We start from the raw sequence: 143,766 nt of genomic DNA, 5'->3' as shown, positions 1-143,766 counted from the left end.
CAGGACCTTAGCCTTTAATATTCCTCTCAACTGGGTGGCAGGCATAATAAAACAATGAAGTGTTTCTATCCAGCCCTCCTCTCTTCTTGGCCTGAGAGTCTGGGCTGGTGGGAGAATCTTGTGTTGTTTGAGCCAAGGGAGAGGGGCATGAGCAAGCAGTCAGCCAGCCAGGACCTGAGGGGAACCCAGGGGTTCCCCCACACGACAGGGGGGATATGAAGCAAGTGTGTGAAATGAGGTCAGGAAACTGCTAAGTTTTCAACACTGATTGTGAAGGAGGAGGCAGGAGGAGGCAGAGGGGGTCGTAAAATGGCTGAAATTGCTCTGGGTCTTAAAAGAAGAGGAAGGCTTTGTAGGCAGGACAGAGGGATGACATCCTTGGTGAAGGGCACAGGAATGAGCAAACTCTGGGACCAGAGAAGGGAGCAGGCCATACTGACCTGTACCTAATAACAGGGAGTGGTAGGGAGTGTGGCAGGCCATCAGCCAGTACAGGGCAAGTAGGGCCCAATATCAAAGGTCTTGAAAGTGGAATCTGACAATAGGGAGCTATTGTATGTTCTAAAGTAATAATACCCTGATGAACTGGGAAATAGAAATAAGAAAAGCAATCAGTACAAATTTTATAAGCCAAACAGAACAATTTCCGGAAGCATTTTACAAAGTTGGATTTTATGTGTAAGTCTATAAGCTTTATTAGCTTTGGGTCTTAGCAACAAAGGAGTCTCTCCCATCTTCTCTTCAAGAGCCCCCCCAATACCTGGGACAAAGCTTTCTGCTGCATCTTAGAAAGCCTGCCAGCTCCCGTCTGGGGGCCCTTCTGTCCTGCTGGAGGGCATTTTCAAGCCCTGCGATGAGGAAGACGCGTCAAGGAGACGGCGACTCAGCTGTACTTTCTTGGGAGTCCAGGCCTGTCTGACCATCTAAGAAGAGAAGAAAAGAGGGGTGCCTTGGTGGCTCAGTCCGTTAAGCATCAGACTTTGGCTCAGGTCACGATGTCAAGGTTCGTGCCCCGTGCCGGGCTCTGTGCTAACAGCTCAGAGCCTGCAGTCTGCTTCACATTCTGTGTCTCCCTCTCTCTCTGCCCCTCCGCCGCGTGCATTCTGTGTCTTTCTCTTTCTCAAAAAATAAGTAAACAGTAAAAAATTTTTTAAAAAAACAAGAAAAGAAAAGTGTGCTTGCTGCCTCCTGGTCTTGGAGAGGGGTTAATGTTTACTGTGCTATTCAGTTCTTGTCTCGAAATACCAACAAGACTGTGTCTGGAGCTGGACATGGTTGTTTTCTTTGTTCCTCCTTTGGGACAAGGGCTACACGGCTGTGAGCATTGGCGCTGGTCTGAATTCCCAGGAAAGTGAGTCCAGACATCATGCAAAAGCTGAGCACCCTACACTCCCAGCTCCCACTCTGAGAGGCTGAGAGTGAACGAGGTCAGCCACAGTCAGAAGATGGTCATTCAAGGGCTGTTTACTAGTCCGTGAAACATCACTAACCCCCGTCCCACCCAGCTCTCACAGGGTGGCTATTAGGAGGATGTGCTAAGAAAATGAGGGTGAGCGCTCTCCTAAAACTGCTCTGGGCAACTTCTTATTTGTTATCAGCATTTTCAGATCCAGTTCTAACCCAAGTTCATTCATTTTGGGGAATAGGTCACTCAGTTCTACCAAAGAGGTGAATTTAGCACCCTTTGTCAGAATCACTGATGAAAATACAGGTTCCTGGGGCCCTGCCCCGGGTGCAGTCAGCCAGAGCCTCCACTAGAGCCCAGGATCTGGGTTTTAACCTGGGCCCCACACACTCAAGTGGGAAAACTACTGTTCTAACATCGGGCAAACAGGGCCTGCCTGGGACCAGGAAGAGAAACAAGGGAGATAACAGCTCTCCAAAGGCCAGTGTGGGAGGTCTGCCCACCCCCGCCCCCCACCGTCTAAGGGAAGGGAGAAGTGGGAAGGGCCTTGGCCTTCATCTGGCCCAACCCCTATTTCACTGATAAGGAAATTGGGGCCCAGAGAGGGCAAGGAGTCCGAGTCACCCAAGGAATTCCATAGACAGGCCTGCAGTCCCCTTAGTCCCCTTGCTCTGAAGCCCTCACCCCTCCCCCTTTTCTGCCTCTCCTCCACGTGCATATGTGTCCGTGTGTGCTGGCCATTCTGCACCTGCCAGGGCCACACCTCCTCCCAGTAGCAGGCTAGTCTTCAGAGCCCTAGGTTCTTGGTCTAGGAAGAGGCTGGAACCAACTCTTTCTTGGTTCTCCTGCTCCCTAGCCTTTTACATTCAGAGATCAACTTTGTGATTTTTATGACTGCATAGCAAATGGAACTGTGACCTTTTCATAGGAAAACAAAAAGTATCTTGTAGTCCTTCTGGTTTCTAGAAGTGCTTTGGGCTTCTATACCCTGTACCTGGGCCTTTAACCCAGGGCGACCAGGTGAGCTCTCCCTACTGAGACTGGCTCAGTGGGAGGTCTGACTCACGCCTTACCTTCCAGGGCTTTCCAGTGCTTTCCCTGGTAGCATCAGCCAGCACGAAGCCAAGGGAGCTAGGTTCTTGGCACGGACAGCACACAGTCCACATACCTCTATTACCAGGCTGGCAGGCAGCCCCGGAAAAGGACAGAGAAACACACGGGTGGACCCAGGTCTGATGAAACTTGCCTTTTACCAACAACCACCCCCCTTCTTTTATCTCACAGCACTGATGAGACTCAACCATTTTAATAAACATTTTTTTATTAGAAAAGTAAAAAATATTGCATAGGTCTTAATACTTGAACATCAAGTGTATTCATGAACAGCGAGTATCTTCATGTAAACAGTTCTAGATGGAAGACCCAGATGGCACTCCTCTGGGGGAGGGGTTCCAGCCCCCCACCCCAATCAGCCCCATCCCCTCACAGCTCAACTCCTCAGTACACATTGGGGGGGATGGGCAAACGCAGCTCCCAGGTGTATTTTTTCTTCAAGTGTCAAAGATCCCCAAGTGATCCCAACACCCACCCCTTCCTACTCTTACATTCATGCGTCTGTAAGATAGCTGCCTAGAACAGGTCAGTAGTGAAGCTCTGATCAAAAAAAAAAAAAAAAAACAACCCCAAAAACCCCCCAAAAGATACAAAAACAAAGAACACATTTGGCCCCTTCAGACCATGAGATACACAAACCGCCTTGACCTCCCCCCTCCCACCAGGGCCGCTACCAGGAGCACACACCCCTTGCAAAGGCCAGTGCAGCCCAGCTGCTCACCTGGCTGTCACACCACTGTTGTCTTAACTGTCAGTAACAATAAAAATAATAAGGTACATGCTACATACACATCCAGCCAGAAGCCTGGTTGGCCCCTAAGCCTTTGTTTCATGCTACAGTACTGAGGGGCCTATGCCCCCAACTGGGAGGCACCTGCACACCTCAGTGAGCTTCCTAGGAAACACAATGTTCCCCCCACCTCCACCTTCCTCCCCTCAGGTGGCTGTAGTCAGTTTTCTACGGACAGGCGTCAGTCCCTCAGCTCCTGCCTGCCAACGTCAACCTCAAAATCAAAAGTTCAGTGGTCTCTGGCGTGGAGGCAGCGTCGGCCCCCCAGGCTCAAGTTCAACACTCCTCAATGAGCAGCTGCTCGGAGCTGTACAGCTTTTTCTTGATGACTCGGAAGCCGGTGCTCAGCGTCAGGGACTGGCTGAAACCGGGGACGAAGGGAGAGTTGGCAGAGCTGAACAGCCCCTGGATCTTAGGCCAGAGGCGGGAGTCCAGGCGCAGCACGAGGGTCAGCTGGAAGGTGGGCACCAGGCTGGGGTCGAGGGCCAGCTGGCCGACGCTGTGGCAGCTTTTGCCTTGCTCTACGCAGACGTCCAGCAGCGCCCCCCGCAGGCCGCACGGCTCGCTGTAGGCCAGGCGCAGTAGTTCCTTGCCCACCTGGCTCACCAGCTGGCTGGGCATCAGCAGGCGCGCTGGGCGCCGCGAGCCCAGCCGCGCCTGGGACAGACTCTCCTGCAGCAGCTGCATCAGGTTGGCACACAAATGCTCATCCTCAGGGTCGCTGAGCAGCTCGAAGTCGGGCAAGGATACCCCATCCAGGTATGCCGAGTCTGGTAGAGAGCACACAAGAGAGAGGTATAAGAGCGGCTCCAAAGGCGGGTGGTGGGGGCTGTTTCATTAAGAAACCAACACTCCTTCCCAATCTGTGCCTCACTTTCTGCCCCACACTCGTACCCTATACTCCAATCTCCGTCCTCCATCCCGCCACCCTCCGTACTAATGGGATAGGAAGCCAAGGCGGCGTTGACTCCTTCCAGAGCGGCGCTTTTTCACCTCCCGGGCCCCGTGAGTCGCGTCCAGTCTCCGCCCACGGCTTACCTTCCTCCGGCCCAAAGCCACTGTTGCTGCTGTCCAGAGATTCGCAGTCCGAGCTCTCCAGGCTCGCGCAACGGCCAAGACCCTCTTCTCGGGCCGCCGACCCCCAGGCTGAGCGCGGCGGCTGATCTGGGGTGGGAGTTCGGGACAAGGACGATGAGGAAGAGGAGGAGGACGATGAGAAGCGATCCCAAAGGCTAGGCATGATGAGGACCGACGCCAGGACGTTTGCAGATGAGCTCTGGATGCGGGAACGCAGAAAATGCTGTAAGACAGGAGGAGCATGGACCCGGCGTCAGTCTAGGGGCTGGACCAGACTGAACGCGCCAGAACCCGCAGGATTGAGGCCTCCCCACGCCGGGATCAGCACATACTGAAAGGACACTTACCAGCTAGCTTGGTCGGAGAGAACTGCTAGGACCAGTGCGTGCTGCCGCTTGAATGGGTGCGCGAATAGGTACCAACCCCCGAGCGCTGCCCAGACCTGTCCCTCCTACCCACCCGCACCTCCCCCTTGGCCTGCCGCGGTCCCTAGCACCAGCACCGAGAGGCCTATAAGGACTAGAGCGGAGAGGCCACGCCTCCTCGACGCCGCAGCCCAATCCAGATCCGGGAGTGTGGCTCCCCTCGGCCAATGGGCTCTGGGCGCACGTTCGCAACGTTCTCTCCTGCCCGGTGACAGCGGTCTGGCCCCGCCCCCGTTGAGCCCCAGAACGCTCCCAGCAGAACCCCGGGCCTCGGCCACGCCCCCTTTCTGGAAGGGATCCGCGGCGGCCGCAGCTGCCAAGGTCCCCGAGGGCGCTCGCGGCAGGGGAGGATCAAGGAACGACTTGTTTATTATAGGGTCCTCTTGCTGGGGGAGGGGGTAGCCGTGACCGCACGGGGTGAGGGAAACGCAGGGGAACTTGAGGGGGCGGTGGGCCGGGAAAACGGTAGCCCCCAGCGTCTGGGAGCCTGAGACTACAGGCACAAGTAAGCGCCCGGGTGGATGCCTGTGGGACGGCGGCGCGGCGAGCAGACGTTAACCTGGCCGGCCCTCGCGCGTCTACCCCACGCTAACCCGGCCTTGCATAGGGTCGGAATATGGAGGTGGGGTCCAGACAGAGTTGGTCCCGGCCCTGAGCTCTACCTTCCTTGCAGCCCCACCCGCCTGTTAACTCTACAGCCCCCTGGGATGGGTTAATGGGGGAGGTCCGTGCCCCCCCCAATATGATCCTCGTCCCTACATCGTGTCCGCTCCCACCCCTAATTGCTTTCCTGGAGAGAATTTGGGGAGACTGGTTAGAAGAGTTTTGTTGGGATCGTGTACCTAGCACTTGGTCTTGGGGCTGAGAACGAGGACTCATAGCCGAGGAACACAAGGACCCTCCGCGGGCCCTACAAATATACCCGGGTTCGGTGCGGTCTCCCTCGCCTGCTGTACTCTATAGTCCCGGGGCGTCTGCCGGGTCCTAGCGCCCACTCTCTCCAAGCGCTTTGTGTAAAAGAATCGGAGAGTTGCATCAGGACCGAGGACTAGATCTCCGGAAAAGTCCGGGAGTGCAATGGCTATCCCCTGTTTCGTCATTCAGGCGGGGCCACAGGAAATCTGGCCCGACGGCGGTGCTCGGGGACGAATAATGATTGCCGAGGGTGGGAGGAGGTTCAGGCGGACTCGACCTTTATGTCTTTAAAGGCTTATCAATCTGGGACACCGAGATCCCGATAGAAGAGGGAACGAAATTTACAGCCGACGCTCCCACTCCGGGAGCCTAACCAGATCCGACTGGCAGGCCTCACCTCGGGGGCGGGCTTGCGCGTGACCGATGACACTTGGCGAGGTCGGGTCCCTGCAATCCCCACCCCCACCTAATTAAAAAAAAAAAAAAAAAGCTGACCCATGGGCCTTTCGAGACTCGAACCAGAAAGGACCAGAATTGAAGCCCTGCACCTCTCCCCCCCCCACAACCCCCATTTTCCAGAGGGAGGAACCGTTTCTGGAGACAAATGTATGGAAAAAAATTAATTAGGGGAGTCAGATTAGGAGATAGCGTTAAAGATGCCGCACAATAGAATAGTCTCTTAGCCACTGGGGCGATTAAGGCCTGAATACTGGCCCTTTCTTCCTGTCCACCAAGCTCCTGTCACTTACTGGGAGCCTTTAAAAACACCAGGGTTAGGGTGGTTAGGGGAAGTGCTTGGAGTGCTGGTGGTGATGGATGACATTCTCTTGAAATCACCGTTTACTGAGGTGGGGTAACCCGTATGGATGTTTCCTTTTTGTCGCCAGGAAAGAAGGTTAGGGAATGAATCCGTCAGAGTACTATTCCCTCTTCCCACCAGGCAGACTGGCCTGGGGATACCTGAGGCAGAAGGAGATAGTTTTTGGATGTTTTTCTTTTTCATCTCTTTCTCTCTCTGTCTCTCTCTCCCTCTCGCTGTAGCAGAAAAAACTAAAAAAAAGGAAATATTTCAGAAAAAAGGTGGAACACTAAGAAAAATAGAAGGTTAAAAAAAAAAGGTGTGTATTCATAAGCAAAAGAATCCAGAGACAGTTTGGAGAGATCAGTTTACCACCAGTAACCATTCATATTCAATAAACACCATCATGAAGTAGTGTGCTAAGCACCTTTTTTCATTCAGTGTCTCATTCTGTTAATAAAAATTTTTCCCAAATGGGAAATGCTGTCTTAATGGGTACTGAGTAATTTTGTTTCTTTTCAAAAGAAATCAATTAATGTTGTTGTCCCATTGTGTTTTTTAAAAGGACCAGCAGTCCTAACCCTGGAGGTCTTTCCCAGAGAGGGGAGCGGGGGCTACAGAATAAACAATCACCTACAAGGAAGGCTGGGGCAGGGGCTCCAAATGGCTTTCCTCACTGACCCCCTTCATCCCTGCGAGGGAGGGGGCAAAGCCCCCCATACCATTGTCTGCCAGGAGAAGCTTTGGACCTAGAACAGGATCTTAACTGTCAGCCCCTCTGTGGAGTCAGGGTGAAGGGCATTGATCCATCATGTGAGGTGAAGGGTAGGATCCCTTCTACCTGGCTATGACTGCAAAGACTTCATTACCACCCCACATACCCCTCTCACTATTGAAGCAGATGGGGAGGTGTGGGAAACACCTAAAACGTGTAACTCCCAGGGGAGGAGGAAGCTCAGTCTCCTAGCCTTTAAGCCAGGCCTCTTTAGAGACCTCAAAGATCCCCTAAACCCTGCATTTGGTGTTCTTCTTTCTCCCTACTGCTCCCCTTGGGCCTAAGCTGACTGCCATTCAGACTTGCCTGAACATGCCCCTGCCCAAAGCTTTGGAGACCCAGCTCTGGCGTCCCTGTGGCCAAGAAGCCTTCCCCGGCATGTCCACTCTAACCCTCCCATCCCTTAGGTGCCCCTCCTCATGTAATTCTTATACCTGTGTATATCTTCATTAATAATCATTTCCACTAATTTAGTCTTCTTATTGGACTATGAGTTTCTTGAGGATGGTGTTCTACTCTCCTTAACTTCCAGCACATAGTAAAGGCTCAGTGACCATTCCTTGGATGAACAGATGAATGAATAAATGAATGGCTGGATAAAGCAAGAAGGTGAATTTTCCCAGAATTGTAGACCTACATCTGGATTCCCAAGACCAGGTAGTCCTTTGGGGTGGGCCTTCAGAAGACCTGGATGCTACCTTTCTATCCTCCTTCTGATAAGTGCTGCCAAGAGCCTTGGATGTATCTGAACCTTTTTCTCCTTTCTCTGCTCAGGTCTGGGAGTGGGGCTTCTAAGGCCCCAATTTAGTTCTCCAATTGGAATATAACGGACAAGCCGAGGAAGCTGGGGAGAGAGGGCACACTGTGTAGAGGGCTGTTGTGGGGAGTCTTCAAGCAGTTAGTACTCTACCTTCAAATCCTTCAAAATACTTAAAAAAATGTTTTTACATAAAATTCCCATACATAGTTCACAGTTTTATTTTTTTTTAATCTTTATTTTTGAGACAGAGGCAGAGACAGAGAGAATGAACAGGGGAGGGGCAGAGAGAATGGGAGACACAGAATCCAAAGCAGGCTCCAGGCTCTGAGCTGTCAGCAGGGCTCGAACTCATGAACTGCAAGATCTTGACCTGAGCTAAAGTCAGATGCTTAACTGACTGAGGCACCCAGGCACCCCACAATTAACAATTTTAGAGTGAACAATTCAGTGGCATTCAATGCATTTCCAGTGTTGTGCAACCACTATCGCTAATTGCAAAACATCTATATCATCTTAAAGGAGACCCCAGACTCAAGCGCTGGGTCACCGTTGGCCAAATACTTTTGAAGTTTGTATTTCCTTGTTGGAATAGGGTTGCTCCTTTGCCCAACTCCAGAGGGCATCTTCCCTTTTGAGTCTGCGCATTTACATATGTCTTCTAGGGAACTGTGCTCTAGGGAGCACTGGTCACAGCCATACTGTGCAATATGGGACTGGCATCAAGACAACCATGGGGAGACTTGCTGAACTCTGAGCAGGAGTGGCCTAGTGTCACGTCCTGGGTCCTGGGTGACTCAGGCCTCTAGGGCTGGTAACCAGGCTCCATGTCCCAGTCACTGTGGCCAGAACTCTGACCACACAGACACTGTCCCTTCCCGGGCCCTGCTCTATTCCCGTGGGACCTGCCACAGCCTGCAATTGAAAGTCAATGAGCTCTCTCTCCTGGCCTCCTGCCTCTCCCTGTTCAGACGGGTTTTGTCCAGCACACCGATTCCCAGGGCCTCAGTCTGGCAAGTCGCCCCAGTCGTTTGGGAAGTTAAACCAGATCTTGGGGTGGGAACCCTAGAAGTCAGGATGGGAACCCCTGAAGGCCAGCCAGCTTGCCGGCAAGGCTCAGCTGGGGCAGCTTCGCAGTTCTTTGGAAACGTCTCACAGGCTAGTGGAGGTGGCGGGAGGAGCCAGTGGGTCAGGGCAGTGGGGAGAGGGTGGAGGGGTGTGGCAGGAGGTGGGGACAATGGAGCCAGCAAAAGTGTTCCCAGGACTTCTGTGGCTTTTTTACTTGAAAAACAACAAACAACCTTGTCAAAACAGCAGGACTGTAAGCACACCCGGGTTACCCGGAGGGTTGTGAAAAGCTATTGACAGCCCAGGACTTGGGGTAGGATTTTGACGGCACTATTGGAGGGAGAATTAAAAACTCAGTGGGGAGTCTTTTTGCAAATGAAACTACTTTTGGAAATGGAAATATTAACACTACAATGTATTGTGTAGGCTTTCAAGGAATGTTTTTAAAAACGTACCATCTATTTATATCTTGAGGAATGAAGACAGTGCCATTCTACAGATGAGGAAATGGAGGCCCAGAGTGAGTCCAGGAATCCTTTCAACCAATGGCTTTCAAGCCCAACTGATAATTAGAATCATCTGAGGAGCTTGTAACTGAAGATTCCCATCTCCCCACCCCCCATTTTAATTTGATAGGTCTGCGTGGAGCCCTTTTGTATAAACAGCCCTTTAGGCGATCCTGATGCTCCCTTTTAGTTGGAGTGTCTGCTGACCTCTCAGAAAGAAAGGTAGGTCCTCAAAGACATGCTGGATTGGCTCCCCAGCCTCTGAAAGGGCCTGCCTGTGGGTTGGGTGAATTGGGGGCAGGTGACATGGCGTGCAGCTGTGGAGACTGGGCCCACATAGGGTCATGGTGAGCTCACAGCCAGCTACTTCTTCTGGGCTCCTCGGTTTCACAAGTCATTTCCTCGGGGAACAGGGCAAGGGCACGGGGAACCCCACAAAGGGCTGGCTCAATAAACCACCATGTCAAAGGATGGGATTTTTGAGAGCTAGTGCGGTAGCCACGTGGAGGATCCTGACAGACCAGAGGCACAGAGGCTTACCAGACTCCCACTGCTCCCCCACCTTGTGTCCCACGCAGCCAGAGGGGTTAAGCGAGTTGTCCTAGGGGACCCAGCCAGACTCCCAGACACCGGCTCTTTTCTCACTAATCCACCCGGCTGCCTCTCAGGAAGGAATCCCATCTGCTCCAGGGCCAGCTTTCGGCCGGCTTCCCAGGATCCTTGTCCCACTCAGGCTCCTGACCCCTTATGAGGAAAGAAAACAATGAAGAAGGGGGAAGGCCAGAGGCAACACCCCTCTCCAGTTAGGACCCGAAGCCTAGGCTAAATGAGTCTTGATTTCTGGCCTTGTGGGGACAGGAGTAACCTCACCTGAATTCAGGTTATTTGGTCACTCTGCTGTGGCCTGAAGCAGCCTCTCCGAAGCATGACATGTCTTTGAACTCCAATATTTTTTTTTTTACAAATAATGCAATCTTGCATTCTCTTTTTACATTTATCTCTAATCTGTTTCGATTTTAGTGGCAAACTTTTACTTATTTTTTAAGTAATCTCAACATGGGGCTCGAACTCACAACCCAGAGATCAAGAGTCGCATGCATGCTTTACCAACCAACCAAGCCAGCCAGGTGCCCCTAGTAGCAAACTTTTAAATCATCAGCTAGTATTACTTAATTTCTGCCTTCCTGAAACAAACGAACAAACAAACAAAGAGGCTTTTCATTTAAAAAAAAAAAAAAAGACACACTGCGATTATCCTGTGGTCTCATGTAGCGTCGGGAGGTTCATACCCCAGTTTTGAAAACCCAGAACTAGAGAGTCTCAAAGGCCTCTTCAACTTCCACAAGGATTATAGTGAAGGAAAAATCCTGATGAGTTCCATGGAGCTGCTTTTCTAAAAATGGCTGGACCATCTGGAAGAGGCCTGCCCAGGAAGGTAGAAACAGACGGCCCAGGTCCAGCCCTTTCAGTTTTCTTGCCTTTTGAGGGTTTCCAATTGCCATATATCAAAAGGGAAGGAGGGGTCAGAGTGGGTTTGTTCTTTAGCTGGGGAGTGGGGAGGGGTGGGGGTGGGGGCGACAAGAATGATGGGAGCTGCCACAATGGGGACAGCCTGCATCCAGGCTCAGCCTGCCTGGACAGTAAAATGAGCTCACTCATTTTGCTTTTCAAGAAAGAGACCTGGAGGGCTGTCTAGCCTCTGGGTACCCCAAGGGGCTGAGGTGAATGGGGCTGGATTAGAATGCTCAGCAGAGAGGGCCAGTTGAGCCTCTCACTGTCAGAATCTTTCTGTCGGTGGAATGACCCTTAACATTTTTTAACGTTAGGGCTTCTTCCAGCCCTCCCACCTGCCCACGTTATGGACAAGGATCGGAGCTGGCGGGTGAGGCTTGAGTGTTGCCCGACGTCTCCCTCTCTCCTGGCGGTTAGACCTCACTCAGTCTTTAGGAACTTTCTTTTCCCAGGCTTGCACCACTTCCCCACCCCTCTGCTAGCCTGTCTGTAATCTCACTCAGGAGTGTGTTTTTAGTAGCCAAAAGCCTAGGGAACACAGGTCTATGCAAGAGGCAGCTGCCCAGGGTCTACTAGGCCTTTTTCTGAAATCCGTTGGCTGGCAGGTGATCGGGAACTGCCAGTTCCACCTGGCAACTTTGCCACGTGTTCACAAGGGTCTGTGACCTTTCTGGAGCTCTTCATGGTTTTAAAAACACTTCCATGTTCCTTAGTATTTTCATAACGCCGTTGATAAAAATAACTAATATTGTATAGTGTAGGCAAGACATGCCTCACCAGTGTCCTTTTAGAGGTAAGAAAACAGGTCAGATAGGTGCAGTGACCTGCCTAAGGTCACACAGTCATACAGGTTGCAGCCATGACTCTAGATCTAGGCTCATTTTCTTGATGCCACCCCACCCCACCGACAGGCTTAGTTGTGAGCCAAAGAGGACAATATGGCTGGAAATGGGGGACGGGACATGTTGGGAGAGTGGTACAGAAGAGGCAGAGTGGATTGCCTATGGAGTTAACAAAAAAACTTTCTCTCCTGGGTTGGTCCTTGTGTTATCTAATCGGGTTTTTCCTCCCCCTGCAGAATTCAGCAGGGCCCAGCAGTGCTGACTCAGTAACAAAGCAGACTGCCACCCAAGCTAGACACCCTCAGACCCAGAAGTGACAGTACACCACATACCCATCTCCAGGTACCCTTCCTGATAGCTCGGATCTCCTCTAGGAAGGCCAATCTGGGAAGTGGTGCGCCCAATGTGGGGTCTCTCCCTCCCCACAGTGTCCCCTTTGTAACCCACAAAGGACCGGCTTTAGCACAGGAATCCAGGAGCCAGTGCTGAATCTTTTTGTACTTAAAAAACAAGCGCAGAGAACCCCTGCCCCCCCCTCCAATTCTAGATCTTTAGATTCTGCTCTGGGAAGAGGTGCACACAGAGCTGAACCGACTTCACAGAGATCTATAGTGGCGGTCTGCAGTGGGGGCCAGAGCGGATGGGGGAAGGGAAGAACCCCCTGCTCCTCCCTCCCTCCCCCGCCCCCCCCGCCCCCCTGCTGAGGTGCGCCCTCAGGGGAACCCGGCCTCGGAGGTGACAGATGCAGAGCAGCTGAATGGGGGACGGTGGGGGGGGGTAGGTTTGTCTCCGCGGACCCCCGACAGGGTAAGCCGGGACGTGACTTGGAGAACGTGCGTCTGGCAGACCAGTGGGGGACCAGACTGGGACTGAAAGAAAGGCGGGGCTGACCTCAGCCCCGCCCCCCCGGAGGAAAGCGACTCCTCCTACCGTCCGGGGAAAGCTGTCCCGCCGCAGATGCTGAGCTCAGCGATTTGCTCAGGTCGCGGGGCTGCAGGGTGGGGGCAGGGCGAAGGGGCCGGCGTCTTTCTGTTGAGGGCGGAAGAGGGGGAAGTGGGGGAGGAGGGGGAGGGACGGAGAGGCTGTGGAGGCCCTCACAACCCTGAGGCTGTAACTCTCCTCCAACCGGGTCTGCTAACAAAGCGTTCTCTGTTGGGGTAGGGGAGGCCTCCTGGGTGCACGAAAAACCCTAAGGGGGCGGGAGGGGGGAGTGTCTGTGAGTCATCACCCCAGACCCTGACTTAGCCCCAAGAACCCGCGTCAGAGAGGCCAAGCCCTTGTGCCCTCTGACCCCAGGATTTGTTTGGTGGAGGGAGTGCTGGGAGCAGTGCCTGCCCCTGTAAGGCCGCAGGCCAGAGCCGCCCAGGCCACCTCCAGCTCGCACTGGAAGGGACTTTTATTGACGGCAACCTTGAAAAGAGCAGTGAATGATCAGCTGGGGAGGAGAAGAAAGAAAACCATTTGTACCCACCTGGCACAAATGGCTACCCAGGCCAAACGGGTGGGTGGCTATTTTTGAGCTGACCTACATACCTATTTGCCTCTTTATCTTTTTATTATCACACATGGTTATTATGGGAGCTTTTCTTTAGCACTTGGTGCAGCTGCTGCATTTGCTGAGTGCTGCACAATGAGGCGTGTTGCCTCACTCTCCTGGGAAGTTTTAAGAGTCTCTGATCCTGGAAAGAAGGACATCAATAGGCCTGCAGAAGTTTCACCAAGTTCTTTCCCCAGAGAACAGGATCCTGATCCTGAAGCACCAACTCCAGAGCTGGCCAGCCCTGGGGGCAAGAAATGACATTCAGATTTGACAGCAATGTCACTGGGTTTTGTTGAGGCTGGCCTACCCCGCCCCCCACCTCAGCCTCCCAGCCTCCAGTACAGTGAAAGTTGATCTTGTAGAGGTGAAGTTTCCCTTTACAGATAGAGAAAGTGAGGCACAGAGGTGAGCTGTGGACAGAACTAGCTGAGATTTACTGCTCCAATTCTGGACGCAACCTTTTTTTTTTTTCTTTTTAAGTGGAAACAGGGAGAGTCTGGAGATTTCTCTTGATTTTACCTTTTTTCAGCATCACAAGGCCACCCTCTCGAATCTTTTAATAGCTCCCCATTGCCTTTAGAGCGAGTCTGGCTCTTCCCTTGGCCTAGCAAGCCTTCAGGGCAGCCCCTTGCTATCTCTAGATTTATCTTCCTCCCACAGCCCAGGAGGGGAAAATCACCTATGATTCTAATTACCTCTGAAACGCTCTTAAATTTTCCATAAAGTACAGTATGCAGAGCTTTGTGTATACAACTTTGCACAGTAATATGTATGTAGATGTACAAAATATATACAGCCAGGTACAGTGGATCATAAAGGAGGACATCAAAGTATAAGCATATAATTTACAGTATTTTTAATCACACTAAAGAGAAACAGGTACATAGACCTGGAGGTGAGACTGGTCGAGGTAACAGCAGATTTCTGCCTGGTCCTGTCTGGTGACCTCTAGGGTATGAAATCCTTGGCCTGGAAGGAGAATGGGGGATACTGACACTCCTTAAACTATTTTTTGTTTTCGTTTTTCTTTCAGTGCCGGTATAATTGACTTCGCCCAGGTTCCCTGTGCCGTGGGAAAGTCTTTTCTCTGTCCTGTCAAGCGTCTTCCCTTCCAGCTTGCTCCTGTCTTCACCCTGATTACTCTGCCCTGATGCCTTTCTAGCTCCTTCTAGCTCTGATTGCAGGCTGGTCTCACATTCACGGCCCTTCAGGAGCCCGCTTTGAGCATAGGTGGGGCTCTCCCTGCTACCCTGTTGGGGAGTAAGGGCTGGGAGTCCAACCTACTACGCCTGCCTGACTTTGAAGCCAGTGCTCAGTGCACAGGGCTGGGGATATGTTCCTCTCTCCTCACTGGACATCGTGTGTTGAAACCATCTCATCCTGGGTCTGATGCCACATCACACTGTAAACTCCTTCATGTATTTTCAATCGTTAAACACCACCAACACCTGCACACACGCACACACACACACACACACACACACACACACACACACACACACCGTTTATTTTAGATACATATGGTATATGCTCAGCAAGTATTTAGCCCAGAATTGAATGAAACTAGAGCCTACATGTGACCCTGTCACTGTGAAAACAGCCAGAAGCCTCTCCTGCCCCCTCCCAGGCAGTGGGGAACTTGCTTCCTGTGAACTCTGATAGCATTTATGATTGTCACAGAGAGTCAAAACTGAAAGGGGGATTTCCCTTCTTGTCAGATGAGGAGACCAAAGGGAAGTATCTGAAACAACCCAGAATGGGAGCCCGATCCCACGGTCCCCTGGCTTACACTAGCCCTCTCTTCCTCACCTCCTCGCCTCTTCAGAGAGGCCTTCCCTGATGGCCCCATCCCTTCTCGTCCTCTGTTGTTTCCTTTCAAGGCACTCATTCCGTATGGAATTATAAAGGTATGTATCTGTGTGGGCCCCCAATGCCCATCTTTCCAACTAAACTGCAAGCTTCCGGAGGCCAGGGGTTGTATCTGTTTCATCGTGGAGCTCGAGTGCCCTGCACACAGCCAGGCCCACAGAGTTCCCCAAAAATATATATGAGCAGAAAAAGATAAGTATCCATGTGGCCTGAGAACCTCCTCATTTGTCCCTAGGGCAGCACTGCAATTGGATCAAAAACCAGAGCTGACAAGCCTAGAGTGCCTTGTCTTGGGGAGCTTAAGGTTAGGAGGGGAGATGAGCCACCAAGTGAAAAGCCTGACACAAGGAAGCTGGCTGAGTCTGAACGCCTGTCAGACCAGATGTTGTTGGGGTCAAGTGACCTGGAGAGGAAAGACTGGAGGTTGGAGGTCTGGGGCGGGGAATCAGTTAGCTGGGGATTGCAAAACCTGAAAACCACTGATACGTCCACCGCAGGAGAATGGTTAAAGAAGCACTATCTCCACGCCACAGAATATTATGTGGGTGTGAAAAGGAGGGAGGTAGACTTTGAAAAGATGTCCAAGATATATTGCTAGGTAAAAAGAACAAGTTGTCCGACAGTTTGTGACCTCTAATCTCATTCTGAAGCCAAAACAGGACACTCCCCTGCAGACACACGTTCAACTGTGGGGAGAAAACAACTAGAAGGATGCTGGAGAAACTATTCAAAGATGTTATCTTTGAGGAATGGAGGGGAGGGTGAGGTTTTACTTTTTCACTTTGCACCTTCTGCACTGCTGAATTTTGACCATTGGCTCATAGTACTTTCACAAGAGTATTTTGTTTCTGTGTTTTGCTATTGCAGGATGGGGGCCGGGGCGGGGGTGTGTGTGAGTAAAGAGGTGGGGGCAGGTCTGGAGTGGTGAGGACTGCACAGGGAGAGGGCCCTGACAAGACCTAGAAAGGTAGAGGAAGGCTGTGTGGTTCCAAATGGGGAAAAGCGGGGATTACTGTGGAGACATGGTACCAAAGTGGAGATGGAATGTGAGAAGTACAGTGTAGGGTACGGGGGTCTCATTCAAGGTGACTCACCCCCACAGTGCTGGTGACCTTGGGCAGGGGACAAGGAGCCCAAGGCCAGGAAACCCTGACTTTTAGGAACCAGGGCAAGAAAACGAAGAAGGTTGACCTTTAGGACCCTACGGATTCCTTGGCCGGTTCACCATCCTTAGGGTACAAACCGTTCCGGCTGCAGCGAGGAAACAAACAGAGCGAGGAGGGGCCAAAGCCAAAGCCGGCTGGAGGAGGTCCGCCTGCCACTGGCTGCTGTGGTGTGCCGCCTGGGTCCCCGCCCTCCTCCTGCTCGCTCTTGTGGGCTGCCCTCCAAGCCCTGGGTGAAAGGCCAGGACTTCTGGCCCCTTCCGGAGATGAAGCCCCTTCCCAGGACCCGGAGCAAAGGAAGCCAGAACAATGCTGTTCATGGAGATTGGGGGAGAGGGAGCTAAATAGGGGCAGGAGAAGTTTCTTGGCTCAGATGAGCCAGTAAAAGCCTAGAGAAGGTCAAAGATGAGGAATGTTCTGTGATTTCTAAGACAGCAGCTCATGTATCTCATAAACACTTGCTCTAAGCCTCGGTCCAGTGGTGATACTGTCTCCATTGCAAGCTGGATAAGAGCCTCCTCTGAGGGGCTGCGTTTGAAGGCTTGTCTCTAGGTCTCTCCACAAAAGACCCTCTGAAAGGATGACGGGAAATGTTTGCCATGTGCCATGAGGCACCTCCAGGGGTATCTATTTGGTCTGCATTAAGACCTTCTAAAGGAGGTATTCTTTGATATGCTGGGAAACTGAGGCTGGTGCCGTGTCCCTGACCACATGGTTAGGAAGTGTTAAAACTGGGATTTGAACCTGGGTGTGCCTGTGTCCCACTTATAATTTGGTTGCTTGGAGCTTAGAACACATTTTCCCATCAAAATAATGCTGTAAGTGGTGGTTTGGTTGCCATAATGGCCTAGCTCACCCAGGGTATAGCCGGAATTAATTCTATGTTTCAGTGTGGTTGTGGATGAATCAGGCTTCTGCGGGCTAGCCTGGAAACCCACTGGAGAGGGAAAATGCATTTGAGGGTGTGCCCAGCTGGGAACTCTTGCCCTCACTGCAGCGCCTGATTCAGGGCAGACGGAACATGGTGGCTCCGGGAGTACTTGTTCCTTCCCAGAGCTCTTCCAGTAAGCCCTGGTGAGTTCTAGCGGAACTCACAGGCACGGGGCAGAGCATTCCTCAGGTATGGGGTTCATAAGAAAGGGAGTGCTACGACAGAATGGGCACAAAGTTTCAGACTCCGCGTACCTGAGCCCTTTATCTTCCTCTCACTGCCTCTCCACTCCACGCGGTCCTCTTACGCCTCCTCCGGGATGATGGAGCGCTCGAACGAAGCAAGATCTAGCGCTCGTTTTCCCCATTCAGTCTGGTGGCTGCCTGGGGAAGTGGGTGGGTGGGTGATCAAGAGTGCACAAGGTCAGGAGCTTTGAGAGTGACTTCAGGGACAGCATCCACTCATTCATTCGTTTGCTTGCTCGCTCATTCATTCAGCAAACACTTGCTGTGGGTGTGCTGGGTACTATGCTCCTTCCTTTCATGGCACTTCCATTGCCCAGAATGTCCTAAGCATGACTGTCTGTGGGTATCAAACCCAGAATCTCAGCATTAGAAGGAATGACTTTTTACAGATGGAAACTGAGTCATCTCTTCATTCAGGAAGGTCTGAGTGTCAGGCTAAATACTGAGAATAGTCAAAGCCTGAAAACAAAGTCCAGAAGGAGAGGTGGGAAGTGATTTTCCCAGTATCTCAGTCCAGGGTCCCCATGGCTGGATCAGGACATGCCCCTTCTGGCCACACCCATGGCCTTCCTGCCTCGAGAGGTGTCCCAGCCATCTTGTAGGATTCCTCTGGTTTCCCCAGTAATGGAGTCTGACCCCAGAGAAGTAGTGGGATTCCTTCCTCACTGAAAATAATAGTGCCTGGGCTCTCCTCTGGAGAGCTAGCTTTCCTGTTGGGGCAGTTCAGAAGTCTTATGAGACTTTCCTCAGTTCTTTCATGAACCACCTTCTCCCTAAATTCCGGGTCTTCACAGGCACTATTACCTCTGTGGAAACCCCCCTTTTCCAACCTTCTTCATCTGGCTAATTCCCACTTCCCTTTGGGTCTTAGCTGGAAGACCCCTTTCTCAGGACTTGGCTGGGCCCCCAGCCTAGTTAGTTCTCCCAGCTCTGTGCTCACCCACGGCAGCCTGGACTTCCCCCCTCCAGGCTAACCAGGGACGCTTAGGATTACTCTTGCTAACTGAATGCCTTTCTTTCCACTGGACCGTGGTCTCTAGGAGGAACCTCTGTTTGTATCATTGTTTTTAGCAATTGTATGCTCATTGTCTCCGTCCATGCTTAGGACACAGTAGGTGCTCAATGTGCAGTTGTTGAGGGACTGTGATCTGCAGCTAAAGGCAAGGGTCTAGTGAGTGACTTTCATTCAGGTCATTCAACGACTGTTTATCCAGGACCAGCACACACACAGGATATAAAGATGATTTGGAAAAAGAGGCTTACAATCTAATAGAAGAATTTATCATCGAGAACCTCTTTTAAAAACTGCAAAAATCTCATCTCGCCAGAGAGCCTCCCCCCTCCTAAGTTCCCCTTTCCCTCTCTGCTGGCCTGTTGGTACTTGGCTACTTGGCCTGGAGCCCAGCATGTGCCTCTGAGTTCCAGGAGACACCCAGACACAGGACGACCTGGGACCTGAGGCTGGTATGGTGCTGCACAAAGGCTCTTGGCTGCGCTTCCCAGGAGCTCGCGTATAGTGTAGACATGCGCAGTAGCGCTCCCCAGGCTCTGGGCAGAGCAGAGGGTCAGGCTATGGCTCCTCTCCATAGCTTTGCACCACATGCATCCACGAGCTTTGAGCCATTTTGGAGAATTTATTAAGGAAGCACCTGATTCTCAAATTCACACTGGAGAGAAACTTTGAAGGCAAAGGCTCACATTCAGTTCAAGGGTTTGAAGTGATGATGTCTCCGAATCAAATATCCCCAAAGTGTCCCTGGATCCAAAAGCCTTGAATATTGACCACAGTTGTTCCAGCCAGTTTCCTGGGGAGCCTCAGTTTTGTCCTTTGAAGATGTGTTGTCATGAGGGACACGAGAGGCTGTGGGGCGAAGAATGAATCAGAATGGAAGTGCTCACCCAGGAGGGAGGACACGGTGGAGATGGCCTCCCAGGGGCCCTGCGGTGGCCCTCAGGCAGCTGAAGCCGAGCGTGGGCGAGAGGCAGCGCTAGGACCCAGGAGCTGAGTCTGGAGCCTGCTCAGCCGGGTGAATTCACAGCCAGAACACAATGTTCTCAGTGTACCCACAGGAAACCCTAAAGAGGAGAACTGCACATGGCCCTCTGCTGGGTGTGTTCTGGTCCCAGCCTTTGATTCTTTTTCCTAACCTCAGTCCCCACTTTCACATCCTGCAACCTGCAAAGCTGCCCGCCCCACCCTGCTGGGCTGGTCCCAGGCCCCAGGAGAGCAGTCAGTGCAGGAAGCCCAGGGCCTTGCTGGCTTTCACCGTTTTCACATAAGACCGTTTGCCTCTAACCTTAGTTTCCTGAATCAGCCCTTTGTGATGGAAACTTTTCACAGTGCGGAAGACAGGACAAAGCTGAGTTTCTAACAGAGGCCAGGGTCTTGGCTCAGATGCAGGGAAACAGCTGATGCTTCTGAACCACCTCCTCCCTTCCTCCCTGCAGGCCAGACCCCACCTGGGACGGGGCGAGGGCCTCCACTGCTGTTGCATTCATCAGAAGGAACTGGGAGCTGCCCAGGGAAGCGGGACCAAGTTCGGAGCAGAACAGCTTGTGATGTGGTTCCTCGTTTTTATTTCCATGAATGCTATAATATGTTATCCCACCAAGCTATTTTTATTGAATGAATTTTTTTTTTTAAAAAAAAGCAAACCTCCACAAAACTAACAGCTCTCTGTTACACGGAAGGACAAGGTGAACTTTTCACTTCCTTCCCTACAGCCTATCAGTTCATCTGTGGTTTGGTGTCACCCATACTTCTGTGCTAAATTCAATCTCAATTTTTGCCTCTCTGTTTTTTGAAGCCACAGAGCAACGCTCTTAAACCCATGTACCTCCTGCAGGTTGCATGAGACTTTCAAAAGAGCCTTAGTGAGTTCCCACAACGGATTGCAAAATGGAGGCCTACCTGCCTTCTGGAAGGTGTGGAGGCCAGATGCCAGCCTCTAGGCAGGGGCGGGCCCAAAGAGAGAGCCTGTGGGAACCCGGCACCACCCAGCGTATTCTGGCTAACTTCGTCGTGGGGGGCTGCAGGCCGGGAGCAAAGCTCTGGATGACACACTACATGTCTACCTCCTTAACCAGGGGCCTGGCCGTTGAAAAATAAACCCCAGTGCTTATCCTGAGCTCTGTTCCCAGGACTCCTTCAACTCTGGCATTTGTCTTTTTCCAAGTACTGGTTCATAAGAAAGTTTTAGGGTGTCCTCACTTCAGGTCTGTAAAGAGATTTTACTGGGTGCCACCTAGACATGCCCAAGCTTGGGGATTATCTTGGAGAAAGGACTTCCAGAAGCAAACAGTGCTGCTCCTCCTGAGGCAGTGTGCTCAAGGTTCACAGATCCCAAAGCCCTGGGTTCTAGTGTTAGTTTTTCCTTTTTCTTTTTTTAAAGATTTTTTAAAAAGTAATCTCTACACACAACGTGGGGCTCAAACTCACAACCCCGAGATCAAGAGTCACACGCTTCACCAACTGAATCAGCCAGGGGCCCCTCATGTTAGTTTTTTCACTTTGTTGTGTGACCCTGCACACGTTGCTTTTCCACTCAAGGCTTCAATAGCCTCATTTATAAAAGGAGAGGGTCTGGTTAGATGTCACGGTTACAGGTGGAATTCTGTCCCTCCCCAAAATTCAGATGTTGACGTTCTAATCCCAGCAGCTTAGAATGTGACCTTATTTGGAGGTAGATCTTTTTTTAAATGTTTATTCATTTATTTTGAGAAAGAGACAGAGAGAGAGAGAGACAGAGTGTGAGTGGGGGAGGGGCAGAGAGTGAGCGAGCAAGAGAGCGAGAGCGAGAGCGAGAGACAGAGAGAGAGAGAGATTAGGAGGGAGGCACGGAGTCTGAAGCAGGCTCCAGGCTCTGAGCTGTCAGCACAGAGCCCAATGCGGGGCTCGAAGCATGAGATCATGACCTGAGCCAAAGTCAGACGCTTGATCCACTGAGCCATCCAAGTGCCCCTGGAGGTAATAGAGTTAAAATGAAGTCAGTAGGGTGGGCCCTAACCCAAAATGATTGGTGTTGTTTAAAAAGGGGAAATTTGGACACAAGCATGCATGGAGAGACCATGAGTAAAGACACAGGGAGAAGAAGATGGTCATCTACAATCCAAGGAGAGAGGCCTGGAACAGATCCCTTCGCTCACAGCCTCCAGAGAGAACAAAGCATGAGGACATTCTGATCTTGGACACCGACCTCCAGAAGTTGATACAATTAAGTTTCTGTTGTTTAAGTGGCTCAGTCTGTGGAATTCCCTTAAGGCAGCTCCAGGAGGCTGTTAGGGGAGCCCTAGCCCGAACCAGGACAGTTGCTGAGGCCCTTCCTTGAGCTCTTGGGCTATGGTATTCTTTCCTGCCATCTCTCAGCCACTCCTAGTGAGTATATGGTGGCATGTGTGAGAGTGCTCAGCGCGATGCCCTGCATCCGGCAGTCTCACCGGATATTAACCGTGATGAACACTCTTAGTCTTCCCAGTGCCTGCACATTACTTGTCCCTGTCCTGAGATCCTCTGTGCCAAAATGAGAGGTGTGGGTTCTGTGCCCAGGCCTCGTGGTCACACCTTCATTATTGAAGCTTTCCCATCCCCCTCCGCAGCTTTTAAATCTAAGAGTATTAAACCAGCAACTTCCAGACCCTCTTTTTATTTTATTTTATTTTTTTTAGGGAAAGCTCATTTTGGCCACAGAGCCAGGACTCAAGGGATTGCAGAGGCTCAGAGCTGGCGATTGTTTCTCTATCCTTGAACGTGATCATCCCCGGGGCCATGAAGAGCTGCAGAATTCTGAGGCTGAGACTCAGTTTGCACCCTGGAGAAGGCTTGACTGCAGGTGGGCCTGGGCTTCTAGGGCCAGGTTCCGCCTCCTCCCTGCTCCTCCACCCGCCTCTTGCTTCTTTTCTAGCTCTCGGAAGGAACAGTGTATATTGAGAGATGGCATGGGGATGACATCTTGCTTTTCTCCTGGCTCCTGAGTCCGTAGGTCTCTGGAGGCCTTAGCGCCTGGTGCTCCAGCTGCAAACACAGGCTGGCTGAGCGAGTCTGATTTTCCTGTTCATTATCAAGAGTGTTTCAAAAAGCACTCTAGGCTTGATATTGAAGGGGGAATCACAGAATGAGCCTTGAGAACTCTCTGGGCAGACACGGGTCCAGGATAGCAAAGTCCCAGGTTGTCTTCCAGGCAGTATGTGTTTGAGAGCCACATTGTGCTGACTTCATAGAATATTCCAGATTCGCTGTATTTTGGAGACTTCTGCAGAAGGTTAAGTGGGTAGAATCTGACTTCAACAGCCCCCAGACATGACCTTTGGGTTGGCTAAACAAATGAAACTCTGGTGTTTATGTGTGTGGTTTATCTTCAAATATATGCCTGGAGATTTCCGAGAATAAGGAGTCGGGGAAGGAGGGTGTGCAAGCCTACTTCAGGCTTTCAGGGTCAGGGAAAGAAGGAGGAGAAACCATTTGGGGGGGAACATCTCTCCACAGTGTCCAGATATTTTAAATTTGATTACTTCAGGCTGCTTCTTATTCTGGCTTTTGGCTCAGAGCCCAGAAGGGAGGTTCCTTCAATAATTCTCACTGAGCTTAGGACATCTGCCTTTCCCTAAAAGTCAGTAAATAAATACAAATGGGAAAATGCTTAGTTTCTAGTCAGAGCAAAAATACTGTTCACCACCTAGTGGCCTGCGAAAATCACATCTGATGCATTACACCAGCCTGTCTAATCCTTCCAGGCCCGAGGAGCCTGCTTTCGAAGTTATTTATTGTGAAAGCCAGGATTCTTGGCTTCTTACTTAAGTGCACCCTGGCCGTGTCAGGGAAACGCTCTTTTGATGGAAAACGGGTATGGAGAACGAGGCTCCCAACAATCTGGTCCTTGCTGCCTTCTCTTAGAGACCTCACCACTCCCGTGTTTACACCCTTCGCTCCGGCCACACCAAATGACTCCACAAACGCAGTGGGTGACTTCATACGGCTCTCTTTGCACACGCTGTTCCCTGTACTTGGAATGCTTTCTTTGGCATCTTCCCCTCTTTGCTCAGCCAACTCCAATTCACCAGTCCAATTGCTCAGGTACAGGTTCACCTTCTCCAGGAAAATTCCCTATCTTTTCTTCTTCATTGCCCTCTCCAGGCCTTCTCAGCTTGCACAGCATCCCAGATAGGCCCGAGTCATGGAGTTATGGCACTGTACGTATTCCGTATGTCTATTTACTTGTCTGCTTTTCCCACGGGTCTCAGTGTTTTCCAAACCTGGTTACAGAACAGTTACATGAAACCTCCAACCTTTGGACCTATTGGACCTATTGGGTCACAGGAACAAGGCCAGGGAGACTATGTTTATTACGCTTGATTCTGAGGCACCAGAACCGAGTTTGGGAACCAAGTTTCTCCTATCTTTGTATTTCTTTTTTCCTGCATATATTACCAAAGCCATAAAGGCCCTCGATAAATGTTTGACCCTTCTATTTTTTTCTCTGGTAATCTCTTTTTGTTTTCACTTCCTTTCCTTGCTAGACCTAGACCAACAATTTGCTTACCCTCTTGCTCTTACCATGTAAAACTGTAACCACTAAGTCTTCGTTTTTTTTCCATTCCTACTACCAGGCTGCTGGGGGCTGCTAGTACACTCCCCAAAGATTGGTGCCATTGCAAATTCAGGGACTCTAACTGCATTTGGCCCCTGAACATGCTTGGCAATCATCTGACCGGGGCCGGCTCTCTCCTGTTCTTTACTGTCCCCCCCGCCCCCGTTTCCCACTTCTTCCTGCTCCTTACCACAGGCAGTGGACCAACCTGCGTCCTCCTTCACAGAGAAAATAGAAGCCATCTGATGGGCACTCCCTCAGCTTCCTGCCACCTCACCTACACACTGACCCACATCAGCACTATCCTTTCCGCCTGCCCTCCCTCCAAGAGTAATCGCTCCAACTGGGCTCAGGATCCCATCCCCTCCCACATCCTCAGGGACCTTACACCCTCAATTATCCCTTCTTTCTCTCTGACCTCTCCCACTGGAAAAGAAAAAAACAAATGTCCTGACCGTGTGTACTCCTTTTCAACTGTCACCGTCCCTGGTACTTCATCGTTGCCTTCCCTTCCAGTTGAACTTCTTGAAAGTGTTGCCTCCATTTGGCCCCACGTTCTCACTTCCCTCAGTGCCCCGCCCACGGCAGTCCGGCTCTGCCTCCACTGGACCGCTGCTCTTGAGACAAAGTCCCCAGTGATCTCCTTGGTAAAACCTACCCCTTATCTCACTAAAATATACACCAGAAATGCTGTTTGCAGCCTCCCTTTCCAAACATCCTCTCCCCTTGGGTTCCACGATGCCACATTCCGGGCTTTCCAGCTCTCTCTCTGGTGACTTCCCACCCGGGGGTCTCTTTCTCTGCCTGTCCCTTATGTGTAAGAGTTCCTCGGGGATCTCTCCTTGATCCCGTTCTCTTCTCATTCCGTGGGCTCTCTCCCTGGGCAATCCCAACCACCCCACCTCCTTCTGGCCTCATAAACATCTTTAGGTTAGTCTTTTTTTTTTCTTTAGTGTTTTATTTTTGAGAGAGAGAGAGAGAGAGAAAGAGAGAGACAGACAGTGTGAGCAGCAGAGGATCAGAGAGAGAGGGAGACACAGAATCGAAGACAAGCTCCAGGCTCTGAGCTAGCAGTCAGCACAGAGCCGGACGCAGGGCTCGAACCCACAAACCATGAGATCATGACCTGAGTCGAAGTCGGATGCTTAACTGACTGAGCCACCCAGGTGCCCTGATGAATCTTAAACTAACTCCAGTCTAGCTCACTCTCCCGCACCGTCAACTCATAGGGTCACCTGCCTATGTGACATCTTGAACCTGCTCTTTCCATGCCCGTCTTAATGAATAGTGTCCCTAGTCCCTCAGTCACTGACACAAGAAACCCATGTGTCTTCCTTGAGCTCTCCAAGTTCGATCAGTCACCAGGTCCTAGGATACTTCATGAGTAACTCTCAAACCAGATCCATCCTTCTTCTGTCTCCACATCTTCAACAGGGTGCAGGGATCTCTTACCTAGATCTCCACTACAGCTTCTAAGAGGATCTGGATTGTTCTGCCACTGATTTGCCATCATTCCCTCCAACAAAAACTTATCAAGTGAAACCAGATCTTGTCATGCAAACCCTTTAAGGATTCCCCAGTGTCCTTGGATTGAAGTTCAGATTCCTTAGCAAAATCCATCTGGTCCAATATGCTATGAATCAGCCATGATAAACACCTACAGCCCGACCAAAACATGATGCTTTCTGACCCTCGGGCCTCTGCATAGTTTATTCCCTCTAGTAGACAATCCTTCCTTCCTGTCCCACTGACTTGTTCTTCAAGTCTCTGCCTAAAAGCATCATCCTAGGAAATCTCCTGAACTCTTCTTGTCTGGCTGGATTAGCTGTCTCTGATTTTACATCTCATGCTTTCTCTTATCAGACAAGTTTTACACTTAAAATTACCCTTTTGTCTCTCTTAATATATTTATAACCTCAATGTTGGTAACTGTGTCTTGTTTGATAGTATATCCTCAGAATATAGCATATGCTATGTGCATAGTAAGTGCTCAGTAAATGTGTGTTGAATGACAAAGGAACGTCCCCCTCTTCTACTGCTAGTAATAAATTATATGTTGTTTTATTACTTGTCTTAAAGAGCTTGTATTATAAAAATGAAATAAGCCGATTCTGGAAAATAAGTTCTCTATGGAAACTTAACAGACTGGAGAAATTAGTCTCTGGAGAGGTGGAGACCAGCTTGTGGTGGCATTAGCATCGGGCCCATGTGCAGGAGCCCATGAAGCAGGCAGGGAGGCCCCAGCCTCCTTTACCGTGACTCATGTGCATGGGGTCCTGTGAGCCATGGCTGCTTTGGCATACAGGGTCCATTTCACCTGTCAGGGGAGCATTATAGGGAGCTGTGGGCTGAGATCTGGGTTGCTCTGCCACCTTATCTCCGTAACCTTAGACATTACTTCACAATGGATGTTGCACAGTAAATAGCTGCCGTCACTTCTAAATCAGAGCAAACATACAATAAATTCATATAGTCATTCATTCAATACCTATAGCACATCTCCTTCGTGCCAGGTAGTATTCTGGTTACTGAGTATATGGCAGGGAATGAGCCAGACAAGGTCTCAACGTCTCATGTCTCATCCGTAAACTAGGGAGATGAACTAGATGGTCTCCGGTCCCTTCCAGCTCTAAAAGAGATTCCCTCCTCAACCAGATGCAAATAAACAAGGCAGGTGAGCGCAAAGTATCACGCTTCAGACGCCTTCTGCCATTCTTCCCCCGTGGGCCATCTCCATCCCAAAGCCAGCTCTGGGAAACAGGAAAAGATCTGGTGTCATTTGTACTCTGCCTGCAACCCAAGATTTGACTTTCCCAAGTGTGTTATTTGAGCTCTTCTTTTCTCTTTTGTGGAAAGAATTGTCATGGTTAGAAGTTCAGGCAATTACAAGGAGACCTGGCAAGATATTTTAGGCAGAGTTCAGTGCTTTGGCAAAAGCACGGGGAGAGGCAGAATGGGCTCCTCCTTCAAGTGTTTGCCTGAGAGATACAACCTGTCCTGGGCAGGTCCCTCCTCTTCTGCTTGAGAGACATCTCCTGGTCCTATCTCCTTTCTTCTACTTCTGACTTCGCCTTAAGGTCCAGAGTTTCTACCACTTTAGCGTCTGGTGTTGTGACTGGGAATAAGGGATTGAAGGATTTCCAACCATGTCGGGGTAGGGAAGCCATAGGTTGCAAATGGACAGAGCAAAGAGAAGTCCTTGGGTGAGGAACCCAATTTAGAGTTCCAAGACCACTGTCGTTAGTATCAGGTATGGGCTGGCACTGATAAATAAAACATGTTAAGTGTATCGGTGAAAAGTTTATTTACGTTTACTATTTATATCTCATTACCGTGAAATAAGACACTTATATGGAATTATGTATCAGACTGATATGAATAATTTATTTATTTATTTTTAAATGTTTATTTGAGAGAAAGAGAGAGTGAGCACAAGTGGGGGAGGGGCAGAGAGAGAGAGAGAGAGAGAGAAAGAGAGAGAGAGAGAATCCCAAGCAGGCTCCATACTTTTAGTGCAGAGCCCGATATGGGGCTCTATCCCATGAACTGTGAGATCATGACCTGAGCCGAAATCAAGAGTTGGATGCTTAACTGATTGAACTATCTCGGTGCCCCTTTTTATTTATTTTTTAAGTATGTTTATTTTTGAGAGAGTGAGTGAGTGAGCATGGGAGGGACAGAGAGAAAGAGGGAGAGAGAATCCCAAGCAGGCCCTGTGCTGTCAGTGCAGAGCCCAATGTGGGGCTCCACACGGGGCTCGATCCTAGGAACCGTGAGATTGCGACCTGAACCGAAATCAAGAATCGGATGCTTACCCGACTGAGCCACCCAGGCGCCCCATGAATCATTCTTTAATAACAGCAAATTCTGTCTTGAGATTTGCTAGTATCTGATGAACTAGAAGCCACAGAGACAAAGGTTTGAAAGGCTAGCTCCCTTATGAACTACAATCTTAGTTAGTAATCTTGGGACCTCACCTTCTTGGTGCCGTTTCAACTGTAAAATAGTACTTGCCCCAGTTACCTCACAGGGCTGATGTGAGAATCAAGACACAGCGTATGTGACAATGCTTTGGGAACAACAGAGCATTTCATTGCTGACACACCCTTCCCATCAGCTGGCTTAGGACAGCTGGCTGTGCGGTCCTGGTCACTAGCTGCCATCCGCCTTTGCCTTCCCCCTTGTCCATGGTAGTGTCCCTCAAGCACTAACTACTTTTTCACCATGCTGAATCTCAGAGTCTTGTAGACACTGACAAAGAGCTAATTCTATCAGCTCCTCAAGGAAGAGGCTCTTTTATTTTGCTCGAGGCCCCTTACCACCAGTCACTGGGAGGAAGAAGGGAGAGTAGTGACAAAGCTTATTTCCTGCTGGTAGTTAATCCATCTTGTCATTAAAAAAAAAAGGCTTTAGGATTTTTCTTTGTTGAAGGCATGGGGTCGGGCTCAGCGGGGACGCAGCATGGTGCACCTAAAGTAATCTCAGCTTTGGAGTCTGAGAGACTGAGTTCAAACCCAGTGGTGGCCATTTGCTTAGCTATGCAGACTTGGCAGGTAATGCTCACTCTGAGCTTTAAGTTCCTTTTCTATACTGCGGGTATTACATCTCTTGCAGCAATATTGAGAAGATTATAATTAATGCCTGCGAGTGACTGGCACATAGTGCAGAGCACACAGATAAGCAGCAAGGACCATCCTCAAGCTCAAAGCGTGGTAAAAGGAGTTGTGGCTGATGAGAAATGACAACCAGCAGAAAGGTGCAGAGAGGAAGGCCACCTTCAAAAACTAGTGAAGGTCTGGTTCTGACAGTACTCAGAATCGCCGTGAAAAGTGGTTCTCCTCAGTTTCTCAAGTCATAAAACAAATGGTCAACTAAAAGAGCAAAAGATTCTGTTAAGTCCCAATGCCAAAGGGTAAAGGTGAGGTAATACAGTGTCTGTGTTGTATAGTTATCCAAATGAGACCAATGAGACAAAGTTAGCGATTGTTTCTCAACTGTCACTGGAAATATGATCTAAAGGTTTATTACAGTTTAGGTATTTTTAATTTTTCCTTTGGTAATCATCATGATGCTTGGTGCTGTGGCACCTGGGTGGCTCAGTCAGCTGAGTGTCCGACTTTAGCTCAGGTCAGCTCTCACGAGTTCGAACCCCACATCAGGCTCACTGCTGTTAACATGGAGCCTGCTTTGGATCCTCCGTCCCTTTCTCTCTCTGCCCCTCTCCTGCTCTCTCGGTATCTCAAAAATAAACATTTAAAAATAAATAGCCTAACATGTACCCCAATGTTCATAGCAGCACTGTCAACAATAGCCAAATCATGGAAAGAGCCTAAATGTCCATCAGCTGATTAATGGATCAAGAAGATGAGGTATATATACACAATGGAGTATTACATGGCAATGAGAAAGAATGAAACCTGGCCATTCATAGCAAAGTGGATGGATCTCGAGGGTGTCATGCTAAGTGAAATAAGTCAGGCGGAGAAGGATAGATACCATATGTTTGCACTCATAGGTCTAACAGGACAAACCTAACAGAGGACCATAGGGAGGGGAAGGGGGGAAAAAGAGGGTGGGAGGGAGGCAAATCATGAGAGACTCTTGAATACTGAGAACAAACTGAAGGCTTAAAGGGGAGGGGAAAGGAGAAGGGGGGGCGATGGTCAAGGAGGAGGGCACTTGTGGGGAAGAGCACTGGGTGTTATATGGAAACCAACTTGACAAAAAACTATAAATTAAAAAAAAAAGCCTACAAAAAAAGATGGTTGGTACTAAAAAGTATATTAGGAAACTCAATGGCTTCCAAATATGGAACTTGTTTGGGTTGAGAAGTATTAATATGGAAATAGGTGAGTTTGCAGGCTGGTCATTTTGTGCTCTGAGGTGCTTTAGAGACTAGAGCAGTGGACTGAATCATCAATAAACTGAAATCTATTCCAAGTTCCAAGATCTCCTTCTGCCTGGGCTATGTGACGATGAGCAGGTCTTTAACATCCCTGTGTTCAGGTTCCGGGAGTCAAGATTACTGACTCAATGAAGTCACTCCCTCCTTGTCAGGTAGTACGTGTTAAACATTCTGAACTCCTGAGATTAGGGCCAATTGCTACTGGGATTATACTTATTCATAATTATGCAACTCTAAGCAGGTTGGGTACAAGTTATTGAGAGAAAGAAATGTTATCAAGGCAAAATTAGCATACAATTTAAAATAAATGATTTTCCTAAGTGTACAGCGTGGACACTGGAGTCCCATGAGGGAAAACAGTACATCTCTTAGTTTTCCAGGTTTTTCCATGTTCTGGTGTAAAAACTTACTAAATTTGGGGTGCCTGGGTAGCTCCGGTGGTTGAGCATTCAACTCCTGATTCTAGCTCAGGTCATGATCCCAGGGTCATGGGATTAAGCCCCGAGCTGGGCTCTATGCTGACCCAGAAGCCTGCTTAAGACACTCCTCTCTCTCCCTCTGCTCCTCTACCCAGCTTGTGTGCACGTTTTTGCTCTAAAAAAAAAAAAAAAAACCCAACTACCAAGTTCATACAGTTCTGTAAAGGCAAATATCCCTGGGATAAAGGAAATCTATCACACGCTTAGGAGAAATGTTTTTAGATTCCCTCCTTATAAAAAGTAGTTTGACCTCTTCCCCATATCCCAAATCCCTGAGACTTTGGAAGGACAAAGAAACTAATCTGGAACTCTTTCAGAGGATTTATTTGCTACAGAATTGCTTGAGCCCACCAACAAGATGAACTCAGGATTTCTATGTTTAAAAGAATTTTGCTCACGGATTTATTTTTACAAGTGCTTCAACATTCAAAAAGTAATTCTATTTGCCAGCATTTGGCATGTCTAGAAGAGGTTAGAAAAAGTTAGAATCTATAGAATTAGATGTCTAAAAATAGAAAAAAACCCGAACATTTTAAAATTCCTCATTTGGACAGGTCCTGAGTTGAAATCACATTCATCTGCAAAAAGAACTGTTTTAGGTCAGAAACGCTGTGTTGTGTAACTCCAGATCCTGATCTTGGATTTGACCGGTGAGGATTCCAGGCACGCTGCATGAATGACAGGAGAGACGTCATTCAGTTGGCCAATTCCGGCGTGTGTCCTACCTGGCTTGTAATGTTTTATAAATATCTCTTAAACCCAAACCTTCAGGTTCTCTGATGCCGATTGTCTTATTCTGATTCTCAATACTTTTTTTTAAAACAAATAAACAAAAATTTTCCCTGCAAGATCACACATTTAAGTATTTGTTGCTTGTGGACAGATAAAGAGAAACCAAGCATGGATGTGAATTAACAATTCAGCGATGGAGCTGTGAGTCTCTGGATGGCTGTGTAAGCTGCAGAAAAGTCCCTCGCTGGCCCTGCGCTTGCCGTGCACCAGAGGCGGCCTTCCGGGCAAGGTCAACCTGAAGAGGGTGTGAACCCCAGCAGCTGCTCGATGGGTTTAAACCGCCACTCATCTGCCTCCAGCTCTTCTACCAAACCGGCTAACTTTTCCATCCGAGCAACCTGCTGATCTGTAAGAGTCAGGGAGGCAATATATAAGACGACATATCTCCCACGAGACAGTCACCACCTATCAACATGATGACTGGTTTAAAAATAATTTCTAGAAGGATTTTTTCTTTAATATTTGAGCGTTGAGGTCTTATTTTTTGTTGGTCAGAAGACAATCTAAAACAACAACAACAAAAACCAAGGCGTACGTAGCCTCCATGTCATAGCACTCTGTGTACCAGAGCCCTCGAGTTCCAGGCAATCGCAGCTTTCCCTCCTACGGTATGCCTTCACGGAGAAACGTGGGGGGACGCATGGCCCTGAGGCATACAGGCAGGCTGTGGAAAAGCTGCGCCAGGAGCTCAGCGTCCAGGCAGATGGTACGCTATCACATAAATACTTGAAGATGAAGATGATGGTGGTAAACAGTGGAGGACAGCAGAAAGGAGAAGGGAAGGCAACGCAAGAAGGGTAGGAAGCAGTCTCCTCTGGAAAACTAACACCTCTGGCTTCAGCTTTGAGCCTCACTGTGGACATGATGTCTGGCTTAAGAATGTAGAATGTCGTCCTGACTTCGGCAGATTAAATCAAAAGACCACAGATTGTGTTTGTCTGTAGGTGATTCAGAACGTTCACCTAAATAGCCTTGTTGAGTTTCAGGAGTTTTCATCACCAAGCACACTGCCCTTTATGAGTCCTCCTCTCCAACCCCCCGCCCCACAATTTACTCTCACAGTTAAGCATACAACACTCATGTGCTCACCGTGTTTCACCTGTTTAAGCGTAGATGCCACTTGGTAACTGAAAACCGACTCGCAGAGAAATCTCTCAGAGCCATCTGCAAACAAAAGAAGGAAAGTTTTAATCTGCACTAAGGGTTTTATGGCTTCTGATCAACCAAGCAAACGTGTCCATTCTGTTTCCCTGCTTTCACATTCAGGGTCCAGTTTTCGGTGTTTACAAAGAGGGCTTCTGTTTCATTTAGAACTAACAGTTCTCAGCTATAAAAGCTACTTCTTCTATACCTAGAATATTAAAACAGTCCCTCTACTTGTTTCAAGGTTTAAAAATAATGTTTAAAAAAACAAAAATAAGAAACCTCAGTGTGACGTCCCGGTGGGCATTCCCCCCTCCTAACCTGACAGTTCCTGAATGTTCTCTTATTCTGGCCTGTCAGGCAAACACTGACACCGGACCCATTTGGCCACATGGCTCCTGTGCTCTCCAAATACAAGGTACACCAAAACTCTGTATCATCTTCATTCTGAGAAGTTCAACTGAGAGAAAAATAGCGTTGTTGATTTTTAATATATCAAATTACATCACTATGACCATCACAAAGCACTGCTGGGAAATTTTATTCTGTAAACGCAAATTGTAACCTTGATTTTCCAACGGAACCAAAACACTGCAATTTGGATGGCGATAAAAGTATGGTGCAATTTCAGAACCAAGCATTGTGCTGGTGCCAAGAACTGGCAACAAGAAGGTAGCTAACTCCATCGCAACAGCACTTGGAAGATGACTGTGAAACGTAAGCTAGTTCATGTTTTCGTCAGGCAAGGGCTGATACAGCAAAATATATTCCCCAAAGACACAGAGCTCATATAAGAAAATGTGACTTTTAGAAGTGGCAGAAAGCATTTGGGGAAGGTGTCATATTGCAAACATCCTAAAACAAATGGAGGGAGAGTACACAGCTGACTTTTTTAGGTGGTGGTTCATGCCAGCACTACTAGGTGTCAAGCACTCACCCATCAGTCACGGGCTGGCTGGTGCGTCAGCCAGCTATTAAGTGACAAGGAGACAGGCCTCACACATTCTGGCTTCATGCTGAGTTTCTCACAAGGGTGACCTGATTTCAGAAGTCACGGTTTTGGAAGTAAAAGGCAACCTCATTTCATGGAGTCAGGAGGCCAGAAGGGGGAGCTCTCCTCTCCTACCACTGAGGGTCAACTGCAGACTCTAACAGGTAGAGGCAGACCTTGCTTTCCCAGCAGGAAGAAATAAGCCTATTATTTTGCAGGATGGAGAAAGGTTTTTCTCCCTGCCAGCCCAACAGCCAACGAGAAACTGTCACAACTCAGCCAATGAAGAGCCACTACACTTTACCAATGCCTAGTTTGTGCCAATGGACTTTTGTTTATAATAGTCTCTCCCAACTCCCCCCTAGCCTCTCCTACGTTTTCTGGACTTGCCTATGGTTTTGGCGTAGCTTGCTTGTCCCCAGTTACAATTCTCTGATATTCTTGAATAAACCCATTTTTTGCTGGTAAAATAATGTGACAGTTTTATTTTTAAGATTAACAGGTGAGGGGTGCCTGGCTGGCTCCATTGGTAGCATATATAACTCTTGATCTTGGGTTCCTGAGTTCAAGCCCCATGCTGGGCCTAGAGCTTACTTAAAAAAAAAAAAAAAAAAAAAGATTAAAATGGCGAACAATAAAACCATAGATATTGTATCCAAATGGCTTGAATATACAAAGAAGAGGGTTTTGGTCCAACAGTATATTCAAAATTAATGCAAAAAAGAAATGAAAATGTAATTACTTTCATACAGAATTATGTATTAATATATGCATAACATTACGTATTATTTCAAAATATTATTTTTTAAATGTCTTATTTATTTTTGAGAGAGAGAGAGAGAGAGAGAGAGAGAGAGAGAGAGAGAGAGAAACAGGGTGAGCAGGGGAGTGTCAGAGAGAAAGGGAGACACAGAATCTGAAGACAGGCTCCAGGCTCTGAGATAGCTGTCAGCACAGAGCCCGATGCGGGGCTTGAACCCACGAACCGTGAGATCATGACCTGAGCTGAAGTCAGATGCTCAACCAAGCCACCGATGCACCTCTCAAAATATTACTTCATAAAGAGCTACAGCACTTTAGGAAGAGAGCTACACTCTTTAAATCCAAGCTCTTTTCTACATATTGAACTATAGGGTGTACAATATCCCACCCTTCCTCCCAACCCAATGCTCTGGCTGAAAGGAAGTCATTTGTGAGCAGATAATCTAAACTGAGCAAAGAAAAAAAAAACCTTTATTTTCAATTAATTAAATATTATACTCACTGTGCACTTTATTATGTAAATATGCCAGTGTTCACTATGCTATTCATACCCTTGCTTCGAGTCAAATTCTAACTCTTTTATTTTAGAAAGAGCAAAGCATAGAGAATTAGAGCTCACTTCTAGGTAGTTTGACCCTAAACTTTAGGATCACACTTCACACAAGGCAGTGGGGATTATCGTCTATAAAGATCAGGCCAAGATGTATTTGGAAGCTCTTGGAAGTGCTACCTCGCACTTAACATTTAATCACAGGTGCTATTAGGATAAAATACTTAAGTTATAACATTTGCATATTTTCCTTGGCAATGAACTTCAAAGCAAAAAGATGTAAGCTAATCTTCCAGAAAGGCACCTGCATGTCACTTTACCACACTTTCGTTGATTTGCAGCTCTGTATTAACCACAAAGTCCACTGCTTCTTAGCCACATCTTACTAGATGTGGTATCTGTACCAATCTAAAGCCTGGAATTTCTCTAGAAAGGAGTCAGCCTGGGGCAATCCATCTTCTATTTAGAAATTGTAATCAAACCCTTTGTAACACACCAAGCAGCAATACATCAGCTTTCCTCTTAAGGGACAAGCAAAGGTTATAAGTAGTGAAAAGTTCAGTAAATTGCCCAAATCTAACACCAAGCCAACTCCAATAAATAGGATGCTATCAAATCCATTTAAAAGAATATTACCTCACAGGAGGAAATTAGACTGTGCCAGATAATTTATACTTCAGTAGCCTACAATGTCACTAAAATTCAGCTTCTTCTGGGCTGGCAGGCAGTCTAATTTGCTCACTGAACTGGGTGAGGACAACCTCAGCCAAGGGCAAGAAGGACGCTGCAAACTGCTCTATAGATCTCCTTTGGTTTAGGACGGGGTTACATCCTGATAAACCCACCCTAAACTAAGAATATCAAGTTGAAAATGCATTTTTTAAAAAAGATTTTATTTTTATTTTCACCTTTATTATTTATTTTTGAGAGAGAGAGAATGAGAGTGAGGTAGGGGCAGAGAGAGAGGAAGACAGAGGATCCAAAGTGAGCTGTGTGCTGACAGCAGGAAGCCCGACGTGGGACTTGAACTCACAAAACTGTGAGATCATTACCTCAGCCAAAGTCGGCACCTCAACTGACTGAGCCACGTAGGCGCCCCAAGATATTATTTTTTTTAAGTAATCTCTACATCTGATGTGTGGCGTAAATCACAACCCTGAGACCAAGACTGAGCCAGCCAGGCACCCCACAAACTCATTTAATACACCTCATCTACCGAACATCATAACTTAGCCTAGCTTACCTTAAACGTGCTTGGGGCACTTACATTAGCCTACAGTTGGGCAACTTCATCTAACACAAAGCCTATTTTATAATAAAGTGTCGAGTATCTCATGTAAATTATTGAGTACTGTACTGAAAGTGAAAACTAGAAATGGTGGTATGGGTACAGAGTTGTATTATCGGTTGTTCACTCTGGTGATTGTGTGGCTCTCTGCCCCTGCCCAGCATCCCGAGAGAGTGCTATACCAAATATCGCTAGTCAGGAATAGATCAAAATTCAATACTCCAGGTATGCTTTCTATATGGCTTTTGCACCATGGAAAAGTAAAAAAAAGTCCTGAGTCAAAATATCAGTAAGTCGGGGACCATGTATACGTTGATTATGTGAGGTGTCTGTTACAGAATGGGTGCGTGAGAAAGGTACTTCATAAGGTTTAGTACATTATCTTGGTTTATTTTCCTTACACTTAGGAAGATGCAAAATCAAGTTGACCCTGTTATAAACAGTACCCAATCTTGGCTCCTGATTGCCTTTCTTCCTTCTCTGAAAAGGCAACTTTTCCTACTCTATTTTCACATTCAATTAAACCACTGTAAGAAAACTGGTCAGTTACCTGTGCATTAGATCAGCTGCACAATAGTATCACCTATAAACATGGTAGAAGATGCTTCCAAATCCAATATCCTTATTAGCTTTCATTTAGAAGTACTCTTTTTCAATTTAACATTCTTGATTTGACCAGAATAGTTCAGGAATTACCACCTCTAATTTTTCATGATTTGTCTCTAAGTGTAAGCAGCTTTACAACATAGCCAGAACTTTAAACATAAGAAAGGGAATCAAAACTGTGCACTTTGAATTTAAACCTAATATAAATTCATCCTATAACAGAAAGCCAACACATTCCTCCATGAAGCACACTGGGATGGAATAAAAATGGACAGAACTAAAACCTTTTAGAACATCAGCATTCAGACTAATCTCAGTAGCCTTTCTTAATGTTTCCAAGTAGTCTGGTGTATACTGACACAGAACGCGTAGAGCTTTGAGACTAAGGAGGTGCCTCCAGTATTGAATTCCTCCTGTAGCTAGAATTTAAATGACTTTAATCCTAGAGTCCATTGTTAAACATTGATTCCTCTTCTCCTATAACACTCATTAATCAATTTAAGTGCCTCCAACTTTTGATTTTTGTGGGCGACTTCCTTAATACCAGGTGTCTGCTGCATACAGTTGAAGTCATAATGTATTTTTATTGCCACATATGGTAAACAAGGCCCCGATTGTTCACTACGTCCAGACTCGGTGATCCCAACTTGAGTATTCTGTTAACACGATGGAAGAAAATGAAAAGGCAAAGACAGAAGTACGTATGTTTCAGACGTATCACTAGCTACAAGACCTGACTGTCTACTTCACTAACGGTGATTTCAACAAATTCTAGAGAGCTTCATGGTCCCAGTCTTCCCATGTTTCCTTGTCACAAATGATCCTTCTATTTTGGTTTAAGCCAGAACTCTTCTTACCTGACATAAATGAATAAAGTTCACCCCAAAAAGCTGATGCCTGACTATAGTTTGTACTTTTCTCAGAGATTTCCATATTAATTTTTAAATATACTTACCAAGATTTGCAATTTAGATAAAAAAAGATCAATATATAACTAAGCACAAAAGTGCTATAGTCAAGTAGATTTTGAATCCTTAATAGGTTCTTTGCTGACTTTTTTCAAAGTATCACGAATAGTTTAATAGTTATGGACCCTTCTTTCCTAAGAAGCCCCCGAATGTTACTCAAAAGACAGACTCCTGTATTGCACCCTAGACCAATTGAGACGCTCTAAGGTGGGCCAGAAATGTGCATTTTACATAAGCTCATCTGGTGATTTTATGCTCCCTATTAAGAATTTATTGGTCTGGCTCCTAAAGTGACATGTATCCGGTGAATTTTGGGGATTGATGCAGTTTTAAGCTTATAGCTTGTGCTCTGATCTTGGCCAGCCAGTTTGCAAAAGATGGTGGATGATTTGAAGTAAATCCAGCTCCAGTGCTAGAAAGGCCACACACTGCTGTCCTGCCATGGCCAGGAGAGTCATCTTCATATTTAAGAGCAGTATATTAAATTTCCTCTTAGAACCGATTTGATGAGGTTAATCTATCTGCAGATTAATTACATTAGAACAAAAACATATCAAACCTACTCATCATAGGGAGGCAGTCTGGTGCCAGGATAAAGCAAACTGGAGCAGGAGGGTCAAGAGAATTCCTGGTTCTAGTGCTGACTTTGTCTGTAACGTGGTCAAATGACTTTAACTGTTCTGGGTCTAAATATGTCTAGATGACTTCCTTGATTTCCGAAGTCTTTTTCAGCTCCAAAATTTTGATTCTGGGGAAGGATTTGTGTTTTGAACATAACATTCTGAAATGGGGACAAGAGACGAAATGTGAAGCTGAAATCAGGGCACACTTATCTCTAATCCACTTAATAGCTTCTTTGCGATTAATATTCATTGCAGGTCAGAATCCAATTATTCAGCAAAAAGCAGCATGAGATCACCTTCTAACATCTCTCCAGCTCCTTTGGGGTAGGTGAAAAGGGCTTTCCGTGGTGGGGCAAGGTCTGAGACACTGAAACCAGATCCCGTGACAGAACTTCCACTGACCCCACCAGCTGAGGAGGATGATGAAGAGGCAGCCATTTCCTCTCAGCAGAATCCTCACTTCACTACAAAGAAAGAAAAACAGCAGTTGGCAAGTTTATGGAAGTGAGATTGACGACACTTCGTTCTAGCTGCCATAAAAGCCAGCATACAGTTGAGTATTAGCTCCCCCTTTTTCTATCCTTTCTACTTCTGCAATCTTTTACTAATGCCTGAGGCCAAAATCTCAGGATTTTAAGTGAAAATATGTTTATTCTGTTTTTCTACTTAAAACACTACTTCCTACCATTAGCAAACTGTTTATATCGCTTGGGATCAACTGTGAGTGATTTATGGGTTATGAAGGGGTGATACGGCAGTGCCAAGGTAGCAATTTGACTGAGGAAATAAATTATATGAGGATAAAACAACATGCCTCATAGGACAGTTTGTCTTGGCTACATCCTGACCAAGCCACACCAAAAAATTCACTTATAAAATTTTCCAAATAAAATTCCAGAATAACACTGTGTTCTGTTCTCAAGGAAAGAGAATTGGTTAGGAAATACATATTTGCCCTTTCATTAAAAATGTTTTAAAAACTTTTTCATTCAAATGTAATACCCAAATTGGTCACTTGGTGGCATCCCCAAACAGAACAAAGCAGCACATGAAATGGATCGTCGAATTCACAGTCTAAGATGAATACAGCAGCTGTGTTTAACCCTATGTCATATCAAGAAATCAGAAAGCCTAAATGTAAATGAGAAAATCTGTACTGAATACATGATTCCTTACAGAATTTTAAAACAAAACCACGACTTTTGCCATTGAAGCTTATATTACACGTTTACTTAAGATTCTAAAAAATGTATTGTATTCTAAAAAGAACCGTCAGCATTGTTGTGCTAGTCGAATTTTCTGCGATGACAGACATGTTCTAACATTCTGTTTCTGTGCTGTCCAATATGATAGACATTAACCTTCTGTGGCTATTAAACTAGTGTGGCTGAAGAACTGTATTTTAATTTAATTAAAAACTCTTTTAAGTAAGCTCTACACCAAATGTGGGGCTCACACTCACAACCACAGCATCAAGAGTCGCATGCTCCACCGACTGAACCAGCAGGGCACCCCTGAAAAACTGTATTTTAAAACTTTATTTAATATTAATTAAAATTTAAATAGTCACACGTGGCTAGTGATTACTGTATTGGATAGTACAGCTCTAGTATTTAGACTAAAAATTGACTTTACACTGAATTGTATGCTTTAAAATAGCTAATGGTTAATTTTATGTGAATTTTAGCTCTATTTAAAAAAACACAAAAAATGACTTTAAAAGGATTTTAAAAATGAATTTCTCTCTTTAATGGCCAAGAATTTTAGCTGATTTTTTTCTTCTTTTGCTAGCTGCAAAATAAAAACATTTGTTACAAAAGTTGGAACTTATTTTTGAAAAAAATAGAAAAAAATGAGAGAATACTATGCAGGTATAAATCCCATATATATACACAATCCAGTTTCCTAGCAAGGAAAATGATATACTGTGCATTTCTGAAATGCTGACTGGTCTGTTTCCTTAATTTTGTGATGATGATTTTAAGGCTGTCAGGGGAGCCGAGTTTAGTTTCTGATTTCATCATATGTCCATAAGTAATACTGATGAAACTGAAGGGAGATATGGGGACAGTAAGGCAACTGGTATAATTAGAATGCTGGCCTATTTAGAAATACAAATTGATTAAGAACACTGTCAATCTTGCTATTAGATCACGTTTTCTCTTTTCTCTGAGCTCTGTATCTTTCCAAATCATATTCATAGAGCCAACAACATTTCAAGTTGGATTCATATCCAATCCTTTGGGTGACATTAGCTTAAAGTGTAGCTTGACAGGTTCTTAAACGCTCTTTTAAACAGAACTTAGGTAGTAATGGACCTGGTCTAAATTTTTAAGTGGATTCTCGTTGGGATTCGAATAAAGTATACAGATAATTTAGCCATCTTTTGGAGAGGTACTCAGTCTTATTTTCCATCAGTTCAGAGCAGAACCTACTGTGAAGTGTTTCTATATCTTACCTAAGACTTAAAACTACGATTTTTCCCCCTACACCTTGATAAATGCTCTATTCAGTTGCAAATGCGAGGGATACTTTATATTTTGAGATCAGTGGCTCAGCAGAGCTCCTTAGGGACTGCCAGAGTGAGGACAGCTTCAAAGGCTAGACACAGTGTGACTTCTAAACTGAGTATAATCAAAGGAATTCCCTTTCATCCCATTTTCTTTCAAACTCAGAACCACTATCATTCGATACACAAAACAACTAAGGTTGAAAACTGGAGTGCATAATTAGCACAAAGCTACCTTTACATAGGTAAGCAGTTTTCTGCCGAGGTAGAATAATACACCTAAGTAATTTCTAGCTTGAAAGATTCAGGTTGAATTCTGCACGCTATCAGCAGATGGTACCAGAGGAGTTCAAGTGAAACTAACAATAAATCCTGCTTTGTAACTGCTTTATGAAGGCAGACATTCTGATCATCAGAACCAAACATAATGCTCAGCTTATATTAAGCAGCTGTTGATTTAAATACATGTTTGCTAAATGAATTAAACATTTCACAGGAACCACAAGATTCCTTAAAGGTCATCTAATCCAATTCCTCATTTTATAGATGACCAAACAAAACTGAACTATAGAAATGTTAGCTTATATGCTGTGACATTTTTCAAGCAATGGCTTTGTGGGCATTATCATGTGCCATGTGAAAGCACTAACGAGTACAGACTCTGAAGCTTCTGGGCCCAGGTTCACGTCCTGGTTTTGCTATTTAATTCTCTGTTGTAGCTCTGGACAAATCACTTAACCTCTCTGTTCCTCAGTTACCTCATCTCTGAAATGTAGGTAACAGTAGTACCTCCCCTAGAAAGGTGTCACAAAGATTAATATAACTAAAGCATTTAGAATAGTTTCAGGCATAGTAAATGCTTAATATTAGCTATCCAAAATTAGTAATGGATATTTACTCCTGAATCTTTTTTTCCCCTTTGCAGATCCAGTTTTTCATTCATAGTATGTCCCAACACATTTACTTATGGGAAAAGTTTTAATTCTCTCCATTTGACAGCAAGCTGCTAGAGGGGAAAGGTTCTGCTCAGCAAGAGGGAAAATGCCCTCCATTAAACCCACTTCACACTTTCATTTGAAGGTTCATGAGTTTAGAAAGAATTCTGCGATCTAGGGAAGGGGAACAAGTTGCCTTTCCACCTTCAGGATCACAACGTTTCCTGGATGAATAACGAAAAATGACAGAACACAGGGCTGGCGGCTCAGCAAAGGTTACGTGCATGGGAAAGACAAGTGAGATGTCATGAGAGTTGGTCCATTACTGGTATTTTTCTTCCTCGTTTTGCAGACCTAGAGTATTAACACAACGCTCTCCCACGCTAGGCTGCCAGGCCCAAGGTAAGTCCTCAGCAAAATTCTGTTTAATGAGTAATTATGCATTATGAAGTAATCTAATGTGGGGTTTAATCTTATAAGGGAAGCTGAGTCTATTGGCAGTAGAGATCCCCACAGGAAAGCAATGCTATTTTGGGGGACACAGCATAGCTATGTCCACAGTGATATAATGATCAAACATTTACTTTACGACAGGGATGACCTCGTATTCATAAACTTTACTTCCTTTCAGATATATGCCTATTTTCTTTTTTAAAAGAAACCTCCTTTTAGAAGAAGTCTCCTTATGAAAGACGCTGAAGGACGGACACTGGTACAATGGCAAATCATTACAAGCAATCACTAATTTCCATCAACAAATCTTCCCATCGGGCTCCACTTAAAACAGCTGGACTACCACCCACGTGGATGCTGCAGCTAAAACTAGGCCGGGTGGAGAGAAAGGGGCTAGAAAGGGGAGGGGTCAGAACGCTGGCGCTTTCCCCACTAACTCCTAAGCACACTTCCTCCTACTTCCCCGCTCGGTCCCAAGGGGGCGACGGCACCGGCGCCGCCCCACTGCGCAGGCGCCGCCCTTCGGCCCGCATGCGCAACCAGGGCGGCGCGGCCCGAGGAAATTTCCTTACACTCCCTCTGCAGCAGGCTCCAGTTTCTCCTCCTATCTTCTCCATTTTACTAGTCCCTGCAGGTAGGATCCCAGGGATCAACTCCCTCCCACCAATCTCCCGGGGTCCCTGAGCCCTCGGCCACTTACCTCAGAGGATTTGGCACTTTCCCCTACAGCCCCGCCCCCAGGGCCAGCCAGAGCGGCAGCGTTTACAACGACGAGGACGGCGGCGTGCGCGCGCCCGCGCGGAAGGGACGCGCGCCGGCGCCGGCGTGCGCGCGCCGTGTCGGTGGGCGTGGCCAGGGCGGAGAGAAGCGGTGGACGCGCTTGGGGAGAAGACTTCCGGGTCCTTTGCTCCGTGGCATTACCGCGGGTTACCTGCAGCCTCGGAGTTCCTTTCTCTTCAGTCCATTGGGTGTACTCGCTTTTTTTGCTCCCTTGTATGATTCGGGGCGTTAGCTTCCCACACATTTCAGGCCTTCTGCTCTCTTCTTTTCAGACTACCACGAAGCACGGTTAAATTGTTTATCCCCCGCCTTCTTTCAGAGCATACTTGTAGCCGAATAGTGCCGAATGTGAAAGGCAGATGAAGTTTGCTGTCTTTGAGACACTTCGCTCTCACTCCACAACTCATGGTCTGAGGGCCCAGCCTAAACATTAAACTACCTCTGTGCATGGCCTTTTTTATTTTGTGAGGTCCTGGGGGAATAGGTCACTGCGATGTCATGTCCTTAAACTATTTCTAATTATGCCTGTCTTCAAGTCTGTTTACCTTCTATGTTACTTCTCACAACGCGAAATCTCTTCTTGGTTCTGGAAGCAAATTACCAATTAAAGTGACTTACTTGCTGAGGATTGGATTGAGCTTTAGTATATTTAGTAAGGATTGGTCGGGTTTATTGGAGGATCGCTCTAATTTTGGGCTTCAAGACTATGTAACATATGTGGTAGGAACATTGGTTGAACTCAACCACAGCTAACTCATAAGAAACGTTTACTTTCTTAATTCTTGATTTATTAAATGGTGACCAGAAGCTTAGCTTCTCAGCTAGCGGTGTCCGGTTTTCGGGTAGTGGCCTATAGAAATGGATTCCTCTGCTCAAGACTGTGTTGGTTTGAAGACCCATGTTGGTTAAGTCATATTTTAACTTTTGATGGGCAACTGGATTTAATTTTGAGGTTTATGTTTCTAGCATCTCTAGAAGTATTAGAGGTTATTCCACCCCCCTACACCCAAAGGTAAGTGTGCTAAATATTCCTAATCCTCTTAATTATCATGCTGGATAAAAAGGGTGACAACTTAGTAAATGGTTAAAGAGAAGGTTTTTTCTTACTCCCTTTAGGTTAAAGTAATACATACACATCTATTCTCACAAAGTCATGGACAGCCTGTATATAGAGAGCTGAATACTTTTTTTGGTTTATTTATTTATTTATTTATTTAGAGAGAGAGAGTGTGTGTGTGTCTGTGTGTGTCTGTGTGCGCGCGCAGGGAAGGAGCAGAAAGAGGGGGAGAGAGAATCCCAAACAGGCTCCTGAAAGTGTGGAGCCTGACAAGGGGCTCGAACCCATGAACTCCGAGATCATGACCTGAGCGCAACCGATTAAACCACCCAGGACCTCCAGGCTGAGTACCTTTTAATCACTTTTTCTTGGAATGGTGAAATAAATAGTTTACAAATTACAGTTTAGGGGCACCTGGGCACCTAGTTGGCTCAGTCTGTGGAGCATGCGACTCTTAATCTCAGGGTTGTGAGTTTGAGCCCCATGTTGGGTGTAGAGATTACTTAAAAGTAAAATCTTTAAAAACAAATTACTGTCTAGAATGATCCAGAAATGGAATACTGACTGTTGTGGAAAAAGTAGCAACTGACTTACCATGGCTTGCAGATAGGGGGAATCTAATGGAAACAGGGCTACTTTTGCTTAGTATGTATGTACTTTGAACAGATGTCCAATTGCATAATGATCGATATGATAGAGGGTTTTTTTCTGATTAAAACAAGGTAAGGTGATCATTTATTTTTCAGGATTTCACTAGAATACTATTGGGAGAAAGTATCATGGAAGTTCTGCGCCCACAGCTTGTAAGGATTGGTGGACGGATTTACAGGAAAAATCCCATCCAAGAACAGACTTACCAACATGAAGAAGAAGATGAGGATTTCTATCAGGGTAATCTTAGTTGCTCTTGGGTCCGATTAGTACAGTGGTCTCTGCGTTGTGAAAACAGTGCTTTGTTTTGTTTTAAAGTGTTCTCTGTGAGCACTGAAGTTTGAGATGTTTGGCCTCTACCTAGCTCTGTTAGTGTGGGTGTCTGAGGGGACTGATTAGTTTCAATTTGATGAGCCATTCTTAGTCTGTAAATTGAGTTTTATCATAAGTGTAATGAGATAATTTTAGTAAACTTTTAGCAGTAGCCATTAATATTCTGTGACAAAATTAATTTCCTTTATCTATAAAATTGTAAAGTAGTATGTTTAAATTATTGAAGTTAATGAAATATATATTTTGTCCAGCACCCCAAAACGTTAGTCATTATTACTGTTATGTTTGATTTTTCTTCTCTTTGTAATCATATAGGCAGTTCCAAATATATAACTAACATAACTTTATTATTATGTAGGGGTGACTTTAAGAAAGAAACTAAACAGTTGAGATGGAGTATGAATATACATATTTTTAAGCTTCCTTAATTATTTTGAGACAAAGGGGGAGAGAAAGAATCCCTCAGTGCAGAGCGCAGGCCAGGGCTCAAACTCACAAACTGTGCGATCATGACCTGAGCTGAAATCAAGAGCTGGATGCTTAACTGACTGAGGCACCCAGGCGCCCTGATTATGAATACTTCTAAGCCAATTAACTTGGGCTTGGGGTAATGCATAAATAGGGCCTTTCAGGTTCTCTGCTTTCTTTTCCTTTGGGTTTATAAACTTTTTCATCAGGCCCTAAGCCTTGGGGGTTAGTCTTCCATCTGGTTTTCCCATTGTTTCCCTTTAGCCTTGGGGACTTGACCTTGTTTATTTGAGCCTCCTTTCTCTTTGGCCTAATGGAGAAGTTCTCCTGGTATCACTGCTATCTCATTCACTGCAGTAATTTTGTCTTTATACTAAAAACTGCTTACCAGGACTTTGTAAGAGGATACTTTATGTTATGTGACTTATGTCTCCGTAAAAAATAGTAAAAAAAAAAAATTATTGTGTCTTATCTTTCTGGGAGAAAATAGTTAAGTAGTAGTGGTATGTATATACTATTTTTTGAGTTCTAAGACTGGAAGATTTAACACAGTCATGTGTTTTTTATTTTTCTTCTAAGAGCAGATCAGGAGGAATGTCAGCAGTGTTCTGCAGTATAAAGTGTTGAGCTGTTCTGTGTGCATGTGTATTGTTTTAAACCGTGAGTGGTTGGCAGGTGGGGAGAGGACTGTTGTCCACAGAGCAGCAGCTGTAAGCGAGGTGTTACGGTTTCTCTGCAGGCTTCATGGAGTGTGCAGAGGAGCCCTGTGATGCCTACGAGGTGGTGCAGACCCAGCAAGGTTTCCGGTGCACGGTGAAGGCCCCCAGCCTGCTCTACAAGTGAGTAAGGGCCCCAGCTTCCCGGGACGCGCTTCCAGGAAATTCAGCAGGAAGATGACTCTTTTCTACCCTTGTCTGCAGTGCTTGATTACTAATGACCAAACAGTTTCGTGTTTTATGTCCTAGAATTAGTAAGGACTGATAATGGATCAGTTTCATTATTCCAAGTGTATCACCAAGTCCTGTTGATTTTTGCCTCTTAAATTTGTCTTTTGAATCTACCACTTGTGTCTTTCTTTACTGCCACCCCACTGCATCTTCTCTGGATTACTTCAAATAGCCTACTTACTAGGCACCTAATTATTGTTCCCCTCCCGATCAGTTCTTCACATTGAGGGTAGAGTCATCTTTCTAAAAGGCAAATGTGATTACTTTATTACGTCTGCTTAAATCTGTCAACATCTTCCATTGAAGATGGAATTCTCTTCCATTAGAGCGATGGTCAAAACTCTTGAACATGATTTAGCCAGCCCTGCATTTTTCGGTCACAACTCACACCACTCTTTCTCTGGTTTTGCACTGAAGCCTAGCTAGTTTTCTTCAGTTCCTGCAGTGTGCTGTAGCTTGTTCCTGCCTTAGAGCTTTGGCACCTGCTGTTCCCTTGTCTTATAAGCTCTCTTCCTTACCTAGTTATATTGTTAAATTCTTTCTAGGGAACCTTGCTTTGACACCATCATCCCCATCAACCACATTGATTACCATATGTTTTTGTAACCCCCTCTACCTTTCCTTTGTAGCATTTTTCAGTCATGTATATTTATTGGTGTACCGTTTTGGGAAACTTCTGGAAGGCAGGAATGTGTCTGATTAATCTTCAGTATTTGTCAAAGACTGATATGCTTTCTTCAGGGTCGTCTTTATGAATTTGTTCAGAAACTTTGTGATCACTTCAATCTGTGCTTACGTGATTGCCCACATTCTGTCTCCACAGTAACATGGTTAGCTTATGTGCAGCCAGCTTCTTGTGGGCCTACACCTCTGGAAATAGGCTGGCTTAGGAAGTGTGTAAATTGTTGTTCTGTGTTGTACCAGGTGAATTAGTCTGTTCAAGCTCCTCTGTGAAGGGGATCTACAAATAGGGAGTGATACGTCTTTAGGCTCCGAGAAGCAAATCATTTCATTTTCAGCAATCTTGAGAATATCCTGAAACACCTGTTAAGGATGAAATTCTTCTCTTGGAATGTGGTCAAATGGGAAACCAAATGCTAAACCTGACAGCTCATTTTCCTTTAAGGTTCCAGTGACATTTTCTTCTAAGAAACAAGATTTAGAAAGTCATTTTCAGTTTGCTGGTGAAGTCAATGCAACTGTTTTTCTTAATGTGTGTATTTGCCACCACTCAGGTGTGTAAAAATTCCTTACATGTCTGATTCCAACTTGATGATCTTCTGAATTCTATGTATTCTAAGTATTCATTATGTTCTAGGTGACTTCCATGTTAGATTAGGTATTGGGTCTGCTCAACTATAATTAATAGACAATATTTACTAGGAAGATTTCTTTCTTAACCATTTCTTTAGACTTATTTAGATCAAGGAAGAAATTACTTGACCAAATTAATTTATAATCCTATCTTAATGGTAGTAACACCTCTCCATGGACTAGATATAATTCTTTAGTTCTCCATGTCCGGGGCACATTAGAATTACCTGGGGAGCTTTTAAGACTCCCTATATTTGGGTGCACCCCAGACTAATTAAACAGAATCTCTGAGACCTGGGTTCAGGCATCATTAGTTTTTGAAGCCCCCCAGGTAATTCCAGGGTATAGCCAAGATTGAGAACCACTTGATCTGGCAAGAATTTCTACCTTAATTAAGGAGTCACCTTTTCACTGTGTATCTCTTATTGTGGTGAATGTCTTAGGCTCCCCTTGTAAACCTCTTTTGAACCTCGCAGTAGTCTTAATTGGAAGGGTGCCATTTGGGGATGGCATGGAATGTACTGAGCTGTGTGCTGGTCACTGGGAAGCCCTTTTATATGTTTAAGCCTTACAACAACTTTGTTGTACTTAGGTATTATTCATTCCATTTTTCTAAGTGAGGAAATAGGCTTAGAGTGGTTGGATGACTTGGCCAGTATTTGAGTCTAAAACTTCTTTAACCTCAGCCACTTCCTTTCTGAAATATCTAGGCTACTAATAATAATACTTTGAGCCAGCTACTTTTTGTGTGTGTGTTTAAAAGATTTTATTCCTAATTTTTACTTATTTTTACCTTATATATTTAAATTTTAGTTAATATACAGTGCAGTATTGGTTTCAGGAGTAGGATTCAGTGAGTCGTAACTTACGTAGACCACCAGTGCTCCCATCCTCCGTCTGGCCCAGTTCCAGCCACCCCATCAACCCTCAGTTCTCTATCATTAAGAATCTCTTATGGTTTGTTTCCCTCTCTTTCTCCCTCCTTTGTATGTGTTCATCTGTTTTGTTTCTTAAATTCCACATATGAGTGAAATCATATGGTATTTGTCTTTCTCTAACTGACTTATTTCATTTAGCATTCTAGCTCCATGCACATTATTGCAAATGGTAAGGTTTCATTCTTTTTGATGGCTGAGTACTATTCCAGTGTGTGTGTGTGTGTGTGTGTATACCACATCTTTTTCATCTATTCATCAGTCCATGGACATGTGAGCTTTCTCCATAATTTGGCTATCACTGATAATGCTGCTATAAACATTGAGGTGCATGTACCCCTTTGTAGGTATTTTTGTGTCCTTTTGGTAAATACCTAATAGTGCAGTTGCTGGATCGTAGGGCAGTTCTGTTTCTAGTTTTTGAGGAAGCTCCATACTGTTCTCCAGAGTGGCTGCACCAGTTTGCATTCCTACCAATAGTGCAAGACAGTTAGTTCCCCTTTTTCCACATCCTTGCCAACACCTGTTGTTTCTTGTGTTTTTATGTTAGCCATTCTGGCAGGTGAGGTTTTGATTTGTATTTGCCTGGTGATGAGTGATGTTGAGCATCTTTTCATGTCTAAAGATTTTATTTTTAAATAATGTCTACACCCAACATGAGGCTTGAGCTCGTAACCCTGAGAGTAAGAGTAGCATGCTCCACCGAGTAAGCCAGCCAGGTGCCCTAAGCCAGCTACTCATTGTTAATAGGCTTCTCTGCTAGCCACATGCTAACAAACAGTAGCCTGGTTGAAAGTACCTTTTATTGGGGATCCTGGGTGGCTCAGTCGGTTAAGTGTCTAACTCTTGATTTTGGTTCTGGTCATCATCCCAGGTTTGTGAGACTGAGACCCACGTTGGGCCCTGTGCTGAATATGGAGCCTGCTTAAGATTCTCTCTCCCTCTCCCTCTCCTCTCTGCCTCTCCTTCTCTCTCTTTGCTTCTCTACCTCTCCTTCCCCCTCCCTCTGTCTGCCCCTCTCCCCTGCTCCCATGCACATGCTCTCTCTCTCCCTCAATAAAAAAGAAATTAAAAAAAAAAAAGGAAAGTACCCTTATTGATAAGGCCTAGAAAGACAAGAGACTGACAGAGTTGGTGGAGTAGACTCTAGCCCAACACAGAGACACCACAGGGGAATTGTAGGGTTTCAGTCCTCCTCTAAACATCTTTTTCTTTTCTTTTTTTTTTTTTAACTGGCTTACTACAGTGGATCTTAATGGAAATAATTGGGCTGCTTATTCCATGTAAAACAAATGCACAGTTTTAGAGGAAGTCACTCATGTGGTTGGGTACTGTAACTGAAATCACAGAAGCTGATATTGTGATGATGGGAAAGTTTTTTTTCTCTTTATAGACCTGTCTTTGCATCTTTAGTGATTTATAGACTCTGAAACTTATCTCCTGGGGTTCAGTAATCGCTTTTACCTTAACACATCTAATTACTGTGGGTTCCAGAAGATAACCTTTGATTGTCAGAATTATTTATTTTGGGAGGCCCATGCAAGTGATATAAGGGAGTCAATAGATGGTGGAAGTAGAGTAGATGAAACAGAGTAGGGAGTGATGGGGATAGTGATGAGCCCAGTTCTGATTTTAGGGACGAGAGGAAGCTCCAGGCTCTTACTGCCTTGTGTTGTCAGATCTTCTAATTTTTCTAAAGAACCTGGAAATCTATATTTTTAGGTGAGATTTCCCAATTTTTAGGTGAAGTCTCCGGAATAAAACCTATATGTGCTGAATTCAGCCGGAGGATTACCTGTTTACTCTTTTTGCTTTTGAAGCTATCCTGAATAGTCTATTGTGAATGGTGGGAACCTTCTCTTTGCTAATAAGCCTTTTTACTTTTATTTTATTATTATTTTTAATATTTATTTTGAGAGAGAGACAGCATGTGTGCATGCATGCATGAACATGTAAGGGGCAGAGAGAGAGGGAGAGAGAGAAAATTCCAAGCAGGTTCTGTGCTGTTAGTGCAGAGTCCGATGTGAGGCTCAATATCATGAACCGTGAGATCATGACCTGAGCTGAAATCCAGCATCAGACGCTTAACCTACTGAGCCACCCTGACGGCCCAACCCTTATTTTATTAATCAAAGATAATTCTTGTAGGATGAACTCATAATATAGTTAATTTGCTCTCCAAAGGATGTTTTTCCTAAATTGTAGACCCTCTGGTTGCTTGAAGTGCCTTTTGAGACTATGCCAGCTTTCTTTTCACTGAACTGCAGACCCAGATTTTGAATCTAATTTTGAAGAGCAAACAGGTGTTTGGCATGGTTATTTTGTTTATATAGTGAAGTGACTCTAGGGCATTATTTTGTTAATTGGTGTGATACGGCACATCCTATAAAGTTATATGACTTGTAATTTTTTCTACAATTATTGAGCCTTTACTGATGCACTTTTCTGTAAGGGAGTATTTCTGGCTACATATGATTTAAATATGATGTAATTTTTTATTCTGGTACATTTGACTTACTATCCTTCCATTAATTCATTTTTTTCTATATTATAGGCATATAGTTGGAAAGAGAGGGGACACTAGGAAGAAACTAGAAGTGGAAACCAAAACTTCTATCAGCATTCCTAAGCCTGGACAGGAAGGAGAAATTGGTGAGACTTGGTATATGTGTGATATTTGCAATCACTTTTGCATGTGTATGGAATAGTATGGACCCAACAGAGGTGTTTAGTGACTATATTCTTTCTTTCTTTCTTTTTTTCTTTTGTGTCCATGGGCAGGGTTGAATAGTGGCGGTATTCTTTATGAGGTTCTGTTGCAGTTGGCCTTTTTATGATACGTCAGTATCATTCTCCCCATGAGGGAGGATGTAGTTCTACACCTTTATCCTGACTGAGTACCTGGGCCTTCGCTGTGTGCTTTACCACGCACTGATGTTGCAGAGCTGCCAGATTTTGTTGTGGGTTAGGAGAATTCTTCTGTGCTTCTCTAGCTTGACATGGAGTTGTGACTTGTTTAAAGTTAGAGTTAGAGGTCAGCAAATTTGAAATCAAGTTCAGCCCTTTCCAAAAGGGTTCTCTTATTTTTACCTTGCTTTGTAAACTGGGAAGGATATTATAAAAGTAATGATTAAAGTAACCTGATTCAAAAAATAATAATAACCTGATTCAAGTAACTGCTGAAGTAAGGAAAAACAGTTGAGTATAAATCAAGTCAGAAAGCATCTGTACCTAGCATCAGTGTGAACCAACGGCACAGGCTTGGGCTGTAAAATGGCTTTGAGGGAAGGGCACTCACTGTATGGACAACATTTTACAAAATTCATTCTAAAACAATAGGAATTTTTCCAAGTCCAATAAGCACAGTAGCAGCCACCAATAATACATTTTTTATAAATGTATTATGTATGGGTTTTATTAAGTTTTAGGAGAAAAAAATGACTAGGTCTCTTCTCATTTTGTGCTGTGTAAGAGTAATCATCAGGACTGATAAGATGCAGCTGACCGCAGAGCAGTGCCATGTGGGGCTTTCTGTGATGACGGGAATGTTCTATGCCTACATTGTCAGCACTGGAGCCACAGCACGCGTGACTGTGAGTGCTTGACATGTGGCTGGTAGGACTGAGGAACCGAATTTTTTTTTTTTAAATAGTTTTAATTTATTTTTGAGAGAAGGAGACAGAGCGAGCAGGGGAGGGGAGGGTCAGAGAGAGAGGGAGACACAGAATCCAAAGCAGGCTCCAGGCTCTGAGCTGTCAGCACGGAGCCCTATGCGGGGCTCGAACCCACAACCGTGTGATCATGACCTGAGCCGAAGCCAGATGCCTAACCGGTTGAGCCACCCAGGCGCCCCATGAATTTTTAACTTCATTTCATTCTGATTCATTTAACTTTTAATTTAACTAGTTGCATGTGGGTTCCTGTATTGGACAGCAAAATGCTAGAGTTTTTCTCAGCTCTTCGGTAACATCAGCAGGTGCTAACATAAGAACTTTAATGACATTTTTTAAAGACCTTCCATTAAAATAACTATTCAGCTCATTAGAATTACAGATGGAAAAACCCAGGTCTTTCCTTAAGTATTAAAGCTCAGGCTACAAATATTGACGTAATTTTATAGTCACAATAAAGGTTATTTCCTTAAAAAAATTTTTTTTAATGTTTATTTATTTTTGAGAGAGAGAGAGAGAGACAGTGTGAGCATGGGAGGGGCAGAGAGAGAGGGAGACACAGAATCCAAAGTAGGCTCCAGGCCGTGAGCTGTCAGCACAGAGCCCAATGTGGGGCTCAAACTCGCAAACTGCGAGATCATGACCTGAGCTGAAGTCAGACACTTAACCGATTGAGCCACCCAGGCGCCCCAAGAGTTACTTTTTTAACTTTTTTTTTCTTGAGTGTAAATTAACACAGGCTTTCAAAAAAAACCCAAAAGCTTCTAGAAATTATATTTACTTGTAAAGGGAAATGTCTTGTAATACGAACCTCAGACATAATCACTGTTAACAGTTGAATATATTCCTCAGTTTTTCTATCAGTATAGTAGCTATTTTAATTTTTATTGCAGTAAAAATTATAACATGGTATAAATGTGGAGATCTTAGGCATCTTAAGATGTGGAGTCATTCCAAAACTTATCCAGAAAAGGGTAGGTAGGTTGTAAAGATTCCGTTTTGACTTAGAAAGCACAAATATTTCAGTCTGAAAACCAGCGTGTCTAATTGGTAAAAGTAAGAATTTAGTGGAACTAATTTAATTGAAAAACAAGAGGATAAACTGGCTTATTGGTCTTGTAGGGCAGTAAAGTATATGGAAAAATGAAATTAATTGGTTAAAGTAAATTGAGTTGTGATGTGAGAAGGCAGGTTGCACTGATGTGGTATTTGCTTTCATTTATTCATTTTCTTTTGCCTTTCCTAAAATTAGACTAAAGAAGGAAATATCTGGTAGGTTTTACTTTGTCCTCTTGCCAAGGATCTGGTTGTCTAGGCTGTTTTGAAGTCTCAGGATATCAGAAGATGCTTTTTTCTTTTTTTATAATGTTAATATTTGGGACTTCTGGGTGGCTCAGTTGGTTGAGTGTCCAACTTCGGCTCAGGTCATGATTTCGCTGCTCATGAGTTGGAGCCCCTTTATCCGGCTCTGTGCTAGCAGCTCACAGCTTGGAGCCTGGAGCTTGCTTTGGATTTTGTCTCCGTTTCTCTGCCCTTGCCCCATTAAAAAAAAAAAAAATGTTTGTTTTTGAGAGAGAGAGCACAAGCGGCAGAGAGAGAAGAAGACACAGAATCTGAAGCAGGCTCCAGGCTCTGAGCTGTCAACACAGAGCCCGATGTGGGTCTCAAACTCACAAACCATAAGATTATGACCTGAGCTGAAGTCGGACATTTAACCAACTGAGCCACCCAGGTGCCCCTCAGAAGATGCTTTTAAAATTATACTGTTATGGCACCTGGGTGGCTCAGTTGGTTGAGCATCCAACTCTTTGGCCCAGGTCATGATCCCAGGGTCATGAAATTGAGCCCTATGTTGGACTTCACGCTGAGTGTGGAGGCTGCTTAAGAATCTCTTTCTCCTTCTGCCTCTTTCCTCTGCTCAAATGCATTCTCTCTCTCTCTAAAATAAAAAAAAAAATTATATTGTCATTGTTGTTAGAATTGGTTTTTAAAAGTTTAATGTCCGGTGCCTGGGTGTCTCAGTCGGTTAAGTGTCCAACTTGATTTCAGCTGAGGTCATGATTTCAGTTTCGTGAGTTCTGCACCGAGAGCCGAGCTCCTGCTTGAGATCTCCCTCTCTTTCTGTCCCTTGCCTGCTTGTGCACTGTCTTTCTCAGAAATGAATAATAATAAAAAACTTAAAAAAATTTAATGTCAGTGCCTTTAGTTCTCTTTTTCCTCTGTATCCCTTGTTGTAGTCGCTAGAGCAGCTGAAGTTTGGTCTTCTCAGATACTAGTGTTTGTAGAATAATTCTAACCTCATCATGTTTGCTCCGTAGTCATCATTTGATCAATTTTGTGTGTTTTTTGGAAATCAATCCGAGCACTTTCAGTGCCCTTTTAGTTTACAACATGTTACAAAAATGAAAGCATCTCATTGGCCTGTGGTTTGTTTTTTTTTTAATGTGTATTTTTGAGAGAGAGAGAATAGGTTGGGGAGGGGCAGAGAGAGAGAAGGGCACAGAGGATCCACACTGGCAGCAGAGAGCCCTATGCAGGGCTCAAACTCACAAACTCAGATCATGACCCATGCCGAAGTCAGACGCTTAACTGACTAAGCTACCCAGGCACCCTGGTCTTACTTCTTCCCAAACCACTTTTTTTTTTTTTAACTTTTTAAATTTATTTTGAGAGAGAGCATGTGTGAGCAGGGTAGGGGCAGAGGGAGAGGGAGAGAGAGAATCTCAAGCAGATTCCATGCTCAGCACTGAGCCCAAGATGCTTGATCTTAGGACAGCAAGATCATGACCTGAGCTGATATCAAGAGTTGGGCACTTCACCGACTGAGGCATCCAGGCGCCCCCCCCCAAACCACCTTCTTAATAAAAAAGAATAGATTTAACATTTTATTCCAGATGTTTACAGAAATAAAACATAAACGTGAGTTTTAAGCTTCCTTCCCTTCTGCTCCTTTTCTTTTTAGTTTCTCACCAAATTTTTGGTCTCTGGCAGAGGTAATTTCTACTTTCCTTTAATTTTTTTAAGTGTTTATTTATTTTTGAGAGAGAGAGAGGCAGAGTGTAAGCTGGGAAGGGGCAGAGAGAGAAGGACACACAGAATTCGAAGCAGGATCTGGGCTTTGAACTGTCAGCACAGAGCCTGACGTGGGGCTTGAACCCACGAACCATGAGATCATGACCTGAGCTGAAGTTGGATACTCCACAGACTGAGCCACCCAGGCGCCCCTCCTTTCCTTTAATTTTGTCTCTGTTTGCCTTCTAACTCTCCTTTATCAGTATTTCTCTAGCATAGTATTTGAGTATCTACTATGAATACTTCCCTGAGCATTTGAGTTGTATTCTCCATGTATTCTGTCTGATCATATAAATAATGTCATTAGAAAACACTGTCTCTACTCAGATTTTTTGGCTATTTCTCCTGTCAATTATTTTAGTTAGGCAAGTGGTTCTCATGCTGTTAATCCATTCATTCATAATATGCTTCTTTTCCTAGACATTTGTATCTTGTTTCTTTATAATAAAGTGGCTATGATACTTTTATTCTTTGAAAAAGTTGTTTATATTGAAAATTTCAAGTGCTTTAATGGAGAGGGTTAGGATAAATACATGGAGTTATCTCTTTAACTTCTGCGGTTGCTTGGAAGGACAGACTTTGTGGTCTTTTTTTTTTTAAGGTTTTTTTTTTAAGTGTTTATTTATTTATTTATTAGAGAGGCCGAGCAGGGGAGGGACAGAGGGAGAATCCCAGGCAGACTCCATGGTGCCAGCACAGAACCAGATGCGGGGCTCAAACCTACAAACTGTGAGATCATGACCTGAGCTGAAACCAAGAGTCAGACCTTAACCAACTGAGCCACCCAGGTGCCCCTACACTTTGTGGTCTTTAAAACACAGAGCCCATTTTGCTGCTATTACAGTTAATACCTCAATATTTTATGTCCTATTCAGAAGTCTGTCTTTTACTGTTTTAATAAATAGTCTGTTGAGGGGCACCTAGGTGTCTCAGTGGTTAAACATTGGATTGTGGCTCAGATCATGATCTCACAGTTAGTGAGTTTGAGCCCCACTTTGGGCGAGTATGAGCTCCACTTCAGATGAACCCCACTTCAAGTGAGCATGAGCCCTTCATTGGGTGAGCACCGCTTCTCTCTCTCCCCCTCTGCCCCGATGGGATTTTCTCTCTTTCCCTCTCTCTCTCTCTCTGCCCCTTGCTCACTTGCGCCCTCCCTCTCTCTCCCAAAAAATAAATAGTCTGTTAAAATGCCAATTTTGTTCATTGTTTTTATCTTTTGCACCTTTCCTTAGTTGCTGTTTTGAACCACACCCTGTCAGTTCTCTCTCTACAACCTAGAGATTTAATCTCTGCTTACACAGAGATTGTATAATCCCTAAATGATTTCCTTTCTTTGCAGATAGTAGTCTATGCTTTGTGGCTCCCCCATCAACTTTCATTTATACATAAAGACATAGCCCAGATCAGAGAAGGCCAGATTATACCAAAACATGGACATTTGGTATTCATATCTATAATATAGATAAAGATAAACATTTTACTTTAATTTCCTGTTTTCATACATTTTTTAGATTTATTTTGCGAGTGAGAGAGAGAGAGTATGTGAGCTGGGGAGGGGCAGAGAGAGTGAGGAAGAGAGAAAATCATAAGCAGGCTCCACGCTGTCAGCATAAAGCCCCACATGGGGCTTGATCTCATGAACCATGAGATCACAACCTGAGCCAAAATCTAGAGTTGGACGCTTAACCGGCTGAGCCACCCAGGTGCCCCTTGTTTTTATATATATACAATAGTATTATATATAGTAATAAAATTTCCCTTAATATTTAACTGTAGTGAACATCTAATAATTATTGCCACAGTATTTTTTTTAAATTAAGGTAAAATTCACATGACAGAAAGTTCCAGTTTATGCTTTTAATTTTTTATTGTTATATAAATTACTGTGTGATGTATCATCCATATTTTTAAAAAATTATGGTTAAAATATACACAACATAAGGTTTACCATTTTGACCTTTTTTTTTTTTAAATGTAAACTCTACACTAACATGGGGTGTGAATTTATGACTCCGAGATCAGGAGTTGCATGCTGTACTGATTAAGCTAGCCAGCCCCCCTCTCCCACTTTGATAATTTTAAAGAGTTGAATACAGTGGCATTTGTTGCATTTACTGTGTTGTGTACCATCGGCACTATCTAGTTTGAGAACATTTTTATCATCCTGATACCCATTAAGCAGTCACACTCCATCCCCTTCTACCTCCAGTCCTTGGCTACCCCTAATCTGCTCTCTGTCCCTCAGCATTTGCCTGTTCTGGCTATTTCCTATCAATGGTAACATACAGTGACATTTTGTATCTGGGGTCTTCCACTTAGTATGTTTTCAAGATTCATTTATATTTTTGCATGTAACTATACTTCATTCTCTTTTTTATGGCTGCATTATATTCCATTGTATGGAGACAGGACATTTTGTTTATCCATTTATCAGTTAATGGACATCTCCATTGTTTCCACTTTTTCGCATTGTGAATAGAGCTGCTCTGAACATTTGTGTAGAAGTTTTTTTGAATACCTGTTGTTTTTTTTTAAGGATTTTTTTTCTTCTTGTATTTCATATTATTATTTTTTAAAATCTATTTTTTTAAGTAAACTCTACCCTGAATGTGAGGCTCCAAGTCATGACCCCAGGATTAAGAGTCTCATACTCTATTTACTGAGTCAGCCAGGCACTTCTTGTTTTTACTTCTTTTGGGTTTCTATCTAGGAGTGAAATTGCTGGCCATATGGTAATTCTCTTTTTAATTTTTTTAAATAATTTTTTAAATGTTTATTTATTACTGAGAGACAGAGACAGAGCATGAGCATGAGAGGGGCAGAGAAAGGGGGAGACACAGAATCTGAAGCAGGCTCCAGGCTCTGAGCTGTCAGCACAGAGCCCAATGCGGAGCTCAAACCCACGAACTATGAGATCATGACCTGAGCTGAAGTCAGTTGCTTAACCGACTGAGCCACCCAGGTGCCCCTCTTTTTAATTTAAAAAAAAAAATGTTTAAAAAAAAATGTTTATTTATTTTTGGGGCACTTGGGTGGCTTGGTTGGTTAAACATCCAACTTCAGCTCAGGTCATGATCTTATGGTCCATGAGTTCGAGCCTCACGTCAGGCTTTCATTTTTGAGAGAGAGACAGAGCATGAGTGGGGCAGGAGTATAGAGATGGAGACACAGAATCTGAAGCAGGCTCCAGGCTCTGAGCTGTCATCACAGAGCCCAATGCAGGGCTTGAACCCACAGCTGTGAGATCATGACCTGAACCTAAGTTGCACGCTTAACCGACTGAGCCACCCAGGCGCCCTTCTTTCTAATTTTATAAGGAACTGCCATACTCTTCTGTAGCTGCTGCACCGTTTTATGTTCTCACCACAAGATAGGAAGTTCGCTGTGTAGCTGTTTAAACTCATTTTCCTACTTCATCAGGTGGTCTTAAGAATATTCTGTTTTTGTTTTTGTTTTTATTTTTACTTTTTCTTTCAGAGAGAAAGAGATTGTGAACAGGGAGAAGGGCAGAGGGAGAGACAGAATCTGAAGCAGGCTCCATGCAGTGTGGAGCTGATGTGGGGCTCCATCCCCTCCTCCCTAGGATCATGACCAGAGCCGAAATCAGACATCAGATGTTCAACCAACTGAGCCACCCAGGCACCTTAGGACATTCTGTTTTTAAATTTCTTTTAAGGTTTATTTATTTTTGAGCGAGAGAGACAGACAGACAGAATGTGAGCAAGGGAGGGGCAGAGAGAGGGAGACACAGAATCCGAAGCAGGCCCTAGGCTCTGAGCTGTCAGCACAGAGATTGATGTGGGGCTCGAACTCACAAACTGCAAGATCATAACCTGAGTGGACGTTGGATGCTTAACCAAATGAGCCACCCAGGCGCTCCTTTGTTTTTAAACCTCATTCTGCTTAGAATGAATTTACTAATAACCTTCTTACTGTTGGTACTGTTTCTTGTCTAGAAATTATGTTCACATTCAGGACTGTTTTAGCTCTCCAGAGATGATAGTCTCAAGGTCACTTATTTTACAAGCATCTGATGGTCATGTTAAACATCTTTCCTTTTTTTTTTTTTTTCTTTTTTTGCTTGCAGTAATCACTGGGCAGCATCGAAGCGGTGTAATTTCAGCCCGAACTCGGATTGATGTTCTTTTGCTCACTTTTAGAAGAAAGCAGCCCTTCACTCACTTCCTTGCCTTTTTCCTCAATGAAGTTGAGGTTCAGGAGCGATTCCTGAAGTTCCAGGAGGAAGTACTGGAGAAGTGCTCCATGGTAAGCGGCAAACAAAAAACAAAGTTAAAAAGAAAGGGTACAAAATGGTTCATAGCTCAAAACAGTTGAAAGATATAAATTTCTTCTCCCACCAAAAAAATAACCATTTCTGATGATTTCTTTTGATTCTGAACTGAAAAAAAGATTTAGACATATCAGCACATAAACCTCTGCATATTACTAAATTATTCTTTAAAATTTCAAGATATAAAAGTTCATCCTATGGTACATACTGTTCTGTACCTTGTGGATGGCAATATTAATGAGATACCATTATCTGTAGATCTTCTGCCCTGGTAGGTAATGGCTTATTTGGGGTTAATAACTAGAAGAAATTTGCATATAAAATTATCTTTTTATATTATAGTGAAATGCTTGTGACTAGGATAAGAACAGATAATCTAGATTAGAAAACAAATTTTAAAGCTCCTTTTGGATATAATTTTGGGCAATTTAAAGAAATACTGCTTTAGGGGCTGTGTGGGTGGCTCATCGGTTAGGTGTCCGACTTTGGTTCAGGTCACGATCTCACAGTTCGTGGGTTTGAGCCCTGCATCAGGCTCTGTGCTGACAGCTAGCTCAGAGCCTGGAGCCTGCTTCAGATTCTGTGTCTCCCTCTCTCTCTGACCCTCACCTGCTCGTGCCCTCTCTGTCTCTCAAAAAAAAAAGAAACATTGCTTTAAAAAAACTTATGAACATTAATGTTTTTTTGCTTTTTTTAATAATACATGTTTCTTATAGAAAGTTTAGAAAATAAAGAAAAGACAAAAAGTCACCCATGATCTCACCACTGAGAGAATATTGTGGTACAAAAAACAAATGTTTGAAAATTAGAATTTGGCTTGTATATGATTTTATATCCTGCTTTCTTTGATATTTTGCACTATGTCATGATCATTGTTTTGTCATTGAACAAAAAACCTTTATTTTTGCTTTGGAGACAGGAAGGAAATTCTAGCAGTGATGACTAAAAACAATCTTATTTCGATAACAACTCAGATAAATTGATTTTTGATGGCTGCTTTTATTGTTCTATTATATGGATACATAATAATTCTGTCTTTTAAAATTTCTGTTTTTCATTATAAATAATGATTTTATGACTCTTCTTGCATATATTTTTCTGTGCTAGTCTAACTTCTTAGTAAGTTCCTGGAAATGGAAGAAAAATCCTTTGTACATTTGAGGGCTTAAAAAAATTTTTTTTAATAAAGTTTACTTTTTTTTTTACATTTGTTTATTTTTGAGAGACAGAGACAGAGCATGAGAGGGGGAGGGCCAGAGAGAGAGGGGGACACAGAATCCGAAGCAGACTCCAGGCTCTGAGCTGTCAGCACCCTGAGCAAAATTAGATGCCTAACCAACTGAGCCATCCAAGCTCACCCCCCTCTTTAAAAAAAAAAAAAAACCTTTTTAAAAAATGTTTATTTATTTTTGAGAGAGAGAGAAGAGAGAGAGAGACAGTGAGGGTTTTGATATATATGTCTCCAAATTACCTTCAGGAAATTTTATAACACTATATGTCAAACTGTAGTTTTTTTTAGTTTCCTTTTCCTACCCTGCCAATATTGGTGTTATTCTTTTAAGGTTCTTATATTGTAATCCAGTTGACAAAAAGTATTAGTTGATTGTTCATTTATTTGATTATTGGTGATTATTTTTTAGATATTTAACTCTTGTTTCTTTATGTCTTGGCCCATTTTTCTCTGAGGGTGTTCATTATTTTTAAATGCTTATTTATTTATTTTTAAATGTTTGTTTATTTTTGAGAGAGAGAGAGGGAGAGCAAGCACAGGGAAGGGACAGAGAGAGAGGAAGACAGAGGATCTGAACTGGGCACTGACAGCAGAAAGCCTGATGCAAGACTCAAACTCACAAACCAAGAGATCACAACCTGAGCTGAAGTCAGATGCTTAACCAACGGAGCCACTTAGGCACCCCTATTTATTTATTTTGAGAGACAGAGAGGGAGCACAGGCAGAGGAGGGGCAGAGAGGGGCAGAGAATCCCTAGCAGGCGCCATGCTGCCAGCACAGAGCCCCGTAATTTGGGGCTTAATCCCACAAACTATGAGATCATGACCTGAGCAGAAATCAAGAGTCAGATACTTAACCAGCTGAGCCACCCAGGTGATCAAATGTTTTTAAATGTCTATTTATTCTGAGAGAGAGTGGGTGTGCATGCATGTGCTCATGTACTGGGGAGGGGAGGGACAGAGAGAGAGAGAGGGAGAGAGAGAATCCCAAGCAGGCTCCAACAAGAGGCTTGATCCCACGTCCTTAGGATCATAACCTGAGCAGAAATCAAGAGTTGGATGCTTAACCACCTAACCTACCAGGCACCCTTAGATTTTTCTTAACTTAATATTTATTAAGTAATCTTTACACCCAGTGTGGGGCTTGAACTCACAACCCTGAGATCAAGAGTCACTTGCTCTTCTGACTGAGCCAGCCAGGTGCCTCTAGATCATACTTTTGATGTCATGTCTAAACTCTTGGCTTAACCCCAAGAAACCAAGGTTTTCTCTTAGCATTTTTGTAATTTTTTTTTATATTTACATCTATGATCCATTTAATTTTTGTATTAGGTGTGACATTTAGGTCAAGGTTCATTTTTATGCATATGGTTAGCCATGCTATGTTTTCTCAATCTTGTACTAAAGAGAGGAATAAAAGCATACGGAATGAAATAGAACTGGTTAGTATCTTTGGTTCTCAAACAGATGAACCGAGGTCTGAGTCTGGGTTCCTCTATCTGTGTTGACTTTGGTTAAGTGAACCCCTCCAGCTTGCTTTGGAGAGTTGCAGGAAGGATGAAATGGGATAACGTAAAGTATTCAGCACGGTGCTTAGTACATAACAAACATGTAATAAATGGTAGCTGCTGCTCCTATTTTATGGCTGTTTAGGTTAAAGTTATTTGTATTCCTTGGAGTATTAAGAAAAGATGAGGGCTGTCTTTAATAGTTATGTGCAGGGTTAATGAAAATGTTCTGGGTTAAAAAGTTTTATAAGATTCCTCCTACCTTGTATTTCTTTTGTTTTTCTTTTCCCCCTTTTTCTTCCCCTCCCCTTCCCTTCTCTCCCCTCTTCTTCCCTCCCTTTCCCTTCCCACTATCCTGTTCTATTGCTCAGCTGTGTCCACAGTGTTAGAATATAGTGAGATACAGATATGTAGATTTAGAAGTATTAGAATCCAAGTACTTGTGTGGGGCAGGGAGTGAGAATTGCTGAAATTGATAACTTTTAAAAATTTTATTTATCTTTTTAATGTTTATTTAAAATAAAAAAATTAAAAAATTTTTTAGTGTTTGTTTTGAGAGAGAGAGAGCAAGAGAGAGCGAGCGTGAGCAAGTGAGGAGCAGAGAGAGGGAGACACAGAGTCCAAAGTAGGCTCTAGGCTCTGAGCTGTCAGCACAGAGCTTGACGACGGGCTTGAACCCATGAGCCATGAAATCGTGACCTGAGCTGAAGTCGGCTGCTTAACTGACTGAGCCACCCAGGCACCCTAATTTTTTTTTTTACATTTATTCATTTTTGAGAGACAGAGAGTGAGTGGGAAGGGGCAGAAAGAGAGGGAGACACAGAATCTGAAGCAGGCCCCAGACTCTGAGCTGTCAGCGCAGACCTAACACGGGGCTCGAACCTGTGAACTGTGAGATCATGACCTGAGCCAAAGTTGGACACTTAACTGACTGAGCCACCAGACACTCCTAAAAATTTTTTTTTTTAATTTTTTTTTAAAGGAGGCTAGAAAGGTGAGTATATTCAGACTGGAAAATACAAGTAGACAGTATGGAATTATATAACCCATTTTTAAGTGATTAACTTGGCACTTATGTGTTTGAACAAGGGCGCTTCTATAAGTCAAATACTGTATATACGTATGTATATATCAAGTATACATATAAAATTAGTAAGCCATCAGAATACCTTTTTTCCCTTAGCATTTCATAGCAAGATGATTTCATTCTCAGTGGAGGGTGGGGTAGGTGAAGATCAGGAACACTGAAGCTTAAATGTGGGCTGATAAGTTTTTAAATTATTTTACCTTGGGGTGTCTGGGTGGCTCAGTCAGTTAAGCGTCCGACCTCAGCTTAGGTCAGGATCCCATGTCTGTAGGTTCAAGCCCAGCTGTGCTGACAACTCAGAGCCTAGAGCTTGTTTTGGATTCTGTGTCTCCCTCTTTCTACCTGCTCCTTCCCCACTCACGATCTGTCTCTCTCTCTCTCTGAAAAATAAACAAACATTAAGTTTTAAAACACAAAGTTTTAAAAATAAAAACAAAAAATTATTTTACCTTGTAAATACCAACTTATTGAAGCTCAGTGATTATATATATTTTTGAATGTTACACATGTTCGGTGTGCAGCAAGCAGCTTGTAATAAGTTAGCCTTTTTGTCTGTGTGTGTGTTCACCTTCTCACCTTTCTCGTGGCTCCTGACATGGGCTGACCGGGAGCAAATACTGGAGAATGATTCCTTTAACTCAACTAGAATGGGATTGGCCACTGCGAATGTCAGGCTGGCCTTAATCAGTTCAGGGTACTTTCTTCCTGCTTTCAGGGAGACGCCATAGTGACAATGCTTTCTTCCTGCTTTTAAATCAGGTTCTGATAACAGCAGGGGAATAAGTGCAGCATAAAAGAGTAAATAAGTAGTCAGCGACCATTATCTACCTATTAGACGGAAGAAAGTTTTAGTGATTTTCATTCTGATGTTACACAGCAGACGGATGGCTGTAAAAGCCTTTAGGCATTTTCCAGTAGCAGATCTGTACTTACTACCCTGACTTAGGTGAGTTTCCTTCTAGTATTTTTGTTTTGTTTTTGTTTTTAAGATCTTATTTTTAAGTAATCTTTGCTCCCAATGTGGGGTTCGAACTTATAGCCCTGAGATCAGGATTTAGGTGAGCTTCCTTCTAGTAGTTTTTGTTTTTAAGATTTTATATTTAAGTAATTTCTGCACCCAACGTGGGGCTCAAACTTACAACCCTGAGATCAGGAGTTGGGTGCTCTACCTAGCCAGCCAGGCGCCCCCTCCCACCCCTTTCTAGTAGCTTTGAAGAGCACATACCTACCTATTCATGGAGACAGAAGTTTCCTGAAAGATTGGCATTCAGTCCTGTTTTTGTTCCTCTGAAACTCACTTGATATCTCTGATTATGTCTTCATCTCTAAAATAAGAATGCCCTCAACATTCTGTTATTCTTAGGAAAAAGATGATACCCCTTAACGTTGGCACATAAAGTTTTTGAATTTACATATGTATTAATACATTTATTAAAATTTGTCATACTTGCTGTGGGTTTTTTTTTTTTTTAATGCTTGTTTATTTTGAGAGAGAAGGAGAGTGAGAGAATGGGGTGGGGCAGAGAGAGAGACTCCCCAGCGGGCTCGTCAGTGCAGAGCCCAGTGCAAGAGTCAGTCTCGTGAACCGTGGGATCATGACCTGAGCTGAGATCAAGAGCCAGGCTCAATCAGCTGAGCCACCCAGGTGCCCCAATATTCACTGTTTTGTAACCACTTTTTGATTTAACAGCATGTTTCAGGTACATATAAATCTAATTAGTGGTTTAAATTACCATAAAGCATTTTATGAATATACCCCAACTTATTTAAGCAATCCTCTTTGAATGGAACATTGAAGGAAGTTATTTCTATTAAATAATGCTGTAGTGAACATTTTTGTTTTTTTTTTAAATAATTTTTTAATGTTTTTATTTACTTTTGATACAGAGAGAGACAGAGCATGAGAGGGGGAGGGGCAGAGAGAGAAGGAGATACAGAACCGGAAGCAGGCTCCAGGCTCTGAGCTCGCTGTCAGCACAGAGCCCGACACGGGACTCGAACCCACAAATGTGAGATCTGACCTGAGCCGAAGTCGGAGGCTTAACCGACTGAGCCACCCAGGCGCCCCTGTAGTGAACATTTTTGAATGTGCGTTTGTATGTTCTTGGCTGATGATTTCTTCAGAATACATTTTGGGGTATATTCTTAAGAAGTAGAATATGTGTGTTAAAGGAACTTACAGTTTAATTTTTTGATAGTTTTTTTCCCCATTCTATGTTAGATATCAACTTTATTGAGTTATAACTTACATACAACATAATGCCCCAGTTTTGACAAACATATACTGCAGTGTAACAGCCATCAAAAACAAGATACAGAGGGGCGCCTGCGTGGCTCAGGCATGAGGCTTCTGACTTTAGCTCAGGTTATGGTGTCATGGTTCGTGGGTTGGAGCCCCACATCTGGCCCTGTGCTGAGAGCCTGGAGCCAGCTTCCGATTCTGTCTCCCTCTCTGCTCCTCCCCCGCTCATGCTCTGTCTCTCAAAAATAAATAAATATTTTAAAAAGTGTTTAAATAAATAGACTTAAAAAAAGAGCAGAAATTTTTAATTTGGAGTTTAAATTTACCGTCTATACTTTTTGTGTTGCCTCTGAAAAATCTCTGCCTCTTTAAGATGTCAAAGTTTTCTTCTGTAAACTACATTATGTTTTAACTTTTATGCGTAAGTCAGTAATTCATCTGAAGTTAATTTGTGTGTGTGTGAGAGGTAAGGATTCCGGTTCATTTTTCCCGTATAAATGTCTAGTTCAAGTGCCATTTGTTGAAAGACCATCCTTTTCTCATTGAATGGCCTTGATACCTTTGTTGAAAATGAAATGACCTTTTGTGTGTGTGTGAGTCTATTTCTGGACTCTGTCCTGTGTATTTACCTACATGTGTATTGTTGCACCCATACTGTACAATCTTGATTCCTATAGCTTTATAGTAAGTCTTCTTTCTAATTAGATGATGTAACTTTTCTAATTTTGTTCTTTTTTGAGATTTTTTTCTATTTATAATACTTGAATTTCCATATAAATTTTACTATTTTTTAATTCAAATTTAGGTTTTTGAGTAATCTCTATCCCCAGTGTTAAGCTTGAACTCCAAACCCCGAGATCAAGAGTTGCATGCTCTATTGATGAGCCAGCTAGACTACCCCCTTGATTTTCATATAAGTTTTAGAATCATCTTGTTAATTGATTTAAAAATACCTGCTGGGATTTTGATTGGAATTGTGTTGAGTTTATAGATCAATTTGGGGAGAATTAATATTTTAACAGTATTGAATCTTCTGGTCAATAAACATGGTATATATTTATTGCTCAGGTCTTTAATTTCTCTTATATATAATAATATAACTATAATATTTTATAGTTTTCATTGTAAGGTTGCACATACATCTTATTAAATTTTATTCCTAGTTTTTATGTTTTTTGGTGCTACAATAAACAAAACTGCTTTTGTAAATTTCATTTCCTAATTTAATTTCATTTTCTAATGCTGCTTGTATTAAAATTGTCCTAAATTTTCCATATTTTGTGATGCCATTGGAAATGGTATCTTTTAATTTCAGTTGCACTTGTGTATTGTCGCTGTGTAGAAATACAATTGAGGGGCGCCTGGGTGGCTCAGTTGGTTGAGCGTCAGACTGCAGTTCAGGTCATGATCTCACAGTTCATGAATTTGAGCCCCACATGGGTTTGCTGCCGTCAGGGCGGAGCCTGCTTCAGATCCTCTGTCCCCCTCTTTCTCTGCCGCTTCCTGCTGGCATACTCTCTTTCAAAAATAAACATTAAAAAAAATACAACTGATTTTTGTATGTTAAACTCTGTATCCTGTAACCTTGCTAAATTCATTTATCAGTTCTTGTATTTGTGTATTCGTTTGCTAGGACTTATCTTACAAAGTACCACACACTGGATAGTTTAAACAATAAAATTTATTTTTTCACAGTGGAAACCAGAAGTCTGAGATCAAGGCATTAGAAGGACTGATTTCTTCTTCTTCTCCTCCTCCTCCTCATCCTTCTACTCCTCTACCTCCTCCTACTTCTCTTTTTCTTCTTCTTTTCCTAAAGTTTATTATTTATTTTGAGAGGAAGGGAGAAAGATGCAGTACTCAGCCTCATGAACCAAGAGACCATGACTGCATCCAAAGTTGAAGCCCCAGCACTGCTTTCTTATAAGACTTAGTAGACTTCTCTACTTGGCTTGTAGCTGGCTGGTTTCTTCTGGTGTTTCCACATAGTCTTAACTGTGTGTTTGTGCCCTAGTCTCCTCTTTTTATAAGGACACTGTCATACGGGATTAGGGCCTACCTGTATGACCTCATTTTACCTTATTTGCCTTTTTAAAGGCCATAGTTAGAAATATAGTCACATTATGAGTTACTGGGAATTAGGACTTAAATAATATGAATTTTAGGGGGACACAATTCAGCTCATAACAAATTATTTTGTTGTTTCCTTTGGATTTTCTATGTATTGGGGCGCCTGGGTGGCTCAGTTGGTTGTGTCCGACTTTGGCTCAGGTCATGATCTCACAGTTCGTGAGTTCGAGCCCCAAGCTGGGCTCTGTGCTGTCAGCTCGGAGCCTGGAGCCTGCTTCAGATTCTGTGTCTCCCTCTCTCTCTGTCCCTCCCCTACTTGCCTGCTTTGAATTCCCTCTCATTCTCTCAGAAATAAACATTAAAAAATTATTTTTGTATGTATATAATCATATCTGTGAATAAAGATACTTTTACTTCCATTTATTAAAACATAAAAAACAATTTTTAAGTATACAGAGAGAGAGTGTGCATGCGCACAAGGGGCAGAGCGAAGGAGAGAAACAATCCCAAGCAGGCTCTGCACCATCAGCGCACGGCCTGATGTGGGGCTTGAACTTTGTAAGATCATGACCTGAGCCAAGATCAAGAGTTGGATGCTTAACCGGCTGCCCCACCCAAGCACCCCTACTTTTTCCATTTTAACATATGTGCCTATTTTTTTTCCCTAACTTATTACATTGCTAGGGCCTCCAGTATTGTGCTGAATAGAAAATGTGAGAGGGGACATTCTTTCCTTTTTTTTTTTTTTTTTAATAAAGAAGTATTCAATTTTATTAGTAGTTTTTTTTTTTTTTTAAATAAATGCTTATTTAGAGAGAGAGATCCAGCGAGTGTGTGCACACAGGGGAGGGGCAGGGAGCATGGTGGAGAGAATCCCAAGCAGGCTCTGCACTGTCAGCTTGGAGCCCAGTGTATGGTTGAACTCATGAACCGTGAGATCAGAATCTGAGCCGAAATCAAGAGTTGGATGCTTAGCCAACTGAGCCACCTAGGCAGCCCCCTTTCTTATTCTTGATTATGGGGTAAAAAGTATTAAGTCTTTTATTTCTAAGTTTAATATAAGCTGTGGTTTTTCAGAGGTGCCTTTTATCTGAGGAAATTCCATTTTGTTCCTAGTTTACTGAAAATTTAAGAAAAAAATCATGGCTGGATGTTAAACTATCATTTGCTTTTCCAATATTATGAGATTTATATTTTTTCATAGTGAAAATATGATTACATTAATTGTTTTTTCCAATTTATTTATTTTGAAAGAGTACATGGGGGGGGCAGAGAGAAAGGTAGAGAGAGACCTTCAAGCAGGCTCATTGTCAGTGCAGGGCTTTATCCCATGAACCATGAGATGATGACTTGAGCTGAAATCAAGAGTCAAATGTTTAATGGGCTGAGCCACCCAGGCATCCCCCATACCTTTTTAAAAATTAATTGGGTTTTTAATGGTAAACCAATCTTGCTCCTTAGATTACTTTACTTGGTCTTGATGTATTATCATTTTTATGTATTGCTGAGTTTGATTTGCTAGAACTTTGTTAAGGAGTTTTATATCTATGTTCATGAGAAGTGTTTTATTTTTCTTTCTTTGTGATGTCTTCATCTGGTTTTGATGTCAGGGTAAACTGACCGTCTGATTGAAAACCAGATGACTAATGAGTTGGGAAGTGTTCTCTTCTTTATTTTCTGAATCTGTGTAGGTTTATATAGGTATTATTTCTTTCCTAAATGTTTAGTAGAATTCACCAGTGGAGCCACTTAGATCTGGAGGTTTCTGAGATGGTTTTAAATTATGAATTCAGTTTCTTTAGTCAAATTAGGACTATTCATTCAGGTTATCTACTTCTTGAGAGTGCTTTGAAAGTTTGTGTCTTTCAGGGGCACCTGGGTGGCTCAGTCGGTTGAGCCTTCGACTTTGGCTCAGGTCAGATCTCACGTTTGTGGGTTCGAGCCCCGCGTCAGGCTCTGAGCTAGGTGCTGACAGCTAGCTCAGAGCCTGGAGCCTGCTTCCGGTTCTGCGCCACCTTCCCTCTCTATCCTCCCCCTCTCATGCTCTGTCTCTCTCTGTATCAAAAATAAAAAACATTAAAAAAAATTTAAAAAAATGAAAGTTTGTGTCTTTCAGAGAATTTGTCCCTTTCATCTTAAGTTTTTGAATTTTGTTGGAATAAAGATGTTCATGATATTTTATTAGCCTTTTAATGCCTACAATAGTAGTAATATTTCCTCTTTAATGCTGATACTGGAAATTTGTGTTGTCTCTCTTTAGTTTCTGATATATCTGGTTAGAGGTCTGTCAATTCTATTGCACCTTTAAAAAACAAAACAGTTTTTGGTCTACTGATTTTTCTCTATTGTTTATCCATTTTCTATTTATTGATTTCTAACTTTATCTTTTTTTTGCATTTCTTATGAATACCTTTGGGTTTAATTTGCTCTTTTTTATTGGTTTCTTAATGTAGAAACTTAAACCATTAATAGGAGATTTTTTTCTTTTCTAGTATAAGCACTTACAGATGTTAATTTCTATCCATACATTATGTTAGCTGCATCTTTTCAAATTTGATATGTGTACTTTAATTTTCATTTAGTTCAAAGTATTTTCTAATTTCCTATGTGGCTTTTTTTTTAGTATTAAACATTTTATTTTGAGATAATTGTAAATTCACACACAGTTGTATGCTTGGTGATTTCTTATATGACCCTTATGTTACTTACAAGTATGTTGTTTACTTTTCTACATTTGGGGATTTTCCAGATATCTTTTTGTTACTAATTTCTAATTTAATTCTCTTGATGAGATAACACAGTCTGATACTAATTCTTTTAAATGCATTTATATATGTGTTCTGTTCTAGAATATAGTCTATCTTGGTAAATGTTATGTATACATTTGAAAAAGATGTGTATTTGATGTTTTGGGTTGAATATTCTATAAACATTACATATGTCATCTAGTTGTTAGTGATCTTTATGTCTTCTACATCTGTACTCATTTTCTATGTATTTGTTCTGTTGATTACTGAGAGAGGACTATTGAAATTTTCCAACTATGACTATGGACTCATCTATTTCTCCTTTCAGTTCTGTTCATTTTTCTATATCTTTTATTTTTAAGTTTATTTATCTATTTTGAGAGCGAGTGCATGCACGTGTGTACTCATGCACGTGAGCGGGGCAAGGGCAGAGAGAGAGACTCCCAAGCAGGCTTCTCACTATCAGCGCAGAGCCCCGTGTGGGCCTTGATCTCATGACCGTGAAATCATGACCTGAGATGAAATCAAGAATTAGACACTAAACTGACTGAGCAAACTGAGTGCCCCAGTTTTTTTCATTTTTTCTTGATGTAGATCCCCATGTCCCTTTATATCCCTGACAGCATTCCCTGTTCTGAGATTTACTTTTTCTGATGTTAACATTGCCATTCCAGCTTTCTTTTAAATAGTATTATTATATCGTGCATCTATTTTTATCATTTTACTTTTAGCATATGTGTATCTTTATATTAAAAATAGTTTTCTTTCTTTTTTTTTTAAATTTTGTGAATATTTATTTATTTTTGAGACACAGAGAAAGACAGAGCACAAGAGGGGGAGGGGCAGAGAGAGAGGGAGACCCAGAATCCAAAGCAGGCTCCAGGCTCTGAGCTGTCAGCACAGAGCCTGATGTGGGGCTCGAACTCACAAACCGTGAGATCATAACCTGAGCTGAAGTCTGACGCTTAACCGACTGAGCCACCCAGGCGCCCCTAGTTTTCTTTCTTGTAAAAAATTTTTTTAATGTTTATTTTTAAGAAAGAGAAAGAGAGGAAGAGGTGCAGAGAGAGGGAGATACAGAATCTGAAGCAGGCTCCACGCTCTAAACTGTCAGCACAGAGCCTGACGTGGGGCTGGAACCCACAGATGCGAGAACATGACCTGAGCTGGTCAGCTGCTTAACCCACTGAACCACACAGGCGCCCCCAAAATAGTTTTCTTTATTATCTAAAAAAAATTTTTTTGCCGTTTATTTTATTTTTTGAGAGAGAGAGAGAGACACAGAGTGTGAGTGGGGGAGGGTCAGAGAGAGAGGGAGACACAGAATCCGAAGCAGGCTCCAGGCTCCAAACTGTCAGCACAGAGCCTGACGCAGGGCTCAAACCCACAAACCACGAGATCATTTCCTCTTCTGAAGTTGGGCGCTTAACCAACTGAGCCACCCAGGCGTCCCCAAAGCTTATTTTTAAGCCCCTTAAGGACAAATGTAGAGTATCATTTAGGGCTAATTTAGCCTCACGACTTACTTAGGTGTATCCTTTCTAGTATCTCTGTTCAGTGCTCCGTGTATTCAAGAATGGTCTCTCCACTCTTGCTGGTGAGAACTCGAGTGTTTCCTGCCGTTTGAACTTTGGGTATTGTTTGGCTTATAGCTTCTGTTCTTGTTTGATCTTGTGTACTTCACCTTCTGCATGTGCAGATTTTTGTTCAGCCAAAGTCTCAAAGAGACTTTATGCAGATCTCTTGAGCTCCTACCTTCCCACCTATTTATTTGTTTATTTATTTTATTTTTATTGAGGTGTAATTGACACATTATTATACTAATTCAGGTCGATATTTGTATGCACTGTGAAATGAGCACCACAATAAGTCTAGTTACCGCCTTTCACCATACATCAATGTAATATTATTGACTATATTCCCTATGCTGTACATTACATCCCCGCGTCCTCCTTTTTTAAGCTTAGCTTCCTCCTCTTTCATGCTTGGCCCTTCAAATTTTATATGCCTTGGCATTCGTTCTTGTCACTCAACTCATTGGGATCACTAGGCTCTGGGTTTCCCACTCTGTGCCACTGTCTGGAAATTGTCTCCATTCAGAAAGTCGGATGGGGCTCAGTTTCTTTTTTTTCTCCCAACTTAGGTATCGCCATTCAGGACCATCTGTTAATCTAATGTCTGGAAACATTTGTTTTATATATTTTATCTTGTTTTTATAGTTCTTGATAGCAGAAGGACAGGTGCTACAGGAGTTAACTTTCCGTGGGCTAAAGGAGCTAGTCTCATATATTTTGAAATTGAGATATTCATATAACATAACATTCTCATTTCAGTGGTATTTAGCATATTCACTGCATTGTACAACCATCGCCACTGTCTTAATTCCAGAACATTTCCATTGCCCCCAAAAAGAAACCCCAGACCCATTAAGCTGTCACTCCCCATTGCCCCCTCCTCCCAACCTCTGACAAGCACTCATTTACCTTCACCATGGATTTGTCTATTTTGAGTATTTCATGTAAATGAAATCATATGATATGTAGCTTTCTGTGTCTGACATCTTTCAATTCTAAAATTTTTACAGTTTATCCATGGTTTATCACATAACACTGCTTCATTTTTTTCTGTGGCTAAAAAATATTCCATTGTATGATATATACCACATTTTGTTTATATATTCATCACTTGAATATTTGGGTTGTTTCTACTTTTGAGCTATTATGAACGATGCTTCTAATAATCCGTAATATTATAAATAAGGCTGGGTTTACCACTGGTTTTATTCACTTATTCAACATTGAGTGATGCGTAAAATAGCGAGTAATTATTGAGTTCTTACGGTGTGCTAGGCAGTGCTCAGAGTGCTTCCTGTGTTTATTTTGTTTAATCTACAGTCCATCCCTGTGTGGTAGGTATTAGTATTCCATTTAACTGATGAAGAAATGGAAGTCTCGGGAGGGTCACTTGCCCAGGGTCCTGCAGTTAGTGGGTGCCACCACCCCGAGTAGAGTGAATGATGCAGCATTGTGCGCGACCTCGTAACTGCTCTGATTCGTACAGTCCAGTGTAACAAATATAGGAGGTTAGTTCTGGGAGTCACTGCAGGCAATTATGTGAGTGGTGTTGAAATTGAAGGTCTTTTGGGGTGCTTGGCTGGCTCAATTGGTGGAACATGTGACTCCATCTCAGGGTTGGGAGTTCGAGTCCCACATTAGACACAGAGATTACTTATAAAATATAAAAAATATTTTAAAATTGAAATAAAAATATATTAAGAAATTGAAGATATTTGATGGTTGCTTGTCTGTTAACCAGTTTCACCAGTCTTTCAGTGAGTGGTTTTTTTTTTTAAGACTTAAAAAAAAATTTTTTTTTAAGATTTCAAATAATCTCTGCACCCGATGTGGGGCTTGAACCTGCAACACTGAGATTTAGGAGTCCTACATGCTACTGACTGAGCGAGCCAGGTGCCCCCAGCAAGTGTTTCAATGAATGGGACCAGCCTTTACTAAAATTGGATAGTAATATGCATAGCATTTGAGGATTTAAAAAAACAATAAAACCTTCCTAGTTGTGCTTGGGCTTTTCCATTTCAGATTATCTCTTATTCCCTAATTGTTTTGTTGTTGTTGTTGTTTTGTTTTTATAAGTGAATTTTTTAATTTTTTTTTTTTCGAGAGAGGGAGAGAGAGTGCATGCAAGCGGGGCAGGGACAGAGAGGAGGACAGAGAATCCAAAGTGGGTTCCATGTTGGCAATAGCAAGCCCAGTGCAGGACTCAAACTAGTGAACTCCATGGGGCGCCTCGGTGGCTCAGTCAGTTAAGCGTCCGGCTTCAGCTCAGGTCATGATCTCACAGTTCATGGGTTCGAGCCCTGCATTGGGCTCTGTGCTGACAGCTCAGAGCCTGGAGCCTGCTTCAGATTCTGTGTTTCCCTCTCTCTCTCTGCTCTTCCCCTGATCACACTGTCTCTCTGTCTCTCAAAAATTAATACAATGTTAAAAAAACCCCAAAAAACTAGTGAACTGCAAGATCATTACCTGAGCCAAAGTTGGATGCTCAACCAACTGAGCCACCCAGGTGCCACTCCTGTTCTCTAACTGTTTAAAAAAGAAGGACTTCTGTTTATTAGGGATGTCCGTCTTTCATCCTGAATCAGGACGGAAGGAAGTCAGACTCTTTTCCTTTTTAATTTATTAACATTATTATTAAATATTAATATTATTTTTAAAAGGTGAATTTATCCTCCTATATAGCCTATGTCAAACATATCAAATTCTTTTCAGATCTGGGAGGGCAGTGAAAGGTACTAATACATTTGTACCCTATTTAGTGGATTAGCTTCTGTTGCTGCATAGTAAATTACCTCCATCTTGGCAGCTTAAAACAATATACATCTGTCATCTCACAGTCCTATAGTAGTTCTTAGATCAGGAGACCTGGGGGGTTCAGTGGGTTCCCTGCTTAGGGACTTACATGGCTGAGATCAAAGTATTGGCCAAACTGATCTTTTTTTTTCTTTTAATGTTTATTTATTTTGAGAGGGAGAGAGAGTGAGCAGGGAAGGGGCAGAGAGAGGGAGAGACAGAATCCCAAGCAGGATTCAGCTTAGAACCCGATAATGGGCCTCAAATTTATGAACTATGAGATCATGACCTGAGCTGAAATCAAAAGACAGGCCACTCAGGTACCCCTTAAGATTGAGAGAGAGAAGGGGGGGAGGGAGAGATTATAAGTGGGGAAAGTGCAGAGAGAGAGAGGGATAGAGAGAATCCCAAGCCGGCTCTGTGCTCACAGCACAGAGCCTGATGTGAGGCTCCATCTCATGAACCATGAGATTATGACCTGAGTCGAAATCAACAGTTGGATGCTTAACCAACGGAGCCACCCAGGTGCCCCCTAAACTGGTCTTTTATTTGGAGGCCCTGGGTAACAATCTGTTTCCAGATGCATTCAGATTATTAGCAGAATTCACTTCCTTGTGGTTGTAGGCCTGAAGGCCACATTTCCTTGACTAGCTTCTATTAAATTCTTCTTGTGCTTTAAATCTCTGACTTCTGCCATCAGCCAGAGAACATTCTGCGTTTTTTAAAGAGCTCATGTGTATAGGTCAGGTGCATTGGGACAGTCTCCCTTATCTTAAGGTCAGTGGTGCCACGTAACATAGTATAATTACAGCAGTGATGTCTCATCACATCTGCAAGTTCCACCCCTACTCAGAGGAGAGGGGGTTATATGAGGCTGAGGGTCACTGAAGGCCATTCTTACAATTCTGCCTACCACAGATATTACTTTTCGTTTTTTAAAAGTGTTTACTTATTTCTTTTTGAGATAGTGCGTGCGAGTAGGGAAGGGGCAGAGAGAGAAGGAGAGAGAATTCTAAGCAAGCTCCACACTGTCATCACAGAGCCCAACACGGGGCTTGAACTCCCAAACTGTGAGATCATGACCTGAGCTGAAACCAAGAGTCAGATGCTTATCTTATTGAGCCACCCAAGTGCCCCAATTTTCATTTTTAAACATCGTTGCAGATACAACAGATGACCTTTCTACTCCGTGGTCTCATCCTATCCTTCCTTCACCCTTCCTTGAACTCTTCTTTTCTTCCTTTAAAATAGTTGGCCTCTTTTCCCTCTTTATTTGGTAGCATGCTTGTCCTTGACCTCACCCTTGACTCTCCAAGGAAACTGAATGTACCTTTTAGAAGAGCGTTTTCTGAGATCACCTTCCTTTGTGCTGATCGTTTTATAAGAAATGTTATTTCACTGCAGACATTATCGTGACCATCCCTGTGCCTCAGCTCTCTGAGCCTGAGTATTTAATGTAGGATTCAGCCGCTCACAGACATCGGCAAGGTATTTTTCATCTGTGTGATCTGCAGATAAACTGCGCCCTATTTTTTCACTCTTTTCCTCTCTCGCATTAAGATTCAAAGATGTCTCACTGTCTGTGAGTTCAAGAAGTATATTAAAACCTTGTATATCTCTCAGTCATTCTATAGTTGGTAACGCTGCTATAATTCCATTTTATCTCCCAGCAGGCTCCGGTAGAAAGCACATCAGTAATGAAAAACAGTAATTCAAAACTGTGTTTGGTGGAGCATTCTGAGGGCTCATAGCAACAGGGGATTTCTCAGGCTGCCTGGAGAACCTGAATAGGTTATAGCTCCGGGAACTACATAATTCTGCTCACATTGTAGTGTGAAGGCTGACGCTGGGCAGAAATGACTAGTGGATCTGGGTCTTCCCTTCCCCAGTTGGGATTATATTTGTTTAGTGTTATTCTCTGAAGAAAATTTATATGTAAAAGCTTTGGTACATAATTTAGGATTCTTCATATATAAGGAGAGTTGTGGGATTTGTAATTATCTTATGAACTAATTTAGGAAGGAGATGGAATAATTGTCCTTGGTAGTAAGAAAACTGGTAAATTCCTGACTCCACTGTGGGGTAGGGAAGTAAGAAATGTTTACAAGGTTCATATACTACACCCTTTGGATGGCAACAGTTGTTATGAACAAGTAAGTGGATTTTGTTCATTCGTTCACCATTTAGAGTCTGTTCTTATGGATGCCACACTCTCGCAGGGGATATAGTGTTCTTACAGAAATAGTTCTAGCACTGTGAGATAGGTGCCATTAGAAGGGACTGAAGTGGGTCCCCACAGAAGAGGTTCTCCATTGGTTGGAAAAAAGGTTTAATGAAGGAGGTGACCCTTGAGCAGAGTCTTGAAGGGAGAGCAAAAGTTTATGCAAGGTTGGCAAGTGGGAGATGAGCATTCTGGGCAGAGGAAATGGCACTTGCAAGCTATGGCAGCATTCTAGTCTGCTGTTTTCAGGGGAGAATGAGTTTTTTAAGATTGGAGTCTAGAAAGTGGGTAGGGTAGGGAAGAGTGGAAAGTTAAATGGCATCAGGTGGTAAAAGGTCTTGTTGTCGGTTAAGGATTTGGGGTGTATCTTATTTATAGTCAGGAACTAGTGAAGAATTTTAAGTAGGGACCCAGGTGATTAACTCAGCACTATAGAGAAATAATTCTGAAGGCAGTGTGGAGAATGGACTGAGAGTGAAGGAGTGGGGTACCAAAGGCAGCTAGCAGTCAGAGTCTAGTGTAGTCTGTTGAAAAAAAAGAGACTAGAGCTCTGGGGTATTCAGGAGGGGATGTATTCAAGAAATGTTTTCAGAGGCCTCTCTCTAAAGTGGGGGTGATATAGTACCTATCTTACTGTTGGTGTGAAGAGTAAATGAGTCAATAAGTTACGGTGTTCAAGCTATGTGCGCAGCGGCACCTAGCTAGTGCCGCATAAGTGCAGTCCGTATACGGATTACAGTATGGGAGATGAAGGAAAGCATGGCATCGAGAAGAAGCAAAGAGTCTGCCTTGAAGAGGTGGTGTACCGTTAATCCATTACTAATGTTTGGGTGATCAGTGTCTGTCTCTGGGAATAAATGTAGGTTGGTAGATGGATTGCTAATTCCATCTTCCTTATGGAGGAATGGTTAAACTTTTAGAAAAGTAGGTTTGACTCTTCACTGTGCTCATCAGAGATAAGAGGGGTGCATTCTTTAGTGAAGGGGAGATGCTCTTTGCTCCTTTCTAATGGGGAAGGATATTGAGTGCATTCTTTTTTTTCTGGTCAGTGTAAAACGTGATGTTTGAATGTTTGTCCTTTGTTTTGTTTTGTTTTTTAAGTTTATTTTGAGAGAGGGAGTGTGCACAGGAGGGGCAGAGAGAGAGGGAGAAAGAGAGAATCCCAAGCAGGCTCTGTACTGTCACTGCGAGGAGCCCCATGGGAGCTTGAACTCATGAACCCATGAGATCATGACCTGAGCTGAAATCAAGAGCCAGTGCTTAACTGACTGAGCCACCCAGGCACCTCTGTCCTTTGTTCTTAAGAATCTCCACTTTTCCTGTAATCATGTCTGGCCAGAATTTATAAGCCACAAGAATCCATACTCTTTTCTGAAGTTTATTCAACTGAAGATACTTTATTAATAACATATAGAGACTCTCAAAGTCAGCTTCTGTGAACATTCTTAAAGAATAATAGAAATGACTCAGCAGAGCCTAATTTAGCTCTTGATGGTGCTTTACAAAAGAGAGCAAAGATGGTGTTTGTTTAGAGTGGTACATGGTCACAGAAGAAGCCGGAAGCAGGCGAGCCTGTATTTATTTCATACTGCTGTGTACCAGATTTCTGTTAATCCTCGGAACAACTTTGAGAGGAAAATGTTGTCCTCTTTATAGGTAATGAAGTTGAGTTTCAGAATGATTGAGTCAGACTGCTGATAGAATTAGAATTTGAATATAGGCCTGTCTGGTTGCAAAGACTAATTAATGTTCTTTTCACCAGTCTGTCATGTTTGAATAACTCTCCTTTGTGAATGAGATTTATGTCACCTGCCCAGAAGTGATTTTATGGGATTTGGCCATAAAAAAAAGAAAGAAAATCTAATGAACATAGGGAAGGCTTCCTTGTTTATTTCCCCTTTTTCTGTGCATGGAATATCAGGAAGTGAATTGGTGGATCCCTCACAAATCCTATTTCATACTTAATTAGAGGTAAAGTAAAGTAAAAAATTTATAATACCTTTGAGAGGTAAACGAGGCCATCTCCCTTATGTTACAGAGGAGGAAACCGAGGTCAGGAAAGTTTAGGCTTGCCTGATTACAGATGGTTTGTAACTGAGTTGGAATTGGGACCCTAGACAATGTATTCTGGTTAATGGCCTTTTATAGCTAAAGCACAAACCTTTGATATGCCTGGAGCTCCTAGAAGATGATATATGTGAATTTAATTGAGGCTTTATGTATTTACTTGTTTATGTATGTGTGTCTGTCCGTCTCTGGCTCTCAGCAGGTACTGTCAAGGCAAGTGCTTCTGGGTGGTACAGGCATAGCTTAGAGTCATAGGTGTTCTTTTCTTACCTCACATGTATGGCACCGAGGCTTCCCTTCTGTTCCCTGACAGCTCTGGCAGACGCACCTGATCATACCCCATCCGCGTGGAGAGGATGATTGAGTTCTCCCTGGGGCTTTCAGGAAGCAGAGAGAGTGAATGCTCCGTGGTGAGTTGATCCATACTCCTCTCTGCTGGCCTTTTCCCTAAGCTTCACATTTTTAGATTTCACTATTCCCTGTTAATTGTTCGTGCTGATAGTATTGCCAGCATTTCCACCCCAGTGGAGCCCAGGTGCTAGATTAAAAAAGCAGTCAATGAAGGGCCTGTGACGGTGTGGTGATTGCTAATGGTAGATCATGGAGCTGGAGTTTGAATGAGAGGATTAAGGTCTTGCACCTGGGACTGCTGAGTTAGGCTGTGACTTTGAACTGTGGGTTAGGCCTGCACATATGCTTTCTGTGAGGTAGTTTGTGCATTGTTTTCTCCTTGCATGACACCTTATTTAACAAATAAAGAAACGGAGGCTTATAGTATGGAGTAGCCATAAGAAACACCTTTTTTCCCCCATCTAGACACAACTGTTCTAGGGAGTTCTGTTATTTCACCCTCTGCTTATTCTTGTTGGGTGGAAAGTCACCACCATTAGAATTTTCAGGCACCGGCCTGATTGTCTAACCTAATGAGGTAAATGAGTTCTAGCTCTGAGTAATGGTGAACTTGGAGCAGGGCCCAGTGTAATTAAAACCCTAGAGTACAGAATTTGATGTTGGTCTTTGTTCATTTCAGTGAAGAGGCTTGTGGGTGGGAATATGATGTATTCCGAGCAAAGAAAAATAACGGCTCTAGAGGTTTATGTCATTGCCTTGAAGATTGGTTCCACAGTAATTTTTTTTAAGTTTATTCATTTATTTTGAGAAGAGGGAATGTGTGCATGGGGGAGGGTCAAAGAAAAAGGGAGATCGAGAATCCCAGCAGGCCCCATGCTGTCACCCCAGAGCCCAGCGTGGGTTCTGTGCGGGACCTTACAAACTGTGAGATCATGACCTGAGCCAAAATCAAGAGTCGGATGCTTAACCGATTAAGCCACCCAGGGGCCTCTCATTCCACATTAAAGTTAGATAATTCAATAAGAGAAAAGGTTTTTTTAATAGATGGCAGTGCTAAAATCCAGGGAGTCTCTTCATTTATTGAAAGACTGTCCAGTAGGATTACATATAAATTATATAACTTGCAATATGGTTAAAGACTGAAGGCTTAATGATTCAGAGTTCTCCAAAAGAGTTCAGATTGTGTGGCCTTTAGGTATTTCGTCTGTTCTTTTTCCTGCTTTTTTGTGTTCTCCATGTTTTTCCCCGGTATTCAGTATTGTCTTGGCAAGCAAACTCACACTGACTGAAGTGATAGGCTCTCAGAGAGTAAGGAAAGGAAAGCCCTAGAGCTTCCTTTTGCTAGGTAGTAAGATAATACGTTTGTGTTGTTTTATTTATTTAAAAAACATCTTTAAGAAGGAGAGAGTGAGAGAGAGAGTGCAAGCGAGGGAGGGGCAGAAAGAGAGGGAGACACAGAATCCAAAGCAGGCTCTAGGCTCTGAGCTGTCAGCACAGAGCCAACGTGGGGCTCCAACTCACGAGCCGGTGAGATCATGACCTAAGTCAGTCAGATGCTTAACCGACTGAGCCACCCAGGCTTCCCAGTATGTGTTGTTTTAAACTGTTTATAGTAATTTGTTTAAGCAGCAATAGGATGTTAGTAATTTTAAACCCACAGAAAGTTGGAAGACTAAGGATAGTACTCTTTACTCATATTCACCTGTAGTTAATATTTTACTCTATTTTAGTTTTATCATTCTCTCTCTTTTCTTTCTTTATGAACCACTTTAGAGTGCATTGCGGGTGTCATGGCCCTTTACCCCAGCAATCTGTGAGCAGTTCAGTTTCCCCATGTCTTTACCAACACTTCTTATTGTCTGGGTGGTTTTTTTTATTGTAGTCCTTCTAATGAGTGTGAAATGATATCTCATTTTTTGGTTTTTTTTTCATGTTTATTTTTGAGAGAGAGAGAGCACAAGTGGAGGAGGGGCAGAGAGACGGAGACATAGAATCTGAAGCAAGCTCCAGGTTCTAGGCTGTCAGCACGGAGCCCAGTGTGGGGCTTGAACCCGTGAACCACGGGATCATGACCTGAGCCGAAGTCAGATACTTAACCAGCTGAACTACTCATTTTGAGGCTCCCCCTCATTTTGGTTTTGTTGTGCATTTCCATAATGACTAATGATATTGAACATCTTTTCATATATTTTTTAGTCATTAGTATACTTTCGTTGATGAAATGTCAATTCAGATTCTTCGTTCATTTTTAAATTAGCTTATTTATCTTTTTATTATGGAATTTTAAGAAATTTTAATATATTTATATTTATCAGATATATGGTTTGTAAATATTTTTATCCCAGATATTTTTCTGTTTCTTGTCTTTTCATTTTTTTTAGTTTTTATTTATTTATTTTGAGAGAGAGAGAACACAAGTGGGAAAGGGGCAGAGAGAAGGCAGGAGAGAGAGAGAGAGAGAGAGTGTCCCACTATCAGTGCAGAGCCTGATGTGGGGCTCGAACCTATGAACTGTGAGATCATGACTTGAGCCAAAACCAGGAATCAGACACTTAATTGACTGAGTCACCCAGGTATCCCTTGTTTTTTAATTTTCTTAATGGAGTCTTCTGAAGTACAGTTTCTGATTTTGGTCAAGTTCAAGTCTTCCTTTTTTTCCTTTATAGATCATACTTTTATGGTGTCATATCAAGAAAAGGCAAATATATAAATAAATAATATCACTTTTCAGAGAAATCTGGGATTTGCTTTATTAGTTTAGTGATCAGATCCATTTATCATGTGAGCTTTGTTGAAGTGTGTAAAGGATTTGCCTTAGTGATGATCACATTGTTCAAGCCTCTTCTGGGCAGCTGTTACTAGTCAGGCAATATAATATGGATAAAAATGCAGGCTTTTTGCCCTGACTGCTTGGGTTTGAATTTTGGCTCATCCCTTACTAGAAGTGTTACTTTGGGAAGGGACTTTATTTCTCTGTCTCAGTTTCCTCATCTGTAAAATGGGGATACTATATCTTTCCTCAGAGGGTGTTTGTCTATATATAGTGCATAGGAAATGCCTGGGAGAGAGTAAGGGCTAAAAAAATATTAGCTCTTATTGCTAGTGGAACAATTATCAATTGTAGTTTGGGATGGAGTTGTGTATATTGGAGTTGTTTGAGGGGCTTTTTAACGCTTCTCATGCCTTTCTAAAATGACAGGGTCTGCCAAAGGTTAGAGTAGCTGGGGTGATAAATATTGCACTTTGCCTTCCTTGACACATATAAAGCTGATGGTTCCTTAAAATCACTTCCATTAAATGAGGCAATTTGGGTTGATGTGTAGAATCACAAAACTCTTCATCAGATATAAAAATAGCTCAAGCCCCATTAACATTTAGAAAATGAATAATCTATTAACTCCTGTTGCCAAGGCAAAAATTAGGCAGTCTTTGGCAAGCCAAGAACAGAATGTGAGCTATCTGTGTTTGATAAATACATTTCTTTGCCTTTGGGATAGTTTATTAGTCCAAGGATTAGAATATGGCCCAGAACTTGCAATTCAGAGATAGGATTACTGCTTTGCTTTTGTTGGAGAAGATTCTCAACTCTTTTCCTTGTCTTCATTTGTAGAATGAATATAATGAAACTTGAAACCTACTTACCTTCTAAAGGGATTCATGTTCTTATATAGGACTAGTATCAGCATATATAAAGAATTCTTATAACTCAACAATAAGAAGGCAGAAAATGGGCAAAGAATTTTCATAGACATTTCTCCAGAGGAGATCTCCAACAAAGACATGAAAAGATGCTCAACACCATAGGTGAACAGGGAAATGCAAACCAAAATTACAGTGAGATACCACCTCATACCCACTAGGATGACTATGATAGGAAAATTTTTGAGAGAGAGAGAGAGAACATGTGCACACATGCACACAGCATAGGAACGGAAGAGGGAGAGGGAGAGAAAGCATCTTAAGCAGGCTCCACGCCCAGCACAGAGCCCAGTTGTAGGGCTTGATCTCACAATTTGTGAGATCATGAGCTGAGCAGAAAGTAGGTCAGATGCTTAACCAACTGAACCATCCCAAGAACCCCTAAAAGAAAAGTAGTAAGTGCTGGCAAAGGTGGAGAGAAGTAGGAACTGTTGCACAGTAATGCTAAGAATCTAAAATAGCTCAGCTGTTGTGGAAAACAGTTTGGTGATTCCTCAAAAAATTAAGCATAGAATTACCATATGACCCAGCAATTCCGCTCTTAGGTTAGGTATATACTCAAAAGAATTGAAAACATGGTGGTACAGAAACTTGAATGTTTATACCAGCATTGTTTATAATAGCCATAAGACAACCCAAACAGCCATCAAGTGATGAGTGACTAAACCGGATATATTATATACAGTTGAATATTATTCAGCCATAAAAAGTAATGAAGGATGAATACATGGTATGACTTGGATGAGCTTTGAATACTTGCTAAGTGAAAGAAGCCAGACACAAACGTCATATAGTGTATGATTCCTTTTATACGCTACATCCAGAATAAGCAAATCCAAAGAGACAGAAAGCAAATTAGAGGTTACCAGGGGATGAATGATGGAAAATGGGGAGTGATTCTTTAATGATTATAGAATGATTTGGGGGGGTGCAAAAAGTTTTGAAAGTAAAGAGAGCTGATGGTTGCACAACATTGTGAATACAGTAAATATCACTAAATTGTAACTGTATTTTTTTAAGTATTTATTTTGGAAGAGCGAGCATGAGTGGGGGAGGGGCAGAGAGAGAGAAAGAGAGAGACTCCTAAGCAGGTTCTGCGCTGTCAGCCCGAAGCCTGACATGGGGTTCAAACTCAGAAACTGTGAGATCGTGACCCGAACTGAAATCAAGAGTTGGACGCTGAACTGACAGAGCCACCACGTGCTCCTCACGTCATTTTTCTTATGAGCATATTTACAGTTTTTGCTACCCAGAGACCGCTGTTTAAGGGTGCAAGGAATGATGAATGACAAAAAAGGTAACTGTATTTGTACGGCAACTCCAGTGTCTGGATGTTTCTCCAGATTCATTTTTCATTGATCTCTTTGCTTGGGAAATTTATTCTTAACGCCTAATACTGTACCTGAAAATTCTACAGTGTCTGCTAAGATGGAAACAATGTTTTTTTATAAAGAGTGTATTGTTCTTTGGGGACTCCCATAAAAGGCCTGGTTGCTCTGGGCCTAACAAAGCTGATTAAGGAGCAAAAGATGTTGTTAGAGCCTACATTTAGATGACATTCTGTTTTTCCATTCTATCAGGCTATCAGTTCCTTTAAAAAAATTTTTTTTATTGAGGTAAGTTTCATATAACATAAAATTAGCCATTTTAAAGTGAACGATTCAGTGGCATTTAGTGCATTTACAGAGTTGTGCATCTACCAGCTTCATATTATTCTGAAACATTTTCATCACCCCAAGAGGAAATTCTGTACCCATTAAGCACCTTGCCAGCATTTGTTATTTTTTCTTTTTTGATTATAGCCAGCCTACTGGGTATGAAATGGTATCTTATCATGGTTTTGATTTGCAATCCCCTAATGACTAATGAAGTTGCTACCTTTATGTGCTTGTTAGCCATTTGTATTTCTTCTTTGGAAAAATGTCTACTTAAGTTCATTTACTATTGTAAAAATTGGTTTTTTTTTCCAGCTAAATTGTATTCTTTATATATTACAGATACACACCCTCATCAGATCTATGGTTTGCAAATATTTCCGTCATTCTGGAGGTTGTCTTTTTACTTTCTTGATAGTGTCCTTTGATACACAAAAGTTTTTAATTTAGGTGAAGTCTCATTTATCTATTTTTTTCCTTTTGTTGCCCATACTATTGATGTCATATCTAATAATCCATTGCCAAGTCCAAGGTCATTAAGATTTTCCCCTAAGAAAACTATTTCTTCTAAGAGTTTTAGCTCTCACATTTAGGTCATTGATCCATTTTGATGTAATTTCTGTATATGATGTGAGGTATGGGTCCACCTTCATTTGTTTGCATGTGGTTAGTGAGTTGTCTCAGCACCATTTGTTGAGAAGGCTCTTCTTTCTCCATTAAATTGACTTGGCACCTGGTTGAAAATCTGTTGGTCATAGATGCATGGGCTTAACTCTAGACTCTAAATTTTATTCCTGCCATTTACATTTAAAAAAAAAAATTTATTTACTTTTGAGAGCGAGGGAGCTGGGGAGCACAAGCTGGGGAGGGGCAGAGAGACACAAAGACACAGAATCCGAAGCAGGCTCCCTCCAGGCTCTGAGCTGTCAGCACAGAGACCGACGTGGGGCTCGAACCCATGAGCCATGAGATCATGACCTGAACTGAAGTCAGATGCTTAACCAACGGAGCCACTCAGGCGCCCCACCTGCCATTTACTTTTATGTGGACTGAGTTTCTTATTTTTCTCCCTTTGATAACAGGATCATGGGGTTGACAGCACCATTTTCCAGAATCCCAAAAAGCTTCACCTAACTATTGGAATGTTGGTGCTTTTGAGTGAACAAGAGATCCAGCAGACATGTGAGATGCTACAGCAGTGTAAAAAGGAATTCATTGAGTGAGTAATTTACAGGACCGGGGAAGGGCGGTCACCTTGTACTGGCTTCTTTTTGGGATCACAGGCTTGTTTGTGCACCAGGGAGCTGTTGAGTCCCGTTGCAGCAGAGTTTGTTGACTCACCCATTTGTAACACTTAACACTGGAACATTGTCTGAAAGGCTTCAGACGGATTGAAAGCATATATTTATATTTGCAAAATTTTATGGAAAGACTCTACCTTAAATTTTACTAGTTCAGTAGGCAAATTTTATTCTTAACAACACATCCCATTATTTTCTCTAAAAGGAAATTCTCTATTATTATCTGCTGAACAGTAAAAGCTACTGTATTCATCTTTTTGTACTGCTGAACACATTTCGACAAGCTTGGTGCTTAAAACAATGATAATTTATTATCTTCAAGTTCTTTGCAGTAGATGTCTCATATGGCTTTCACTGGGCTAAAATCAGAGTGCCAGCAGGGTTCTGTTCCTTTCTGGGGGCTTTAGGTGAGAGTTCATTTCCTTGCCCTTAAAGCCCACCTTCTAGAGGTTGCACTCATGTTCTTTGGCCGGTGACCAAATTCTCCATCTTCATCGCTAGCAGCATTGCATCTGTCTGACCCTTCTGTTACCACATGTCTATCTCTGGCCATAGTAGGGACGGGTTCACTGCTTTTAGGGACTCGTGAATTTGATTGAACACACCCAGATAATTCAGGATAATCACTCCATCTAAAACTCCCTTAGCCTTAATCACATCAGCAAAAGTCTGTCTGCCATGTAAGGAAGCATATTTACAAATTCCAGGGACTAAGACATGAGCATCTCTGGAGGACCATTATTCTGTTACCACAGTAACTCAAACATTATATAAATAACATGATTCCCTGCAGAGGTGTTCATTGTATTTCAGAAATGCACTTGAATTTTCTTTTTTAAATACAGGTAGCTTTGTTTGAGTCCGTAAGGATACCAAAAACTGCCCAAGCAGTCTGTTTTGGCTCGGGGAAAGCAATGTTGTTCTGGGGGTAGAGTTCTTTTTACTATAAAATTTTAATTTACATGTACATCTGACTTTTTAAAAATTTATTTTATTTTATTTTATTATTTATTTATTTTAAAGAGTCATTTCTTTCCTACACTGTACTTCTTTTACTTAAGATTGACAAAGAGTAAGAGAAATTTGAAAAACTAATTAATTTGAGGAATTTTTTAATTCAGTGATAATATTCAGGTCCCATACTGTTTTTTAATGTTTTCTTATTTATTTTGAGAGAGAGAGAGAGAGAGTGCAAGTAAGGAGCAGAGAGAGGGGGAGAGAGAGAATCCCAAGCAGACTCTGCACTCTCATTGCAGAGCTTGATGCGGGGCTTAAAACTCGAACCATGAGATCATGACCTGAGACCAGACAAGAGTTGGATGCTTAACAGACTGAGCCACCCAGGCGCTCCCCATACTATTTTGACATGGCTTTTTAGAAATGGGTTACCTAGTTCATTGAGTAAGACAAGATAAAAGGATTAAATCTTTTTATATATGCTGTAAATGAAACTATATAATAGGATGACGTGTCTTCTTTTCCACTGTTTTGAAGACAAGATATTTTTCTTGAGCAAAATCATAAGCTGATTAGGTTTGCAGTCTGCAAAGAATACTTCTTTGTCTTGATCTTTGCTCACTGATGGACATAACTGTTCTCTCTCCATCTTAACCTAAAATTCAAAATCATTGTGTCTGTAATTAGACTTTTGCAATTTCCTTGAATACGATAAATCTTTATGCTCTACCTTACAAAACAGAGCAATTTTATCTGATTTAAGAATTAATTCTGATACCTTAACTCGTTTCGAGATCATTTTTTGCTAAACGAAACTGAAAGCAGCTGCACTTTCTCGGCTGCCGTTGGGATAATTCTACTAAGAAGAAATTTAAAGGTAGATAAAATATTTGTTTAGGGAAGTGTTCTCTTACCTATGAAAATCAGGCCACAGGTTTTTAATCACTGAAGCTTTATCCTGAGCTGGGTGAGGATTTAGCTGAGTTCTTCCCTTTTATGTCTTCTGGTGCCTTTTGTGACTAAATGCCAAATCTGAGCCCTTTTAAGCATGTCAGGGTTGGTGTGCATAGGAAATGAAGAGCAGCCTTAATAGTTCCTAAGAATTTTTGACATGACAGGATGAAAACAGTAATTGTAGTTTTTCAAATTCAGCAAAGCTTTTGAAATAGGACTGAGTTACACTGCCAGAAATCTGCACTGCAGGCAAAAATTTTTTAAAGATGCTTTTTTCAAAAAGCTGGAAAGATTTGAAACCAGCTAGTAAAGCAAGGCCCCCCAGCCCTCTTCCCCCACCTTCTCCTCTGCCACACATACTTGTTTACAAAGCACAATAGTGCAAAATTAACTTACTTCTGAGGAGAATGAGAACCAGAATTGGCTGTTTAGTTTGGTTAGAAGTGCCTTGTTTCCCTACGAGGGAAAAAATGTTTCCTAAAAAAAATGCATGTAGCCACACACACACTTATAGCCCTGCTGAGTAAAATTATCATTTAGCTTCCTTATTCATAGTCTTTGATCTTAGCCTTTGTACTTAATATACTTGGACGGTCAGTAAATAGTGGCATTTCTTTTTTTTTTTTATGTTTAATTAATTGTTTTGAGATGGGGGAGGGGCAGAGGGAGAGAGAATCCAAAGCAGGTCCCACGCTGTCACCACAGAGCCTCATGCGGGCTGGATCTCCTGAACTGTGAGATCATGACCTGAGAGTAATGGCGTTTCTAACCTGAACCTTTTATGATGTAAAGATCCCAAATTAAAATATAAGAAGGGAAAACTTTGAAATTGATAGACTAATAAATAACATGCTGTGGTTTAATTTGATGGCTTTTTAAATTGGGAGAGTAAATCGATGTGGCTAGAATGGGACTTAATTAAAACTGTGGTGGAAAATAGGTATTGTTTTAAAGAAATAGTCGAATATTTGTTTTAAATTTGAGGATGTTTTTCGAGTTTAAGGGATGTTACCTGACCAGGAACAGAATTTTGATTCCAGTTCTTAAGCTCAGGGCTCATGAAGCTGTATAGATTTTGAATGAATTATTGAGTGTTCAGTAAACGCTAAAGCTTTAAATGTATCCCTTGTGACTTTTCCTTGTGAGATGGAGAGCACACACAGGGCAGTGGCTCTGAGTCTATAGTCTGACCAATACGCAGTGCTTTTTTAGTTCCAATATCACTCTTCTTGTGTCTAAGTGTTCCCAGTCGGCCTGAGGTAAAACCAAGTAAGAAGTTAAAAAGAGACAAGAACGAGGAAGGAAGAGGAGGAAAAGTGCCCATGGACTCCTGGGTATTGCCTCAGATGTCAGTTGAAAAGTATGCTCACTGGTGTCCCACGTGGAATAGTTTTGTCACCAAGACAAAGGGCATTCATTAGTCAGGCAAACCATTGAATTTCTCTCCCTCTTGGTAAATCCGAGGCAAAGTTGCAAGAGTTTCTGTTCCTCCTCCTAAGGCAGGCTGTAGATCCCGTTTCCTTGATGCATTTTTGGTTGTCGTTGTTCCTGGTACCCCGTCTAATTCCGAAGATTTGAGGAGGTTTGTAGTGCAGATATATATACAAGAGAAATGTTTAAGTCAGGGAGCTCAGAGACCATCAAGATGGAATGGTTTTACCTGAAAACCAAGGAATGGTTATAATTACACTTGAGCAGTAGAATTTAATCGTTTTCAAGGATTGGTTTATTTGAACTAAATTCCAAAAAGAACACATCAGTTATTACAGTTCTTATCTGATAAAAAGGAGCATTAACAGTTTTTTGGGAGAGAAGCCTTTTCTAGTTCTCAATCCATGAAAAACTTGTCATGTAAATCTTAACCCAAAAGGATGATGAGCAGTGTCTTCAACAGGAATTTTACAGAAAATACAAAAATATTGTTTACATGGTTCTCTCTTGAATTGATCCCCAGAGTTGGAGGGTATCATATTAGGCATAACTCAGTAAAAACATTTTAGTGGGAAACTAAACCACTGGTATGGTGCTTTGGGGTCATCTAACTATGCAGGGTCAGAGCTGAAAAAAAAGAAAAACCGTAGAGGAATGTATGCTTAGTATTAAACGTTTTCTTATGTAAGTTTGGTTGACTGCCCTTTGATAGGATTGAATGGCAGTTTTTTGTATTGAGTTTTTGCTGTTACTTGGAATGGAGGTACACCATGTTGTTGGCTGAAGCTACAGGCCTCAGGTGATAGTTCAGAGCGTGCCTTGTGTTTGGGAACACCCCACTTATTAGAGGTGATAACAGGGATACTTTTGACGAAAGCAGTAATTTTTATTGAATATCTGTCTGAAATAGATATACTGAAAAAAATTCTGGTCTTGTGCAATAATATGGCCTTGAAGTTTTAAGGGAATCTTTACCATGAAGAGTCTTTGGCTACAGGGGGTCTCCCTGTGGCATTGGTGCAGTATCAAGAGAACTTTTTTGTTTTGCTTTTTTAGGAATTATCTTTCAGTGGATCCTAACTTCCTTTTGTCTTTGAGCTATTTCCACATTTTTTTTTTCAGTGACAATGTAGGCATGTGTCCATATTCTTCTCAAAATTGTCTGGAAAAGCTTTTCTCTTTAGAGTGGATCATCCAGTCAGTGTTTACCAGAGATTTATGGAGTACCTATTTTACATAAGGCATTGTGCCCGGCTGGGGGTATAGGAGTGGACAAAATGGTTAGACTCCCCGGCCTCAGGGGCCTCCAGAAGACTGTGCACAGTGAGCCAGTTTTTAGCTGGGTTTCGCCTTGGCACTGCAAGGCCTTTTCCCGTTGAAGGATAAATCTGTTTCAGCAGTCTGAGAAGGAAGCAGAGTGGTGAGGTTTTACTTCACATGATAGTAATACTGCACCTGTGGAACGAATGTAACACTGTATCTCATCTATATGTCATTTAAAATAAAGTCTTACATCCTAGTTTTAGAAAAGTAAAAAATGACAGATAAACAAAAATATCACTTTTAATCTTACTGCTTCAAGATAATTACGATTAATGCTGTGGAGTATATACTCAGACTTTTTAATATGCAAGTATGTATTTCTTCTTTGAGGTGTAATTTATTTACAGTAAAGTGCACAGATCTTATTAAGTGTAGTTGATTAGCTTAGACAAATGCATATACTCATGTAACTTCAGCCAAATCCAGATGTAGTACATTGTCCTCACTCTGTGAAGTTCCCTCATGACCTTTTCCAGTAAATTCACTTCTCCCGGCAGCAGCTAGTGTTCTGATTTCTATTTCCATAGATTAATTTAGCTTGTTCTTTAATGTCATATAAATAAAAATCATTCAATCTATACACTTTTGTGTTTGGCTTCTTTTGTATATATGTTCTTTTATGTTAACTTTTTAATGGGTGATACATTTACATGGCTCATGATTTTAAAGACTCAAAGGATATGCAGTGAAGAGTTTCCTTCCCACTGGTATTCCCACCAAGCGCCCTGCTCTCCTCTCTAAACGCAACAGATTTTTCCAGAGATTTTTTTTGTATGTACAGGGAATACATATATCTAAATTTTCTTACCCCCATTTTTTGCACAAATGGTAATATATAGCATGTACAATTGTTGTGCACCTTTTCTTAAAACCTTAATGAGTATTTAATCTGTTGGCAATCTTTGGTTGTTCTCAACGATGCTTCAGTCAAACCCTATGCACAATTATTTTTCATGAGTGTAGGTGTAACCTGTTACCTCATATCAGGAAGTAGTATTGTCTGGTTGCTCTTTTGTATGTGTGAGAAGCTTGGTCAGTGGGTTCAGGTTGGTTAGCCTGATCCATTGTTTCTAAGGCTCCCCTTTGTATATTTTTTCCAGCCTTTTGCCATTAAGTGTTAGCGGCTGTTGCTACTCATTGTCTTCATCCATTGTTTCATTGGGTTGCAAAATGGTGATACCCTAATTTCATCATGACTTCTGTGTTTATTAGTTGGAATTCTTCTATAAAGAACTTCCCTTTGTCAGCTATGGTTGGATATGTAGCTGACCATGGATAATTATTTCCTTAGGTTTGGCTCCTAGAAATTGAATTGCTTGGAAACAGGGTTTCTATTCTTGAAGGCTTTTTATAAATATTGCTGTTAGGATTACTTTATGCCTTCACTCTTATTAGATGAGTAAAATACCGTTCTCAGCTTTTAGAAATAATGAAATAAAACCCAAGAGATGGGCAACACATTAAATGTCTTCGTCAATCAGAACTATCATTCTTTGGCTTTTTCTTGTAAGTACAAATAAACTGGTATTGGGGTAACTATAGTGTGATTTTGGAACTACTTGTATTTCTAGCTGGTGTGCATAGAACACAATTTTGAAATTAGGATGATTATATAATATTGTTAGTTAAAAAAAACCTCCCAACAGTTTCATTTTTGGTAATATTTGACTATGTATAATAACTATGTTTAAAATATAATGGCCCTCTTAGCTTAAACAGTAATAAGAATCTAACTTTTTTCCTTTGCAGTGACATTTCTGGGGGCAAACCTCTCGAGGTAGAGATGGCAGGGATAGAATACATGAACGATGATCCTGGCATGGTGGATGTTCTTTATGCCAAAGTCCATATGAAAGATGGCTCCAACAGGTATGTTTCTGGAACGCTTCTTTGTTTCCATCAAGAGGTGCCTAAAAGCAGCACTAGAAGTTCAAGTTTTGATTCCTTTTCTTTGAGCTCTTACTATCGTAAAGAGCGTGTCACTTTTTTTTTTTTAATAGTAACTGATTATCTTAAAAGAGGAATTTGTTGTAGGAAAAGTATCAGATTTTAGTCTGATAATTATTGAGTTACATAAACGGTGGATATTGATTGTAGCAATCTAGTTTTTATGATGTATGCTTTCTTCGTGTTTTTCAGGCTATAGCAGGCAGGAAGGATGGCATTTAGGATGGTAGTTGCAAAAGTGACATAACAGATCTAGTGAATTCCAGGACAAAATGGGATGATAACTGTACAGACTCTGTAAGATTATTAGGATTAATCTAATCTACATGAAATGCTCTGAACCATGCTTAGCACATACAAACATCATTAAAACACATACTAACAAATGTTGACTGTTTTTTATTTTTGTTATTACCACACTTAGATCACTTCTGGGGATTTTCAGTCTACAACCCAGGCTTTTTCTGAGGCTAACCTAGGCATCCGGAGCCATTTGTAATGTTAATGCAGTTTATTAGTCTATTCAAGGTCTTCTGTGAGCCGAGGAGCTAAACTTGAATTGGCGGTTTGTTTTTGTGGCCTTTTTACTAAGGTGGGATAGAACTGAGCTTACACTGAACCAGAAACCGTCTAGAGAAAATTCAAGTCTTTAGGCAGGTCCCCAAATTGATTTGCTTTTGTAGAGGATCCCTTGTAAGATTTCTCATATCTCGATTCAAATTGACAATCTCAGTTACCTTCTATATCAATTCAACTGGAAGTGAATTTGGAGGGGGTGGTAAGGAAGGAAAAGATGGTATAGAATCAGGTGTTGTGTGTGTTTTGGATCAGATTTGTCTTGGATACCTGGCATGTGCCTAAATAGCATTTTAATGACCTTGCCTTAAAAAGTAGGGACGCGTTGTTCTTTTAGGACATCCCAAACCACCTTTTAAGAGGTTGGAATTTGATATCTGGTGTGGACCATTTACTCTGCAGTGTAACTTATAACAGTCTGATGTCTTTACCAGTTATAGGGCTGCTGTGTATGCGGTAGGTTACTTATCAGTTTTGTGAACAAAAACAGTGAATGATAAGATAGCAGTTCTCAGCATCACTCTAATTTCTTAAAAACTATTGAGGACACCAAAGAGCTTTTCTTTATATGGATTATAGTTCTCAGTAGTTCCCTTATTAGAAATTAAAACAAGAAATTTGATACTTCATTTAAAATAGTAATATTTTAATAATTACTAAAAATAGCAATTATGTTATTAATAACCTAAATAATATTTATGTACTTTCTGTTTACATAAATATATTTTTCTTGAAAAACCTGTTTCCAAAACCAAAAATATGTAGTGAGAAAATAGGCATTGTTTTACAGTTTTGTAAATTTCCTTAGTGGAAGACAGCCGGCTCTGAAGAGAGAGGCAGACCCCTGCTTGCAGTGTGTTGTTTTGATTGAAGTTTACAGGAAACTTTGGACTCCCACAGAAACGTATTTGGAAAAATGAAGCGTACTTTCATGGTGTTTTCAGATGATTCTGGATAGGTGATACTACACTAAAACTTGACAAGTTATAGTTTTGTAAATGTCAGCACACATTTCATACTCCTGCACGGAAATCCACTGACCTCTTTTACATTTTGACTGAACCTCTAACCTATGCACAGTTTTGTAATGGTCATTTAGAACACCGGTTCATTGATTGACGCACATCTTCTAAATGTCGACACATTTTCGTTATGCAACACTAAAAACGTATTGGCCCCACCACTAATTTCACCACAGTCTTTAAGTATTAGGAAGCTGCTCTCAGCTCCTGGTAGCAGAGACACATTTTCTAAAATTCTTACTTTCACTTGAAAGCTTAAATTTTATTATTGGCCCAAAATACTGTTTTCCTTAAAGTTCTTTTTTGAGAAAATGTCTGTCAAATAGCCAAGTCTGAGTGACCGTAATTTGTCGGTTACTCGTTCTGTCACGTAATCATGGTGCTCGTGGACGAAGAGGCTAGTTCAGCTCCCGCTCTGACACCTCACAAGGGCTTTTCCTCCAGACAGCCGTCTGCTGCCACGTTGCAGCCCACCGCTTTCTCCATCCTGCTGAGTGCCCCACACACATGTGTTAAAAAGATATGTGCTCAAGGCCTGAGATTTAATAAAATCGATTATTTTTACAGTTTCATCAAGGATAAACAAAACTAGTTTTTTTAAAAATTGCCAATGTGCAGTGAAGAGTATACTACTGCTCGTACAATTTGCTGCTGCTGCCTTAGTTCATACTCAGGTGCCAGCAGTTTTGTGCTGTTGTTTTGTTTAAAAAAAAGTTTTTCAATGTTTATTTATTTTTGAGAGAGAGACAGTGTGAGCAGGGGAGGGGCAGACAGAGAGGGAGACACAGAATCTGAAGCAGGCTTCAGGCTCTGAGCTGTCAGCACAGAGCCCGGCGTGGGGCTTGAACTCACAAACTGCGAGATCATGACCTGAGCCGGTCAGATACCTAACTGACTGAGCCACCCAGGCACCCCAAGGTGCCAGCAGTTTTATTCAGCATTGTTTTTGTACTGTCCATGCAAATGTCATTACAGTGAAAAAAGCAGACAGTGTCATACAGTTATTATAAATATAATTGTGACGTCATGGACTCCCCTAAAAGAGTGTCAGGGATCTCCAAAGGTCCACAGACCAGACTGCAACAGCCTTTGATCTAGGTAAGGTTTTAATTCCAACACTGAAGATTGCATAGTTTCCGGGGAAATTATAACTAACTTTTTTTTAGCTATTACTTTACCTGACACTGTGCTTACATTGTATTATCTCCATTTTATCTTTGCAACATCTGTATAAAATGGATAGTATTCAAATGCCTGTTTTAGAGATAGGGAGGTTCAATGAGTAGTTTGGCTAAGGGACACATAGACAGCAAAGCCATGCTCTGAATCCCTAAACCAGAATAAAGAAGGTTTTCAGTGGGTGTGTGCTAGGTTGAGTAGGTAGACTATGTTCCAATTTTCCAATTCTTATTTCCACTTTTTTTTTTAAAGTGGTAAAATTCACATAACATAAAATTCACATATAAAAGTGTGATCCACTTTTTTCGGGAAAGTGGTAAAATTCATATAACATAAAAATCACCACTTCAGCCATTTTAAGGTATATAATTCATTAGCACGAAGGGCATTAACAACATTGTGCGACCACCACCACCAATGTTCCAGAACATTTTTATCACCCCCAGATGAAAATCTTATACCCAATTAACAGTCACTCTTCCGTAACCCTCTCCTCTCTTCTGCTCCCCCTGTTCTCTCCCCAGCTTCTGGCACCCACCAATCCACTGGCACGGGGGGGTTGCCTATTCTGGGTATTTCCTGTAAATGGAACCACACAGTATGTTTCCCTTTGTGCCTGACTTCTTTCACTCAGCGAGATGCTTTCCAAGGCTCATCCCTACTGTAACATGTATCAGACTTCACTCTTTTTATGGCTGAATAACATTCCCTTGCATGGGGAGACCACATTTCAAGTGGTCCATTCATCAGTTAATGGACATTTGGGTTGTTTCCACCTTTTGGCTATTGTAGATGGAGCTGTCTTCAATTCTTTTGGGCGGACTCACTTTTAAAATGTATAACATTTTTTATTTCCTTGATTAACCTTATAGTTTTATAGGGCACCAGAGCCACTTAGCCTGACCTCTGTTAATTTGTTTTCTTATTATCTGTTACGGGATTTATTTAATTTTTGTTTATATTGGCTTGTACCTTACTGTTGTAAAACTTAAATCTGTGATAGATTATAGACATACAGTTAACATGAAGCCATATGGAAAATTTACATGGAATTACAGCAATAAAATAGTGAATTTTTCCTAATCTATGGCTTCAAGCCTGCATGTGGCATAGACTCCACAGTTTTTATTTACTCTTCCTTGGTAACCCCCAGGGGGGGAAAGAGAGAGGTTACTGGGAAAAAAGAGATAATAAGATCATTTCTTTGAGTTTTTCCATTGGATATCTTTACCTTTTGCTCTAATAGTTAGATTCTTGGTTCTATAGAAGGTCTTTAAGTGTAAAGAATAATATGTTTTTGAGATTGGAAGAAAATAAGAGCTATAAAAGCTAGGTGGCTTTTGAAGACAGGGCTCAGGGGCACCTGGGTGGCTCAGTCGGTTGAGCGTTCGGCTTCGGCTCAGGCCATGATCTCAGTCAGGGGCTTTGAGTTCCACGTCGGGCTCTGTGCTGACAGCTCAGAGCCTGGCGCCTGCTTCTGATTCTGTGTCTCCTCTCTCTGACATGTCTGTGCTGTCTCTTTCTATCTCTCAAAAATAAATAAAAAAACATTAAAAAATAAAAAGACCGGACTCAGACATGATTGGTACCCACATTAATGGAACAGTGAGTGCTTCAAAGGTAACACACCCATTATTTTCCCAAAGATCCAGCCTTTAATATTTTGCACACTTACTGTCATCAAGGCTTTATAAATGGAAAGATCTTATGAAATATCCACTGAAGCCACTAATGTGATCAACCAAGAACATTTTTGAATAATTCCCATCTCTCTTACTGCTCTTTTTTTTTCTTTTGCCTATTCCTCTTTCACAAGGATAGATATATTAATGTTATTTCAAAAAGATTTATAAATTTCCCTCCTCACATTTGTGGGAATTACTAAGAGACTTAAACACCTCTTATTTAATTCCATTTTAAAGCTCTTTCAATGCCTCCTTTGTGCAGGGTATTTTGGAAGGCTGTGCAAATTGATACAAATTGAGTAAGACATGGTCTGTTTTAAAGGAACATTAAATCTTTTTGTTTGTTTATATGAAGAGATACTGCTCAAGACAAGAGGCATGGGAGAGAGACCATGTTGTAATAAAAATAAATTCGTTTCTTTGTATGATTTCATATAGTTTAAATCAGAGATTCCTTCCCTTAAAGTGATTGAATGTGAAGTGCCTGACCTTTAAAGGGTTGGAACCACTTAGATCAGATTTTTCCTCTGGAAGCTTGCAGCTGGAACAGCAGAGGTTCACTTACTGATGCATCCTTGGGTTTGGTAAAGCATGACTGGGTAAGGAAGCTGCAGCGGTCTTTTACTCATTACTTAGTGGTCAGCTGTTTATAAGACTTAAGTGTTGAACACAGTGGCTGTTCTGTTGTGTCTGGTACTGTCACACAAGCGTCCATCCTTGCCCCTGTGTGAAGAATGGCTTCGTCACATTTTCCTGAGAATACAAAGTCAGCTCAACTTCCTTCCTTTTTCCCTTCACAGTCTACCATTTTCATCACCCCTAACCCACTCAGTCTCACTCTCTTTCTGAAGAATGGCATGCATGGTCTCTGATGAGGCTAATCTCTTATTCTCCTGACCTCATTCCTCCTTATTTCCTCAAAGACCTGGCTTCATGAGTTATTCCACCCTGCAGTGCATTTCCAGGCTTCATTTCCCTCCAGCATTTTCCAATGTCCAGCGTGTGTAGTAGACTCCAGGGCTTCGTCATGAGGAGGAGGCAGATGTCAGTAACCAGGGTACTGTAGGGTGAGGGCTTTGGTTGAGATTCCAGGGGTGCCTAGATGGGCAGCGAAACTCTGCTCGTGGGTGAGCAAGTTTTGTGAAGGAAGGCTTCTTTGCTGAAGAAGGAGCTCACCGCCCAGGAGAGTAGCAGTTTACGAAAAGGGAATAATAGCAAGGACAGATCTAGAGGCACCATTTTATACCACATAAAAGGGATGTTGGATTTTTATTTGATCTTTTGTTTATTCAACAAAAAGTTATCGCGTGCCTGTTGTTTGCCAGGCACCATGCAAGGCTGTGTATATAAACTGGTGAATAAAGCCAGGCACAATCTTTATCCTTAGGTAGTTTACAGACTAATGGAGGAAAGAGATGCTAACAAATAACACATAAATGTATAGATGACCTTTGAACAACATGGATTTGAACCGCACAAATCCACTTACTTGTAGACTTTTTAGATTTTTTTAGTAAATACAGTCCAAAACTGTAAATCTATTTTCCTTATGATTTTCTTCATAACTCTTTCTTTTCTCTAGCTCTATTGCAAGAATACAGTATATAATGCATATACAAAATATGTGTTAATTGGCTGTTTATGTTACCAGTAAGGCTTCCCATCAAGTGTAGACTGTCAGTAGTTAAATTTTAGAAGACTCAAAAGTTATCCATGGATTTTCAACTGCATGGGGCTCAGAGCCCCTACCCCCTGTATTGTTCAGGTGTTAACTGTAATTGCAAAGTGTGATACAAGTGAAGCAGAGGGGAAATGGTGCTCCATTAAAGAGGAAACTATCATAGCAATGTGGACTGGGGGAGGGCAGAGTCAGGGAAAGCCTCTCTAAGGAACCGGTATTGAATTAGGATCTAAAGGACTGAGAGTTTGCAGGCAATGGAGAGGTGGGAAGGCTCTTCCATCTTTTGTCCTAAGCAAAAGAAAATATAGAGCAAAAGCCCTGAGGCAAGGAAAAGTCTAGCAAATTCCAGGTATGGATGAGGTTTAATGAGGGACAGGGTGGGGTAACAGGAGATGGCCATGTGAAGAAATTAGAGGGGCTTGGATTGACAGTGGTAATAGATAAGAGAAAGAAGATGAAACACAAGCAGAAGAACTACAAGGAGATCCATATCAAGGTAAATTGTGATGGAACTGCAGAACACTAAAGACAGAGAAGATCTCGAAAGAAGTCAGCCATAAAGGAGTGGCAGTTTTAAGGATCCCTCAGTAACAATAGTGGGAGTGGAAAGACAGCAGAGTATTTCCTAGAGGAAGTAATGGTCGACCTGGAATTGTGTACTCGGGGAAAAAAAAATCTTTAAGAACAAAGGTGAAATGAAGACTGTTTAGATGAACAAAATCTCAGAGACTTTATCTCTCTGAGATCTGCAGTAAAGGAACAAGTAAAGGATATATTTCAGGAAAGGGAAAAGGAATCCAGAATGTCTGAGATGCAGGAAGGTTAGTATGAGATGCAGAAAAGAATGGTGCGTACATAAAATGGCAAATATTGTCTGTATAAAATAACTATTTTATATAATTTGAGAGGGTTGTGGGTTTTTTTAATTGTTTTTTCTTTTATAGTTTATTGTCAAGTTGATCTCTATATAACACCCAGTGCTCATCCCAACAAGTGCCCTCCTCCATGCCCATCACCCCTGTTTTCTTCTCCCCCACTCCCATCAACCCTCAGTTTGTTCTCAATATTTAACAGTCTCTTATGGTTTGCTTTCTTCCCTCTCCTTAACTATTTTTCCCCTTCCCCTCCCCCATGGTCCTCTGTTAAGTTTCTCGTGTTCCGCATATGAGTGCAAACATATGGTATCTGTCCTTCTCTGCCTGACTTATTTCGCTTAGCATGACACCCTCGAGGTCCATCCACGTTCCTACAAATGGCCATATTTCATTCTTTCCCATTGCCATGTAGTACTCCATTGTATATATAAACCACATCTGCTCAATCCATTCATCAGGTGATGGACATTTAGGCTGTTTCCATGATTTGTCTATTATTGACAGTGCTGCTATGAACATTGGGGTACATGTGCTCCTATGCATCAGCACTTCTGTATCCCTTGGGTAAATTCCTAGCAGTGCTCTTGCTGGGTCATAGGGGAGTTCTATTGTTAATTTTTTGAGGAACCTCCACATTGTTTTCCAGAGTGGCTGCACCAGTTTACATTCCCAACAACAGTGTAGGAGGGTGCCTGTTTCTCCACACCTGCTCACACTGTCTCTGCCTCTCTCTAAATAAATAAATTAAAAAAAAAAAGATAGAACTAACATTGTTCAGTTGACATAACTGTCAGCTAAGAGCACTGTAAGTCAAGACTAAGAATTTTGGAGTTGAAGTATTTAATTTATTTGTATTATTATTTGGGAGAGTGACATTAAGATATATCTTTAACTTTGTTAAGCTAAATGCACATAGTAAAAATTTAAAAGTAAATCTAAAAGAGAGTATATAAATAATAAACAAATATAGAGAAAAAGGAAAAAGGAACAAATGGAAATTTAATCCAAAAAGGAGCAAAAAGTGTAGAAAAAAGTGGGATCAATATTTAAATGTAAGATGGGGAAAAGAAGTCCAGACATATATATGTGTTAATGAATAAACTCATTGCTTAAGAAAGATATTACAAGATAGATATAAACAAAGTTCAGGTATATGCTCTTTACCAGAGATATATCCATCCATGAGGTTGCAGTAGTAGAAAGGAAAAAGGTAACACTAGGCAAATACCAAAATGAAGTTGGCATAACAGAATTAATATTAGTAACGGAGAGTCCTATTACATAATGATAAGCAATTTGCCAAGATGTTATAATTTTAAACTTGTACCCACTAGAGCAGCCCCAAAGTAGATTCAGCCAAATTTGTATAATTAATTTTTTAATGAGGAGAAATTGAGAAATCCATGATCATGGGAGGAGATTATGACATATCTTCCAATTTTTGATAGCCCAAGCAGATGTAAAGTCAGTAAAGATACAGAAGCACTTTTTTTTAACTTAATTTTTTAAAGAGAGAGAATGTGTGTGTGCAAGTCGGAGAAGTGCAGAGAGAGAGAGAGGGAGAGGGAGAATCCCACAGGACTCAATGAGGGACTCAAACTCACAAACTGTGAGATCATGACCTGAGCTGAAATCAAGAGTTGCTTGCTTAACCAACTGACAACTAAACCCGGGCACCCTGACACAGAAGATTTTAATAATTAATAAGTTAAAAAAAAAACAATGATGGCCCAAAAACAGACACTTAGATCAATGGAACACAATGGGGAACCCAGAAATGGACGGCCAACTAATCTTTGACAAAGCAGGAAGGAACATTTAATGGAATAAAGATAGTCTCTTTAGCAAATGATGCTGGGAAAAGTGGACAGCAACATGCAGAAATGAACCTGGACCACTTTCTTACACTGTGCACAAAAATAAACTGAAAATGGATGAAAGATCTAAACAAAAGACAGGAAGTCATCAAAATCCTAGAGCAGAATCCAGGCAAAAACCTCTTTGACCTTGGCCACAGCAATTTCTTGCTCAACACGTCTCCAGAGGCAAGGGAAACAAAAGCAAAAATGAACTCTTGGGACCTCATCAAAATAAAAAGCTTCTGCACAGTGAAGGAAACAGCAAAACTAAAAGGCAGCCGACAGAATGGGAGAAGATATTTGCAAATGACCTATCAAATCCAAAAATTCTTGGTTAGAATCCAAAAATCTATAAGGAACTTATCAAACTCAGTACCCAAAAAACAAATAATCCAGTGAAGAAATGGGCCAAAGACATGAATAGACACTTCTCCAGAGAAGACATCCAGATTGCCAACAGACACATGAAAAAATGCTCAGCATCACTCATCATCAGGGAAACACAAATCAAAACCACAATGAGATACCACCTCACACCTGCCAGAGTGGCTAACATTAACAACTCAGGCAACAACAGATGTTGGCGAGGATGCAGAGAAAGAGGATCTCTTTTGCACTGCTGGTGGGAATGCAAACTGGTGCAGCCACTTTGGAAAACAGTATTGAGATTCCTCAAAAAATTAAAAATAGAACTACCCTATGACTCAGCAATTGCACTAGTAGGTATTTATCAAAGGGATAAGGAGTGCTGTTTCAAAGGTGCATGTGCACCCCAATGTTTATAGCAGCACTGTTGACAATAAGCCAAAGTATGGAAAGAGCCCAAATGTCCATCGATGGATGAGTGGATAAAGAAGATGTGGTATTTATATCGAATGGAGTATTATTCAGCAATCAAAATGAACAAAATCTTGCCATTTGCAACTACATGGATGGAACGCGAAGGTTTTATGCTAAGTGAAATTAAGAGAAAGACAAATATCATATGACTTCACTCATATGAGGAATTTAAGATACATAAGGGAAGGGAAGCAGAAATAATATAAAAACAAGGAGGGGACAAAACATAAGAGACTCTTAAATACAGAGAACAAACTGAGGTTGCTGGAGGGTTGGTGGGTGGAGGATGGGCTAAGTGGGTAAGGGGCATCAGGGAGGACACTTTCTGGGATGAAGACTGGGTGTTATATATAGGGGACGAATCACTGGAATCCATTACAGCACTATATGCTAACTAACTTGCATGTAAGTTAAAAAGTAAATTTAAAAAAGGAACATGTTTAATGTAATAGTCATTTCTGGAATTATATACCCAGCAATTAGAGAATTAATATTCTTTTCAGGCATATGGAACAGTTGAAAAAATGATTACACAGTAGATTGTAGTGTAAGGCTTAGTACATTTCAGTGAGTTGGTATTTTACAAATCACATTTTCTGACCAGAAATACAGCAGGGTTGTCTATACCTACCAAGTTATTAGAAATAAAAGAGAGTTTAGCAAAGTGATTGGCTACAAAATTAGTATAGTAATATATACCAGCAACAAGCAGAAAATGTCATTTATGAAAGACACCAACCCTGTGACTTGCTTTGACTAATGGAATGGGACAGGAATGATTTGTAAAACTGTCATTGCTAGACCTTAAGAGATCTTGCAGCTCTTTTGTTTTCAAAGTTAACCTCTTGGGACATGGTTGCTATTTAGGGAAGTCCAAACTCCCTGGCTGGAAAAAGAGACCTCAAGGAAAAGAATTAAGGTGTCCCAGTTGACAGCCAGCACCAAGGCTCCAGTCATGTGAGTGGGGCCATCTTGGATCCTCCAGATGGGTGTAGCTGCCTGAAGAGGAAACAGATCAAAAAAGTAAATGTAATTATGAGTTATAGTAGATTCTACAAAAGAAACAAACAAGAGGACAAGAAGAATAACATAGGGGGACCTACTTTTAGATGTGGTGGCCAGGAAAGGCATCTCTAAGGAGTTGACATTTGAGTTCAGACTTAAAGGACACAAAGGGACGGAGGTAAGAGTGTCCGAGGCAGAGGGAGGAGCAAGTGCGAAGACCTTGAGAAAGAGTCTGGTGTGTTTCAGCACTTAAAGAAGACCAGGGAGATAAAGGAGATGAGGCCAGAGAGACAGAGAGAGACTGGATTACACAAGGTCTAGACAGTTGGTAAAAAATTTGTATTTTTTCCCCTAGGTGCCCCAAAAGGTTTTAGGCAATATACTGACATGATATTTTTAAAAACATCATGTGTGGGAGAATGGATTAGAGGGGGACAGGATGCAAGTGGGAAAATCAGGTCATATTGCACTCTAGGCTAGAGATGAAAGTAAGTAGCCAGGTTAGAGGACTAACAATGAGGAAATGAAAATAAATAAAAAGACACCATCTATTTATGGTAGCAACAAAACCCATAGGTACTTAGGAAATAACTATAGTAAAGTACGTGTGATACCTTTTTGCAGAAAGTTACAGTATAATTATAACCTATAAATTATATGTACATGAGGGGCGCCTGGGTGGCTCATTCGGTTAGGCATCTGGCTTCGGCTCAGGTCATGATCTCGCTGTTTGTGGGTTCAAGCCCCACATTGGGCTCTCTGCTGACAGCTAGCTCAGAGCCTGGAGCCTGCTTCGAATTCTTCATCTCCCTCTCTCTCTGACCCTCCCTGTTCATGCTGTCTCTCTCTGTCTCTCAAAAATAAATAAAAAACATTAAAAAAAAATTATATGTACATGAGAGATTGCTCATGTTGATTGATAGACTTAGTTTCATAAAGATGTCAGTTCTCCCCAAATGGTGCTATACAAATTTAATGAATTTATCGACTACATATGTAATTAACATGAAGAGCCAGGAACAGGAGGGGAAAGTAGCCCAAAGGCCTTCCAGGAAGCCAGGTGAGAAACCAGGCCTGAACTAGAACAGTAGCTCTGAGAATTGGCACATGGATGCAAGAAGAGTAAAATCTGCTTGATTTGGCAGTTTTCAGAAGGTGGTGTGTGGGAGTCAAATGAAGAAGATCCATTATGACTAAGCCGGTTCATCTCAGGAATACAAAGATGAAGTAAGACCAGAAAATCTAATAACATCGAACTCCATAGATCAAATTTAAAAATAATGTCTAAATATATGCCTAAAAGCCGTTTGATGAAATTCAGCCTATTTTTTTCATTAAAAACTTTCAGAAAATAGAAAGATATTGCCTAATATGATAAATATCTATTTTAAAGCAGAAGCCAACAGTCCTATTGAATGGTAATTTACTGGGTTTATTATTGCCATTATAGTCAGAGAGAAAGCATGATTGCCTGTAATCACCATCACTCTTAAACACATTGTTCAGAAAGTTCATGCTAAATCCTAAGCTATAAAACAGAAGACAGCTGAAGACAAAAATTGCCATTGAGGATAACATTATAGTCTACTAAAAATTTATCTAAAATTGATAAGAAATCAGTAAAAGTGCTAATAAGTCTAAAAGTGGTTGGGCAAAAGATAAATATCCCAAAATAAGTAGTTGAGAACAAATTGTTAGTTCTACACCCTGTTTTAGAAACCATAAGAGATACAAAAATGAGTAAAATAACTTATTTTAAGGACCTGAAATCTACTTAAGCACTAAACTATTAAAAGAAAACAGATTTTAAAAGTAGAAGAAAACCAAGTAGATGTTTGATAAATGACATGAGAAGGTCACTGCTGCTAAAGGTGTAAATGAGGACAAGCTTTTCAGAAAGGAAGCTGGCACGGTATACCAAGAGTTTGTTTTATACTCCTTCGACTTGCTAACTCTCCCTATGGGAATTTTTCTAGTGGAATCAATCAGATATGTGGACAGATCACTGTATGTGGGAGATAGATCTATTACAGTATTGCATGTAGCAGTATATCCTGGAAACAATGTAAATATTCATCACAAGCAGAAGAGTGGGATACAAACTATAGAACATCTATAGAATAGAGAATACTAGGGATCAACTAAAAATTGTGTCTTGGAAAGATGGCAGATATTCACTATATAGAATATTATGTGATAAAAACAGGTTACAAAACAATTTATAAATATGCATTTACTTTTCTCCCCCTCAGAAGTGGAAGAGAGAGCAAGAGAGAAATAATCTGAGTACATAAAAATCTTATCAGTGGTTCTTTCTGGATAGCAGGTGATTTTTTTTCCCTTTAGCTTATCTGATTTTCCTTTTCAGTAATGTGGGTATAACAGGCAGGTGTTCTACTTGTCCAGCTCACCTGGTCAGGTCAGGGTCAGCAGTAATTAGTGTGTATTTCTGAGTGGCAGAATTATAGTTTGACTGGCTCTGACTGTGAACCTGTGTTCATGCTGGGGCAGAAAAAGGGATTAAGAATAATTGGAGACGGGCACTTGGGTGGCTCAGTAGGTTAGGTGTCCGACTTCGGCTCAGGTCATGATCTCATGATTTGTGAGTTCAGGCCCCACATCGGGCTCTGTGCTGACAGCTGAGGGCCTGGAGCCTGCTTCTGATTCTGTGTCTCCTCTCCCTCTTCCCCTCTCCCACTTTCACTCTGTCTTTCTCAAAAATAAATAAACATTAAAAATTTTTTAAAAAGACAAGCCTTGGAGACAGACTGCTCTTTTGAGGAGTTTGGTGAAAAGGTGAGACAGGTGTGTGTATGTGTGCAGTTAAGAGTCAGATTCCACAGCTCTGCAGCCTGGCGTATCGGTACCATCTTTCAGTTTGCCGTCTTCCTTTCACAGCCAAGCTTCTTCTCTTTACATTGTTTTCTCTTATAAATGTGAAGGCTTACATGTGGGTAAAGTGAAAATTAACTGGCCTCCTTCCCCCTTCGCCTGGCCCTCCCAGTTTTCCTCCCCAGGAGATGGTATTAGGGCAGATAATACTGAGAGTCATTGTATACTATGCATATTATCTTACACAAACGAGACCACATTACACACATGGGTTGACAGTTTATTATTATAACACATAACCTAGAAGTTACTTTTCTGTCAGTGCATATAGGTCTCATGAAATAAAACTGCATTTGTCCTTCTGTGTCATAGCCTATATTCCATAGAGCTTATTTGCTTAGAAATTTTCTATCAGAAATGCAAATCAAAACTGTAATGAGACATTACTTCCCACCCGTCAGAAAGTGTTGGTGAGGATGTAGAGAAAGGGGAACCCTCCTGCACTGCTGGTGGGAATGCAGACTGGTGCAGCTACTCTGGAAAACAGTACGGAGGTTCCTCAAAAAGTTAAAAATAGAACTACCCTACGACCCAGAAATTGCATTACTAGGTATTTCCCAAATAATACAAAAACACTAATTCAAAGGGATACATATACCCTGATATTTATAGCAGCATCATAAACAGTAGCCAAATTATGGAAATAGACTAGTTATCCATTGATTGATGAATGGATAAAGATGTATATATACATATACATACATACATACACACAATGGAATCTTGTTAAGCCATCAAATAGAAGGAAATCTTGCCATTTGCAGCAACATGGATGGAGCTAGAGAGTATTATGCTAAGGGAAATAAGTCAGAAAGACAAATACTGTATGGTTCCACTCATATGGAATTTAAGAAACAAGACAAATGAGCAAAGGGAAAAAAATAGAGGCAAATGAAGAAAGAGACTCTTATCTATAGAGAACAAAGTGGTGGTCAGCAGAGGGGAGTTGGATGGGGGAGATAAGTAAAATAGGTGATGGGAAGTAAAAAGTACACCTGCAGTGATCAGCACTGGGCTGATGTATACAAGTGTTGAATCTCTATATTATATACCTGGAGCTAATATTACACTGGATGTTAACTAACTGGTAAGTAACAACTTTAAAAAAAGAAAAAAATCTACCATCATTTCATATCTTTTTTTTTTTAATGTTTATTCATTTTTGAGAGAGACAGAGCACGAATAGGGAAGGAGCAGAATAAGAGGGAGACACAGAATCCGAAGCAGGCTCCAGGCTCCAAGTTGTCTTCACAGAGCCCGAGTCGGGGCATGAATCCACAAACTCTGAGATCATGACCTGAGCCAAAGTCAGACACTCAGCCTATGAACTTGATCTTCCACTGCTTTGCACTTGCCCCAAGCCCTAGCCAACTTCATTGCTTACTGATGATTCTTTGGGTCTTTGTTAGTATTGTTTCTTGTGACTAAAACTTCTCTCATGTTACTCCTCATCTTTTTGTGTTCTCATGCTATCTTTCCTTATAGCTATCTTTTCTTTTCCCTTTTCTTAAACAGACTGTAAGATTCTTCATGGCAGGGGGTACTTTTATTCAGCATCGTATACCCAGTGACTTTTAAAATTCAGGTTTGTAGATGTTCAGTGAATATTACTCACCTAAGTCATTCACTCCTTCAGCAGATATACAAGATGCATTGAGTACAGTCAGCTTCTTGTCCTAAGCCCATCCTCCTAACAGCCTGTTCGGTTCCCAAACCAGGTATACTGTCTTCCATGTTTGAATTACCAGAAGCATCTTGTATTGCTGTGTCACTACCAGTCTTCTTTATAGTGACCGTAGTAGATTATAAGCTCCTTAATAATAAGGGCTATGTTCACTTTATCTTTTTTTTAAGTTTATTTATTTATTTTGAGAAAGAGTGAGAGAAAGAGAGAGGGAGACAGACAGAATCACAAGCAGACTCTGTGCCATCAGTGCAGAGCCCCACCCAGGGCCTGAACTCATGAACCACAAGATCATGACATGAGCTAAAATCAAGAGTTGGACGCTTAACCACCTGAGCCACAAGGCGCCCCTTGTGTATTTCTTAATTTTCATAGTGACTAGCATAATGCCTGTATGCAATAATCACTCAGGAAATAGTAATTGTTCGGGACTGAATTAAGCTGGAAAAAAAAATCCTAAACAAAAACCTGGATTTGAACTTTCTAGAAAGTGAGTGATCTTTCTGCAATACAAATCTGAATCTGTAAACATGGCTCTGGAATGCTTTGAGCTCTGAAGTGCTTATAGGCCTTTTAAACTGAGAGCTTAGATTTAAGGCATTAATAATTGACTTGTCTTCAACCTCAAAGCACTATCTAAATGATAAAGCTGCTTAAGAATAATTCAGTATTTTTCATATAGCAACCCAATATTATTTTTAATTCATTTATGAGGAAGCAAAGGCATAGAGAAGCTCTGTGACTCATTTATAATCAAACAGGAAAGGATCAATGAAGAAAGAATTGGAAGGCTATACTGTTAGACATATATGGACGTATTGTCCAATGTGGTATGTATGACATCAGCCTGAAATTTAGTGACTGTACCCAAGTGCCCTTAAATTCTTTTAATAGAACTCCAAAATATTTGTCATCTGTGAATCGTGTGCGTGCCACAGCTCTTGACTGAGAACTGATTATGTGTCAATTAGGCATTAATTTAGGTGCTGGAGTGAAACAGAATAAGATGAAGGGCCAGCGTTTGATAACAGAGCAGAACCGGACTGGATTCTGGTCTCTGTCCTGCCTGGGAGCAGCTCAGTCTGTCTGTGCTTCACTCCTCTTGAATTAAATGAGAGGTTATACTAGAACTTTTTAAAGGACTTCAGTTCCTTCAAAGTCCTAATAAGTCTGTGAATTGGACAGAAATCTTAATTTTCCAGAAAGACAGAGCTGGAAATTGGTTTCTTTCATTAAGTCTGTTTAATTTCCTTCCTCTAATATTTCTTGCTCCCTGTTTCTATCTAGTTGAACTCCCTATTCACTTCTTTTTCTTTAATAGAGGAGAAAGAAAAGAAGGACATCATTCTGCTATAATTTGTAATTGAGGTAGATTTTGAAATCCTTAGTTGTGTTCAGACGTAAGGTATATTGTAGTGTTTAGAAGTGTTTCAAAACCTTATTGTTCTGTCATGGTGTTAGTTAATCAGAAGCTTTAGACCCAAGATAACGTAGGCCTTTCTTGCAGATCCACATGCATAATTAATTGAATCAGTTAACTGTAAAATTAGAGTTCTGTGCAGTGTGAATAGATTTTATTTTCCCCTTAGAAATGTAGGGACAGAGTCATTTTCATCCTTTCCCCCTTTATAGCACAGCCCTTAACGTGTGTACTCAGAAGCCACATGGCTGGGTTCTGATTTGGGGTCTGCCACCTGTTAGTTATGTGATTTGGTCAAGTTTTATAACTTCTCTGTGCCTCAGTTTCCTCATTGGTAAAATAGGAATAATAATTCATTGTGAGGATTAAATGTGTTAACAGATCTCAAGTGCATGAGTAGTGCCTGACAACACTCTAGCTGACCACCGCACCTCTGTGCTCTTCTCCTTCTAAAGTGTTTTTCTACCTGGTTACAGAGTCAGCTTTCAGAAATGGACATCTGACCACATCATTCTCTTTTTTAAATCTCCGTAGCTTCCAGTGACCCGACCACTACTTATACCCAGCTCATCTCCATTGTTCTTTTTCCTTCATTCTCTGCTATAGCTATATTCAGTAATCAGTTTTCCAAATAAGATGTGATCGTGCATGCCTTGGCGTTTTGCACAGGCTGTTTCTTCTGCTTGAAGTGTCCTTCCTTCACTGGTTTTATAAGCAGATCTTCAGTGATCCTTCAAGACCTCATTTATTTTATTTTTTACATTCACTTCCCACTTTTTAATCAGTCACATCCATCAGCTAACCAATCACAGCCAGTAGTTACTGAAAGCCAAGTATAACAGAGCTCTGGAAGATACAAGACAAATACAACATGCTCTTGAGGAGCATACAACCTAGTTGAGGAACAGGACAGACAGACTTGAAATAGCAAGGGACTGAACCTGAGAATGCTAAGGAGAGCACAAAGAAGTGAAACAGCGTTTCAGAGAAAGGCAGAGTCATTGCTCACAGATACAGGGGAACGGGGGTGTTAGGATGGTTAGGCTTCACAGAAGAGTGGGATTTGAGTTGGGCTGGGAAGGATCTGCATAGATGGAGGGACGGGGTGGATACTGTGGCCCAGGGAACAGAAGGCACAGAGGTGGCAGTTGTCAAGCCGTTCAGTGGAGGAAGCCCGATAAGAAAATGTGCATGTTGAGGAGTGTGAGGTCACGAGGCAGCAGGGGGTCACTGAAGTCTCCAGAGCCTGGAGCATCCTGAGCGACTGGTGAGTTGTACCGTTCTACCCTTTGCCAGCCAGGCGGCAGACGCAAAGGGAGAACTCAGCAGTACGGACCCCAACTTCATTCAAAATTTTGATATTCTGTTCATTGTGGATTTTTTGCATTCATTTTGATTTTTTAAAATATTGCATTAAAATGTGATTTATCGGGGTGCCTGTGTGACTTGGTAGGTTAAACGTCCAGCTCTTGATTTCAGCTCAGGTCATGATCTCATAGTCATGAGATTGAGTTTCATGTTGGGCTCTGTGCTGAGGCGTGGAACCTGCTTGGGATTCTCTCTCTCCTTCCCTCCCTCGCTCACGCATGTTCTTTTTCTCTATCTCTCTACCCCCCGCCCCCCACTCACATGTTCAGGCTCTTTCTCCCTAATAAAATAAAATCTTTAAAAAAAACACACACACGGGGGCCCCTGGGTGGCTTGGTCAGTTAAGCCTCCGACTCTTGATTTCTGTTTAGGTCATGATCTCGCGGTTCTTGAGTTCAAGTCCCATGATGGGCTGTGCACTGACAGTGTGGAGACTGCTTGGGATTCTCTCTCTCTCTCTGTCTCTCTCTCTGCCCCTTCCCTGCTTGTGCTTTTTTCTCTCTCTCTCAAAATAAATAAGCTTAAAAAATAAATTAATAAAAAAATAAACCTCCTGACTTAATTTAGGTTACTCCATTTTTGGCACCCCCTTAAATTATGTGCCCAAAGTAATTTCCTCACTTGCTTCATCCTAGTGCCAGCTGTGTGTTCTAGTTCTGAACATGAGTTTTATTTTATTATTATTGTAAATAATAATATTAACTATGGCTTACTCATGTTACAAATATTTTTTGGTTTGTAGGCAACATTTTATTAAAAAACAATTAAGATAAAGAACTTAGAATTTTAAGAAGATTAATTTGGAACTTTAGAGCCTGCAAACCATGAAAGGGGAAATAATCATTTGTGCTCCCGAGTCAGTTTCTGGGGGACAGTAACAGCAGTTTCCTCTTGCTGCAGTGTATGCAGTGCAAGCAGAAAGAGTTGTTTTGCCCACGTCTAGATGGGTGAAAGGTCACCGGGGGGTGGGGGTACTAGAGGCTGCTGTCCACTTGGGGACAGACCTCAAACAACTGAGTTGCTGCAGCCAGAGTGTTCTGCCTGAGGCAAGATGGGCCACAAAATGGGCCACACGGGTAGGCTTGGCCCATATCTCACATAAAGCAAACCTGTCTCGCCCTGTTCACTGGCCACAGCACTTACACGGTGGGCCATTAGCCTTGGGCCATGGCCCAGGAAGCAATGGAAGATCCCCACGCTCTGTAGATGTCTCAGGGCTACTTGTTTCCAGGAAAAGAGGTGATATTTGGCCCAAAAATATATTACTAGTACATATAAAATGTGAAATCCAAAAAATGTGAAGTCTGTCGTTCATTAGTACACAAGTGACTAATGGAAGATTGTTTTGGGCCAGGGATGTCAGTCAGCATCAGCACTAATCTCAGAGATGGCTAAGGAAGGGCTGAAAGGTGCAGGCTGCTCCCTGCGCTTGCCATCAGGTGCACGGCTCTGTCATTTGATACGGACTTGGCACATATCCAGTGACAGCTGCCTCAGTCTCAGAGTGGACATTTTGGCACAGTATGTAGAAGCCACAGGCTGCATTTTATCATCAGATGAGTGGGTGGTCACTGGCTGCTTCCTGAGGCCTTGGACCAAGGTCTGCTCACCACACAATTGCTGGGATACGGACCCCTTCTGTGGGCGTAACCAGCAAAGTTGTTTTTCAGAATGGAAGGAGAGAGGAAGCAAAGGCTGAAGAGTTCATCACCACTAGAGTAGCTGTGCAAGAAATGGTAAAGGAAGTTCTTCAAGCTGTTGAGCAAAACACCTGTGTAGGATGAAGACTTCTGTGCGAGCATTGTTTCTGGTGGAGGTGCTAGAATGAATGGCCACCGCAGGACCCTTACTGCTTAGAGCTACCTGGAGTCCTCACGAGGAATAGTCATGCAGCCTGTGGATTTTCCTATTGCTGTCGTTATGGGTACTACACTGAGATAGCGTCCAAGGCCACCGGGGTCTTCACAGTGCATGCTCTTTCCCAGTGAGCAAATGTCTTAGAGCTGTACCAGACCTCCTTTGATCCTGAGAAGCATATTGCCCACATGGTTCTGTGACCCGATAAAGCAATAAAGTGCTTCCTTTTAAGCACCTCTCTGTCGAGCCTGGCTTCTTGAGCTCTATCCCAAGACGCTAAGCTTAAAGGTCGTCTTTAAACTTCCTGGGAAAACCTGGCCCTTTCTGTGTACAGTTGATCCCTCCCTTAACACTCACCATGATATATTGCAGTTCTTGGTTTCCATGTCCGTCTGCTCCATAAGGGTGTGAGCACCATGTGCCTTTTCTCTCCCTCCTCTTCTGCGAGGTCTTGTACCCTGAATGGCCCAGAACAGATGCTCTGTAAACATTGAATCAGTAATCAGGGATTCAGCAGTTTACTATGATTTTTATACTTCTCTCTTCAATTTTTTCAGGCTGCAGGAATTAGTCGATCGAGTGCTGGAACGTTTTCAGGCATCTGGACTAATAGTGAAAGAGTGGAATAGTGTGAAACTCCATGCTACAGTCATGAACACTCTGTTCAGGAAGGACCCCAATGGTAAGTCCCGTATAAAACTGTAGCCTCGTGTGTGATCGGGAAGGCCTTGTATCCCTGGTGTTCAAACACAATGGGCTACCAAAGAATCTCTGGTGCATCTTTTTTTTTGAGTACAGTGAAGTGGCAGGGACATATCCAGCATGGAACCATGACATTCTAGGTCTTTGATTTCTTTTGCCCATAGCATTGCCAGATTTAGCAAATAGAAATACAGGATGCCCAGGTAAATTTTAGGTAAACAGTGAATAATGATTTTAGTATAAGTGTGTCCCAGGGGTGCCTGAGTGTCTTAGTTGGTTAAGTGTCCAACTCTTGATTTTGGCTTGGGTCATGATCTCACAGTTCATGGGACCGAGCCCTGCACTGGGCTCCGTGCTGACAGCGCTGAGCCTGCTTGGGATTCTCTCTCTCTGCCCCTCCTCCTCTCCAAATAAATGAGTGGACTTAAAAAAAATAAAAATAAATAAAGTATAAGTGTGTCCCATGTAATACTTGGTAATCTTTTTTTGAAAAGAAGAAAGAAGGAAGATTAGCTAGTAAAGGTCAAGGTTAGACCAGTGGTTCTCAACTAGGGGCAATTTTGTCCCCCTAAAGGACATTTGGGATTGTCTACTGACATTTTGGAAGGGATTGCAGGTGCTTTGCTACTGGCGTCTAATGGGTAGAGGCCAGGGATGCTGCTTATTAACTCTCTTCAATGTACAAGACAACCTTTCTCAATAAAGAAGAATCTAGAAATGTCAGTAGCACCACAGTTGAGAAACCTTGAATTAGAGTAATAATTTTTTCCACTCATGGAATCTGAGCCTTTATATAAAAATGCCTTGTTTTAAACCTTGATTTGGAACAATAATCTACATTTCAAAAAGGATTCTTCTTTTCTTCCCAGTGCCTCTCCCCACCAAGTGAAAGCTTTTCTAGCACACTCAGCATCTGTCTGATCAGGAGCCACAAATTCAGGTGTTTGGAATGGGTTTTATTTCCTTTGTTTAGGACCCTGACCTTGGTTTTAGAAAATCTAAAGAGGAGGACTCCATCAGGACTTGATCCCATAAACTATTTGTAGATTTATACTTCAGGATGGTTTGTGTGTCCTGTTTTTGTCCAAGTACAATTGATCCTTGAACAACATGCTTTGAACTATGCAGGTCAATAAATACTATTTAATATGCAGGTCAATAAATACTATAAATGTACATCCTGTTCCTTAAGATTTTCTTAATATTTTCTTTTTTCTTTATTATAAGAATGCAGTATATAATACATATGTGAAATATGTATTAACTAAGTGGTTATATTATCAGTAAGGCTTTTGGTCAACAATAGTAATTTAGTTCTAGGGGAGTCAAGAGTGAATTTCATGAATTTTCAACAGCATGGGGGTTGGTGTCCCTTATCCCCATTATTCAAGGTCATCTGTGCATCTTTTTATTTACCTCAGGTATATACCAAAGATCCCAACTGGGAGTCATTTAATATTTAGCCATTTGGTTAGAGCCATTGTAGGACTAAGAGATATGTAGCTGTCCAATTTTTAGTTCTAGCGTTCATGTCTTATGATGTTAGATTGTATTTTATTTAAGGTTTTTCTGAATCACTGTTTTACCTTTGGGAACACTGAGATCAAAAATGGTTCAAATGATTCAGTCAAAGTCCATAGACTCTTAATTTGGATAGTTCATAGATTCCAAAGCTCTATTCTTGGTCTTGTTCTGATGGAATTCATTTCTTTGATTTGGATAGTAGTATTGCAGAAGAATATGTAGAATTTCAGAAAAAAATTTTCTGGAATATTTCATATTTATAAATGTATGTATCTTGTCCAGAGTGAACATTTAAAGGAGTTTTTTTGGTATTGATTTTGTTCTGGATGGTCAGTTTTAAGTTTGGAAACATAGTTAGATCCTCTGAGGTGATGTATACCTTAACATCACTATAGAAAGAGTTTTAGAACTCTAGAGCATACAATGGATTCCTTGGTTCAGAAGATATATTGTATCCAGCACCATCCAATAGTACTTACTGTGATGATAGAAATATTCTGTATCTGTGATGTCCAATATGGTAGCCACTCTCCACATATGGATATTGAGCACTTGAAGGTGGAGAGTGAAGACTGAGAAAATGAACTTTTCACTTTAATTAGTTTTAATTAAATAAATCAGTCACATGTGGCTGGTGGCTACTGATTTGGACAGTGCAGGTACAGACAGTGTTTTATGAGACATTTAATACCACCAGTAAGTAGTACATTCTGCAAATGCCCTAGTCCTTAAATCTTTCTTCAGAGCTCTTACCATGCTCCATTATTAACTGACCTTTTGACATAAAAGAGTTGAATTATGCAGGAACCTCTATCTTCTAAATTGTGTGGATCCGGATTTATATTCAGTTAGCACCAGAGCTTCATGTAAGAAAATATTCTGTGTTCACACTATCGTTATCCTTTCCTACTTAGAGATGGTTTGAATATAACACTTTCATTGAGATAAGTTCACATACTGTATGATTCATATAGTATTTAAAGCATATAATCCAGTGATTTTTAGTAGAGTCAGAGTTATGCAGCCATTACCACGATCAATTTTAGAACACTTTCATCACTCCAAAATGAAACCCTGTTGGCAATGTGACTCCTTACTTCTTCACCTTGTAGTCCTACACACCATCAGTCTACTTTCTGTCCTGTAAATTTGCCTTTTCTCTGGAAATTTTGTATAAATGCGATATGTGATCCTCTGTGACTGGACTTTATTCACTTACCACAATGCTTACAGGGTTCATCCATGTGATAGCATGTATCATACCTTATTCCCTTTTCGTTGGAAAATAATCGTCCGCTGTATGGATGTACCACATTTTATTCATTTCTCTGCTGGACATTTGTATCATTTCTTCTTTTTGACTAGTAGGATTAATGCCACTGTGAACATTTTCATACAAATTTTTGTGTGGGCATGTATTTTCACTTCTCTTGGGTATATGCTTAAAAGTGAAATTTCAGGTCATATGGTAAGCCAATGTTTAGCTCTTTGAGGAGATGCCACACTGTTTTCCAAAGTGGCTGCACCATTTTGCATTCCTACCAGCAGTGCGTGAAGGTTCCAGTTTCTCTCCTTCTTTGCCAACACTGGTTATTATCTATCTTTTTGGTTATTGCTATCATTTTTGATGTGAGGTGGTATCTCATTTTAGTTTTGATTTGCATTTCCTTGATGGCTAGTGCCACTTACAGATTTTGAACCTGTCATTAAACATTTCAGTCTTCATATGCCACTGCTGCTTCTTAATTGATACTTACTTAGCGTCAATGAATTTAAACTTTCACCTCTTAACAGGGGACCTGTTTTTAATTTGTGAAATATGTATGGTATTGGGATCTTTGATTAAGTGAATACTTTGTTATTAGAAGTTAGCGATGTATAATTCCAGTGGGCTAGCTAACATATATTATGCACATAGAGTTAGCACTCTGGACATATTTTATCAGTTCTATCTTGGTAGTCTCCATAGCTATATACAATAAAAGAGCATATTCAGAAGTGGAAATACAAATACTTTTGAGTGTCTATTGGTAGGAAGGAAAGGGTAAATGTCTTAGAAAATATTCTGAGGGTTAAATAATTCTTAAGGATGCTTTGAATTTTCTATAACTTGGATTCTTCTGTATGATGAATTTGTACTTGAAAAGGACACAGGAATGAGGTATTTCACTTTTTCTTACCTGTTATCCCTTTCCTTTGAAATCCTGTTTCCTGTTATACTTCAAGGATGTCCTTTAGAATAAACATGCTAAATTAACACAAGGAGTTAGGGCATAGCTTTGATGAGGCTAAGGTCACAGATTTGCCACATTTCTGTGTAGAATGTCTGTAAAGATACCTTTGAACTGAAGGTGCTTTCTCATGGGGGGAGGGAGTTCCTTAAACCAACCCACATTGCATTGGTTGCAACCCAAGTCAGGATTGCCAGCATTTTTGGCTACTTAATGTGTGAATTTTTATATATTTTTACATTTTACATTTTATTTTAAAATGCATACAGCTTATACAAAATCTTGGGCTTTTAGACTGCAAGGGCCTTTGGGGATTACCTAATCTTAACCTGAACTATGTAAATGGACTGAGGTCCATAAAAGAGACATAATTTGGTTAAGAAAATAGCTCATTGTATACACATGCACACACACACACGCGTGCACGCACGCCACATCTTTTTTTATCCATTTATTTGTTGATCAACACTTTGCTTGCATATCTTAGCTATTCTAAATAATGTTGCAATAAACATAGGGTACATATATCTTTTTGAATTAGTGTTTTTCTTTACTTTGGGTAAATACCCCAAAGTGGAATTACTAGATAGTGTGGTGTTTCTGTTTTTAATTTTTTAAGGAAACTCCATCCTTTTGTTCCAGCTTACATTCCCACCAACAGTGCATGAGGGCTCCCTTTTCTCTATGTCCTTGCCAAAACTCACTATTTCTTGTCTTTTGATGAATGGATAAAGAAGATGTGGGGTGTGTGTGTGTGTGTGTGTGTGTGTGTGTGTGTGTGCATGCACGCATATGCATATACCACAGGGTATGACTCAGCCATAAAAAAGAATGAATTCTTGCCATATGTGACAACATAGATGGACCTAGAGGGTATTATGCAAAGTGAAATAAATCAGACAGAAAAAAAGACAAATGCCTTAATGATTTTACTTATATGTGGAAACTAAAAAACAAACAAAAATAGAAGCCTACTAATAACTATAGAGAACAAACCGCTGGTTGCCAGAGAGGAGGTGAGGGGTGGGATGGGCAAAATAGGTGAAGGGGATTAAGAGGTACAAATTTCTAGCTACAAAATAAGGGCACCTGGGTGGCTCAGTCAGTAAAAAAGGGTCCGACTTTGGCTCAGGTCATGATCTCACGGTTCATGGGTTCGAGCCCCGTACTGGGTTCTGTGCTGACATCTTGGCAGCTCAGAGCTTGGAGCCTGCTTTGGATTCTGTGTCTCCCTCTCTCTGCCCCTCTCCTGCTTGCTCTCTCTCTCTCTCTCTCTCAAAAATAAATAAAAATTAAAAAATAATTTACAGAGATGAAAAGTATAACATTGGAAAGAAATATAGTCAATAATATTGTAATAATGTTGTATGGCAGATCGTGTATGGCAGATAGTGACTACACTTATGATGAGCCCTGAGTAATGTATGGAATTGTTGAGTCACTGTGTTGTGCACCTGAAACTAATTCAACACTGACGTCAGCGATAGTTCAATTAAAAAGAAAAAGACTGTGGCTGATTACATACCTAAGCTACCTCAAGCCCTTGGACAGTGCTGAATGAATGAGTGAATGTGTACTGAGTTGACAACAGCTGAGACGAGACGCCGGGCCTCTTGACTCAGCCGCCTTTCCCTCCCATTCTGCCACTTTCCAGGTAGTACATTTTGCTAGTTATACCTAATGAAACCCAAAAGGAAACAAACATAAATAACCCAAGCTTCTCTTCTAACATTATCTTTGATATATTTACAGCTGAAGGCAGGTACAATCTCCACACAGCGGATGGCAAATACATCTTCAAGGAAAGAGAATCATTTGATGGCCGAAACATTCTAAAGGTCAGTACATAGCAGGTGAATTGGAAACTCTTTGGCACATGTCCTAAAATAAGAAAGGAAAACAAGTTGTTCTCCTTTCAGCAATAAAGTACATTTTTCTCATGCTTCCCATAAAGATTATTGATTGAAAGCCTGGCTAAAAAAAAAAAATTTTTTTTAATGTCCTAAAGGAAAAGGGAAATCTTTTTTGAATCTATTGAGGCTGTGATACCTCTTAGAGTACTTGAAATTGATGATTTAAGAAACAAGTATTCAAGCTACTTGGGCCGATAGCAGTAAGTCGATTTTAACTTGGTGAGTTTTACTCTGTATTTTACCTCTGGAGGTCTGAGTTTGCATTTTCTAAGTGAAAATTGTTCTAGTAGACTTTTCTCTTCACTCACCGCTCTCTAAAGTTGTTTTGTAATTTGTTTTTACTCAGGAATAGCCTCTGTATGAAAGTAGGCGGTTGGTCTCTGACTGTTGAGGCTTTGCTTCCTGAGTGTTAAAGTAATCTATGAAATTCCCATAGGTTTGCATTTATCTTTCTCCTACAGACCACATTCGGTAATATCCATGACTTATGCCCACTCTATCCGGGTAACGTGTCATTGTGTCTCTGGGCAAACATAAACATCAGTTGATGCAATGAAGAGGGTTTTAATTCTTCATTTCACTTGCTCTGTAAGGGGTTTAGGTCATACATTTTCAAAGCCATTGGATGTTTCTTAGGGCTGGGAGGAGAATGTATGTATAAAACTTCAGAATAAGCTTTAGCTTTAAAAGTGCTCCTTCTTTGTTCCTTCCCCGCCTCATCCTCCGTCGCCTTATCTGGTCACTTGGCACTTTTCTTGCCAGATGCCTAACGTCTGACCCCGTTACCTCTAATTCATGACTCCCTTCAGCACCTGCAGACTTCATACCGCAACACCCAGCAGGGCAATGGCCGCGTCCACTCCTGGGCAGGCGTTCAGGCTCCTACACTGCAGAGCTGTGTCGATTCCTTCTTCCCCTTGATGCCTTTCCTCTTTTTGAGTAGCTTTCTTGTTTTCAAATAGCTGTGGTAGCTTTGGTGTGAGTGGCAAGCTGCTAATGAATTCCGCAGATGCTTACTGATTCTTCCAGGCCACATCTTCCATGTGATATGAATCTTTTTCTTCCTCTGTCTCATTTTCTGGGCCTTTTCCAAGAATAGCATTCGTTATTTTGCTTTTGTGTTATTGTTGTTAGTTTGATTAAGAAACAAAAGTAGACTGAATGGGGCAAGAAATCTATAGGAATGACTTAAGCCAACTTGGTTCTTTGGGAATCGGAATTAGAGCTCAGAAGGTGTGCTGCTGAAAGTCAAGTGTGAGGCACTTTGACATCAGCAAGAGGCGGGCCATGGCAGAAAGCCTGTGCAGTATGAACAGCATGGGTCTCTCACCTGAAACTTAATTTCTCTCATTCTGGAAAGTCTGTCTTCCAATTTGAAGATGCTTTGCCTTGCAATCTTCCTACCCACCCCAGTGATGGCATGGGTGCAGCTCCCTCTAGTGTTAACAAGGGCTTGCTATGTTAGTAGTACCCTGACTGGTTGATGCCTCATCACAGTCTTAGAGCTGGGCTCAGCTAGGGGCTTAGAGACCACTTAATTCGCTTTCCCACTTTAATTTCTAGGGGCACAAGGTCCAACATGGTTAAAGTGGCTTGCCAAAGGTTACTGTTAGTAGCCGAGGCTGAAATGAGAGCACAAAGATTCTAATCACAAGTTAGCATCGTCTCTGCTGCCTCCCATAAAGAAGCTTAGTGTTTAGGTAGAGATCATTAGGTATTTGAAGTTGGGCATATCTGTTTGAACTGTAGTAATGTCTGATTAGAAGTCATTTCATAAATGTCAGGGCAATAGTGTGTGCCAATTTGTCTAAAATTGTGGCTAATTAAGACTTAGATGTTGAATTGAATGTAACACCAATACCAGCAGAAATACTGATTGTCTGTATACCATCTGCCAGACCATGTGCCCTGCAGATAAAACAGTCATTATGATACAATTCCTACCTTCCAGGAGCTTCCTGTCTTTGACGGGTACAGATAGATGGTTAATAGGCAATTATAATACAAAATGATGGGAGCGAGTTACAAGTATGGAGAAGTTCCTTTGAACACGGATAGTTAGAACAAAGTGTCTTTTGATACACTGTCTACTATTTTACTTTCTAATCATTGGCTGCAGTAAATATAATCTTTCACCTATATTCAATCAAAGGAATTCACTTTTCCTTGAGAATAAAGGTAAAATGTGGCCTCCAACAATTACCCACACCCAAACGCAGAAGTAGCTATGGTAGCTTGCCTTTTAGAATTACCATGAATGAATGCGACTTTCTCAGTTAGAACATAAGAACCCATGGGCCCTGACACGCTTGGGGGGAAAAAGATTCCCAAAAACCAATGAATTATATATGTAGCTTTTGTATCATATAAAATTATTACATTCAAAAAGAAAAAACATCAATTGCACTAACAAGAGAGGAGCTGACCTGGACGAAACCAGAAGGTGCCCAGCATTGGTTGTTCAGGAGCCCAAGCATGTGTGCGTAGCATATTAACAGCTGCTTAGGTCAAGGATCAGGAATGCTGGTGATGAGAAGCAGCCTTGGAAAAAAATCAGCTTCATTTACTATTCAAAGAGAAACAAAAGGAGAAAGCAAGTCACCGCACGTTTCTCTAAGAATGTAATAAGTAACAGCCAGCTGCTCTTCTCCCCCATGCAGGGAATTGGTCCTTTTGGCTTGGTGTAATATTATGCGTTCTGGGTGCCTTAATAAGAAGGGGGAAAGTCTTTAATGACTTTGGGAGGTAGAAGCCACATTTTTCTTTTGTACGGCTCTTTTGAGAGTTGTTGCAGCTGTAATAGACCAGTATTAGGTTATTCAGAGCTAAAATAAGAATTCTCTTACCTTAAGGAGGACTTTGAAAGAACTGACAAGTGAAGACTCATTCTCCAGTGTTTTCCAAATCAGAAAAGGAACATATGTAGTTGTGATGGGTTTTTATGAAGATGGACAGATAGCTCTGAAAGGAGAATGTACTCATGAAGATGACCTGGGCTCAATTCACAGGGTAATGTCCCCTCAGAGAGTTTCTATTTCTAACCTAAGAAATAGGAACCAAGATGCTATTTGTTTATCTATAAGGCAGTGATAAACTTGTAATTGGAGAAATCGGGTTGACCTAAAGACACACTGCCAGAAAGAACCACTCCCTTGCAAGTGGCTCAGTCAGAAACTGCCAGCTTCAGAGAGAGAAGTGGGCTTAAGGGCAGTCTGTTCCGGAGGGCCTGTGAACCGACCCTAAGCAACAGAATCATGATTCCAAGACTGTGCTCTCAGCAGACTGAATAGGAGTGCAGTATTAACTGTCCGAAAGCATAGCATCTGACTGCAGAGTGAGGAGGAGATATTAGGGCCCTAGGTTGTACTCACTAGAGGAGGCGATGTGATACAAATAAAGGCACAGTTGTTACAGTATTTGGGAAGGAATAGAAAGAAAGTGCTATAGGTCCAGAATCAAAGGACATCCTGTAAGTGCCATTTCTTTAGACACTTAAAAATCATGGAAAATATAAACCAAGTAAAAAGGAGATGAATTTGTGCCTTTTGCATTTTATATATAGGAATCTCTAAATCTAAAGAAAGAAGGAATTGGTGCTTTTAAATTAACTGTATTGGGGGTGCCTAGGTGGTTCAGTAGGTTAAGCGTCCGACTCTTAATTTCAGCTCAGGTCATGATCTCAGGATCATGAGATCAAACCCTCCATCAGGGCTCCATGCTGGATGTGGAAAGGAGAACGTACTCATGAAGATGACCTTCTCTTCTCTTCTCTCTTCTCTTCTCTTCTCTTCTCTTCTCTTCTCTTCTCTTCTCTTCTCTTCCTCTCTCTCAAAAAAGAAATAGCCATATTGATTTTTAATATTTCACTTATTTTTGAAAATATGTTTTAAATCTGTCTAGGTACGTTGAGACTTTTCTTGAAAGCTGTAAATGAAAGTAACTCAAATATTTCATTCATTTTTGCTTTTGTTCCATCTCTGTCCCTTAACCACTTTAAAAGAAAGGACAGGTTGGGGCACCTAGGTGGCTCAGTTGGTTAAGCTCTCGACTTTGGCTCAGGTCATGATCTCGCGGTTTGTGGGTTCGAGCCCCACATCGGGCTTTGTGCTGACAGCTCAGAGCCTGGAGCCTGCTTCCGATTCTGTGTGTGTGTCTCTCTCTCTGCCCCTCCCCCACTCATGCTCTGTCTCTCTCTGTCTCTCAAAAATGAATAAACATGAAAAAAAAATTTTTTTAAAGAAAGGACAGTTAGAATAAATAAACTTAAATGAGACCTTTAACTTAAGGAAGCTGTTTAAAGATATTTTATCTTTTTTGGTAAAATATATACATAGAACAGTGCATGAAACATACACATTTCACAAATAATCATGAAATGAACAATATAACTACTATGTAGGTCAAAAAGTACAACATATCTCCCATGTCCCTCCCTGGCCAACTCTTTTGTTTGTCCCAAGGTAGCAAATGCACAATTAAATTCTTTTTTTAATTTTTTAAATGTTTTTTTATTTATATCTGTGAGACAGAGAGAGACAGTGCAAGCAGAGGAGGATCAGAGAGAGAGGGAGACACAGAACCGGAAGCAGGCTCCAGGCTCTGAGCTAGCTGTCAGCACAGAGCCCAACGTGAGGCTTGAACACATGAACCGTGAGGACATGACCTAAGCCAAAGCCAGCCACTTAACCAACTGAGCAAACACTCTCAGTGAAGATGCTTGTTTTGAATGATTACTTTGTTTCAAAGTATTAGAAGAATATTGGAAAGCTGAATTCACTTGTTTTTTTTCTAGGAAAGAGATGTGAGACTGGGAACTATATAGAAATTGAACAAACAAACAAAAAGATAAGAGGGGCACCCGGCTGGCTCAGTTGGTGGAGCATAATGCAACTCTTAATCTCAGGGTCATGAGTTCGAGCCCTACATTGGGCGTGGAACTTCTTTAAATATATATGTTTGTATTTATGTATATACACATATATTTATATATATTTCTTTGTATGACTACAAAGAAAGACTAATGTTTATAAACTGTTATCTCTAAGGAAGAAAACATCATGTCTTTCATCATCAGCTCAGTATTCAGCCATATAATATACTGTTATTGACAATCACTTCTTAGTCACATGGCTCATTAGGATTTTTTTTCCCCCAAAACTGCTCTTTCAGAAAGACTTGCCTTGAGAGGCTCTCACCACTTGTCCCATTGCACTATTATCTCAGGACAAATAACAGCAAACTGAATGTGGCCTCAGGTTATTCTCTCACATCCCCACCCTAACTAGGGGGGTGTTTTTACTACCTGAAATTTCTGTGACTTGACATTTTTTTCTGTGACTTGAAATTTTCTCACTTAGGTAAGGAAAATCACTAAACAGATGTCGCTTCCTCCCTAAGCTAATTTTGCTTCTACATTATGGACACTTACTAAGCTCGGTCCCCTTGGACATACAAATAGTTTGTAATAGCTTTGTCCATAGCATCAAAAACAGTCACATTATTCTTGGTAATCATGCGAAGTAGGAAACATGTTAGCGGAGCAAACATATAACTTTCTGAAAAATTTAACTCGTCAAGTAAAGATGTGGAAAAGGTCAATTAGAGAATCCATGGAAATTATACTCACGTACATATATATTCAATTAAGGATTGGAAGATAGAGTTAAAATGTCTGGCAAAGGTGAAGAGATAGAAAATATGAGAGGAAAATATGACAAAGAGGATCCTCAAATGTACAAAAATTAAGATTCTAAAAGGAGCGGGCTCCTGGGTGGCTCAGTCCATTAAGAGGCCAACTCTTGATTTCAGCAAAAATCATGATCTCACAGTCATGGTTCAAGCCCCACATCGAGCTCTGTGTTCATCGCATGGAGCCTGCTTCAGATCCTCTGTCTCCCTCTCTCTGCCCTTCCCCACCTCAAAAGTAAATAAATGTTAAAATTTTTTTAAAGATTCTAAAAGGAGATAATAGACTATTAATTCTTGAACTTAGATGAAGGAGGTTCTATATTGGTAGTGCATCCAGGCACTTGGGAGTTGCAAAGAAAAATCCTCTCCAGAAGACAGTTTCATCACCCTCCACCTACTAATATTCCTCAAAGGAACTTTTCCCCTCAAACTGGCCAATACACCGACAACTAGACATGAGGGGACCATTCTCTGTAAGCAAACAGACATCCAAAACTCAGACACAGGATTCTGCAGTCATCAGACTCCGACTAAAAACAGCTATGCTTCTTCTATTCAAAAGAATAAAAGCCAAACTTAAAATTCTTATCAGATCATTGGGAACTGTTACAAAAGCAAAATGACATAGCAGTTTTGAAAACCAAATGGAAACGCTAGAACCTGAAAATGCAGTAATTGAAATTAGGAGCTCAGCAGCACCTACGTTCGCAGCAGCATAGACGTAGCAAAAGCGGTGTGGTGAACTGGAAGGTCAGAAGAAATCATTCAGAACGTTGCATGGACAGAGGGATAGGTAAAAATTAGAGCTGAGAGGATACGAGACTTGGAGGGTAGAGTGAGAAGAGCCAACATACATCTACTCCAAGTCCCAGAAGGAGAGGGGAGCACGAATGGGCAGAGCTGATGGAGGGCACAGGCATTCCAAACAGGAGTTCTGTGAAGTGAGCTTATATGATGCTTTTCTTTCCTACACTCGTGACTGTCTCCCGGACAGCTGACAGTCTTACTGAACTACTCGGCCCCCAGCAGGTATTAAACTGAATGGCTAAAATTTGTTGACAGTAGCTACATTACAACGAACAAAAAAACAAAACAAAATTCAGCTGAAGAATGCTTTTCTTAAAGCAGATGATTATAAAAAGAAGAAGAAGACGGATAAAATGTATCCAGGAATTCTTTTTACCATTCTTATAACTTTGCTAAAAGTCTGAAACTGTCAGAATAAAAATTTCTAAACGTAGAAACGACAGACGTGCATGTAGGAGGGGAATAGGACACTAGCCATTTGCTCTATTTTTTTTTTAATAACCACCTTCCAGAAGAGTTTGTTGAAATCTTAGCTGTGTTTTGTTTCAACGTTTAGAATAGATGCAACTTTTCAGAACTGTTGATCTTACTGCAAAATATTACCATTTGATTTCAAAGGGTATAAAAATTGAACATGAGGAGCAATTTTGTGTTTAGATTGTTTCATATTAGAGCAAGCTACTAGGAAGGTAGTGGCATCTTTCATTAGAATGCTTTTTGTTTTGTTTAAGAAATGAGAGTTCATTTCATTTCATTCTCCCTGCTGTCATCCCTTTCAAACTATTCCCTATTTAGTTCCCTGAAGCCTGTCCCTCACCTCTATTGTTGAGCTGGAACAGCACTGTAAAAGGTCACCACTCGTCCCTATTTGTTCAGTGCCTTGACCCACTTCTACTTTTTTCCAGTAACCGCATTGAGAGTATTAAGCCATTTTCTCCTTCTGATGTTCTCTTCTCTTGGCTTCAGTGCCAATTGGCACTCCTGGTTTCTACCCTGCCAGTGAATCTACTTTTTTTTTCTTTTTTTTTTTTTTTTACATTCACTGCCTTGTAGGGCTACTTTCTGAGGTTTTGTCCTTATCTCTGTTTTTCTCTTAACTGCAGTCTTGTTTTGTGCAAATATGACTCATTCTTCACGTACAGATACTACGTCCTCCAAGATGGTCGAGGATGCTCTTCCCCCTCTCCTCACTCTGATTGTACAGAGAGGTGTCATGTGCTCCCCAGTGTTTAGCAATGTTCTTGTACCTGGCAACCACTCAGGAAGCTTTTTCAGACTGACTCACTGACTAAAACTGTTTTTTACAGAAATCAGATTTGGAGGAGGAGATGAAAAAGATTTTCTGTTTGCCAAAGGAGATAGTTTTAACCCGTACATGAGATTGTAAACGCTTAGAGCAGGGCCCGGCAAACTACAGTCCAAGGGCCAAATATGTCCTGCCACCTGTTTTTGCACATGGCCCTCAAATTGTGACTGTTTTTTATATTTTGGGGTTTTTGGGGGGGGGGGCTTTTTGTTTTGTTTTTTTTAGTTACTGATTCAGTTTCTTTCCTGATTATCAGTGTGTTCAAGTTTTCTATTTCTTCCTGTTTGTTTTGGTAGTTGATACTTTTTTTTGAATGTTTATTTATTTTTGAAGGAGAGAGTGACAGAGCATGACAGGGAAGAGGCAGAGAGAGAGGGAGACACAGAATCTGAAGCAGGCTCCAGGCTCTGAGCTGTCAGCGCGGAGCCCGACATGGGGCTTGAACTCACACACCATGAGATCATGACCTGAGCCAAAGTCAGGCACTTAAGCCAACTGAGGCACCCAGGTGCCCCCCTGTTGTTTATATTTTTTTAATGGTTGAAAAAAATCAGAAGAAGAGCAATATTTAAGGACATTAACGAGGGCAACCAAAGACATGATTGCCAGTGAGTTCATGAAACCATCATTGAAATGAAACTGGAAAAGGAGCACTTAGCTGATTCTTGACAAAGCCAACATCCATTCTAGAAAAATGTTGTTGTCTGTTCATACATGGTGTTTCTCTCTCTTGAGTTTATGTTTATTGGTTATTCATATTTTCCGCGGTGCTAGGGTACTTGTGTATGTTATCTTGGCTCAGGCAGGGAATAAGGGGTTTGGAAAGGTCTAACCTGCACAATGACAAGGCCATGGTTTGGCAAAGACAATGACAGTAGAAAATATCTTCTTGAATACCTACTAAGTATAAAACACTAAGCTAGATGCTCAGTGTACTGGGGAGGGAGAATAAATAATTGTCTTTTCCCTCCAATTACATTCCTGTGAACTCTCTGAACAGGGTGCTTGTTTTCATTGTGGGAAATAGTAATATCTTTTATGGACTCATTTCTAGGGATCTGGTCATATCACTTGGGGTAGAGATCACAAATGAAGTGAGTTGGGTTATGGTTCATTTGGGGTCCATTGTAGCTGGGGGTTTTTTAATGTTTATTTTTTTGAGAGAGAGGGAGAGAGCACGAGCTGGGGAGGGGCAGAGAGAGAGGGGGATAGAAGATCCAAAGTGGGCGCTACGCTGATAGCAGCAAGCCTGGTCTGGAGCTTGAACTCTCAAAGTGAGAGATAGTGACCTGAGCCAAAGTTGGACACTTAACTAAGCGACCCAGCTGCCCCACTGTAGTTTTTGTAAGTTGTGGTACAACATACATGATAGAAGATTTCCCATTTTAACCAATTTAACTGTATAATTTAGAGGCATTAAGTGCAATTCACATTGTGCAACCACCACTGCCATCCATCTCCAGAACTTTTTTTATCATCCCAGTTTGAAACTCTGTACCCATTAAACAGGAAGTACTCATTCTCTCCTCTCATTCCTGGGTGCCCACCATTCTACTTTCTGACTCTATGGATTTGACTACTGTAAGCGTCTCATATAAGTAGAATCATACAATATTTTGCCCTTTTGTTTCTGGCCTTTTAAAAATTGTTTATTTATTTTTGAGAGAGAGAGAGAAAGCATGAGCAGGGATGGGGCAGAGAGAGGGGGAAACACAGAATCCAAAGCAGGCTCCAGGCTCTGAGCTGTCAGCACAGAGCCCGAAACAGGGTTCGAACTCACAAACCACGAGATCATGACCTGAGCCAGAGTTGGGCACATAACCCACAGAGCCACCCAGGCGCCCCAGTTCCTGGCTTATTTCAGTTACATGTTTTCAAGGTTCATCAATGTTGTAGCATGTATCAGGATTTTATGTCTTTTTAAGAATGAATAATATACCATGTATATATACTCCATTGCGTTTTTAGCTACAGTGTAGACAAGCCAGTAGCCAAATATAAATCTGTACCCAGAGATGGTGACAGGGCATTGTCTTTTTTGGAGCAGCCTATTGTTTACATTGGGTGGCTTGGTGCCAGCAAGACCTAACTGTTATTCCAAATGTTAGAGGACACTGGTGCGAACAGATCAAAGAACCAAGAGTGAAGTCCACTATGCCAGGAAACGTACTAAGTTGACGACTAATTAAGAAACAATGCCCTCTTTCCCATATCCCAAGAATGAAACAGTTTTCCAATTCATGCTCAAATGTGAACATTATTACAAGTTTAAAACGAAAACACAGGATGTAAGGCAACCAGGACAGCAATTCGGAGTTGACCCTCTCAGTTGTAGGTTAAAACATTGATACCATTTTCTTAAATTATAGAGGTCTTGTTCTCATAACTACTGAGCCTTTTGCTTATTGACATATAGCCCTTTGCAGAGGGAAAGGAGGCTGTCCGAACTGGGTCATGGACAGCTAAGCGTGGTCATAATACGTAATGTCTCACTGGTGCTGCTGGGGCAGGTCCACTGTGGTCCTGCCAGAGGACGAAGTACTTCATGTCTCCCCGTGTCATAAGATGACTTAGTTGAAAATCCAGGATAACATGTGGCAACCTCTCTCCCATCTTCTAGGGAACTGCTACAATCTCAGCTATTATTTGGACAACTGTTATTTGTATGTATTTACACCCTTGCCATCGTCTGATGTTTCTGAGGGCCATTCGATTTTGCCCAACTTCTGGGTGCTGTTCTCGTGTTGGAAAAGTTGGAACGGAGCTGGACCGAGCCTGATGACCTTGTTTTCTCCCCTCTCGCTTTGTTCTTTTTCTGAATGTGTTGCTTGGCACAGTAGTCAGCTCTTTTGTGCCCAGCCTCCCTAAAGCCACTTGCCTGGAAGCACGCAGGCCAAGAAGAAATCATCTCTGCTGCTGTTCCCAGTGCTCCCTTCCAGGGATTTCTTTCTGCTGACTTGCACTTCCTGTCTGATATATAATACAGGGATCAGGCACTTCTCTTCTGTTTCATTTGAGGGGACAGTTATGAATAATACCTGAGGGATGATGACCAAACCGAAAATAAGAGAGGTGACATACTTGAATGACCATGAAGAGGACATCTTCTGAGAGAAGAATGTATCTGCAGAAATATTACCTAGATTCATGCTGAAAAGCCACCTACTGGGGGCATCGAAGAGTCTGTGCTAGCCGGGAGCCACCAGCAGCAGTTTTGCCCGGCTAAGGCAGTAATGTCCGTGCCCCGAGTAATGCCCATGCCCGGCTAAGGCAGTAATGTCCAGCACCTTCTCTGGAATAAATTTTGTAGGAGACCAATTCCCAGCTGCACATCTCTGATGCTGCCTCTACCTGCTGCTGTGGAGCCCCGGGCAGAGCGCCCGTCTGTGTGCGGGGTTGGGTCCGGGCTGTGCCGCCCTGTGGGCACGGCCTCTTCCCTCTTCCTTCCTCCTACCTCCACCCCACATTTTTTTCTTGCCGCTTTTTTAAAATTGAACAGCCCTGCAGGGAGGGGAAGTCCCTTGACATTTTGAGTATTGAGGTGCTCAGCAGAACTGCCTGCCATCCTGTTTGTAGCTGTTTTAATTCACTCTCTAATAGGTCATTTGGCCTTACCAGCAGAGTCTTAAACTAAACTTGATAATCCTTACGTCAGCAGTGAGCTCAGGCCAAACATCCAAAAGTGCAGCCCTGAGTGATTATTTGAGGGGAGTTTCGAAGCCTTTATGCCCTGGCTCTGGCTGGCAGGCTTCTGCCTGGCGCCTCCTCAGGCCACGCTGTTAACATCCCTCATGCTCACTGTGGCTGAGACAAGGCAGGTGGTCTGGGAGAGTCCAGTGAATGAAGGACTCTCACCTTCACATTCCCATTCTGTGTAAGGAGCCCCTTCAGTCACTGGAGATGGGACTTGTGCTCTGGTGACGGGCCAGCTTTTGGTGCCCCTTTAGTGGAGGTGAGCAAAAGCAGGAGTGATGTGTGGATGGGGGGAAGGACAGCTGCTCCATGGACTTACGGCCTTCTTGCCGCGGTGCTGATGCAGGCACGGATGTTATCAGGACCTCCTCCCACAGACTGGCCTTCCCCTTGCTCCTCGGGGCTGCGGTGTCCCAGCCTTCTGGAAGTACATTATGCCCTCTCTCTATCGGCTATTATGAGCTATTACTATTGGCCCGCTCACCACTTGATCCACTGCAGTTTGTGGTTTCAGATGTTAAACGTGGCATCTTGGGCAGAGTCGGGGCTGCATTTGGAGAGGATTCTAGGAAAGCAAGCACCTGCTGGCCACACTGTCTTATTCTGAAGTAGGTGTGCCTGTTCCAGTCTTTATTTATTCTGAAGGCAGTGTCCCGATTCCAGGCTTTAAAAATACCACAGCCCTGCGAGAGCAGGTAATGACTACAGAGGCTGCGAGTTGTCAGAGTTCCCACTAAACCTTCTCCTCTTGTTCTTGAAAGGAAACTCTGCCTTTTGGTTCCTGTGATGATGGATTAATGGTTATAGTCGGTAAGTGATGATCATAATCAGAGCTCCAAATTCCATCTTATAATTGATCTTGCTGTAGTGCAGCACACCCTTGTGAAGCAGTGCCCCTTTTTAAAGATGGAGAAACTGGGGGGAGGACTGGCTGTGTGGTCATCGACAGGAAAGCATTAAAGTCTCATTTGTCCTAAGAACCATTCTGACCTCTCTCTCAATAGAAAAGAAGTTTCTGTCTCTGGTTTTCAGACCAATTTGTCTTGTCTGCACGTAGAGGAACATGGCTTAGTATAAATAGGCTCACGTGTGTTCTTTTGTGATATTTAGGAAGAATCCATAGGAGTACCGTCTTTATGAATATTTTTAAAGTAGATGGGAGGCTTCGTTTTGACCCCTGGATGGTGTTGGATCTCCATTTTCCTTCTTGTCTCCTATCTCCCACATTTACTTCAGAAGTAATGCTTCATGTAGCTGGAAGAAAAATGCAAAGTACCGGAAGGCCTGAGACTTTGAATTGCATGGAACCTGGGCAGAGATTCAGAACCTTTTGTTTGTTTGTTTTTTTAGGTGAGGGTAATTTTAGCAGAACTTTGAAATAAAGCTTATTTGTGGAAAACCCCTTATTTATTACCCCAGTTCTAAGCGAGATTAGTACTGTGACCTGTGCAGAGCTGTGATATCCTTCAGACTATTATATTTTCGGTCTGGGGTCCATTACTCTCTGCAACTACCTAAAGTCTTCCTCTCGGACGTTCTGAGGCGTCCCTCGTGAGGAGCGCTTCTGACGTTTATCATTATTTGTTTTGTTGCTTTTCGGAGAGGATCTGTGCCAGGGAATGTGCTGATCGCTTTTCACATCATTTGTTTCTCATCCTTGGCCACAGAACCACGTGAGTACTTTCTGTGCAGTCTGGCTGCACACACACAGCCCAAGGATGGCACTTCTCCACTTGGCGTCCTTTGGCACAGATTTGTTATTCAAACCGTGGTGCTGGAAACCCACTGGCTTGTAGGCGTGGCCTTCTGCTGGCCGGTGTTCTGGGCCTGGGCCCAGGGTTTCTTAAATTTATAGCCCAGTGTTAGTGGTTCTGTCCTATCTGGTTCCTTTCTCTTAAATGGAGCTAATAAAGCTCAGCTCTGGTGTACATCACAGCGATTTTTTGAAGGGTTCATGAGCTGGGATTTTTGAGATACTTTTAGATCCTTAGAGGAAAGGTGTGATTTAACCACAGCAAGGCTTCATGCTGGGAGTGCCTTCCCACAGAGCCCTGAGTGCTTGTCAGACTCCCTTCCACTCGTGCTCATGCCGTCCTCCCCGCTAGGGAGGGAGGTGGGTAAGCATTGTTGTTAAGTACAAAATAGTGTTATTACTGTTACTCTTCTCTGAAAACAGGGGGTAATTGTGAAAAATAGAACCTGGTAAAACAGATTATGGAAGAAAAACACTGGGGAAAACCTCAAAGTATCATGCACTTGACATTCCTGTTTACTTTGGGTCCTCTCGAAAGTCTGATTGTCCTACATGGAAACGATAGAAAACATCCCTTCTTCTGGAGAAATGGGACCCAGCACATCCTTCTAAATACTTGCATTAATTGAACACCAGAACTTATTTTCTCTTGCACTACTTTATGTTGTAAGGGTTAGTTTAACTCACATCTACCAGGAATGAGTGTACATTTCACAGGACTTCTATACTTTGGATCTTTATTTTGGACTTCGAAACTGCATTTCCTCATAGTGAAGTCATGTTGGACAGCAAATAGTTCCCTGAGGGCTCTCAGCACAAGAATTGGATTTTCGCAAAGGAGAGATCTTTGGAGAGAGGAGGCCGCTACTTTATCTAAGATGGAAAATAGAGAACAAGTCTCATTTGGGAAGCCACTTGGGCAGAGATCCCCGACAGGTTTACAGTGTGCTGTTGAGGATTGGCCGTTCATTCAGTTTAGTGGCTTGAGGTCACGATCCGAGAAGATTCCTTTCTACCCTCTTCCCACCTCTATTGAGACTTTTAGTCTCATTTTGCAGCCTAGTCACACATGGAGTTATTTCTGGTCTTTGATGGTTGTGTCACAGGTCCTAGGGAAGAAGTAGGAGGTCTGAAATGAAGGCAAGGAAAAATGACCACAGACCTTAAATCTTGCTATTTGTTTTCTTTCAGTGTCTACCATGACGTTACTAGAAATCAATAATTCTCTCTGTGTTGTCTCTAGGAAGCAAACATGTACAAACTAAGAAATGATAGGCTTCACAGATCATGAGAGCAGAGGACAGCGGGATGGGGTTGGATTTTATCTTGCACGTTTCTGTCAGCGAAGTCTTGGCTTTGACCTATTAAAAGAACAAAATTCAACTGAGTAAATTTAAAGATCTGATTGACTTTACTTAATGATTCATGAATCCGGCAATATCCCATCCTTGCAGATAAAGAGGAGCTCCAAGGAGATGTACAAAACGGAAGGCTTTTATCGGAAGAAGGGGGTTGGGTGGGAAAAGAAGTTTCTAGCAAAGAATGCTTTGTTTCAGGCAAGGTCACCTTCCTTTAGGGGGAAGGCAGGGGTCTGGCAGGCAGATGACCTCACCAGTACTGACCAGGTAGTTCCAGTTTGGTGAAAGGTCAGATTCCTGGGAGAGGCTGAGACTGCAGTTAGGTTAGTTATTAAGCCTTTGCTGACGTCAGGCTTAGTGCAGGTGACTCCATTTGGGGCCTGTTTTTATTTTTATTTATTTATTTATTTATTTATTTATTTATTTATTTTTGAGAGACAGCATGAGCAAGGGAAGGTCAGAGAGAGAGGAAGACACAGAATCTGAAGCAGGCTCCAGGCTCTGAGCTGTCAGCACAGAGCCTGACGCGGGGCTTGAACCCAAGAGCCATGGGATCATGACCTGAGCTGAAGCCTGACACTTAACCGACTGAGGCACCCAGGCACCCCTATTTTTATTTTTTTAACAGAATGTTTCATCTTGATAATCCAAGGTTCTGTCTTTACTTGGTGAAAGGAAAGGTTTGTTCCATTTTCTAAAGACACTGGGAGTATTCACTGAAAGATAGCAGCTGTGTGCCCAACACTTACCAAATATCGCATTTATACTTAGACTTAAAATTTTCTACTTCAGTTGTCCAATTTGGTACTTATTACTTACAAGTAGTTATCACGAGTGCTTGAAGTCTTCAATTCTCATTTTATTTCCTTGTCAACTACTTGTATTTCATGTAGCTGTTCATCATTCCGTCCCTGTGCAGCAGGCTTTTATAAAAGTGCAGGCTTCCAGTGCAGCAGGGCCCTAGGTGCGCGGGTCAGCAGCGAGGTTTCAGAAGGACAGTGGCTCAGGTTTCAGAACTCCCAAGGGAGTTGTTATAAAACTACAATGAGGAGGAGAAGTTTAAGTACCTCAATGTGATTCTTTTTTAATTTAACTTTTTCCTGTTACATCTTTTATTTCCCAAACAGTAGATCGCTTTGCTCTATCTGAACTACTTGAGGCTAGAGAGCCGACCAACCCGAGTTTTTTGCAGTTTAAGCTTTTTTCCTCTTTCGTCTCTCAGGTGCATAATTAAATAGAGCCGCTTGTGCTTATGTTCATCCAGAATTCCAGAATTCTTCCAGCTGCACTAGAGCAATCTGATTCCCACACCAGGTCCCGGAGACGGTGGCAGGCAAAGTAGGAGTAGCAGATGAAAGAATGTGCTCATTTCAGTCACTTGAGAGTGGCTGGCTGGGGCGCCCTCACCTCACGGTGGCTTGAGCTGGGGTGTTGGAAGAGGCACCCCCCACAGAAAGGGGCTGGGCATGCAGGGATACAGGAACCCAGACTCCAGAAGGTAGGCTGCCCAGGCTTACCTCTCCATTTGCCTTTTTCTTTCCCAGCTTTATGAATCTCAGCTTCGCACCCTTTACTGGCCTTGTAACCATGGGCAAGTTACTTAAGCCTTGTAAACTTCAAGTTCAGCTCTGCCATGGGAACTAATAATTAGTATCTGCTTCTTGGGATTTTGAGGATCCCATCAGATGGTCATGTGGAGCTCCCAGCATAATGCCTGGCACACATGCTTGCCCAGTAAGTTGGCCAGTAACAATTTTTATTTTATTAGTGTTGTCAATACATATGTACTCTTCATTCTGATTTTTTAATATGCATTTAAAAATACTGGTATTAGTAACTTTGTTAAAAATCTCCTGTTATGGGGCACCTGGGTAGCTCAGTTAGTTCAACGTTCAATTCTTGATCTCAGTTCAGGTCTTGATCTCAGGGCTATGAGTTCAAGCTCTGGGTTGGGCTCCATACTGGCCTGAAGCCTACTTAAAAAAAAATCTGTTAATTTGAGTTCATAAAAATTTAAATGGACGTAGTAAAAACCACCATAAGCAAAGTCAAAAAACAAATGACAAAGGAAGGGGGGATATATTTGCAATTCATAACACAAAGGGTTCACTTTCCTACTATATAAAGAACTACTACTCAATAAAAAAAAAAGACAAGTTTTTTATAGTGATGAGTTTCCATTTTTGTTTGTTTTCCCCCATAAAATAGCTCCCTCTCAGGAACGCTCTGTTACTGTCCATGGTACCTTTCTGTTTACTTTGTCATCCATGATTTTTCTCATCTCCTTATCCTGACTCCACCATCTCCAGAAAGTCACGGAGTCCTGTGTTTCATTCAGAGTATCTCACATCTGCTCCAGTCTTTCCAGGCATGCAACCGTGTTAGTCAAAAAGATGCTATCTCTGTCGTGACTGAAGTGCTGGCCTGGTTTCCTTCACTTTCTCTTGTTCTCGTCCAGCCGGCACAGTGTACCACACCCGGATCAGTTTCCCTAAAACAGGGTTTCATGTTGGGCCACCATCCTGCTCAGAAACCTTCATGCTTCCCCCCCCCAGCTAGAATGGAGTCTGACTTCTGAACAGGACCCTCACGGTCCCTTAATGTGATTCACCATCCTTATGTCTCTAGACTTAGTCTTTCTTACTATGGCTCTTCAGGGACCCTCCAGACACCTAGCCTGGTCTGCTTGGCCTGGCCCACCATGCCCATTTCTGCCTTCATGCTGCTCTCCTCCTCCTGTTTGCTCCGTCTTATGCTTGCCACAGGCCCAGCTCAGTTCCTGTCTCCTCGAGATGGCTGTCCTAGGTGCCCACCCTCAGCATCCATTGTTTTCTTGCCTCGCTGCATTTATGGATTGCCCGTACCTCCGCTCTCACACTTAACTGTTGCCACCTTTGTTGGCTAAGGTAAACTTTTTCATTGAAGCAGAACATAATACAGAAAAGTACACAGATCACAAAGTAGGTCAGTGACTTTTCACAAGGTGGACATCTTTATATCATCCATGTCCTCTCTTCTGTTCACACCCTTTCTCCCTAACTAGACGGTAAGCACCTGGGAGACAAGACCGAATCGTATGCCTTTTCATCAAACTGCATCACATCAGGTGCTCAGTGACATTTCACATCAGGAATTGGAGCTAAGAAAGGGTTCCAGGCTTTGACAGAGAAGAAACAGATAGACATTTAAAGGACTATGTGAAGTTTCCATTACTAACAGCAAATTCTTTCTTGACAGTCAGTTATGGTTGAGACATGATTAGAGGTAATATAATTTTGGTGAGTCCTGTTCAAGGATTCCTAGATAGATGGATGGATGTGAAACCTGTATGTAAATAAGACCTTTAAATCTAATGCAAACAAGGCCATGTCATACTTTGTCTTTTCACACATAATGTTCACAGACATGTGCAGCATGAGTTTTTGTTGTCATTCTCTGCAGCAAATATTTATTGATCACATGCATCCAACTAGGTACGGTTCCAGCGCACAGTAGTATTCAGCTGTGAAGAACATAAAAGATCCTTCCTCTGTAGAACTTATACTTTATGGAGTCACTAGAAACAATTGATAGAACTAAAAGAAAGGCTTAAGACTAAAGATATAACAAGGAATAAACAATACGATAACTGAAAAAGTGTTACAAAATCCTCATCAACAGACAGAGGGAATAGAATACGGAGATAGGAGGGGCTGAAGGAAGATTAGCACCATGCTAGGGACTTCTGGGTAAGAAGTCCATTGGTGACATTATCAAAAGGTATGAAAGAGGATGGCAACTCAGGTAAAAGAAGTCCAGGGTAGAGAGAACAGAGAGATGTCAAAAACCATCATAGGAAATACTTAATTTTCAAGAGCCCCTTACAGTTTACAAGGAAGGTACTTTGACTTGTTCCTCTTACTGGATCTTGGCCCACTCTGATCTCGTACCGTCTGATCTGTGTGTGTCATCTACACACAGTCACGCAGCTCCCGTGTGCCGTGTCCCGTGCGCTGACTGCAGCGCTCTTTCCCAGGCTGCTCTTAGCACCGTATTTACTATTTACTTTAAACTTAAAGCACGAGGACCTCTCCGGCAAGTCACACTGTCCCCAGGTTAGCCACATAAGGCAAAGTGAAGTTACGGGGGTCTCATTTGCCAGCTCCCAGCTGTGGCTCTATCACTAGGAAACATAGGCACAGGGAGTAGGAGGTGGAGGACCCACCCATAGGCTGCTAATCCTTCAAAAGTAACTTGTTGAAAGTGTTATGAGTTCCCTTTTTGTTTAGTTTTGTCTTGTCTTTTATTGCCCCTTGGAGATACCCTTTTTGCACCTAGAAGGCTTCGGTTTGCAAAGCTATAAATCTGCCAGTCTTGTTGACATGGCTTTCACTTCAAATTAATGTTCAGCAAAGGGATTAGCAGATAACCATTTCGGGCTGCATTTCTTTACACAAAAGGGTGGATATGGTTTGAACAGGCTGCCAAAGCCAGGAAGAGAAGTTAATTGTATAAATCAATGCAGGCAAGAGCTGATCACCTTTCTGAAAGACAAGACGATGCAGCATACAACCTCTAAATAGATCTGTGGAGTCAAGTTGATGTCATGTTGAAGAATCAATATTTACTGGGCTCTACAAAGTTAGCCTTTAATGAACCCCAGGCATTTTGCTAGGTCACTAATTGCAGGAAGAGGAAAGGCAATAGCTGCTGAAGTCCATGGCTGTGGAGCTTGCATAAAACTAAGTCAAGAGACGGTCATTGCTTATGTGCAATGCTAGGTTATGCTAGGTTGTACCCAAGCATTGTTGGGTTTGTGTACTGAAAGCCTTTCTTGGGATTTTACTGACGTTTTAAGAAATGGCAACTCTTGCATCCTAACAGAAGGCAGACCCTTTACACTTTGACCACATTATCTAAGCAGTTAATTTTCCTAAGCAAGGATGAGTTCTGGTTATCATTTTAGATTCTGCTTTATAATTGTGATAATCATCAGGGCCAGTCCCTCTCAGGGTACGGCTCATCCCTACCTCTGACACACTTGCAAGCTTTTAGAGTGAAGAATTGGGGCACCGGGCTGGTTCAGCCGGTAGAGGGTAGAGCGTCTGACTCTTGATCTTGGGGTCATGAGTTCAAGTTCCATGTTGGGTATGGAGCCTACTCTAAAAATAAATAAATAAATAAATAAATTTTTTAAGTGAAGAATTATAGTAAAGAGTTTTACTTTATGATGCTGGCTTGAATCCAAGTCAGGTGGAAGGTTGTTGATAAATACTATCATTTGCACATGTAATATCATCCAGTAGAAAACTATTTGGTATGTATAAGTGTTCTATATTCCTCACGGGGTCGTCAGGATCACTCCTGGGTTAAGAACCTTATATTCTGTTTATTTTAGTCAGTGCTTCTACTAAATGTTGTTGACTGCTTGGAAGAAGGTACTGAATCAAATTTTCTCTTGGCTGTCATAAGATCCCATCAAGGATCCTATCAAGTCAGGAGCTGAAAGTCATAGAGGCAGCTTTGTTGGGCCCTGGGAGTCAGGGTGGGGCCCCGGGATGTTTGTTACAAGTTCTTGGTCATATCTGCTCAGTGGATCGTTTTGAAATTGACTTTTCAGCTCTCTTTTCCTAGTGCATTTTGTGAGAGGTGGCTTTAAAATTCAGGGCGCCTGGGTGGCCCAGTCGGTTAAGCGTCCAACTTTTAACTCACGGTCTCTCGGTTCATGGGTTCAAGCCCCGTATTAGGCTCAGTGCTGACAACTCAGAGCCTGGAGCCAGCTTCTGATTCTGGGTCTCCCTCTCTCTCTCTCTCTCTCCCCCTCCCCTGCTTGTGCTCTGTCATTCTCTCTCATCAAAAATAAACATTAAAAAAAATTTGTTTTTTACTTCACCGGAGAGAGCTGCTCTTCTTTTCTCCCACCCACATCCAGGATCAGTTTTCAGAATAAATACTCAAAAAGCGTGAGAGGTTTGTTGGGACTGTGGTAGTGTCTTTTTACAAGAGACCTGATGTTTGCTCTTTTCAGCTGTAATTTTCTTCGGACACTCATTCCGGGTTTGTATTCTTTCTTTCCAGCTCTTTGAGAACTTCTACTTCGGCACCCTGAAGCTCAATTCCATTCACATCTCCCAGAGGTTCACAGTAGACAGCTTTGGGAACTACGCCTCCTGTGGGCAGATCGACTTCTCCTGAGGAGGATCTTGGGAAGCGCTAGAAATTGAACATCCTCACGAAGTGCCGAGGGAAAGAGGATCTTCGTTTTCATTGCCAAGGAGAGATGTGGAAATTTGGACAGAGACTTTCCTGGGTGGTTCCTCACAACACAGCATGGCCTCTAATAGAATAGTTGTCCACAGTCAGCAAACTGCCGGTCAGCCCCGGTGGTTGTGGCCAGAGGGGACCTTGTGCTTGGAACCCTGGCTTGTTCCTCTTTCACAGGGTCTACTTTCTTTCTGAAGCTCTTCTCTGCAAGTGTAACCTCTCAAGCCCACTGGAGCTGGGATTCGCATTATTTCTTCTACACCTACCGATTTTGCCCCAGCCATTAAGCTCTTTCATATGAATGCTTTAGAAGAGAATTAAAGACCTTGTTTTATTACTATCTCCACCTAAATCAAATGTCTCCAATTTTAAGAAGATTTGATTTTTACTTCCCTTTGTACCGTAACTTTTAATCACTACCCAGAATTTCTTTATGGTAAAAAACATAGAAGGTTTACCGTCTTAGCTGTTTCTTTCTAAGTGTATATAGTTCAGTAGTGGTAAGTATATTCACATTGTTGTGAAACGTCTCCAGAACTTCCCCATCTTGCACATCTGAAACTATACCTGCGTCCCCCTCCCTCAAGTCTCTGGCAGACATTCTTCTACTTTCCCTTTCTATGAGCTTGACTGTTCTTGATACCTCACATGAGTGGAGTCCTGTGGCATTTGTCTTTTTGTGACTGACTGATTTCACTTAGCAGGAGGACATCCTCAACGTCCACGTGTTGTAGTGCGTGTCAGAATTTCCTCCCTTTAAGAGAGGCCAAATAATATTCTGTCTTACGTGTGCCTTATGTTTTATCCATTCGGCCACCAGTGGACACCTGGGTTTCTTGACCATTGTGAACAGTGCTCTGTGAACACGGGTGTTCACATACCTCTTCCTGATCCTGCTTTCAGTTCCTTTACTACTCAATTTTCTCTTTAGCGGAATAACTTCCATTTTTATCTTTTACTTTGACCTGTCCTTTTTCTTCTGAAGTTAGTACCCTTTTATGTTTGTTGGGTTCCTGTTCCTTATCCCGCCCTACCGCCCGGCCTTCCCAGGCCAGTGGTGGAGTTGCAGTATCGTGGCTCCTTTGTGTTGGCTCCGCAGGGTGGCAGCAGTAGAGACGCGGTGACATCAGCGGGGCCGCGCCGAGTTCCACGGGGCAGAGTCAGCCGCCACAGGCCCGGCTCCCGCCTCGCTCCTGCCTTGCTCTCATCTTCCTCTCCTCTTCACATCTCTTCTCCCTCCATATCCCCTCTTTCTCTTTCCTTTATTCCTTACTCTTGCTTTGATTCCTTCTGTTTGAGAAGTGTGACTCCGAACCCTGTGCACAGGAAGGGCTGAGTAGAACACTCAGATTTGTTCATCAGTGTGACTGCCCTCATCACTTGTGAATAAACCAATTTCCAGAGTAACTGTGTTCTTCTTTCAAGCTTACACAGTTTTAGTTTGACTCCCTTAGTCAACATGTGTCACGACAGTGTTGCTGCTGTCCCTTTAGTTGCTGGCAAAGCTGTTACTATTCCTCCAGAACTACCTATTCGTGCCCACAGGCGTGGTTTTTCCCCAAACACACAGTAACATGAGATTTTATCTCGTTTACCCTCAGTGGGTAGAGAGCTCGGTGCAGCGAGTTCTCTCAGAGATCGTGCTGAATCGCAGCGTTGACAGTGGAGGTCAGAGCCTCATTCCATCTCCGTGCTTCTCTCTTCCTGCCTCCCTTTCTGCCACTGGGCAGCCAGAAGTACAGATGTCTTACTTTGCTTTTAATTTTTTTAATGCTTATTTATTTTTGAGAGAGTGTAACAAAGGCAGAGAGACAAGTGAGTGTAAGCAGGGGAGTGGCAGAGAAAGAGAGAGGGAGATAGGATCTGAAGCAGGCTCCGTGCTGACAGCAGAAAGCCGGATGGAGGGTTCCAGTTCAGGAACCAGGAGATCATGACCTGAGCCAAAGTCGGACACTTACCTGACTCAGCCCCTTTAGGGTGCCCCTAAAGATGTCTTATTTTGGATGTTAGAGATTTCTGACTTGTGTTTCTAGTAAATGTCTTTTATCTTTGGAAAATGTAACTTTATATATCAAATCCTCAATTCTTTTTTTTTTTAAATCAAGATTTTATTTTTAAGTAATCTCTACGCCAGTGTGGGGCACAAACTCACAATCCTGAGATCAAGAGCCATGTGCTCTACCGACTGAGCCAGCCAGGCGGCCTCAAACCCTAAGTTCTTAATAGAATGGGAAATTCTGTTATTTAAAATTTAGAGGTAACTGTGCATTCAAGGACGTATTATTTTATTAAGTAATTTTTCACAAGTGATTTCCCTCTTTCAGTCTCCTCTCGTGACTCTACAGTGGATTTTTCCAGAGCCCACATGACACAGTGACATCACCACCCTGATGGTTAATGGAGCGTGTGCTTGTGCATTTTTGTGTTTCCTAGAATCTTGTAAGTTCTAGAAATTCATAAGAACGTCCCAAGATTCGGGATCTCCTCTCACCAAATTGTAACGGGGTTCATACTGCGAGATTTGCTAATCGAATCGCCTTTAATGTTATCAGTTAGTAATTCATCCTGTATTGAAGTAGAGTTAAATTGCAGCTAACATCACTCCAGCCAGTTTCTGAGGCGCTGACTTCACCCAGTTCCTCAAAGAGGAGCTCACTGCAATGATTACACAAGACCTGTGTTGTTATGTAAGGAACTTTGTCATAGAGAATAATTTTGATTTTTTTTGGAGGGGACACAGTAAGCCCAGGTAAACTCCTAACCCATGGTAGAAACATGATAAATATGACTTCTAGTGGTTATTTTGAAGTGAGCTCCAGAATGTACTACATTGGACATTGATGCGAATCTAGCTTCGTAAAGACACAAAGGTTGGTTCGGGGTCACTTTTGTGCTGTGCTCTGTTCCTGGAGCTGAAGGGAACCCGATGCCACCAGAGGTATATTGAGTTGAGGAACACCTCTCAAATGCTGTCTCGATGCCTACAGGGAACATGATATCAACCCCCCAGGGTGCTGTCATGAGAAAAAGGGCTGCTGTTGTGGCTGTTGTTATTAATAGCTTTTTTGTTGTTGTTAATAAAATGGTTTTTTTTTTAATTTTTTGATGTTTATTTTTGAGAGATTGAAAGAGACAGAGCATGAGTAGGGAGGGGCAGAGAGAGAGACACACACAGAATCCGAAGCCAAGCTGTCAGCACAGAGCCGGACGCGGGGCTTGAACCCACAGACCGCAAGATCATGACATGACCTGAGCCAAAGTCAGACGCTTAACCAGTTGACTGAGCCACCCAGGTGCCCCTAATAAAATGGCTTTTTAAACAAAAGATAAAATAAATTCACTTTGTGAGAAATCATCCAGCTGTACATCCATGCTTCCTGTTCTGTGCATTTTATACTTCAGTTTAAATGTTGGTTTAAAAACAAATTTCATCCTCTAGAGGTTACTCCTCCCTTTGCATTTAAGCACATACATCATATTGTTAAATAATTTTTACAAATGATACATATTTGCGGAATGCTCACATTTGTCATTTATTTGCATATTAACTCATTTAATCTTTACAACAGCCCACTGGAGTTGGTATTATTATTACCCTCATTTTACAAA

The 143,766-nt window shown here is 42.2% G+C and overlaps 3 protein-coding genes and 1 long non-coding RNA gene across 6 annotated transcripts in view; 2 read left to right on the top strand and 2 right to left on the bottom strand.

Annotated features, from left to right (window-relative positions):
- The window catches only part of LOC115285522, a 13,421-nt gene extending 12,439 nt beyond the window's left edge, over nt 1-982 (top strand). Inside the window, exon 3 of the long non-coding RNA XR_003905561.1 lies at nt 747-982. This is a non-coding gene — a long non-coding RNA (uncharacterized LOC115285522). The remainder of the gene's footprint in view (nt 1-746) is intronic.
- Nucleotides 983-2,706: 1,724 nt separating this feature from the next.
- DDIT4 (DNA damage inducible transcript 4) lies at nt 2,707-4,885 on the bottom strand. Of its 2 annotated transcripts, none has more exons than XM_029931883.1 (3): nt 4,733-4,885; nt 4,347-4,584; nt 2,707-4,078 (listed from the first exon to the last, which is right to left on the bottom strand). In XM_029931883.1, the coding sequence occupies exons 2-3, from the start codon at nt 4,546-4,548 to the stop codon at nt 3,585-3,587; spliced, it is 696 nt and encodes a 231-aa protein (XP_029787743.1). In that variant the 5' UTR covers nt 4,549-4,584; nt 4,733-4,885; the 3' UTR covers nt 2,707-3,584. The 2 variants fall into 2 exon arrangements, with proteins under 2 accessions (XP_029787743.1, XP_029787742.1); XM_029931882.1 differs by having other exon boundaries at nt 4,347-4,608; nt 4,733-4,884.
- A 26,118-nt stretch (nt 4,886-31,003) lies between these two features.
- Nucleotides 31,004-43,129, bottom strand: ANAPC16 (anaphase promoting complex subunit 16). The gene is made up of 4 exons (XM_029931881.1): nt 43,021-43,129; nt 38,720-38,887; nt 32,582-32,656; nt 31,004-31,838 (listed from the first exon to the last, which is right to left on the bottom strand). Exons 2-4 carry the CDS (start codon nt 38,859-38,861, stop codon nt 31,723-31,725), a joined length of 333 nt encoding a protein of 110 aa, XP_029787741.1. The 5' UTR covers nt 38,862-38,887; nt 43,021-43,129; the 3' UTR covers nt 31,004-31,722.
- Nucleotides 42,832-141,564, top strand: ASCC1 (activating signal cointegrator 1 complex subunit 1). Of its 2 annotated transcripts, none has more exons than XM_029931879.1 (10): nt 42,832-42,954; nt 44,904-45,048; nt 46,349-46,448; nt 51,360-51,457; nt 59,636-59,814; nt 86,166-86,302; nt 92,799-92,918; nt 113,497-113,621; nt 119,149-119,234; nt 139,972-141,564. In XM_029931879.1, exons 2-10 carry the CDS (start codon nt 44,937-44,939, stop codon nt 140,086-140,088), a joined length of 1,074 nt encoding a protein of 357 aa, XP_029787739.1. In that variant the 5' UTR covers nt 42,832-42,954; nt 44,904-44,936; the 3' UTR covers nt 140,089-141,564. The 2 variants fall into 2 exon arrangements, with proteins under 2 accessions (XP_029787739.1, XP_029787740.1); XM_029931880.1 differs by lacking the exon at nt 42,832-42,954 and adding an exon at nt 43,071-44,112.
- Nucleotides 141,565-143,766: the final 2,202 nt, after the last annotated feature.

Source organism: Suricata suricatta, chromosome 2 (assembly GCF_006229205.1).
Source record: "Suricata suricatta isolate VVHF042 chromosome 2, meerkat_22Aug2017_6uvM2_HiC, whole genome shotgun sequence".
NCBI lineage: Eukaryota > Metazoa > Chordata > Mammalia > Carnivora > Herpestidae > Suricata > Suricata suricatta.
Note: the sequence above shows the minus strand (reverse complement) of the source record. Positions and strands in the feature narration are given on the sequence as shown.

Excerpts from the sequence above, each read along its gene's own strand:
- ANAPC16 (XM_029931881.1), bottom strand. The coding sequence starts at position 38,861 with ATGGCTGCCTCTTCATCATCCTCCTCAGCTGGTGGGGTCAGTGGAAGT. Across the intron at positions 32,657-38,719 it reads AGCTGGAGAGATGTTAGAAG|ATGGCTCTGAGAGATTTCTC; the intron begins GTGATCTCATGC and ends TTTTGTTTGCAG. Across the intron at positions 31,839-32,581 it reads GCTTAAACAGGTGAAACACG|ATCAGCAGGTTGCTCGGATG; the intron begins GTGAGCACATGA and ends TGACTCTTACAG.
- ASCC1 (XM_029931879.1), top strand. The coding sequence starts at position 44,937 with ATGGAAGTTCTGCGCCCACAGCTTGTAAGGATTGGTGGACGGATTTAC. Across the intron at positions 45,049-46,348 it reads AGATGAGGATTTCTATCAGG|GCTTCATGGAGTGTGCAGAG; the intron begins GTAATCTTAGTT and ends GTTTCTCTGCAG. Across the intron at positions 59,815-86,165 it reads TACTGGAGAAGTGCTCCATG|GATCATGGGGTTGACAGCAC; the intron begins GTAAGCGGCAAA and ends CTTTGATAACAG.
- DDIT4 (XM_029931883.1), bottom strand. The coding sequence starts at position 4,548 with ATGCCTAGCCTTTGGGATCGCTTCTCATCGTCCTCCTCCTCTTCCTCA. Across the intron at positions 4,079-4,346 it reads TGGCTTTGGGCCGGAGGAAG|ACTCGGCATACCTGGATGGG; the intron begins GTAAGCCGTGGG and ends GCTCTCTACCAG.